Raw genomic sequence first — 144179 nt, forward strand, 5'->3', positions numbered from 1 at the left:
GCATTTTGGAACTCTGAATTTAGTTTCAGGCCTTCACCTTTCTTGTAGAATCAGGTGTATAGTAATCATTCAGCATTTAGAGTCCTGTTCATATTTGCAGGTACATATTGGATACTTACCTACAAAGAAAGTGGTTGGACTAAGCAAGCTTGCAAGGTAAGTGGATGTATGCAATGTTATAGTGAAGGTGTAAGAGCCAAATCCTGTTCTCAGTGCACAGCCCAAGTGAGGTGAACTGGGATGCTCTGCAGAGGGAAAGGGACAGGAATACTTCTCTTAGGATGTCTGGCAGCAACACAGAGCCACTGCTGAAGTTTTAGGGTTACCGTAAGCCCTGGCGTTCCTTTGACTGGTGGCTCTGCAGTAGCAGATCCCCTGTCCCCACTTGCCCTGCACATCGGAGTGCATGGAGTCTACTGTGAAGCTGCTTCAGAGTGCAGAGGGATGTGGAACTCCTATATGGTGTTCTTGCATTCTGATCTCCCTATGGTGTGGGTTAGGTCCCTATGGTTTCAGGAGATAGGATTTCCCCAGTTCATGTAAGCAAGTAACAAGGATTATGAAGGTGAGCTGGGAAGGATGATTCACTATAGAAAATTAGGATTTCCCCACTGTGACTCTTAAGGATAATTTCTTATAACAGAACCTGCACAAGTGTTTGCAGCTAATTATGTTGACTTTTTAATCCCCACAACTATTCATACAATCTGTGCATACAGAGCACTCCTGATCGCCTGCTAATAGAAAGGAGTTAGTGGGAGAATGTTCTCTTTGACAGCTGTCAGTTTTGGCACTGGCTCCCCACTTTGGACTGAAGGAGCCTTAGTGTGTTAGCCTCGTGGGCAAGCTGCAGTGCTTTGGTATTGCTTCTGAGGAAGAAGGGACTTGAGCATGGCTATGGACTTATATAGGTGCTGGAATTAGCATGATTTGGATGCTGCTGTGCCCCCAAGCCTGAAGTGGTTTCCATCATATGCAGGTTTTATAGTTTGGTTCAGTGATTTTCAGCACACCTGTTTTACAAATTGTTCCAGCATCCCTGAGGACTCATGTGAACGGGGCAGCTAAGAGTGGGTAGCTGGCAGTTTTACACTTTATTGGCAGCTGATCGAGTTCTACACTGTATTGGCTGCCTTAGGTTTTGGGTTTCATTTATATGTTTTGTTAGCACATATCATAGTTGTCTACTGTTTTCAGCTATGTGCCTCTTTCTATATCTAACATTTTTTATAAATGAAATTAACTTTTCTATTCAACAGGCTGAGTTTAAGTAAAAGCTGATGGCCTACACATCTTTAAAGAACAATCCAGTTATCAATAGCAGACTATAAAATAGTGTCAAATAGTGGCCCTGTTATAATCCATAATCTGTTCTTCTGCATTCTGAGCACAAGCATGTTAATGACCAGTCAAAGACTGCTTTACAAATGTTACACAAAGGCTGACAATCCACAGTCTGAAAATAGATTATTTTGGGGTTAAATAGGATTTTTGAGGTAATACTTAATTGTTTAAAAGGGTATGCTTTCTATAAGGGATTCCATTTATAAGGTACTTGGGTTAAAATAAGTGGTACAAATTAGAAATATATTATCAGCTGTATTTAAATCATACTGCACATTGTAATGTAAAATCACTTATATTACAGTATGTTTTAGCCTTCTAAATAGCCAAGATGACATTGTCCTACATTATCCTCTGTGATACCCAGAGAGTCTATTAAGCTAAACTTAAAGTTTGTTTAAATCAGGAAAGAATATTTATTATTCTTATATTTTTTCCAGAATTGTTGAAATCTTTAGTCGAAGACTGCAAGGTGTGTATCCTTTCTATAGTATCTCTGTTCTCCTGAACTGTATTTCAGCTAGAGCAGTGGTTTTCAATTGTCGGTTGAGACCTCACAGTGGGTCGCTTCTTCATTTTAATGTGGGTCACCAGAGCTGTCTTAGACCTACTGGGGCCCAGGGCCAAAACCAAAGCTCAAGCCCCACTACCCAAGGGCTTCAGCCCTGGGTTGCAGGGCTCAGGTTACAGGCCCCCTGCCTGGACTGATGCCCTTAGGTTTTGATTTAGGAACCCCACTCAGGGCTGTGGGTCTTAGGCTTTGGCTCCTCCTCCCTGTGGGGCAACAGGGCTTGGGTTGACTCAGGCTTCAGTGCCCCTCCCAGGGTCATGTAGTACATTTCGTTGTCAGAAGGGAGTCATATAGGGTTGCCATATCTGATCTCACAAACCTACACACCCTGGTCACACTCCTGTCCTGTCCGTTCTCCACAGCCCTGCTCCTGCTCACTCCATCCCTCTCCCTTCATCACTCGCTCTCCCTGACCCACTTTCACCAGGATGAGGCAGGAGTTTAGGGTGCAGGCCCTAGGCTGGGGCTGAGGGGTTTGGTGTGTGAGAGGGAGCTCGGGGCTGAGGGGTTTGGTGTGTGAGAGGGAGCGCAGGGCTGAGCCTGGTGCAGGAGGTTGGAGTACAGGAGGGGGTGCAGACTTTGGGGTAGAGTTTGGATGCAGGAGGGGGTTCAGGACTGGGCCAGGGGGTTGGAGTGCAGGGGGGTGAAGGGAGCAGGCTTCAGGAGGGGGCTCAGGGATGGGACAAGGGTTTGAGGTATAGTAGTTGCAGTGGAGTGAGGGCTCTGAGGGAATTTGGGTGCAATGGGGGCTCAGATGTGGAGCAGGGAGTTGGGATGCTGGAAGGGGAGGAGGGAGTATGAGCTCTGGGAGGGGCTTAGGGTTGGAGCAGGAGATTCAGGGTATGGGATAGGGTGTGGGCTCCAGGAAGGGGCTTGGGTGAGATGGGGGGATTAGGTTGGGGGAGGGATGAGGATGCAGGCTCAAGCCAAGCAGCACTTACCTTGGGCATTGCCAGGTCCCAGTCGGTGGTGTAGCAGGGTTAAAACAGGCTCTCTGCCTGCCCTAGCCTCATGCCACTCCCGGAAGTGGTCAGCATGTCTCTTAGTGTATGCCTAACTTGAATTGTCACTAGTCCTGTTGAAGTAAATATATTTAAAGGTAGGTATAGGCCTAAGCACTCCTCTGAACTGGGACTATAATAAATGTGGCATATAAAATTGTCATAGGACCAGGCAGAAAACATTAAAACAGCCTGATCCTACTCCTCAATCTCGGCTGGAAGCTTGTGATGTCAATCCCATGGCAGTATAGTGGCCAAGTTCAGAGCCTCAGTACTTACACTTCAGCAGCTAGGTTAGTCTAATGGGGAAGGTGTGCTAATGAAATGCATTGGGTCCCCTTTTGTGAAAGAATGAGGAAGTGTACTCTGTGCATAGGACACCTGTGATAGGTAGCCAAGGAGGACAGAAGTCTCTGCAGCGTGGGAAAAACGGACTTTTGGTGATGTATTTCACAGGGAGTAAGGGATTCAAAATCCTGTGTGCAATCAAGGTGGCTAAATATAGGCTGACTGAATAAAGAATAAATTTCAGGACTCCAAAGGTGTCTTTTCAGCATTTGTACAAGCACTTTTTACACTTTTAAGTTCACATTGAAAAATTAATTTTAAAAACCATTTCTAGCACAGGGACTCATTTTATTTTAGTTAGCTAGTGGGGGAATTTGATAGACTGTATTTAGAACACCTTAGGAATGTATTTTCTTTAAAAATTCTTAAGGTGTACTAAGAGTGGTAATTACCTATAGAAAAATCACACTGTTCTCTTTTTAGTTCAGGAGCGGCTTACCAGACAGATTGCTCTGGCAATTACTGAGGCTCTGAAACCTGCTGGAGTGGCTGTGATTGTAGAAGCATCGTAAGTAATCCATTATTGTTAGTCCCATTAAAGTCAACTTCTAAACCAGAGGTGTACAATAATTTTTGACGGGGAGCCACTCCAAGATTTTGGAAAGTGGTTGAGAGCAGAAGGGAGCTTGAGATAAGGGACTGGGGTTCAGGAAGAAGAGTGGGATCTGGGATGGAGTTTGGGTGAAGGAGGCAGTTGTGACCTAGGGCAGAGGTCTGGGTTGCAGGGGTTTGGTTTGTGACCTAGAGGCACAGGACTGGGATGCAGGAGTTTGGGTTGTGACCTAGGGTAGGAGGGGATTGTGATCTGGGGCAGGAGACTAGTGTGCCAGATCTGGGAGAGTGTATAGGTGCAGGAAGGAGGCAGAAGATTTGGATATGTTGAGTGGGGAGGCAGAGGGTTGGGGAAGAGAAGGGCTGGAGTGCCAGAGGCAGGCTCTGGCTAGGAGACTTACCAGCCCAACCAGTCTGCTTGCCTGCAGAGCTTAAAACATATCCCAGCCAACCTGCCTGCCTTATGCCTGCACAGCCATGTGCTTGTGTGAATAACTTAGCCAGATGGCAGAGGGCGTGGTACTTCGTGTACTATCTGTTATTCAAACAGACAGTTCCCATTGGCCAGTTTCTGGCCAGCGGGATTGTGCTGAAGGAGGGATTTATGCCTGAAGGCTCCCCTTTTCCCCCTCCAGGCTCACAGTTTTTGAAGAGAAACTGCTCCATAGCCACTTTTCTGAGCGGCGTGAGGGGCAAGCAGGGAAGCCTGTCTGGGGCTCTCCACTGCATCTGTGGGCCATATTGGTGGCTTAGCAGGCCGGATCCAGCCCAAGGGCCGTATTTTGCCCAGGCCTGCTCTAAACAATTATTGCATCACAGTACCAGAGATGTTATTGTTACCCAAACACTAACCAGGCTGGGGAGAGCTGGGTTCCCGTTCCTACCACAGTCTTCATATGGAACTTTGGACAAGCCATTTAATCTCTCTGGTGCAATTCCCTATCTGTAAAATGGGGATCCAGATACTATTGCTTTACACTGGGCACATGTCAGGATTCATTCATAAATGGCATCTCATATATACCTTAGTCATTAAAGTACCTCAATAGATAACTTTTAGGTACAGATAAATATGACAGAACTTCAGATACTAGCTTATAAGAAATTGTGACCTCTGTTGACATTTTTCCCCCCATACTTTAACAAATGCTGCAGCGTGTGTATGGGCAACTTGGATTGAGCTAAGTGAAAAGTGACTAAAAATGGGATATAAAGATTTTGGCACATTTTCCATTGTTCAAATTAGTACAAGTCTTTGAACTTGTACATGATGATGCTTAGTCATTCACACAGATGCAGGCATGTATGTGTACATTTTTCAGGCAAACAACATGTGGACTAATCATAGTTGGCACCCACACACTTATATGTCTGACTTGTAATTAAATAGCCATGACTGACTTGTGTCAGCCAACTCGGGGTTGCAAGGTTTAGGTTAAAGGGCTGTTTAATGACAGTGTAGATCAGCCACGGCCACCCCCAGCTCACGAGCCACATGTGGCTCTTCTCCCCCCTCAAAAGTGTGGCTCATGAAGCCGCTCCTGTGCCTCCGCCAACGGCCCCTGGCTCCTTGTTCATTTCCCGCCTTCCCTGTGCTCACCAGGTTGACGATTCAAGATGGTGCCCAAGATGGCGGCCATTGACAGGCACCTGATAGGGCCAAAAAGCCTAAGTTTGCTTGCTCCTTATAGGGGCAGCCTTCTTTTGTGCTTTTTTGTGGGTTTTTTTGCTTGACAATTCTGGTGCGGCTCTTCGCATTTTTTCCGCCACTGTTTCAGCTCTCTTTGTTAAATGAGTTGGCCATCCCGGTGTAGATGTTAAAACTTGGATGGGAGCACAAGCTCTGAGAGCTTCCCTTCTCACAGGGTACTCAAACCTAAACATGTACATTGCAATTTTAGTCATAGCCCTAGTCCTGAGTCAGTTTGCAGTCTGACCATGGGCGTTTAGCTGCCGTGTTGAATAGTTCAAACATGGTCTGCTTAAATTTCCTGCCAATATTTATTCATTTATTTCAACTTCACTCAAACATTGTTTACAGCAAACGTCTCCCCCACCCTCCCACTGACAGGCCCACTACCAGGTGGTCGGGAGGGGAAGTAGGGGTAAAGTGGACAACCGCCCCGGGGACAGGTGATTCAAAAGGGCCTGGAGCTCCCAGCTGCTGGCACCATGGGCCCTTTAAATTACCATTGTATGCTGTGCAGTACACTCCAGGCAGTTCTGAGCGCTGGTGAGAGGGCATGGCATGATGTGGTCCAGGCAGCACTGAGGGCTGGCTGGCCCCAGCCCTGCCACTTCCACCTGAAGCCCTGCCTTTTCCAGGAGTGCACAGCTGCTTCCCCCCACCATATTGCCCAGGCGTCAGGAAAGTCTGCCAGCTCTTCCTGCCCCCCTGAATGTTGTTTTGAAATTTATTTAAATAAAATGGATTTCAAGAATGATTTTCCTATCAGTAGTTTGGCGTGAACTGGACATGCTTTAATTAGTCAAAGGCATTACTTGGCACACCGTGCATTGCTTATTGTCTTAATGGTAATTATATCTAGTTATCCCAGTGTGCAGGCTATTAACATATTAAACTAAGGTTGACTAATTACCTTCTAGGCACATGTGCATGGTTATGCGAGGGGTTCAGAAAATGAACAGCAGAACTGTCACCAGTACCATGCTTGGAGTTTTGCGAGAAGATCCAAAAACCAGAGAGGAATTTCTTACGCTGATTAAGAATTAAATGGAAAGAGCTTCCCACTCATGATTTGTTGGCCCCAAAGTAAAAATCAATTGCAAGAAACTAATTACCGTGTGGGATGCAGACTGTTTATAGAGTTTGTGTTTTAGAAATACCATGTGACATACTGGTTCTCATTAATGTCTTGTAATGTTGTAAAATATTTGGTAAAGAATTGACATGCCTAAATCAAAATTGCTGAACTGAAATTAGCAGTTTCCCAATGCTAACCATAAAGTGCCATATAAACATGTTGCTAGATGAGAGCTAAATCAAGCCATCCTACCCAGAAAATTAAAACCAAAAAACAATCACCACAGGAAAATGAAATTAAGCACAAAATCCTGTGACCTTTATGAATCAATCTTCAGTACTTTTGTGCCCCTTGTATTAGGTAAAGGGGTCAGAAAACCAGCAAATCTCCCCCACCAGTGATTCTTTTAGTGCAGGGGTTGGCAACCTTTTCAAACCAAAGAGCCAGACTACATCAAAATTCAGAACAAGTGATCAACAAAGAGCCAGATAAGAATGCAGGAGTCAGGGAGGGGGTTGAGGAGGCAGGGCAGAGGATGGGGGGCACCAGAGTTGGGGCAGAGGTGGGTGGCTCAGGGCAAGGGGTTGGATGTGTGGGCAGGCTCAGAGTAGGGGATGGGGGCTGCAGGAGTCAGGATAAGTCTTAGGGGCTAGAGCAGGGCATGGAGATGCAAGAATGAGATCAGGGGGCTGGGAGGCTGAGGGCAGGAGGTGGAGGGGTGCAGGGTAAGGGTTGGGTATGTATGGGGTTTAGTGCAGAAGGGGTGTAGGAACCAGGGCAGTGGGTAGAGGATTAAGGGCAGCGGGCACAGAGTAGGGGACCGGAAGGTCTGGGGTCAGGGCTTACTAGGGCTACCTGCGGCAGCAAAGATAGGCTGCTCTGGAGGGGGGAGGGGGCAGTTTCCCCAGCATCTCCTCCAGAAGGCAGTGGTTTCTAGCCCTCCCCCAGCATGTCCAGAGGCAGGGTGATGCTGGGCTGTGGTTCCCGGTTGACCCCCCTCCCATGTCCCTTGGGGTTGGGAGGGGATCACTGCATTCCCCCACAGCATGTCTTGGAGGTGGGGAGTTTGTGAGGCTGTTTGTCCTGGGGCGGTGGGGTTGACAGGCCACAATTTGCAGTCCCCCAGCATGTCATGGGATGGGTGAGGGCCAGCAAGCCACAGTTTGCAGTCCCCCAGCATGTCCTCGGGGGGGGGGGGGGTGCATGTCCTCCCCCTGCATGTTCTGAGGAAAGGCTGGAGCTAGGGCCATGTGGTGGCTGCCCAGCTGTTCCTGGGGTGGGGCTGTGTGGCAGGTGGCTGCCCCATGGGCTGGGGACACAGAGCAACCACACCAAAGCCCAGGCTTCAGCTCCAGCAGCTGCCAAAAGAGCCATATTTGGTTCTCTCGCAAGTGTCGACTCTGATCTAGTGTAAGGTCTGGGAAGCATAGAATTGCTGTTATCTGAGCCTACACGATCCTATTCTAGTGCCCAAAGTAGGGGACATGAGAGAAGAATTCCCAGATGGGAAGAGGCCACTATGACCACTATGCTCTAGCAATCCCGGCTCTTTGGGGCCATAGCCAGCAGGGTGATGCATGGAATAGCAGAGAACCCAAGGTCTGGCCAATCCCCAGAGCTAGGGATACAATCGGGAGGCAGGCAGTCCCCACTAGGGATGTAATAGTGTAGTCAATTAACTGATCAGCAAATGCTTAAAGGTTAATGTTATAGAGTACACACATTCTCCCTCCTTCCCCTGCCAGTAAATTTTTAGCAGGGGTCCAGGACCTACCCCTGCTGCAACTCTGCATTTAATGTGTATTAGGAGCCAGGCAGGCAGGTAGCCCGGCTCAGTTCCGGCTCGTGCCGAGTCTGGGAGCTTAGCCTCCCTCCCTGGACAGGGGCTGCTGCCACCCTGTGCTGCTACCTCTGTATCAGAGGCAGCAATGAAGGGCAACAGGTAGCCGGTCTGCAAGGGGAACTGGTTTTTAAACTGGCTCTCCTCACGGACCTACTGCCACCTGACATCCTACACTGCTGCCTCTGATACAGACACAGAAGTGTAGAGTGCCAGGGGGCTCCTTGGGAGTGGGGCAGGAGCGCACTGGCTACTAGTCCCACCCCCATGGACTATAGAATAGTTGAGTAACTGATAAAAATTCATTAGGTTAATTGACTATTCAATTAACCGATATTTAACATCCCTATGAATGTGCCTGGAGGTGACAGTGTGGAGAGTGGCATGGCTGTAGCTCTGCCTCTTTCCTGCCCAGCTAAGCTCCCATGCCTTGCAATTCAGAAGCTGCAAACATACCACATTTTTGGAGTGTTTTTGCAGGATCAGAAGAGAGGGATGAGGCTGTACTTGTTCAGCATTCCTCCCAGTGAAATGTCCTGATTCTTTCTCCTAATCTAAAACAGGCTCCCAGAAGGCATAGGTTTGTTATTGCCAAGCAATGGGGGTTCATTACATTTTTACAGTCCATTAGTACTCCAGCAACTTTTTTCAATGTATGCAGAATATCCCAAACATCTCTCACCCACAGGAAAGATCTATTGTTTATGGCTGAGTCACCAGTCCAACTCCTTCTAAACCTTGCTTTGATTCCTTCTAGAGAAACAGCAGATGATAGGGCACTAGGATTGTGATAAAACAGTAGTCTGTGTATACATGCAAAGCTGCCTGTTGAAGTAAGGCTAGTATTAATCTTCTAGAAGATTCACACAATAAACTGGCATGGGCAAGCTCTGAAGTGCGTATGCATCTGAACACACTGATTAAGCTCATGCCCACCACATACATATCCAAGCTGCCATCAAATACAGTTTAAAGATTTGACATACTAAAATGGGAAGAAAATGAAAATCTGTCCTCCCATTCACCAAAATAAATCCCAGTATTTACCCAGAAAAATTATAATTTTGTACTGATTTTCAGCTGTTTTTTGTATTAGAAATAAGCAGTGAAAAATTACTGGGAAACTATAAATAAAATAAAAACCATAAAGGGCCTTACAGATACACAGAGATGTATCTCAAAATACATTTGCTTGAAAATACAGTATCCTAAATGTAGAGTGATGATTATCTACATGCCAAAACAGCTTGTGAATGTGCCTTACTTAACCTTTGGCAAAAATAGGGGAACATATTAAATGCAGTATGTGTCTGAGTAAATGTTAGCAGTAAGTTAACTGGTAAATATTGGTTTTACAAATGAAACGTTCAAGATAAACATTTTGCAGCTCACACTATTCAAAATGAAGCATTGGACTGTCTTAAAGGGTTTATAATCAATAAGAGCTGTATAACTTAGTGTTCAATAATGGTGCTAAAACCTTTATATGAGTGTTTTGTGGAAACTGCATTTATAAGTTTTAAAAAATGTTTTGGAACAGTTATATTTTATGTTTATTTTATTAGCCTTTTGCTTTCTTACATAAGGATTATGTGGCAAACTTTTCTTGTGTGTCCTGTTCTCACATATGTAAATGTTGTTGTAGGTGTGTTGGATCAGGCTATTGAGACAAGGTGGGTGAGATAGTAGTTTTTTTTTTTTTTTTACTGGATCATGTTCTGTTGGTGAAAGAAAGAAAGAAACAAGCGTTTGAGCTACACCGAGCTTTTCTTCAGGTCTGGGCAGACCTGTGCAAACTCGAAAGCTTGTCTCTTTAACAGAAGATGGTCCAGTAAAAAAATACTACCTCACACAACTTGTCTTTCTATTCTCACATATCAGATTTGTTCTTTCTAGAGCTGTCCATTAATCATAGTTAACTCTACCTATTAACTCAAAACAAACTGACTCAAAAAGAGTTAATCACAATTAATGGCAGTTGTAATTACACTTAAATGCAATTATAATACAAACGGCTCACTTTATATTTTGATTAAATATTTACACTAATAACAAACAAAAGAAACAGTATTTTTTCAGTTCGCCTCATGAGTGCAGTCACTTCAATGTGGAAGGGCAACCTTAGATTTGTTTTTGGCACATAACTACACTCAAAACAAAAGACGCCAAACTTTAGAGCCCCCCATATCTACTCATCCCTACTTCTTGTTCAACTAATCACTAAGACCAGGGGTGGGGAACCTAAGCCCCCCCAACTTGCTTGGATCCAGCCCTGAGGCTCAAGGCTCCCCCTTCTTCCCAGCATTGGGGAGCCCGTGCTGGTGCTCCAGCTTCTCTCACTGTCCCCCTGCAAAGCTGGAGCACACAAAATCTACTAGCCTGGGCCCCTCATGGCTCTGGTGTGAGGGGAATGCAGGGAGAGTCTCTCTCCTCCGGTGGAAGCCACATCAGTGAGTTTTTTTCCCTCGCTTTTGTGTGGTCCCTCACTAATTTGAATGTGGTCAATAGCTCCCAATCCTAAAAAGGTTTCCCACCTCTAAGATAAACAAGAGCAACCCTTTTGCCAGGTAGCGCTTTTGCCGGGTTTAACATCTAGGGGTTCCTTTTCATCCATCTCACACAGAATTAGCTCGAGCCCTCACCCTGTAGCCTGGGAAATTCACAAACTCCTCGGCGCCTCTGAGAGGCAATGCTTCGCCACTCGCAGGCACAGAGTCTGAGTGTAGAAAAGAAACTTTTAATGCAACAGAGAGAGAAGTCAAATGGCATTAGCTTAGGAAAATACCAGAGTTCATAACCAACCCACAAGTAACTGTCCCAGCTCAGATGGATTGAGCAATGTCCTTTGCCTCTCAGGCTCACCAGTCCAACAATGTAAGGGTCCCATTCACATACCCACTTTCTCTGAACCCTATTTCAAATGCCCCACTTACAGCTCTGTCCAGTCAGTGCAGACCCAGACACATCACCCTGATGACTTCACTCACTGAGCCAGAGGCAGTGCCACCTTTGTGCTGCTCCTGTGGTCCACTTGCTCCTGCCAGCCACCCTGCCGGTCACTCCCGCCAGCCGCCTGCTGCTGCTCGCTCTGACCGGCTGCCTGCTGGTCACTCCTGCCAGACAACCTGCTGGCCGCCTGCTGGTCACTCCCACTGGTCGCAATGGATCTGGCTCCAGGCCAAACTAGAGACTTCAGCTCTTAGTGATTTCAGCTCTTAGGCACTACCTAGGTTAGCCAAAAGATTCCAGCTTCCACTGGAATAACAAAGAGACTGCATATGGAGTCTGTTCTAGGTCTATCCTTAGAACAGAGGGGAAGGGAGACAGGTTGAACCAGTCTTACAGCTCACACCTGATGGGCATGTAGCTGGCTGGCTCAAGCCCCTCCCCCGCAACTCAGTCCACTTGAATCTGGAAAGGGGAGGTTTGTCCATCTGAGACTCTTTACAATGATGGTGTCTCTCCTGCAAGCACTGATGGTCATATTTTACAATTCCTACATTTAGGGTTAACATGGTTTGCTACTACCGTAAAATTAGTTATAATACACAACATTCCATTCCAACAATTGACCATCCATCAGGTCTATAGCACTGGCTGAACTGGATTTACATAACCACACCTCAGATTCCTTTCCCATTCCAGTATGAGCTGTATTTACATATCAACAGTTAGTTATCTTGCAGGGCTAAACAATTGAGTGAGCATAACCACACCCAGTGTTGCTCTCCCCCTTCAGCTGGTTGCATTGAAAGCAGTGGTTCAGACCCTGCTTATACATGTTTTTTGCATTTATGGGGTTCTACCTAAGGATGTGAACCAGTTGCTTTCCTCCTCCCACCCTTGCAGCCTCTATTAGAAAGAGTCAGCAATGGGGAGAGGGTGCTTCAAAGCAGCAACACTGCATGGAGCCTGGGGCCAGACCCTGGGCTCCACGTGGCACTGCCACTTTGAAATGCCACATGCAACCCAGGGCCAGCACGCCTGGGATGCATGCAGTGTTTCAAAGCGGCAGTGCCGCATGGAGCATGGGGTCTGCCACTTTGAAACACTGTGTTCAGCCTGGGGCCAGCTGGGAAGTTCTCAGCTGGCATGGACTTCCCCACTAACCCCAGGGTCTATGTGGCGTTGCCACTTTGAAACGCCATGTGGAGCCTGACGCTGGGCTCCCAGGGGCATTTCAAAGCGGCAGTGCCGCATGTAGCCCAGGGTCAGCTGAGGACTCAGAGTCCCAGCTGACTCCAGGCTGCATGTGATGCTTCTGCTTTGTAACGCCACAGGGAGCACAGGTCCAGCAGGGGACTACTTGAGTCCCCCGATGGCCCTGTGTTGCCTGCAGTTCTTTCGCCTTTGAAGAGTAGCAATAGTCCTGAGGCTGTTGCAACACTTCAAAGGGGAAAGCACCCTTATCGACTAATCAAATACTCGATGCAAATTGCATCAACATTTGATTAGCCAATTAATCTAAATTTAACATCCTTAGTTCTATCTGTAATTCCCCACCACAGTACTTGTAAAAGGTGAAGGGAAAAATACTATTTCTTTTATATTTTTATGGTGCAAATATTTGTAATAAAAAATAAAGTGAGCACTATCCACTTTGTATTCTCTAATATTTGAAACCGAATAAAATATCCTAACATTTTTAAATGGCATTCTATTAACAGTCCAATCAAAACTGCAAATTGTAATTTTTAATCTCTTGATTGTGATTTTTTTTAAATTAATTGACTGCCCTAGTTATTTTGCATTAAAAGAATGCAGACACACAAATGTGTCTAGCGATCTAAGAGCCATGAATTTTCAATGAGTTTTATTTCCAAAGGAAGATACAAATTTTCTTTGTAGCCTTGGACAATTTACTCTCTTAGGTTTCCTTTAATGGATTAAATACTACTATTTACCTACCTTGTTGGGGGTGTTGTAATGATAAAAAAATGTTTGCCAAGTTCTCTGAATATTAAAATAGTTAGTGCTGGGTATTACTGTTATGCTTTGCTCTCTCAAATTGATTTTACATTAGACAGACAGAATGGAGAAACAAGAAACAAAACGCAGCTGAAACACATGTAATATAGAATGGAGATTTAAAAAAGTCCCTCAAACCCAGAAGTGAGTGTGGTATTTATGATAAAATATGGGTAAACTCATACATTCAGATCCAAATGATCCTGCAGTATTGCAGTCTACATTTCAAATGATCTGATACTTTATGAAAACATTTTAAAATAGAGAAGCCTAATAGTTACCCCCTTTAAATACACTGCCCCCCTGTTCCATGATTTTGAAGGCTGTCATCTTCATGCGATTTTTCAACAGACCAATATGAAGTAGGAAATTAACAAAAAGGAGTTTGAATGAGTTCATGAACTTCATAACATTGTTTGGTTTTGTTTTTAAGCTGAGTTCAATATCCCAAACACGTTTTCAGTTTTATAAATGTATGTAATGGTCTTTAAAAAGACTTCAGAAAAGTGGGCTGAGATCTCAGACTCATGTTAAGCTTTCATTCAGCTATATAGGGCAGATACTGCATCACATCCTTGTTTACAGAATAGGCCACTAACTTCCTCTCTAACAATGGACAGATAAAACATACATTTCCTAACATGCAAGATTTTTTCCCCTCCAAATTAGATACTTATGTATTGGAGTTGGTTATCCAGAAAGAAGTCTTTACATAAACTATGTTAAGTTGAACTTTTACATGGGTGAAGCTGTTGACTAGGATGTGAAATGGAAGACACTTTGAGTATTATCCAATTCTAATGATGCAATCTCGGTCACTTAATGGACTTGATTTTCTTCCATTGGGCCCAACTTTCTTTTGGTGTAAATCAGCACACTGGAGACAAAGATCCAAGACTGCCTTTAAAGAAGGTCAAGGCATGGTTTGGCAGAAGCAAAAGAAGATATTAGGGCATTTAAAAAAATTACTGTTCCTATAACAATCTTGTGAATACCAATCTTTAAATAATTCTTTGATCCCTGGCATGGCTGCCAAACACTTCTCCTGCAAATGCTCTATACAGAATACTGACAGCCAGAAGAGGCTTATGTCAACACTACAGCACCCCACAAAACCTGCATCCAGCTCAGCTACCTTCGAGCAGTTAGAGAAGAAAAGCTGCAAACAGAATAGCTTGCCACACCTAAGTTTTTGTCATAGCTCAATTTTCTCTACCTTCCATCAGGAAATATCACCATCAACAGTTTACAGTATTTCTTGGGTGACTCATGAAGTTGTTTCAGTAACAGTTGTGACACCAAGAGAAAAATTAAATCAAGGATATTTATTCACAGAATGAAACTATAACTGAGTGATAGTTGAAGCAAGTTGCAAATAAGAAAAAAAAAAGGGATAGTGATGGAAATGGAAGGGACCGTGTGATGGGCTGATGTTGGCAGCCATGATTTGAGGTCATTGGAAGCCAGCACCTTGATCACTTAGAATACCGAGGGCACTGGGTGTGTTTGGAGCAGAAGTGACTGAGGTAATTTGGGTATGGAAAGATAAAAAGGATGACCTGTACAAAGCCTGATGAGCTAATGAGGTAATTAGTTCATCAGCTAGGTAGCTCCAAGAACAAAGCAAACAATATAAAAGGCTGAACCAGGGGAGCAGGAAAGGGGCTCTTTAGAACTACTGTGATACACTTTCAATATAAACAATAATGAAGATGCTTGGTGGAGGTACTCTGATGGATTGTGTGCACAGTTTAACTCACAAGGAAGGCTTACCAGCCAGGGTTTCCAGGAACTGAAGGGGGGAAACCCACACACAGATCCCTAGAAAAATACAGACAAAATATTTACAGATTAAATATAAGGAAACAAAAACAAATCTTTATGTAGATGTATATGGACCATGAAATATTATCAGTGCTTAAGTGATACTTCAGGGAGAGCAGAAAAGAGGGTTCTAAAGACTCATGCTATTTCCAAAGTTACCATTCTCCTAATTTAGGATGATACAAATACAGGCAGTCCCCGACTTACGTGAATCCGACTTACGTCGGATCCCTAGATACGAACCGGGTGAGGCAACTCCCGCACATGCGCAGCAGCATTCCCGGGGCTCGCTCACCTGGGTCCTAGGATCCTCCTTCTCCTTGGGCCGGCTCTGACTGGGGTCCCACAGAGCTGCCGGGCAGAGGAAAAGTGCCTCCCCATGCCCGCTACCCCCCCTCACCCCCCTGCCAGCAACAGGCTGCCCCCTCCCCTGAGCAACAGGCTGCCGAACAGACAAAAGCAGCCTCTCTGCCCCTCCTCCCCTCTATACATGCCGGCTCCCGGAGCGCAGCAGGGTCCCCGGGGCTCGCTCACCTGGGTCCTAGAATCCACCTCCTCCTCCTCTTCGGCCGGCTCCTCCGGCCTGCCAGCTCCAACTGGCCTCTGCCTGCAGCAGCTGGCCACAGGGACAGGGATCCCGCAGAGGTGCCGGGCAGAGGAAAAGTGCCTCCCCACGCCCGCTGCCCCCCCCCGCGGCCTCGCATCCTCTGCCAGCAACAGGCTGCCCCCTCCCCTGAGCAACAGGCTGCCGAACAGCAGACAAAAGCAGCCTCTCCGCCCCTCCTCCCCCTATACATGCTGGGCTCCCTGGGCAAACAAAGACTCCACCAAAACAAACAAAGTGCTGGCCTCATTGTGTTAGCAAAAAAAGGACCCTCCTCCTAGAACCCTGGGTGGTGTGTGGAAATAAAGCTATTAGCTCAAAGCATGGTGCAGAGCTGTTTGGTATTTGATGAGTTACTCCTTTAGTCCTGAGTTTGTCACAGGGACAGAAATAGATGTGAAATCTTCTGAACAGGGGAACAGACAGCAAAACAAACATTAGAGGGGAGTTAACCTTTCCCTATGCTATCCAAAACTAAAAAAAATGTTTGGCTAGAGTTTCCCCTACAATATGTACCAGTTCCGACTTACATACAAATTCAACTTAAGAACAAACCTACAGTCCCTATCTTGTACGTAACCCGGGGACTGCCTGTAGTTATCCATCCCTTAGCTTTGTAGCACTTTTATGAATATTTCTTGTACGCAATGGAGATTAGCTGCAGGCCAGTAAGAATACTATAAGGAACAGCACCAGCTAAAGTTCAGATCTGTGAGCTCACTTTTACAAACATCACCACTTTTAGATTCTCTCTCAAATAAGCACTCTCTTTCCTAGGAGATTGGATACACAGCTTCAGTCCCTCCTATTCAGTTTATAAAGGTTACTCTTCATGGTATAAATGTTTCAGAAGAACTAGCACAGCATTCAAAAACCTGAGTTCCAAAACAGCTCATTTAACACCACACTCCAACCACAGTACGACTAGCATTATATTTGTTTTATTGTCTTGAACAAGTAGACATTCCTGTGCAAAATAGGTGTAATAACTCATCTCAAAGAGGAGACTTGATATTTCTAAAGCATTCCACTATCAAGCCTCAGTTGCAAAGGTAACATTAATTGAAGTACATTGGCAGTTAAAAAATAAACCCAACAAGTTACTATTAAATTATTTAGTATTAGAATCATTTGTCGTAATTTGACCAATATTACCCCAGTTAGGAAACCAATTAGAAGGCTCAACAAGAGTAAAGTGTTATTTATACCTACACAGCAACATTCCTCTGTGCAGGACAAAATAGTAACCATTGATTTTTTAATATAGAAACTTAAAAATACATAAAATTAAGTAAATGAAAGCTAAACTGGGACAACTTTAACGAGTTGACATGATCTCATATTTTAAGCATCTACAAAATGTTTACACCATTATGTAAGTGGTCAAGTCAAAACCTAACAGTGGAATAGCATAAATACAAAGTCTGATAATATGAGCTATGATGGTGGTAGTATTGATTTGCACACTAAGACATCTCATTACAATTTAGTACTATATCAATGTCTGTAAAACCATTATTTTTAAACATCAGTAAGTTTAGTACTAAAATAATAAAAGTCAGATCTCTTGGACTTCTGGTCTAATATGTCTTTCAGTTTTTTCTTCAGACATATATTAGTCTCTAATAACATTCATAAGTTATAGTAGTTAAACTGTACAAAGATTTTCAGAAACAAATCCATAAAATTCTCACGCAACATAATTAGACAGATGTTTGTTTGTAGTTCTTGGTATCCAAGACTTTTTTCCCACACATTGAGCATATGCCTAAAAATAAAGAATAAGGTGAAGTATTAAGTTTTTGGGATACATTTCTCATCAACAATTTTCATAGCTGTAAATCTCTATATATCAAGGCTACGTCTACATTGACCCCTATTCCGTAATAGGGATGCAAATGTAGCACTTGGGAATAGGCAAATCCGCGGGGGATTTAAATATCCCCCGTGGCATTTGCATTTTCAGGCTGCCGCTTTTTTCCGGCTTGTAGATAAGCCGGAGAAAAGCGCCAGTCTGGACGCGATCCTCCGGAAAATAAGCTCTTTTCCGGAGGATCTCTTATTCCTACTTTCAAGTAGGAATAAGAGATCCTCCGGAAAAGAGCTTATTTTCCGGTGGATCGCGTCCAGACTGGCGCTTTTCTCAGCAGACACCTCAGCTTGAGAATAAAGGACTGAGGGAAGTGAGGTGTGGGAGAATAAAACTGAGCTCTGGAGAAATGTTTGGCTAGAGTTTCCCCTACAATATGTACCAGTTCCGACTTACATATAAATTCAACTTAAGAACAAACCTACAGTCCCTATCTTGTACGTAACCCGGGGACTGCCTGTAGTTGTAGTCTCCAAAATGCTACAAGACTAACAAAAATATATACAGTATCATGAGCTTCCATGGGCAAACCCACTTCTTCAGATGAGCTTGGGTAGAGAAGAAAAAGGGGGGACGGACCTCAGAATTCTAACAGAAACGGGGATGTACCTGTCAATTGTACAAATGGGGAAGTGCCAGTGCTAATGAGACTAATTGAGTGGGCTGGAAGTGTCCCATACTTAGCTTTTGATGTCAATGAAATGTTAAATGTAAGGGAAGCTGGTTTTATAATGGGCCATTCAGTTCATGTCATTGTTCAAGCCAAGGGAAACAGTGTTTCATTTGCATATGAAGGTCAATTTCACACTCTCTTTGTAGTTGGCTTATGAAATTTATTTGTAGAAGAATGTGAAGCTTGTATGGTACAGATGTCTAAAGAGAACTTATTTTGGAGTGAGATTATTAAATACAAAGTAATATTTGAGACTATATGGGAAATCTGCAGCAAAGGCATGACGAGATCTAATGGATGGAAATTTATACTGGACAAACTCAGACTGCAAATAAGGTGTATGTTTCTAACAGCAAAGTTATTTAATCATTGGTACACACTTGAACAATGGCCATGGTGGATTCACCATCATCAATGGGAATTTTAAATTAAGACTATATATATGCTTTAGGAATTCTGGAATGGAAGTTTATAGCCTGCCTAATACGAGATATCAGCGGTGCACTCCGGGGGTCGTGAATGAAAAAAAATGGTTGAGCAGCACTGGACTAGATGATCATTATGGCCCTTCTTAGCCTGGAATCTCTGAATCTATAAATGAATTTCACACAGTTACCTGATGTTATATAGTAAGAATGCTCAGCAACAGCAACCTTTAATTTCAATAACACTTTTCTTAGCAAGGTAAGTTTGAATTATTCTTCAGTTCTATTTTTGATGCCTAAAATTAAAACAAGTGGAGTTCCATTTGTGCACTAAATTCAAGATGGGTAAAACTTATGCTACACAAATCTCACCTTTTTTATAAGCACATCCCTGGCAGTAGTGAGACCCTGGCTGATGAACCGAACTCTTACAAATCCGGCATATTGCAAATTTGTTCTTCCCGTAAGGATCAAACCTCAGATAAAAAAAATTAAATAGTCCAACATTAAATGACATGTAAAAGCCATAGGGAGAAAATACTATTTGTCTCATCACTAGGACTGAAAAATCATTGAACTTAGAGTGATTATGAACAGAGAATGTAGAGAGTCTGCAGTCTACAAGAGAGATATTCAAAGACTCCTAAGACCACATATGGAAACTAATAATATGGCCCACGGCACACCTGCAATGTGTAGACAAAGCTGATATATTTTTATCAAGTTTTTACTTTAAGAAGTCTTTATTTGTAAACTATCAATAATAGAATATTTTGCACTTATGGTCACTAAGCACGTTGCAAAAAGTGAATTAATCCTCAACACACCTATGAGGTCAACAATTATCACGCTATTTTATAAGGGGACAAACAGATACTTAGAGGTTTCTCAGTCACTCTAGGTCTCACAGGAAGTTTTGTCAGAGGCAATAACAGAACTCATCTCCCAACTCTTAAACCATGTCCAACACTTCCTCTTCAAATCTAAAAGTCAAACATAGTGTATAACTATGCACAGGGCTCGACAAATTATTTTAAGCCGGCGGGGCTGCGCAGCACGGTCAGCGCATACACAGCGCGGTGTGTGCATGTGCAGTGCGTGCTTCCATGCGGCTGGCAAGCAGGGCTCGCCGCCACTTGGTGACCCCTGACTATACAGATACATAAAAGTTTAGGAAGGACTGAAGCATTGCAGTTTGGCCAGTTGTATATTGTTTTCTCCCTAGCACAAAACAATACGGCTACGTCTACACTGGCCCCATAAAACGGAAGAGGCATGCAAAGCAGGTAAGTCAGAATAGGGAAATCCACGGGGGATTTAAATATCCCCCGCGGATTTAAATAAACATGTCCGCCGCTTTTTTTCTGGCTTGGGGAAAAGCCGGAAAAAAGCTTCTAGACTGGCGCGATCCTCCGGAATAAAGCCCTTTTCCGGAGGATCTCTTATTCCTACTTTCAGGTATTCCTACTTTCAGGTAGGAATAAGAGATCCTCCGGAAAAGGGCTTTATTCCGGAGGATCGCGCCAGTCTAGATGCTTTTTTCCGGCTTTTCCCCAAGCCGGAAAAAAAGCGGCGGACATGTTTATTTAAATCTGCGGGGGATATTTAAATCCCCCGCGGATTTCCCTATTCTGACTTACCTGCTTTGCATGCCTCTTCCGTTTTATGGGGCCAGTGTAGACGTAGCCTACAAGTCTGAAGATGTGCACATTTGTATACAAATATTTATAAAGTCATAACACTGGATGGTCCTTGCCTCTAATAGCTTGCATTCTGTCAAGACAAATAAAATGAAAATTGTATACCAGTTTTAGAAAGCTCTCAGCAATACACGAAACAAGTTTGGCTCCAGTACAAAATTTATAAGATCTTTATTTTTAATTAAGATAAAAATCGCAATACCAACCTTGCTTTCTTTGAAGTCAGTGCCTTATTTTCATTTAATTTTCGTCCACCACTTTCTTTATAGAGGAAAGATATACCAATGTACTGACTAAAATCAAAGTCATTTGTAAAAAGCTCATTTAACAAATTAAAGAAAAAAACACACACCCATATTCCCCTCCCAGACTTGATCAAATAAGGAGTAAAAAAGTTCATTCAAAATAAGAGCCCAGGAACATTATAGGTCTTAACAATCTAATAGAACATACCACGTTCTCATATTATTACTAATATAATATACACTAAATAGCAGAAATGCAATATATTATAAACAATGAAAAGTTATCTACGGAACATAAGCAGCTGTGACTAATGTAAGACTAAGTTCAATCAGCCTGCCAGGAGACAGTGTATGGAAACATAAAACTCTTAGAGAATTCATATTCAGTATTTTGTACATTTCCAGAATCTCCAGAATTTTGGTCTTAATATATACATTAAATGTAAAATAGAAATAAGATTCAATACTGGTATTGGTCAAGGTAGGAAAAAATGGGAAATGTCCGTTTCTTTTTCCTGACTTGAAAGAATTGACATGTAAAGCTGTAGGTGGGTAGACTACTGCACTGTACAGAATTCATTGCACACCAGGGGCCTTAGTTACTAGGCCAATATTAGACAGAAACTTTGTTGCAGTGCTAGAAACAACACCTAAGTTTTCTGACTCCAGTTCTGTCACCATCAGGAAGTTCTTTCTTCTCTTTCCTCCTCCCCCAAAAGGGTAAGCTGTCATATTTAATTACGAACTAATACGAAGGATGTGAAAGGGAAACCACGTAAATGGTAAACTGATGAGCCCATTCTCATCGGATAATGTTCATGGTTACATGTAGGCTCTGGGTATGGCTGGTTCCCAGGGAGCTGCCTGCCACCCTGTGTTACTGCCTCTGATACAGAGGCAGCAGCACAGGGTGGTAGATGAGAGATGGCACACATGGGGAGCCATCAGCCATCCCACATGTAACCACTGAAATTTTTAGGACTTTATGTGGTTACTAAGGGTGTGTCTAGACTACAGGGTTTTGTTGACAAAAGCGGACTTTTGTCAACAAAACTATACCTGTGTCTACACTGCCGCTGAGTTCTGTCGACATAATGTCGACATAATGTCGACAGAACTCACCAGTTTTGTCGACGGCTGTAAACCTCATTCTACGAGGAATAACGCCTTTTGTCGACAGAGTTCTGCATCTACACTGTCCTTTGCGTCTACACTGTCATGTTGACAAAGCGGCTTGCTTGTCGACAGAACTGGATGCAGTCTAGACGATCTTTGTCGACAGAAGCTTTGTCGACAGTATCTGTCGACAAAACTTCTGTCGACAAAAGTCTGTAGTCTAGATGTACCCTTAATTACACACATTTTAACATTCCTAACCAATACTGCATTGTTAACCTACTGTTTATCAGTTTGGTATTCCTAGTCCATTTAGCTGCTAAATATGTAGCAGTACAACAGAAAATAAAAAGTATCTAATATCTCAGAACGACCAAATAAAATAATGACCAGGATTATTAGCCTGATGGTGGGTGAAAATAAAATGTTGAGGATGAGTGGCCTAAAGCAAATGGGTGGAAAAATGAATATAGTGCACCCTGAATTTGGATAACAGGACCACCTAATCCGCATTTCATTATTTCGCATTGTGATATAGTAGAAATACACACTGCTAGGGATGCGAAAGGTTAACCGGTGGGGGCTGGAGCAGCTCCCTGCCCACTGGGGTAGGGGACTGCTCTGGCTGTGGTGACCTGCTTGTGGCAGAGGACTGAGGGAATGCCCCCACCCCCTTTAATCCATTAATTAGTTACATGTAACATTTAATCAGTTAACCAATTAAATGGAATTTTACATCTCTACAAACTGCACTACAGAAGAGCAAAATAATTATAGTCCAATAGACTGAATTATCATAGGAAAGAATCTGAAGTGAAGGACAGAAATGGGGAAGCTGCTCATCTATTGGCATTGTTCTTTGCATAATAAAAGCTTAAAGTCTTCCTCAATTAAGTTAGTCTTTGAATGCAACACCTGTAGTATTTCTTGCTCCATCTTTCCATGTGTCAGGTGTAATCACAGTGCCAAGTTTCTTCTCACCTGTAACAGAACACACAGCAGGGGAAGAAAACTAGACTTAGTTTTCATTAAAGCCTCTAAGCAAATGGTTCTTATTAATACAAATGTTATTAAATATATATTTCTGGAATCAGTGCTTAGCAGCTCCACATGAGAAGCCAGGCTCTGCTTAGACCCTATAGATCTCCTGTGAAAGATGCTAGTTCATTGATAGAGGCAATGATACAGATGAGACAAGAGCAGGGGCAGCCAGGAAGCTGTGATGTGACTATTGACAGCTACCCCACACAAACCCAGGCAGTTTACCAATAGCTATGCCCATCTCAGTTATGACCGCCCAGCTGTGGGTGAGAGGGAGGAGAATGAGTGAGTGCACATGCATGCACACACGTGTGTGTGTGTGTGTGTAGATGAGACCCAGCCCGAACAGGGAGATACATCATGCCCCCATCCTGGCAGAGCTCCCTCTAAGCTAAACAGCTGCCTAAAAATCCTTTCACAAGGGTTCAGGGCTACTGTGCATGGAGTTGCCAGAGACTGGGGGAAGAGATGCAGGGGCAGCAGGCGGGAGCCTATACTTGATGGGAGCCAGCTTAAAAGCTGCCCTGTGTGTAACTGTGTAATTTTCAGCAGTTAGGCAGTTACACACACTTTAACATGCCTTCAGATCATCCCTGTGCAAAATGAATGTTATGTGCATCAATACGGAGGTGATGTGCTGCACATGAGCTCCATATTGGTGCACTCAGGAGAGATGTCAGACAGTATTTAACTGACAAAAAGGCTAATGGCATATTAGGTTGCATTAAGAGGAACATTGCCAGCAGATCCAGAGATGTCATCCTTCCCCTTTATTCGGCTTTGGTGAGGCTGCATCTGGAGTATTGTGTCCAGTTCTGGGCCCCCCACTACAAAAAGGATGTGGATGCATTGGAGAGGGTCCAGCAGAGGGCAACCAAAATGATTAGGGGGCTGGAGCATATGACTTATGAGGAGAGGCTGAGGGAGTTGGGTCTGTTTAGTCTGCAGAAGCGAAGAGTGAGGGGGGATTTGATAGCAGCCTTCAACTTCCTGAAGGGAGGTTCCAAAGAGGATGGAGGGAGACTGTTCTCAGTAGTGACAGATGGCAGAACAAGGAGCAATGGTCTCAAGTTGGGGTGGGAGAGGTCCAGGTTGGATATTAGGAAAAACTGTTTCACTAGGAGGGTGGTGAAGCACTGGGATGGGTTACCTAGGGAAGTAGTGGAGTCTCCATCCCTAGAGGTGTTTAAGTCTCGGCTTGACAGAGCCCTGGCCGGGTTGATTTAGTTGGGATTGGTCCTGCCTAGAGCAAGGGCCGGACTTGACCTTCTGAGGTCTCTTCCAGCTCTATGGCTCTATGAATAATCATGGAACTTCAACCTCCCCCCTTGCGCAGATGGTAGGGGGCGGGGAAAGAGGATCCCCTGCCCCGCTGGGCACCCAGCTGCGGCGGGGGGAGGGGGGATGGTCTCGCGGCTCAGGCGGTGGGCGAGGACTCCAGGCACGCATCGGCTTGGCGGAGCCCAGGCGCGGGGCGCTGCCCGAAGTGGCGGGGAGGGACCGGCGCCCGCGAGGACTCACACTTCTCGCAGACCATGCTGAGCTGGAACCGCCGCCGGGCAGCCGCAGACCACCAACAGCTCGACAGACCAAAACAAACTGCCACTTCCGGACAGTCCCTTCCTCTTCCGGCCTCCGCGCTCGCCCGCCTCCCTATGGAGCCAACCTATGGGGCTGCTCAATGTACGTCCCCCGCAGCCTGACTGGTCGCCACCATCCGTCACTCTCATGCCTTGTGCCTTCTCCTTTGAGCAAGGCGCGCAGCGCCGCCTGCTACGCAGGGAGTTGAGCGCCGGGGCCCGAGAGCCGCGCGACCTCTGACCTTGTGTTCGGCGTAGTCCCGCCCACTGTCTGCTGACAGGGACTCGGGTAAGAGACAAACGGTCTGTGCTCTTCCTTCCCAGCAGGCTGCTGGCCGCCCCCCGCTGACTGTCTTCCTCCCCCCGCTTTCTGCTGCTTCCCCTCCCCTCCCGTGACGCGGCCCCACCTCGGGCTCCCCAGCACCCCATCCTGGGCAGCGCCCGCTGCCTTTCCTTGCTGTGGGGCGTTTTCCAGCCGAGCAGTCAAGCCTCTGCCCCTGCCAGTACTTGCTGGGCTTCTTCTCCTGTGGCATCGATGTCACAGGTCACAAGGGGGACGTGGGGCAGCATTCACCTCGCCGCTCCCATCAGTGCCACTCTGGGTACCCAATGATCCTCCCAGCGAACCATTTGGTGATGCAGCCTGGTTCGGGCCATCGGAGGGTATGTCTACACTGCAGCGTTTTTCCAGAAAAAATGGCCATTTTTCTGGAAAAACAATACTTACGTCCACACTGCTTTTACTTTCTTTCGACAGAAAGCTGAAAGAACAGAGGGGCTTTTCTGACAGTGGTAAACCTCTTTCTATGAGGCAGAAGCTTTTTTCCAAAAAAGCTTTTCCAGAAAAATGCATGTGTAGACGTAGAAGAGGGAGTTCTTTTGAAAGAAAAGGCTTCCAGGAAATAACACAGGTGCCCTGGTGGCCACCCTGTCCATATTAATCACAACTTAAATGCAAGATAGCATCCAATTAATGTGGATGCTATGTTTTGAAAAAGCACATTACTTTTTCATTGTGCTTTTGCTGTGTGGATGCACTCTTTCAAAATAAGCTTTTCCAGAAGATCTCTTCTGGAAAAACTTCCAAAAGAAGCTTGCAGTCTAGACATAGACTGAGGCATGTTGCACAAAGGTCAAGCCTTTTTCCTCCTCTGCAAATTGCCTGATGGCACAAAGCCTGTGGTATAGGCTGTGTCTGCCTGAGAATGTAAACATCAGCAAAGCCAGTGAATCAGATGTTTTAGCAGAAAACATCACAATTCACTGCCAATCACAAAATGCAGTACAATATCTGAAAAAAAAAATTGGAATGAAACATCATGGTTGCTCCTAGGTTTTCTGTTTTAAAGTAGCACACAATTTATCTTTTTCAACGTTTTTTTTTTTTTTAAGTTTACCCTCCCTCTTAAATTTTTCAGAAATTAACTACAGGAATGTCATTTGCTTTATTGTAGGTGCACTATTCAAGATAAAACACCATGAAAGATACAGAAATAAAGAGACTGCTGTTTGCCCACATCATTTGTGTATTTTCCATTATCTTAACAACTATTGTTCCACCTCTCTTTTTGGAGAACTTCTCAGTTTTGGGAACACACCTTATCTGGCTGTGCATCTGTTCTATATGTGTAACTACTGTAAATATAATATTGTATATAATACTTAAACCAAATCCGTCTTCTAAGAGAATTTCACTTGCTCACAAGGTAAGAATTTGTATAATTAACTTAATGCTAATAGCTTTGAGGAAGGGTTGACTATCTTTTTCCTGAAGAAGTCAACTAGGAAAGTAAAAGGACAAAGTACAGTCAAATGCATGGTTGTCAAATCTTCACCTTTGTAAATGAGTGGAGTAAGTGTGTATTACCTTTTGAAATGAGTTTTCCAGTATTTTTATCAGTGTTAAAACTTTCTTTTCCATTGAAGTTTTTCAGAGGGGAGCATTACTGGACCACATTCTTCTCCCAGAGCCAGGGAAAGGATCTAACAGTCCTGATGCTGCCAATTCCACTCCAACTGGTCTCTTTCTACCTTTGACATTTCCAGCAAACCCAGGAGTGCTGGTTGTATTATATCTTTAGTGTCTTTTCAAGAGCTGGTGGCTTATAGCCTAAAACCATCATCCTCCAATTCAGTGATGAGCAAACTATGCTAGTGAGCAGACAGTATGAGTGGCTCTCTTTCATTTACATGGGCTGCAAAATTGTCGTAATCAAGACTGTCATTCCTGGGATAGGGTAGCTTTGCTAGCTGTTCTTGTGTGCATAAAACTTTTGGGTTACGCTAATTGAACCATAGCAGTATTTTGGCTGTGGAGGGAGTGCATGATTCTCATAGTCAGTGTTGTGTTCAGTCAGCAGTCAGCGCACACATCATTTCACATACCCTTTGCTTTACTTCTCATTTAGTAATACCAATAGGAAAAGCTATGCAGATGGAAACCAGAGTGTGGCAACACTGCACCTGGGTAACAGTAAACAAAATGTCTTGTGGGTCACACATAGAACCTTAATGGATGTATGCAGGTCATGGGATGCCCACCATTACTCTGATAAGCTCCACGCTCGCAGAAATCAGTGAGACTCTGAATGCAGAAGTCTACGTGCACACATGTCACTGCAAGATCATGCCTAAGCCAGCATTATGTTCAAAAGTTTGGTCTCCTCTGCAGTTAACACATGTTAATACATAGAAGTAATTCAAGGAAAAACTGTAAACCCATGGAAATTTAAATGCAGGTAAAGCACAATAAAATTAATTGAGAAAGGTTAGTTAAGATTTTTTTGAACAACAAAGCCATCCCCCCATAGACACTTCAGTTTTATAGAAGACACTATAATATTACATTTTGCTGATGGAGTATTGGGAACATGAAACTCATAAAATGAATACTACCATAGGAGTTTAGACCAATACTCAGAGAGTTCAGAATGGGGAAACACAAAGGCAGGTTGTCACCAACTTTCTTCTGCACCTGATTTGCTGAGTTGAGGGGATAGACCACTATTACTAAGAACTAATGATCAAATAGCTTGACAAGCCAAATATATTGAGTAGTTTTTCACATATAGTGTGTGGTTTGACATTGATTTATTTGATAAGGGGGAAAAATAAAATCCCCTTTATAAAGTTTGTGACGTGGGGGAAAAAATACCTAAAAAAACTCAGATGATGCTTGAAACTTAACTAATGTTTGAAGTTTTCTTTGTGACTTGTTTTAGATAGAAACACTCAACTTTGGTTGGTGCTTCTTTAATTAAAACTGCTCATAAAATTTCTATAATACAAAAGAAAAACAGGTAACAATTGAGTACCATCTACATTTATAGAATATTGTGTATTTAAAAATGTATATAACAGGATTCTAGAAAGTTAGATACATGAGCAGCATTGTCATCTTGAAATCTAGTCAGTTTTAAAATGTAGTTGATGGAGTCAAATATAGCTTTATATACTATGATGTCCGAGTGCTAGTTTTTGTTGTATTACTATCACATTTCCCTGTTAAAAAATATTTTTAATTCCCCATTGTACTTTGTCAAATACATTCCAAAAAAAGCATTATGCAACATCAGGCATTTTCAAAGGTGAACAGGAACAAACTGAGGAACATTTTTCTCTTATCCTCAGTTAGAGGTATCATAGTTGTTACTTGTAATATTACCACAGTAAGTAAAACATATTTTCATACTGAAGTAGAATTTTATTTTTTAAATTGATATAGCTTTAAAATACTAAACACAGAAAAGCTTGCATAATAATCAGTTTCAACCATAGTCCAATGTAATAACTTCAGAAAAAGGCGAATGTAGTGCCCATCTTTTAAAAATGGAAGGAGGAGAATCTGGGGCTAGCCACAATTCAGTACCTGGAATAATCAGGGAGGAGATCCTCAAGGAATCCATTTTGAAGCACTTGGAACAGAGGAAAGTGACTAGGAACAATAAACATGGATTCAGCAAAGGCAAGTCACGCCTAGCTAAATTGATTGCTCTCTATGATGAGGTAACTGGCTCTGTGGATATGAGGAAGGTGGTAGACATGATAAACCTTGACTTTAGCAAAGCTTTTAATATGGTCTCCCACAGTATTTTTGCCAGCAAGTTAAAGATTTATGGATTGGATAAGTGTAAGGTGAATAGAAAGCCGGCTAGATCGTTGGACTCAATGTTTAGTGATCAACAGCTCAGTGGGCCGTTGGTATCAAGTGATGTGCTCCAAGGGTCAGTTCTGAGGCTGGCTTTGTTCAACATGTTCATTAATGACCTAGATTAGGGAATGGATTGCACCCTCAGCAAGTTCCCAGATGACACTAAGGCTATGTCTAGACTGCAAGCCTCTTTCGAAAGAGGCTCTTTCGAAAGATACTTTCGAAAGAGCCTCTTTCGAAAGAGAGCGTCTAGACTGCATGCGGAACTTTCGAAAAAGCAAGCCGCTTTTTCGAAAGAAAGCATCCAATGAGTCTGGATGCTCTCTTTCTAAAAAGCCTGTTTGCTTTCAAGAACGCCTTCTTTCGAAAGAGCACTTTCGAAAGAAGGCGTTCTTCCTCGTGGAATTAGGTTTACCACTGTCGAAAGAAAAGCCGCATTCTTTCGATTTAATTTCGAAAGAACGCGGCTGCAGTCTAGACGCAGGTGAAGTTTTTTCGAAAAAAGGCTACTTTTTTCGAAAAACCCCCTGAGTCTGGACACAGCCTAAGATAGGGGGTGAGGTAGATATGCTGGAGGGTAGGGATAAGGTCCAGCATGACTTAGACAAATTGGAGGATTGGGCCAAAAGAAGTCTGATGAGGTTCAACAAGGACAAGAGCAGAGTCCTGCACTTGGACAGAAGAATCCCAAGCACTGCTACAGGCTGGGCTTGGTTGGCTAAGCAGCAGTTTGGCAGAAAAAGACCTGGGGATTACAGTGGATGAGAAGTTGGATATAAGTCAACAGTGTGCCCTTGTAGCCAAGAAGGCTACTGGCACATTAGGTTCCATTAATAGGAGCATTTCCAGCAGAACTAGGGAAGTGATTATTCCCCTTTATTTGGCACAGGTGCGGCCACATCTGGAATAGTGTGTGCAGTTCTGGGCCTCCCATTACAGAAATAATGTGGACACATTGGAGAGAATCCAGTGGAGGATGGCAAAAATGATTAAGGGCTGAAGCACATGACTTACATGGAGAGGCTAAGGGCTTTGAACTTATTTAGTCTACAGGGGAGAAGAGTGAGAGGGTATTTGATAGCGATAGTCAACTACCTAAAAGGGGGTTCCAAAGAGGATGAAGCGAAGCTGTTCTCAGTAGTAACAGATGACAGAACATGGAGCAATAGTCTAAAGTTGCAGTGGGTGAGGTTTAGGTTGGATATTAGGAAAAACTATTTCACTAGGAGGGTGGTGAAGCACTGGAATGGGTTACCTAGGGAGCTGGACTCAATGACTTCCTGAGGGCTCTTTTATGATTCTGTGATTCGTGTTTGCAAGACAGGCATAGTGGGTTACTGTTGATAAAATGGAGAATGTATAGATCATTATTCTGATATTTTAGTGTGTGTTTTTTCTTTTTTTTTAGGTAACCAAATTTCTGAAATGCTGTGTGTTCTTCTTCATATCATGTATATTGTTTCATGGAATTATTGTTCTTTATGGAGCACCACTAATAGAGTAAGTCTGAAAACCATATCTTCACTTAAAATCTTGGTATAAATGGAGATCTCATTCTTGTGTCTTTGCGCCATAGTTCAGGGGCCAGCTCAGCCAGGAATGTTGCTTTACGCATCTGAAAGTTCTGTGTCCAGTGATCTTCACACCTGCATGACAGTGCAGTCCCATGACTCAGTGCTGGTTTCTCTAGCCCTAAAGCAATGCTCTGTTGTTCACAGCTGATCTGTGACAGCCCAACGCAATGCCAGTTTGGTGCTGTCTCTGTCACTCACATTGTTGTCCTCATCCAAATCTTTGTCCTCTGCTATTAACTGAGTAAGTAGCTGCGCTGCAATGTGTGATGTCCTGAGCACATTGAACAAAACACTGAGCAAATTCTGAGATCCGTGATTTCTCATGGCAGATGCTCTAGTTCGCAGCAAGGACTGCCATACAAGTGGCATGAAAGTAAGCCAGAAGTCCAGGGCTGGGAAGCAGTGAAGTGACTGACCGGGAATTTTTCACATTCCCAAAATGCCTTAACACTACATTGCATATTCCCACAGTGGTTACTCACGTTGCTGTGCTCTTTCTGTCCAAAGGGGAACTAACAATGTGACTGTGAAATGTTGACAATGAGTGGCAGAAAACCATATTTGATGAGTTTTCAGTACTTTCATTGCCAAATCTTTCCAATGTAGAGGTAGCTGAAGTTACAGGGGGAAAAGCTGCTTTGCATCTGTTATAATAGCTGTTTTGAAGTGGCATTAAGATGCTGAGTAATGATATTATCATGAAGATAAACTTTAATTATCTGCTTCCACAGTCAAACTAGAAGGATGAAAGACTTGTGAAAGTAAAAATCAGCGTGTACTTTGTAAAGGGACACAAATATTTAAGATGCATTACTATAGCTTTTAATGTTATTTAAGGGCAATGGGGCTATCTGTGGATATTGTATTCCTTTCCCTTTCTTCCCAGAGATTGAAGAGACAAAACATATCTTGCTACATTAAAAAATGTGTGCACCTTCTTAAAACTAACGGAGAGGGCTTTTTTTTTAAATTTAAGACTCTCGGAGCAATGAGTCTGTTTTACCTAATTTTATGTTATGTTCTTCCTTTATAGGTCAGTGCTTGAGACATTCCTGTTTGCAGTCCTCCTATCTACATTTACTACTTTACATTGTTTGTGTATTCTGGGACCAAACATCCAAGCTTGGATACGGGTGTTCAGTAAAAATGGGTATGTTTTCATTTTTCTCCATTTTTTTACAACAGTATACACAGATGTGATTACAATAAGCAACACATCCTGCAGTCTCTTATAAAAAAATGAAGTCTCCTGAACTGATATACAAGGTCATTATTATTAGTCAAACTTACCTCATCCGTTATGTAGGGTTGTCATTATTTCCCACTGAAGTGTCTGTGGTGCAGTCAATTAGTAAGCTAGCTTTTTGTTTCTGATCTCCAGAGTTCAAAATCTAATTTCTCACATCTTTAAAATAGTTTGATTCTAAGTGAACATTTGTTCATAGTGCAAAACCATTGCACTATTTGCATGACCATCACTTTTTATAGATGAGACCCATAGCTAAATTCTGTCTAATATTCTTGCATGTCACCTAAAATTTCCTCACCTGATAAGTGTTGAAGTTACACAACTTTAAATTGACACTTTTCACCATCTGATTCCAAGATATTTATAACGTAATTGTGGAAAAATGTAATTGGTCTTAAACAGAAATTTGATACATATGATCTTTGCCAGTAAATAATCTTTTTCCAATTTCCAAATAAATCTGTTTTCATTGTAGGAAGAATTAGGCGTTCTGGTATCATTCTTTATTTTAACTAATTATGGAAGTAAAATCAGCTTTGTTGCATAATGAAATAATGGAGGTCATTACTTTCCCCTCTTGTTAATTCAAGAAAAAAAAACCCTATAACTCACCAACTGGCTCCCAGATAACCAATAACTTCAGTTAGAAGATGGAGACACTGAAGTTTAAAAACTGCAAACATAATACAAGCAAGTCTTTACACACACATTTTTATTATGTATATCATACAATAGATCCATAAGGCTGAAATTTGATCATACCTTCTTTTTACATGTAAGCGAATCACCATGGAGTGAAGTGGTGTTACTTGTAGTTTATACCAGTCTAGAGAAGATTAAAATTAAGTATAGTGTGTGTGATACAGGTTGAACTTCTGTAAACCAGGACTCTCTGGTCCTGCAACAACCCTGGATGTCCCAGACCAGAGAATCCTGGTGGAGTGCTGGTGCCTAGGAGCCCTGCAGACTGGGAGGGTTGTGGGGTGCTGGCAGCGAGCTACCAGTGGGACCAAGAGCCTAGATCCTCACAGCCAAGAAGCTGGGTGTTCTCAGCAGGGTTGGGAGCCCGGCGTGCAGCATCAGGGCTGGTCAACTAGGCTGCTCAGTGTGCCCTTGCTGGGTTGTCTGGAGGGTCTGGAAGCCCAGCATACGACAGCGGAGCTGCCTGGAGGAGCCAGGAATAGTGAGCCGCAGCGGGGCTGCTCAGCTAGCCTGCCTGGCATGGCCCAGCTGGGCTGCTCGGCAGGGCGGGAGCACAGTGCACTGGGTTGTCCAGCATGGCAGGCAAGGTGGGGGAGAGGGCAGGGGTCTGCCATGGCAGCAAGGCCTGCGGCTGGTCTAGCACTGGCGGGGGAAAGGCGGGGCAGATCTGACCTCCCCTCATTCTGCAAAATCCCTCATCTAGGACCGGTCAGGTCCCAAGGGTGCCAGAGCAGGGAGGTCCAATCTGTAGTAACCTATGTAGTAATCATAGAATCATCATAGAATACTAGGACTGGAAGGGACCTCAAGAGGTCATCTAGTCCAGTCCCCTGCCCTCATGGCAGGACCAAATACTGTCTAGACCAGTGGTCCCCAACACAGTGCCCGCGGGTGCCATGGCACCTGCGGGGGCATTTGTGTGCGCCCGCCAGGTGCTCGGGGCTGGCCTGGCCCCGGGCACGTGGTGCATGCATGGTGCTGGAGCCGGCCCCGGGTGCATGGTGCTTGGAGGGGGCGCCAGCCCTGGGCACGCGGCGCTTGGGGGTGGGGCGCCGGCCCTGGGCCGTGGCGCTTGGAGGAGGGGAAGCACCGGCTCCGGGCACATGGCGCTTGGAGGAGGCGCCGGCCCTGGGCGCGCGGCACTTGGGGGGAAGCACCGGCTCCAGGCACGCGGCGCTGGGGGCGGGGCGCCGGCCCCAGGCATGCGGCCCTTGGAGGGGGTGCGTGGCGCATGGGGGGGCCCTGCCCCCAGGCACGCGGCTATGGGGGGGGCCCCGCCCGGGCGGGCCCCGCCCCCAGGCGAGCAAGTATCCCCGCCCTTTGGCGTCCGGGGCTATGGGGGGGGGCCCCGGGCGTGCGGCCCTTGGAGGGGGTGCGTGGCGCATGGGGGGGGCCCTGCCCCCAGGCACGCGGCTATGGGGGGGCCCCGCTCCCAGGCGAGCAAGTATCCCCGCCCTTTGGCGTCCAGCGGGTGAACGGCCATTCCTCCTGGCGCCCGGCAACCTCAAATGGTTGGGGACCACTGGTCTAGACCATCCCTGATAGACATTTATCTAACCTACTCTTAAATATCTCCAGAGATGGAGATTCCACAACCTCCCTGGGCAATTTATTCCAGTGTTTGACTACCCTGACTGTTAGGAACTTTTTCCTAATGTCCAACCTAAACCTCCCTTGCTGCAGTTTAAGCCCATTGCTTCTTGTTCTATCCTCAGAGGCCAAGATGAACAAGTTTTCTCCCTCCTCCTTATGTCATCCTTTTAGATACCTGAAAACTGCTATCATGTCCCCCCTCAGTCTTCTCTTTTCTAAACTAAACAAACCCAATTCTTTCAGCTTTCCTTCATAGATTATGTTCTCTAGACCTTTAATCATTCTTGCTGCTCTTCTCTGGACCTTCTCCAATTTCTCCATATCTTGAGATGTGGTGCCCAGAACTGAACACAATACTCCAACTGAGGCCTAACTAGCACAGAGTAGAGTGGAAGAATGACTTCTCATGTCTTGCTCACAACACACCTGTTAATACATCCCAGAATCATGTTTGCTTTTTTTGCAACAGCATCATACTGATGACTCAAATTTAGCTTGTGGTCCACTATAACCCCTAGATCCCTTTCTGCCAGACTCCTTTCCAGACAGTCGCTTCCCATTCTGTATGTGTGAAACTGATTGTTCCTTCCTAAGTGGAGCACTTTGCATTTGTCTTTATTAAACTTCATCCTGTTTACCTCAGACCATTTCTCCAATTTGTCCAGATCGTTTTGAATTATGACCCTATCCTCCAGATTAGTCGCAACCTATATTAGCCTATAAGCTGTGCATAGGCTTTGGTAATCATTAACCATCCTATTCAGGTCAGTTGCATAGGACATTTTCTCCTTTCAGTCTAAAGACTAGATAGGGAAACAGAAATTAAGTCTCTGAAAGATTTAATACAAAATATTTTTAGCCAAAATAAAACAAGACTAATTACTACAGATTTTGTCAATCCCCCCCTTTGTACTTGGAGGTTTTAGCTCAGCAAACAGTTGATGAGTATAAGTGACACACATTTAAAAAACAGGACTGTGTAGCTGCACCAGACAAACACGGCTACATTTCTACCACACATTTAAAAAGATTTCCTTGTTCTGCTAGGTTAGATTTCAGCTTTGACAGTTTCATTCTATTCTAGGATTCAGTTTAGCTTTTTGTTGTTTGTTGGGCTATATTATACTGCAGGAGGCAGGCTTGTCTTGTCAACTGTTTGTGGCTGTTCAAGCTCTGGGAGCGGGGAGAGGACGAGTGGATTCATGGCGCTCCAAAAGTGCTGGGAGGAAGGGGAAAGGAGTAGAAAGTTGCAGGGCTTCAGTGTGTGTGAGAGAGGTGTGGGGGAAGGAGGCAGAGTGAGGTAGCACGGGCTGTAGGTGGAACTCTAGGAGGCCTCACGATTGCCCACCACTGGATCACGCAGTCCACTGAGACAAAGGAGGGCCACTCACTAGTCTTGGTTGCCTATTGCTGATCTAGTATCTCAGTAGTTCTCCTTTACAGTAATTAATTCCTTAGTTTTTAATTTAACAACAGTTCCTATGCTCGCAGGAGCAAGGTGGAAGTGGGGGACATGAACTAACATGGACTGATTTTAGGTGCAGTGTGTTCCCAGGTTGATTTATTAGGTTCACAGTGGGGAGTAAGGAGTATGTGATTGGACAGTGAGGGAGAATAGAGGATTGAATAGTGGGAGAGGATGAGGGACACTTTTTCCTTAAAAAGTTTTAGTATGCTAAGTTGTAGGGGGAGGGAAAAGGATGAGAATTTTGTACATATTAGAAATGTATTTTAGAACAGGAGAGGTAATCTTTTCATTCAGTTTTGTGGTTCAGGTTCTAAATAACCATGTGACCTCATATTTGTAACCCTTGTTCAGCAATGTGATTTAAAAAAATAAAAAACCCAAGCTCTGTTCAAGATGCATGTGTTTGTAATTGGAATGCAATAGGGTATTAATTATCACAATGACAGAAAAAGAGAGCTTGAAATTAGGAAGCTATGAAAGTTGAGCTTTTATAGCTAGGTACAAAAATCTAGCCTGAGAAGGTTTACAGTTTTATTCTGCGTTCATCTAGCCAAATTATTCACTTTGGATCTTTATGAAATCTTCCTACTATTTTAGTGTTTCCTAAAATGAAGAGCTAGATGTGAATATCTTTTCACATAACTATTGTAACATGTTTAATATGTCCCACCTGTAGGACCTTTCAGGTGACTACAGGTTGCATCCCCCAAAACTGGAATTCTCTGGTCAGATGACCACAGATGTTCCTGGATCAGAGAACCCCAATAGCGTACTGGCAGGAAGGCAATCCAGGAGGAGGTGGGCTGAAGCAGTGTTATAGGGTGGGGGCTGGCGGCAACCTGACAGCAACTGGGCTGGAGCCCGCATCAGCCTGAGGCACTTAGACAGCCCCTGGCAGTGCAGGACCAGGCTTGTGGCAGCACGGGGCCAGAGCTCCAAGCAGCCTTTGGACGCAGGGCCAGAGCCCACGGGCTGCTGCAGTGCTGGGACTGAAGCCCGAGCCTCTGAGCCTGACCAGGTGAGATCCAGCCGGAGGCAGAGTGGGACCACAGCCCGTGGCCTCCTACATCAGTGCAGTCTGGCTAGTGCAGCAGCAGCAAGGCCAGCAACTCAGCAGGCAGTCCAGCTAGGGCTGGAGGTCATGTCCCTATCCTCTCCCAACTGGCAGAATTGGCAGCTGGGGGCTATGGAAGGGAACCTTCTTTGGTCTAGTAAATTTCCTGGTTAGGGACTGGTCAGGTCCCGAGGGTGCCAGATCAGAGAGGTCCAACCTGTACTGTACTTCTGACATTTAATCCTTTATATCTTATTGGTATAATAGTTACAGATGAATCAGTCTCTTACTACTTATGTGTTTGAACCTGAGTCTATAAGATATGTAATGTTTCCTGGGTTCTTAGCATCCTCAGTTCCCATTAAATCACTTATGAATTAAGTAAATTAAAACCTGATGTTATAGAAGTCTCTCATTTTAAAACAATTGTTGCCCTTATGTAATGACTTGTGTAATTTTTGAAGCCACATAGATCAGATGTATATTCTGAAAATTAAAAATTACTTCCGAATTTTCCATTATACATAAAATTCAGTGTGTAATGCACAGAGAAGAATTGTGGACATAATGTTCTCAAATAAAAATATGGTATTCGACTGCAATTGTCTTTCTAAAATTTTAAAGAGCTGACAACTTGTAGGTTTAAGCCAGCGGCGGGCAAATTCCAACCCGTGGGCAGATCTGGTCTGCAGGATTAGTACCTGGCAGGCTCCCACTTCTATATTTACATGCACCTCTGCAGGTTTTGGGCAGTTGCAGCTCTTGTCGGCCGCGGATCACCATTCATGGCCAGTGGGAGTGGTGGGAAGCGGTGTCAATCTTCTGGAGTTTGATTTAGCAGGTATAGTAAAGACCTGGTAAATAGAATGGTGGGGGGCGCTTCTATTGATGCTGTTACTCCTCGAATCACGAGGAGTAAGGGAAATAAGGGAGCGTTTGTTCTTATCAACCTACTGCTGTGGACATGGCACCAAAGTTTGAATTAAGATATGTTGACTCCAGCTACACAATTAACGTGGCTGAAGTTATGAATGTTAATTCGAACTTCTGTGTAAATATAGACATGGTCCAAGCTAATTGTATACTGTCACAAGCTGTTGGTGGGAAAGAAAAACTGTCAAAAGGTCATCAGCATTAAAGGAGGTTGGAAACTACTATTTACAGAGCTTTTCAGTAATTATTGGTTAAAATACCAGTCTAAATAAGACTTCAGAAATCAGCTAGCAATTGCTGGGGGGGCGGAGGGGAAGGGGAGTTGTTTGTTTTTTGGGTTTTTTACTCCTCCTGTTTGAGTCTTTGTTTCAAACCCTGAATGATTGCGTAGCTGACGTTAATTGCAGTGTTAACATCTGATGGAAAATGAGTAGAAAAAAGGTGTTTATTTGATGCTGATTCTGAAAATAAAAGTATTTAGTTTCTTGTAAGATGTAAAAGGGAGTTACTCACCTATAATGTCTGTTCTTTAAAAATGTGTGTCCTCATGGATGCTCCACTGTTGATGACAGGTCATCCTGGAGTGTACTTCAAAGGGAAAGGTGTCCTTATCAACTAATCAGATTGCATCAATTATTCAATTAGCCGATTAATCTAAATTTAACATCCCTAATTCAGACACTGAACCACTTCAGCTCTGGGAGGACATGGTTCTAGGTCACAGCACTCAGGAAAACAACACCCAAAAGGGATCAAAACCCCAAATAAAACTGTCTTTCTCTGTGTAAAAGTTTTACACAGTGAAAGTTCATTAGGTAAATTCCCTTTATCAGTGAAAGAGATATGCAGTGTTGCTACCCCCAGGTAACAATTATTTACACTGAACCTGATAGTAAACAAAAGTATTTTATTAGTATATACGGCAGGATTTAAGTGGCTGAAAATGAAAACAGACAGATCAAAGTAAATTAATACATTAAAATGAATAGAAAATAGATAGGTAGTTCTAATTCACTAAGGGTATGTCTACACTGCGTGGCTATTTTGAAATAACGGGTGTGCTATTTCAGTATCCTGATAACCCTTGTTCCATGAGGATTAAGGGATGTCTTGATATAGCACATTATTTTGAAATTTGGTCCCATGTAGATGTGCCAATTTTTGAAATAACCTATTTCAAAATTCAATCAAAATAAGATACAGAATTTGTGTAGTGCAAATTGCGTATCTTGTTTAGAGTTTAGGGTGCTATGTAGATGCACCCTAAGAGACTTCTGAATGCAGATTTTTACCCTAAACTGCTGTTTTTATTTCAGGTATCAGCTTCAAATAAAAGAAACTCTTTTATTCTAATGTGGATCTCCAGAGCTTCAAAGTTCTTTGTCTCTTCTCAGGGTGCATCTACACAGTACCCATACCTCAAAATAAGCTACAGACTTTGCACTACGCAAATTGCGCAGCTTATTTTAAGGTAATTTTGAAAGAAAGTGCTATTCCGACAAGTTCCTTAACGAGGGCTATAGGGATGCTGGAATAGCACACCCATTATTTCGAAATATATTTCGAAATCATGGGCGCGTTTAAAGACGTGGCTATTTCGGGATACTTCCAGTATCCCGAAATAGCCCTGCTGTCTAGATGTAGCCTCAGTGAGTACCATTCTGTTTCAAAAGGCAGTTGAAGACAAAAGAGGATACCTTCCCATTGCTTAAATAGACATTCCCACAGGGTGCAAATCCTTTGTTTCACATCCCCCTGTCCATAGAAAAATACCAGGTTCAAAATGGATTTCAATACTAGGTCTTTCTAGATCAACCACCTTCTGGACTTGCAGGACAAACAAGGCTGTTTACAAGTTGTTCAGTTTACCACCAAGCCATTAGATTTCCAGAACACAGTGATTATCACATTTAAAATTATAAATAGATTCACACTACATATTTCTAACTTCACATACAAGAATGATAGATGCAGAAAAATAGGATAAACGGATCCAGCAGATTGTAACATTTACATTGATAGGTTCCCATGAAGTATTTTGTTCCCACGAGGGAGGACATATCAGCTTCAGGATAATGGGGAGGCAATTCAGAAGTGGAATTCCAGAGCTCTTGATTAGTTCCTTGCAGCCAGAAGTGCTGAGCATACACAATTGCTGTTGATTTCTGCTGTATTTGCAAGTGCTCAGTATTTCTGGAAATGATGCCCCTTATGTCTCAATTTGGACACACAAATTGGGGAACACACTCTTATGTCCACTTGTCAGTTTTAGTTTTAAGTGACTTGCTGAGCATCACATAGTAACTCTGTGATAGAGGCAGGAAGAGAACTGAGGTCCCTTTGGGAAGTTCATTTGTCTAAAATAGAAGATTTTTTTTCCTCTTACTGCAGTTCTGTATTTACCTCCCAGCTTCTGCAGCAAATGAGGCCAGGATCCTACAACCAATCTCATTCACTACATAACCCTAATTCATTCCATGGAGTGCCTTCCCTGTGAACTGAGACACAGAAATCTTATGGGAAAAAATACATGACCATGTAATTAAAGATTGTATCATAATGCTTATTCAGCAGAGGTCCAAATTCAGGTTACACAAGCAATCTTAATTCTGGTGTTTCTTAACTTGTGAATGTTTTACTTTACAACCTTAATGTTCTTTTAATATAGGGATTTGAGGCATGTTATTTATGAGTGTAGCATGCAGAGTATTTCTAAGTTGAATTTTACTTACTATTTTTGACAACAAAGAAACATTTAGTTTAACTCTTTAACTGGAATAGCTTTTCAGGTTTCAAACAATCACTTAAACATCTAGTTATACAAACAAAGTTTGCAGTTGTAACAGGGTGGACTAGGCCCCAAAACCCCCTTCTTGAAGCTTGTCACACCTCACTCCAGGAAAAAGAGTAGAGGAGAAGTTCTCCAGACATGCTAGAGTGGCTGCTTCAGCTGCATCTAATCAGGACCCAGCTAGTGAGTACAAAGAAACTGCTGGGTCAAGGTCAGTCCAGTTCCTCTTTGGAGCTTGTGTTAGGCAGACCTATGGGTGGGCTGACTGAGAGTGGCAGTACCTTTGACAAGTCAGTGTGGAGAGTAGATTTTAGACCCAGCTGAAGCCCAGGGCTGGCAGCTGAAGACCCGATGTGGTGGGTAGGAAGAGGTGCAGAAGCTTGGTGAGGATGCTATTGAGACTTTAAGGCAAAGCCCTGAGGGAGGGCAAGGACAGTGCATATCTATGGGGAAGTGGCCCAGGGAGCAAGTAGCAGTGAAACCTTAAGGACTAACATGAAACAGACAATTACTTATGAACAGGGTCCCTGGGCTAGGACCCAGAAGAGTGACTGGGCCTGGGTCTCTTCCTCCCCCCACCCCCTGTAGCTTCTAAAGGGGGAAGAAAGGAAACCTAAAAGAAGGGACATCTGGGATATCATCCACTCCTGAGCCAGGAGAAGGAACAGGAACTAGTTGGACACACATCCTTGGCCAGAGGGTGTGCTCAAGAGAGGGTGAGCCCTTTACAACTGTACATATGTTTTAGGAAATAAACAATGAACTGTGCTTGTCTTAAGGATGTTAAGAGGTGGGGAATCCACTAATCATGTAGTCAATAACATTTTTATCGAATACGCAGTTAGTTGATAAGGGAAGTCTTCCTCATTTGAAAGATCACGCATTCATGCTGCTTAGAGGTTTTGCTTGATAGCTATCCAAAGCAATATGGACCAATGCACGTTCAAGTTCATCATCTGAGTCAGATGCCACCAACAGAAGACTGATTTTCTTCTTTAGTGGTTCAGGTTCTATAGTTTCCACATAAGAGTGTTGTTCTTTTATGACTTCTGAAAGCATGTTCCACACCTTGTCCCTCATACTTTGGAAGGTGCTTCAGATTCTTAAACCTTGGGTCAAATGCTATAGCTATCTTTAGAAATCTCACATTCGTACCTTCTTTGTGTTTTGTCAAATCTGCAGTGCAAGTATTCTTGAGATGAACAATATGTGCTATGTCATCTGAGACTGCTATAACATGAAATATATGGCAGAATGCAGATAAAACTCAGAGCAGGAAACATACAACTCTCCCCCAAGGAGTTCGGTCACAAATTTAATTCATGCATTTTTTTTTAACAAGCATCATTAGCATGGAAGCATATCCTCTGGCATGGTGGCCATCACACAAAAGACATACCAATATTAAGTATATCTGATATGTAAATACTTTGTAATTCTGGTTATAAAACAGCCCTTGTCACTTTCAGCTGACACTGTAAATAAGAAGCAGACTACATTATCTCCTGCAAATGTAAACAAACTTGTTTCTCTTAGTGAAGACTGATTGGACCTGTAATCTCTAAAGTTTTTATTGTGTTGTTGAATGCAGTTGTGACAATCTACATTTCTAAGTTCTGTTTTCACAAAGAAGAGATTTCACCCCAGGACTTGTAAAGGTAAATTGAAAAAAGCTTTATCATTTTTACAATTCAAATATTTGTAATATGGTCTAGTCATTTTTTTCCTCCTGTCTTGAGGGCAGAGGACTAGAGTGGATGGCCTGTTAAGGTCCCTTCAAGGCCTATGCTTCTTTGTTTCTATGACAGAAAATACAACCAGCTCATTCTTACCTCAAACCTTTGAGAAACCAGTTGTTGATACTGCTATAACTGGACCAGAACTGACTAACTGGATTCTCCTTCCACATTAGCACACCTATTGATGTGATAAAGTGGTAGTAACCTGAGTCATCCTAGTTGATTGGAAATTGCATACTGGAAAGATTTACACTTACAAGCGGGAAAACTTTGACTGTTGTGAAAAGTCCTTTGTATATGCTCTGATAAACGCCATACAAAATATTCTCAACTTTCTTCTGTTCGTGTCTCCGTTTGGGTTAAAAAATAACCTTCCGAATGGCTTTTCTAGCCTGGGAAATTATATCATGTTAGTTTACAACCCTGAGAAATTGTGGCAAGTAATATAGTGTGAAATAGTGCACACAAGGACTGTTATATTTAACATTGTGTCAGCCGGTCATGGTTAAGGCTCCAAAGGTGGTGGTAACAATTTTTGGCACATGGAGGCCTTTCTCATCACAGCTTTTACATACAGCTGGTCTTCCATAATTTCAGAGACAACAACTGCAGAAGAGGTATCTATGTTTGATACATTAACAAAAGAGTGAAATATCTGAGTCTGCTAAGGAGAGATGTAGGCTGTAGAGTTGCCAGATGGTTTAACCAAAACCATCCTCTTCCCCACCCCTCCCAAAACATCCCCTCTTGATGTTTTTCTGTTTCTTGTATAAAATACAATAATACAATGCCCACAAAACAGATATTAGACAGGATCACAAAGAAAAAACAGTTTCTTGCCATTTCAACCAGAAAGGACACTGTCTCAACGACCTAATCACCTGTACCCTACTCCAGAAGACTTTCAAATCTGCACTTGAAAGGGAATCCTCTGAACTGTCATTCATGCTAAAATTCAACACTCACCGCGGGGGGCTCAACAAAGACACCAACTACCTTACCCATTACAAAGATAGCTTCCCCAATTATCACCTCTAATACCATTAGCTCACAGACATCTACCTTTCCCCACCTCTAATATCATTAACTCACAGACATTTACCTTCCTTTCCTCCCCCCCCCCCCGCATCCCCCTTCTGTTCTGAAATGTGATTTGTCCTTTTCATATGTGTTCATTTTTTTAATTGTATCCTTTGGTATATATGGTTGTGACTATTTTCTTCCACTATTTGATCTGAGGAAGTGGGTCTGGCCCACGAAAGCTCATCATCTAATAAACCATCTTGTTAGTCTTTAAAGTGCTACATAGTCCTGTAAAGAGTAATTAAGTATCCTTTAGCAAAAATAAAACTTGTTTTAGGTCCATAAAGTTTTATTAAATAACTTTTGTATTTAATTGTTATGCCTCCATCAGAAGGCTAAAAGTCACAGTATCCAGCAGCATCTGTTAGTGATTTGAATTCTTTTGTCTGTGACGTTTCCGTAGGGATTGGAGTTGAATGTAGGAAGTAGCATTAGTAGAATTGTTAGTTGAAACATTATAGCAGTTTTTATAATTTTAAATACAGTATACAAAACTTAAACTTTTGCATGCTGCAGCTCCAGATTTGGTGCCTGATCTGTAATTCTTGTGTTGTCAGGAGCTGATAGAAATATGGAAATAGTACATTCTACCCCTTTGTGCATGGTGTATGGTTAAAGCAGGAAAAGGGAGAAATGAAAAATGCTCCTTCCTAACAAACCCTGTTGAAAACAGTGAAGAAAGCAAGGGAAGCGGGGGTGAGTGGAGGGAGGTAGACATCACCCCAATCCATCAAATCTGACCATTATATATAAAAATAGTAGACTTTTTTTTATATCTTTTTTGACGTGCAGAGCTGGCAAAGATCAGATCAGTTGTTCTGAAACTGTGAAAGTATGACTTCTGTGCTGTTAAAACCTTGTAATATGTGCTAATCTTACAGAGCTATGTCCATCTGGGATAATAGTCTACAGATTACAACAATGTGTAGCATAGTGGGAGCATGGTTTGGAGCATTTCCTATTCCCCTGGATTGGGACCGGCCTTGGCAGGTTAGTCTTCATACCTTTTATTATAAATGTATACGCTTGTTTGTTGCAGTGTGAGAGATCATAGAAGTACATTAGGGAGACAATAAAAGTACATCAGAGGTGATAGCATGAAACTGTTAATGTAGTCAAATCCCATTTAAGAACTCTGCAATACATATCTTTTTTCAGTATCTATGTATTTTTACTACTTTTTTCAGTAGGTTCTGAAGTGTGCGTGCGCTGATATTACCAGTAGATGCTTGAAGATAACACTGAAAGCTAATATTAAGAGTGGGGGTATGTCTACACTAGAAAGTTAGTTCGAACTAACGGACGTTAGTTCGAACTAACTTTCCTATGCGCTACACTAGCGCTCCGCTAGTTCGAATTTGAATCGAACTAGCGGAGCGCTTAGTTCGAACTAGGTAAACCTCATTTTACGAGGACTAACGCCTAGTTCGAACTAGCTAGTTCGAACTAAGGGCTGTGTAGCCCTTTAGTTCGAACTAGTGGGAGGCTAGCCCTCCCCAGGTTTCCCTGGTGGCCACTCTGGCCAACACCAGGGAAACTCTATGCCCCCCTCCCGGCCCCGGACCCCTTAAAGGGGCACGGGCTGGCTACGGTGCCCGTGCCAGGTGCAAGCCTGCCAGCACCCAGCTAGCAGACCCTGCACCTGGCACGGCACAGAGCCACCCACCCGATGCCCCCCAGCCCACCCCCTCTTGCCGGGACCAGGCTGGCGGCTCCCGGGAGCTTGCCCTGGACCGCAAGAGGCGGGCACCTTCCTGGGCTAGTGCGGACATCGTGGACCTCGTCCACGATCTCCGCACTAGGCACAGGAAAGTGGCCGTCTAGGGCAGGAGAGCTGCCAGCCTGGCCACCCAGGACCAGGTGTGCATGAAAATCAAGGGGGTCCACTGAGACCCCCGACACTGAGCCCTGAGCTTACAATGGCCGTCCTGGGTCAGACCAAAGGTCCATCTAGCCCAGTAGCCTGTCTGCCCACAGCGGCCAACCCTAGGGACCCTGGAGGGGATGGACCGAAGACAATGACCAAGCCATTTGTCTCGTGCCATCCCTCTCCAGCCTTCCACAAACTTTGGGCAGGGACACCACTCCTACCCTCTGGCTAATAGGACTCCATGGACCCAACCTCCATGACTTGATCTCACTTCCCTTTAAACTCTGTTCTAGTTGTAGCCTTCACAGCCTCCTGCAGCAAGGAGTTCCACAGGTTAACTATTTGCTTTGTCAAGAACAACTTTCTCTTACTAGTTTCAAGCCTGCTACCCATTCCTTTCCTTTGGTGTCCTCTAGTCCTTCTTTATGGGAACTCAGGAAGAACTTTTCTGAATGCACCCTCTCCACCCAACCCCTGCTTTTACAGACCTCTATCCTGTCCCCCCTCCGTCTCCTCTTTTCTAAGCTGAACAGTCCCAGTCTCTGTAGCCTCTCTTCATCTGGGACCTGTTCCCAACCCCTGATCATGTTAGTTGCCCTCCCCTCTCCCAGCCTTTCTCTTCCCCTCTCCCACCTCCTTTTCCCAGTCTCCCCCAGTTTTTTTCAATAAAGACAGAGTCAATGTTGGAAGAAACGTTATCTTTATTTTGTACATCAAGAAGGGGGGCTAGGGAAGGGCAAGTGGAAGGAGGTGAGGGAGGAATGGGGTACGAGCCCCCGATGGGGAGGACTGGGCTGGCTCTGCGGGCTTCTGGGGGTGGAAGCTCTCCTGCAGCCCCCCAATTACTCCCTCTCCCCAGATGGCAGCCTGCGGCAAGTGCAGCCGGGCTGATGGCCGAGTGGTGTGATGTGCCCAGTGTGGGCACTCAGGGCACTCCAAGCCAGAACTTCTTTGCAAGCGGGGCACCCCTTAGAACTGTGTGTCCGGGGTGGGGGTCGGGACCCTTTAAGCGCAGCCCTCGGCTAGCCTGAGACAGTATCTCCATGCTCTAAGTCCTCCTTTTATGCCCTGCCGGCACTGCTTCCGGCCATCATTAAGCCCTGTTCAGAGTCCACTCAATGTGGACTTACTAGTTCGAACTAGCAAAACGCTAGTTCGAACTAGTTTTTAGTTCTAGATGCGTTAGTTCGAACTAGCTTAGTTCGAATTAACTAATTCGAACTAAGTTAGTTCGAACTAGCGCTGTAGTGTAGACGTACCCTTTGATATTGGGGAGTGCCACAAGCAGGGAGAGAAGAGCAGAGAGTATATCCATGCTCACTTTGTGGATAGAAAGCACTGCTTTTATTTATGGGGAAGAGAAGAGAGGTACTTTCCAAGTGTTTTAGCAGGGAAATACTTCCATTAAAGCACTTAGCAATTTTAAATGCATTTTGTTATTGGCTTAATATTGATTGGTGGAGTTCGTGTGGCCAAATACCTCTGCTGAAAATGTACCTTAAGATTTCAAAGGAAACACTGGCAAATAACAGCTACTTTGTTGCATAGTAAAAAAATGGGAAGCTGGCACTGCAGAAAAATCTGTAAATTCAGCAGTCTGCATGATACCATTTGACTTAAATTGACATGACGAAATGATCTCTTGAGCTGTTATGTAAATGCTCTGAGATGATTCTTAGTAATATCTATTGGTATAATTAGAAAGAAAATGCTGCTGCATTCCATACTAGTAAGGTGCTGTTTTCACTAAATCCTTCAGCAATTAAACAGATGGAGGTCAGAAATCTCCTCTTCCAGAATCTAATAGGGCAGCCAGTGTTCAAATCTCTTTCATTCTCCTGAAGCCTAGTGATTTATCCTCAGTTTTTTTCCAGCAGCAGCCGAATAGGTTACCTTTGTGTCAAAAGCCTTTCTTTATATTAGTATAATTACATCTTTACTAAAATGTCATAAATGTCCTAAGAAATTAGAGTAACAGATGTGCGATTTAGTAGCTTAAGAATGAAGTTTGACTTGACTCCCTGCAACTACATATTCTAAACCTTAGAGCATGTTCCTCCTTTCCCTCCTCATGAGGGTAGGTGCTTGGTAGCATCATTTATTATATAATTTATGGGGTTCCTTTGATGAAAGCTTAAAATCAGTGCGCTCAGTCCTGTAACTTGTACTTTATTCTGGGCATCCTCCTTTGCTTACTTCACTGGGAATTGATGTGAAGCCGCATTATGTTGAATTTATAAACAATGAGTCCGCACCACTAACCGCATTTCATTGACTTTAAGGACCTTTAAAATCTATTTTAGTATTGCATGGCCAACTTTACAGTAGTATACAGTACAGTCTTGTCCAGAGTGGTCATTGTGGAGCATTGTGGGACACCTCCCAGAGGCCAAGAAGTTTGACTTTCAAAGCACTGCGTCTTCAATACTGTAAAATTGACCATGCAAGGTCGAATTTAGCATTATTTCTCATGAAATGCAGGAGTACTGAAATTGACTTTAATGGCTCTTAAAATAAATGAAATGGGCTTGGTGGCATGGACTCATTCTTTACAAATTCAATCTGTGGTTAAATTCGACCTAAATTCATATGGTAGACCAGTTGTTGCCTTAGTTGTTTTGGATAGTGGATAAGACCTAATATGGGCAGAATTAGGGCAACTCTTTATTAATTTGCATTACTTTCTATGCCAAACTTCCTTTAATTACACTGAAATTGGCTTAGTATCTGGAATTTTATTGCTGTAACTCAGTGGTCACAGATCTCTGTGCTATGGGAGCTCCTTTGCTTCAGTGCAGGAGATTAGTGATTATTTAAATTCTTGTTATGAGCAAGGATTTGTATGGGTTTTATACTTCTTAGAGGCTTTAGCACAATTCACGAGCATGGTAAAAACACATTTTAAACAATGTTGTTGTAGTTTCTGATGCAACTCTATTGTAATCAGATTACAAAGATTGAATTTATAGGGGTAATAGAAATCAGTATTTCGAAAATTGATCAGAATTGTGTGCCACTAGCACTGGCCCACACCTTCTTTTCCTCCATTGCTTAGTATTAATCTGTTAACTTTTTACATAAAAAAAAGAAAGTTAAGCCATGAAATCCACAAATGGAACAAACCTCTTTCCCCATACAAATATCTTTAAAAATGCAGTCTTAAATAAAGAGCATTTTCTATGGAGATGAGCTATGAAGTAAGTGATAATAAAATGAAATCAGCAAAAAATAATTTTCCTCATAAAGATGTATCATACTAAAAATCACAATCTGTTTTCCATAATTTTATGTTTAAAAGCTGTTCCTCAACTAATACTCACATCTAGACTGTGTACTTCAGCATTATGAAATTGTGATTGTTAGGACTAAAGGAGAAAACCAGAGACCTTTATTTGCTTTGAGAATGTTGGTTGTGAAACACTTGTGTGGAAACGGCCATCCTGTGACCCTCATACAAAATTCATTGCATTCTGCTCACTTTAACCCTAATAATGAACTGAATTTATCAGAAACATTACTTATTTGGCTTGTGCACAGCAAGATTCGAAACACTTCTAGTGTTTTTCCAATGGATTATATTTAAACTAAATTGTTGCAAAAGGAGGAGCTAACAGATATTCATTGGCTAGTGTAGCTGAAGCTTTGCTGTGTTATAAAATGGCTTACAGGACTTTGGTCTTGCATTAGAAATCAGGCCATTCTTTCTTTAATGACATGGTGTACAAACGCTAGCCACTGGCCACGTGTGGACTATTTTGCCAGTTGAGTGTGGTTAGTTGGCTTGAACAATATGGCTGTTTGGCTGGTTGAATGTGGCTAGTTGGCTATAGCAGTGGCCACTACAATGGTTACTGCTTCAGAACCGGTTGGACACCACGGCTTTAATGAATGTTGCAGGAAGGGTCTAACTCTAATTTAATAGTGCATTATGTTTAACCATGTGTGTGGAGAAGCATCACAAGCAGAATTTAAGTGCTGACCTTTGGCTCTGTTACAAATCCTGGGATTAGGTAACCTCAAAACTGCTACAGTCTCTGAAGTTCAGCAAGTGCACAAATGTACTGCTCTGATTTAAAATAAGTATTAAATGGTATCTATTTATCAAAGTTAGAGCAGTTACATATAAGCAGATGTATATCTCAAAACAAGCTTTGTATAACTGACAGATGTGTATTTTCATTAGCTCAGGATTTAGCAAATACTTCACCAAATCCAAAATCCTTTTCCAGACTATCTGGATGTGAGAGTCAGAATAAGTCATCTCTAGATCTACCTCTGAAATTCTCATTAGGCATTTTCCAACAAAAGTGGCCCCAAGTAAAGTTAGTATCAATTGACAATTACTGCCATCTTTTCCCCTTCTTTCTTCTCATTGTTGAAGTAGAAGTTTCCAGTGTACTAATCTGAATAGAGTACTCTCTCCTAGCTTTCTCTCTGTCAGGTGAATGAGTGTGCTTCTGCAGTTAACACGGGAATACTCATGCTGCCACTTCCATCTTTCTGAGGTCCCGTTTTAAAAGTAATTTTAAGTGACTATGTTAAATGAGTTGTTAGTTTAATTCTTTGTGGACACTAGTTCACATCATCTGGCACCCTGATTAATAATCTCAGTAGAAAGACTGAGGAATGAATGGCAAGAAAGTTTTCTTTCAGATATGTTGCCAGTGGCTGTGTGGATAAAGTTTACAGTTCAACTGTTTTTATACCTTGTTCAGTGTGTGATGGGAAGAAGTCAGATGGCTACCAGAATGTAATAAAAGACAGATACTATCTTTTGCCTATCTGTCCAGAGAGGCTACTACTGCTCAGGAGATTTTTCAACTCCCTTTTCCTCTGCTATGGCAATGATATGAGTGGCTAAATCAGACTATGTCTTGCCCCTGAAGTAAAGGTTTTAGACCACGGCTACCCAACTTTGGAAGCCCCAAAGGCCACAATGATACTCACAGCAACACATGCTGAGAGCCGCAACTTTAGTGTGGTTGCATGTACAGGCAAATATATTTGCAAATAGCTTCTTTCACACTGATGGGTATGAATACAAAGATTACGGCAAGACTTCACAACACGCAGGCCCCATTTAAGTCAGTTCTGCTAATATTAATAAAATGCAATATTTACCCCATTTCTATCCATCCGACAGCACTTTTAATGAGCAATGATAGTCTAAGAATTTACCTATTAAAACACACATCAGACGACCATTATATTGACCGTTATAGAGTGTGTTCCTAGTGGAGGCCATGTTCAAAGGATCCCACCCGCGGGCCATGTGCTGAGTCCTGCGTAAATCCAAACTGCACCATGGGCTGCAAACAGGTCATGGGCCGCATGTTGAGAAGCCCTGATTTAGTGCTATAGTGAACCACTGAGGTGAGCAATTAGACAGAAAGTTGCTGTATCCTCCAGATGGGGTGAGATAATATTCAACCTACCGCTACCAGAAGCATAGGATCTAGGAGCTTCATCACCAATGGTTAAGATTTAATTTTAAAAATGTCTATATTTGTTATAGTGCTTTTCCATCAATAGATCTCCAAAAGTGCATCATATTTTCTAGTGTATTTATCCTCAATATCCTTATGCAGTATCTCCAGTGTACAATTGGGGAACGGAAGTGCAGAAAATCTAAACCATTTGCCTCTAATCACAAAGGCAGACCATGACTGAGCAATTTTAAAATTAAGATGAGATATTTTAGTGTTTTGCACCATAATTAACTTTTTTTAAATGCTACAAACTTTTACATGCTCTGCATTTAAATAGGAAGGATTTGTAGTCTCAAAAAACGTAGAAAGCTGGACACACCACTAATCTTGGACACATTACCTCGTCATGAACCACATATGTCATCTAAACAGAAAAACCAAGGTTTTAAAATAAAAACAGAATACAAATGTCTCCAAAAATCTGCACTTTATTTTTTAGAGTTAAATTTTGAAAAAGTATCGCATACAAGGGGATATACAGACTAGTGGGCCTGTTTATATCTGAAAAAAATTACATACATTGATTTTTAAAAGCCTACATTATAAACAATCATCAGCTTTACTAACAGGAACAAAATATAGTTTTAAAAATAAAATGTTAACATTCTTTCACTGTCTGAACAATCTTTTCAAATGGAAATGATTTTTTTAAATATGATTCATGTAAAGCACTTCTAAACTACAGACAGAAAATCAAAAGTGGGGTCTTAATGATTGTGTCTTTCTATTAGACCCTCTGTTAATCAGAAATATGTAATGTAACCAAATTCTTGTATGATTTAGTGCCTTTCCAATATTTGCAACAAATAAACAATACCTCATCTTCCTATAAGTGTGTAAATGGCAAGACATAGGCATAGGCTTACAATGTTTGATGGGCACAGGGACCAATCTTGCCATCTTAACTCAGGTAAAATTTGTATAAAAGTAAGGATTTGCACATCAGTATTGTAAATTTCATTTCTGTAAAATCCAGAGATATCTGCGGTATGTTTCCCAAGATAAATATTTCAGCACATTACAATATTACCTGAATAGTAAAATAAGGATTTGATACACATCACAAGATTTTGTTAAGTAAGATTTATAGGATGCATTGTTTTTCTGAGAATTGTATTTTTTTTTAAGTAAAGCTACCATAGGTTTTGAAAATATCCAAAGAATGTTGTATGCAAAATCTAGGTGCCTCTAACTCCATGATACACAATGGTAATGTTGTGATAGATCTAACACACAGAAAAACTTCCTTTTCTGCAGGTGTTGATAAGTTTCAGGACTCTCTCAATATTTTCCATGTCAGAATTTCATGTTATATATACTAGTTAATTACTGTGAGCTTCACAAAATCCTCCTGGATAGGTACAGGAAATAATTTTTATCCACTATGGAAATATTACTATTGAGGCAGAATGTGATAGCACATAGTTGCTTGATATAAGAGTCATGCATGGTGATGGATAACGTAGACTATTGGTACCTGTAGAATTTAAATAGGCAAAATAATTATTGAAGTTGGAAATTGGCCAGACATTGGTTTTAATATCTCTAGTCTGACAAAGTGCTGTGAGACCTTTAAAAGAATACAGTCATCTTAAAATTCTCACTGGTGTCTGGATTTTTTTGTACCTGTTAAAGTAGTACTTAAACCTAGAGACAAAATTACTTCAGTATTTTCTCAGTTTATTTACTTGGATAGCACTGTGGATACAGTCAGTCTGCGGTCTTACACAGCAACTGGAGAGAGGGGGAGAAAACATTTTAAAATAGGAAAATGGGATTACAAACAATAAAAAAGTAGGAAGATTTAGTACTTGCACATTCTTTCAAAATTTACTGTGTTTCAGGTTACTTGTTATTTAGAAGGATGCCATAAATTAGGTGTGGATAATAAGCTAGGCCCATGGCCCAGATGCAGTTTGCTAGAGTTAGCGCCTGGCCTCCTAAGTAAATAAAAGGTCTGGAAGCCTTCCAGGGTATATCCCCAGTAAACTGCATCTGGCCTATGGGCCGTTTATTGCCTACCACTTCCATAGATGGTAAGACTTCTGTTTTATGTTTCACTTGAAAGCGGAGCACAGTGCCTTTTAACACTGTGACCAGGCCTCAAGCTGCTGCAGTGTGAGAGGGCTGGGGTAGTTCTCTCTCCCCGGGGCAGCCTGCACACAGGTCGGTACTGACTCAAAGGCAAGAGTTCTACTTCAATCACCAGCATAAGTTCTTGCCGCAGCAAGGTTACTGAACCACCTCCATACTGAAGAGCTTGAGACCCAGTAGTTGCACCACAAGGTGGCATAGCTACAAACCAACACCATAGGCACAATTAGTATTCCCAGCAACCCATTCTTCATTGATTTAAATGAGCATAATCTCTCTCTGAAGTGGGAAAAATCCATATCCCTGACAGACGTAGCTATGCTAACTTAACCCCTATTGAAGGCAGTGCTAGCTCAGTTCCAATGACATAGCTACTGCTTTTTGAGGGGTTGAATTAACTATAATGGATTAGCCTTTCCCATCACTGTCGTGGAGTGTCTTTTCTGAAGTGCTACAGCAGCAACAGCTCTAATGTTTTATAAGGCTCATCTATATTTGAAACATTACACTGTAGATGTTACCAAGGCTGAGGGAGGGTTTTTTCCATCAGTGTAAGTAATCCACTTTCCCTGAGACGTGGACTTAACTACGCCACTCAGGAGACTAGATTTTTCATACCTCTGATCAAAATAGCTAAGCCAACATAACTTTATCATGTAGACTAGTCCTAAGCAGAGAGATTCTGACAGAGATTGGATTATCAAAGTGACCGTCTTGGTTTTATTATATTTTTCAACACCAAACTGATAAGTTATTAGGTCTGTTCCTAAGTTAACATACGTAACTTAGTGCAGTCTTTAGACATCATCATTGTTAGCATCTAATAGATCTGGAAACCGATATTTCACTTACTGTGGTAACTTCTCTCATAAAAACATCAGAAAGGAATGAAGAGACCCTCGTGCTACTCCTATTTATACAGTACTAGAAGATTTACTGAGTGTTGCTCAGGTCCTTAATTAATTTTTGGTTTTCTTCATTTAAATCATTGGTCTGAGGTGGGGTTGGGGATGAGAGATTCAGTATGTGGGCTAGGGATGTCAGTGTGTAGTCATTTATACAATTAACCAATAAGGCCAAGCTTATCGGTTAATCTTAACGACTACACATGCACCCTTGCTGGCTCTGTATTAGAAGCGGGAGGGGGAGCAGGAGCCAGTGCCTCTGTGCATGCTGACTCCACAGAGCTGCCTGTCCCCTCCCCCTTTACTGCCTCTCACAGAAGCAGCAGTGTGGGGCAGCAGATGGGAGCCAGTTCTTGAGGGGGAAGGCAGGTAGGAGCTGCTAAACACAGAAAGTGGTTTTCAAGCGGCTCCCCATGCGTATTGGCTCACCTGGAACTGCCTGCCCCTCTTCAGAGGCGGCAGGGGAAGGCAAGCGGGAGCCAGTGCTTGTAGGGAGCAGGCTTAAAAACTGGCTCCCCACAAGCACCAGCTCCCACCTACTCTCCCTCCCCATGTCTGTCTGCTAAAAATTCCAGAGGTTACATGTTTACATAATTACACACTAGTTAACATCCCTGATACAGGCTGCCCTGGGGCAAAAAGACTACTCTAGCCTGCTCTCTCACCACAGCACCTTGGGGCCAGGTGAGAAGCGCCTCTCCAGGTTCCTCTGTTCCCTGCACTCCGCAGCCAGAGTGAGGAATGGAAAAAACTGTGCACTCTCCCCCTGGGGAACAGCCAGCAATGTGACCATATAAAACAGGGAAGGAGGGCTTTAACTCCCCTGCCCTCCCTAAAGGGCGCAGAGGGGAGGCTCAGGGTTGGGGCACTCCCAACCAGCCCCTTTCACCTGCCTGATTCTGTCTCTTTTCTATATGGTTTTATGAGAAGCAATCCCATTTTCCTGGCACAATCAAACCCTTACCTTGCTTTGTTATAAGAGGAAGTTGTATACCAAATTTGGTGGTCCTATATCTTATTGTTTAGGAGGAGTTCTTGAACAGACACATACATATTCAGACACATTTTCTAAAATACATAGTTTTTGGGCCGCTTTTGCGCAAAATCCTGCTGCCTGTCTACAATGGCCGCGAGTATTTGTGCAAGAACACTGACTTTATACTGTACAAAATCAGTGGTTCTTGCGCAAATACTCTGATGCTCCTGCTCAGGGATAAGCCCTCTTGCGCAAGTATTCTTGTGCAAGAGGGCCAGTGTAGACAGCCAAGTTAATTTCTTGTGCAAGAAAGCCCAATGGCTAAAACGGCCATCGGAGCTTTCTTGCGCAAGAGAGCGTCTACATTGGCACGGATGCTTTTGCACAAAAGCAAATCTTTTGTGCAAAGGCACATGCCAGTATAGACGCTCTCTTGTGCAAATACTTTTAACGGAAAAACTTTTCCGTTAAAAGTATTTGCGCAAAATCATGCCAGTCTAGACGCAGCCGTACAGTTTGTGATTCTGCTTTCATTCAAGTGAATTGATTGCCATCAAGCTTCATTTAACTCCTTTAACTGTAAATACTAGCCTAGATACACTCTGGAACAAACATCAGTGAAGCATCTCAAGTAAATCTATGTGTTAACTAAAATTGAAGCAATCAATCAAGTAGAGTTAAAATTGGACCACCAACTCTAGTCTAGACATACTCTAATTCTTGTGGCACCTTAGAGATTAACAACTATATTAGATCATGAGCTTTCATGGGTAAAAACAAATTAATCAAATGAGATGAAGTAGAAATGGGTATATGTAATAGTAAAAAGCAGTTACCAATCAATTGTAGGATCAGCATTAAATGAAGAAAATTAAGTCAGGCTGGATGAGTCTCATACACACTATTTGATATGGAAATATGAATATCAAAAGGTATGGGAAATTGCCTTCGTAGTGCTATTCTTAGCACAATATTGCTGAGTTTGTATTCACTCCTGGGTTTATTAATTAGTATAAAGGCTTTTTTAAAAGGGTATTGGATAGAAAAAGTGAAAAACTGGACCCAAATGTGCTTTGAGATGCAGTAGGAGGTGTGGACCACCTTTTCCTTTTATGGGGTATGTTTTTTAATGGTTTTTTCCTTAGTTAATGTCAGTCTTTAATAATGGGAAATGGGTATCTTGCAAAAGCCAGTTTAAACAGTGACCACACAAAGTTTAGTGAAGAAATGCATACAAACCATTCCCCCTTCCAAAAAAAAAAGTTAAAGCATATATTGAAATAACACTACAAGTTAAACATGTAAACCTATGAGGCATAATAAGTGCCAAGGGGAAAAAAATCACTGTGTAATTCAGTCAGTTTCTAACTGAATTTTATGTAATTGTATTACATAGCTCCCTAATTGATAGCTGTAGCTTGATCTTGTCAAGTAATAAGCACAAAAATTAAAGTTATAATTCAGGAATCAAAGAAGTGCACTTTCCAAAGTCTAAAGAATGGACTTAGTTTATTAAAAATTGTAAGTACCACTTAACAGTTGCTCACTTTATCTACTGTTTGCATCTTTAAAAATAACCCCGTTTTCCTAGTACATAACTGCCTGTTTTATATGCACTACACTAAGCAATTTTAACGATAGCTGTTGCTGCCAGCATTGCCTGTATGCAACTTCCATTTCCTAAATGGCAAAATAATCATGCAGTTATTATGAATTCCAGTGTTGTTATCCAGGTATATGGTTCTGTGGAGCTATTTACTTCGATGTAATCCTACAAACTACTAAGAATTGCCTGTGAGATATACTGAACATACTCCTTTCTCACTGAAGGCAGTGGGAGTTGATAGGTGTCCAGGACACTACAAAGGACCCTCACTCAGAATTTGAATGTTTGCGTGCTTTTATGGAATAAAAGTTCATAACCAATATAAAATATTTACCCCTTCTGTCATCTTCGTCCAGATCTTCCCAGCTGCAGACAACAAGCATGCAATGCAAGCCAAGTGCATGATGGGAGCAGTGTTTATCTTTACCTTCCCCAAATACAGAGGCTTCTGAGTGCAGGGCCAGATACCCAATATAAGTCAGAGCAGCCATTTATGGACTGCTAATAGCCCCTGGAAGCGAAAACCAATAGTAACCTGCATTTTTATAATGCCTTCTCACAAGGGTTTCTTGAGTCTTAACTGAATAGAAGGACAAGTGTTAAATATAGTGCTTTTTTTCTGATGGTACAGCCCAGAACGGCATACCGTCACCTATTTTCCCAGCACAAAGAAAAGGAATGGCATTTCTCTCGTGTACTGGCACCTATTTTCCTGGGGCGGCTTGGCTCCTGACGGAAGCCTGGATGCTTGGCGCTTTTCTTACCGGCTCCCAGCGTGGCATTTTGGCTTTCAAAGAGGCAGTTTTTTTTTTTTTTTTTTTGCTCAGCAAGCTTCCTTTTTTGGTTTTGTTTTTCTCAACAACGTTGCCCCAGGAATACTAGCACCGTTTTTCTTACAAAAAAAGCACTGGCTATATGTATTTTATAGATGGTAAAGTAGAGGCACAAAGAAACTGATACTTGCCCATAGTCACAGAATAAGTCAGTAGCCAAGCAAGGAATAGAATCAGGAATGCCTGTCTTGTGTTCTAGCCACTGGACAATGCTCTTTCCCTTAAAATGGTGCTTTTGTGCTGATAATTGGTGGCTGGATGTTAGGGTTTTTTTTCAAGCAGCTGTTCAATTCAGATTCATAATCTCACACACCTTAGAATTGTCCATCTTCCATAGATCTTATGGGATTTGGGTGTTTTCTTGGGTTTTTGTGGTAATGCTGGATGATACTTATTCTGGCAGTTCAGAAGCAGGACAGTTTTTGATAGTTGTCTGAAGGAGGGCCCAGCTTTTCCCACCTCACAACAAGCAGTTTCCCCCTCTCTTTGACCTGAAGCCGTGATACAGCCTACCTTCCTATTTACCTGTGCCTACCCAACCTTCATAAGGAAACCAGTGAAGATAGAGGCTGCAGAGACAGCTGCCTAACTCCTGTTGAGCAGTGAATAGAAAATAAACTAAGTTGTGTCCAATCCTCTACAATTCCGAGGACTAGAAGAAGCTTTGAGGGGGAACTGCAATCTGTATGAGCTTAATACTCACATATATTTTAATTAGACTTATTGTACTTACTGCTTAGATTTTTTTCTCATGTATCCAACAAGATATTTGATACATGGTATGGGGAAGCAAAGGGAAACTAACTCAAATACTTGGCTGGCCAGGTGTCTGGTTTTGAACCAGACAATCTGGTATTTTCGCCTTCTGTCCAGTAAAAAATAATTCAGAAAATACCGGATACCTAAAATGTCTGGTACTTTCTGCTTTTTTTCCCGGCCGGAAGGCGAAAATGCTGGGCTGTCTGGATCAATACGGAAACAGACTGGCAACCCAGAAGGGTGGAGATTACTAATCTCCCACTCAACCAAGGCAGCCAAAATCCCTGCAGACTGGGAGGCCTAGGAGCAGCCTAGAGCCAAACCCTTCCCCTGCAGCCTGGGGGCACCGGGACACTGCTCCCGGGGGGGGGGGTCTCTCTTACCTGCCCCCTGCAAGTGCTGCCCACCTTGGGGCAGGGGCTGGGCCAGGCAGGGCTTGGGCAGGCTGGGGGTAGTGCCCTGGGAGAGGCTCCTGGGGAGCAGCGGGACTGGCCCTACCGGAGATTCCCCCTCCTGGCTGCAGCCCAGGCTCTGGGGCCCCACAGCAGCCCCCGCCGGGCTTTGGGGATCCGGCCTGGAGCCTGGCCCCAGAGTCCCCGCAAGCAGCGGTGGCAAGTCGATTCCTGCGACTGGGCTGGAGCCAGAGATTGCTCTCCTCGTATCTGCTGAGACGGCAGGACTTCCAGCCGTGACTCCCATCCCCAGCGCCTCCTGGGTCCTAGCGAGTGCAGAGCAGGGTGGGGGACTCCCTGCCTGGGGTTGGAGCGGTTCCCAGCTGGGGGGGGGCACGTTGGAGACCATCCACCTCTACCTGCCTAAGGCTCTGGGAGGGAGTTTGGAGGCAGGATCTGGGCTGAGGCAAGAGACTGGGGTGGGAATTTGGCGACAGGAGGGGGTGCAGGCTCTGGGAGCTTGGGGGATTTTCAGCAAAGACAGTGTATTTATAAAAACGTATTTAACCCCCTGCTATTTAACTGGAAACTCCCCCACACACCTGTTATAAAGTCTAATTAAGTTTGTTTTGCATGATCACTCAGCCCCGAGAGTTGTTAAGCAAAACAAAACAAAACAAAACACCGTGGCCGCTTTAAAAATCAAGTGGTGAGGCTTTTTCGCCTGCCATCTTGCCTCCCTGTGCCTGGCCAGACAGTTCCCCTGCGGTTTTTAAAGGGACCATGGTGTTGCTTAACAACTCTTGGGGTCCTTTTTTTTTCCCCCAACAAATTTTTCCTGGCGTGGGTTTTTTTTTTTAATTATTTTTGGTCGGTATTTTTTTCTGAAATCACTTGGCAACCCTATCAAATACAGAAGGTATATGAAGAAACTAGAGAGAATCCAGCCTGACCAAGACAATTAAGTTGATTCAAACAGGCAAAGCAGAAAATGATTGGAACCCATGAGAATGGGGTTCCAAGAGATAATCGAGAGCAGTGATACTTAGCCTTGAAGATCAGGAGAGCCCTTATGGACTCAATGAAGTTAGAGTTGCTGCTTGTTGTGTCATGACAGTGTTTTTATGAGTCATTTATGCCATGACACAGATATCACAATTGGAGGAAGTTCTGCTATAATTGTTTAATGGCTCCAGTTAATGCAGTATTCAGGGTGTACAGATCCACTTTGCCATCTTTACAATTTCTCAATCCTAGGGCCAACTAGCAGCTAATTCAACTTAGAAGAGCCTTTGGGCACCTGTAAATTGAACCTGGCTCCCAAGACAATTTCAGGGGCCGTTCCAGAAGATTAGGGTCAGGAGGGTGCATGCAGAAGGGCTTTGGCAATATTCTTAACCCCATTTGCACTCCTTATCCAAGAGGCTCTGAGGAAGATGAGTACAACGTACTTATGCTCAATCTGTACATGCTGATTATTTCCCCGTTTGGGGAATCCTCAGGAGGCTAAGTAAAGCTGTCTTTACAGTTCCTTTATGCCTGGTGCAAAGGTTGTATCAGGGTGAGGATTTGGCCCATTATCCTTCCCTTTGTGCTACTGGCAGGGTGGCATTTCTTTCTCTTTTTTGCCCCCTTCCACTTAGCTACTAGGAAAAGTGTGTGCATTTTTTTACTTTTCTCCCTCTCATTTCTGCCAGTTGCTAAATGCCAGAGAAGGATTCCAGAGGTCAAAGAGCCCCGGTTTAAACATGGATTATATAAACTTCTGCAATACAATATCAAGAGGAGTAACAGTAGTTTGGAATAGGAAGCCTAATCCGAACTACCTAGTCCGTGCCGCGTGTAGCCGCGCGGCACGGAGTCCGCACTAGCGGACATTTAAAAATGGCGGCGCCCGGCAATATGCAAATGAAGCCCGGGAAATTCAAATCCCAGGCTTCATTTGCAATTCCGTTTGCCTACATTACCACCCTAGTTCGAACTAGGGTGGTAGTGTAGACATACCCTAAGGGAAAATATTAAAGATTTCAAAATGCACCAGGAACATCAAACCTGTACTTGTGAAAAGCTGATGAGGCCTTATGGACTTGAATTTACCTAATGTAGGTAAGACTTGTAATTAAGGGGTCACAAATGACTCAGGCTATGTCTATACTACAATGATCTATCAGAAAAAAGTATGCAAATTGCACTCTGCAATTTGCGTACCTTTTTCCGATAGTTTTTTCGGAAGAGGCTTTTCTGAAATTTGGCCCATCTACACTGGGCCAAATTTTGGAAAATCCTCTTCTTTCAGAAGAGCCCTTCTTCTTCGTGGGAGGAGGAAGACAGGACTTTGAAAGAGCGCATCTGCTCTTCCACAAAAAAAAAAAAGAAGAGCAGACGTATTCCCTGGATGTAGCGGAGTTTTTCTGGGATACCTCTGGTATCCCGGAAAAAACCCATAGTGTAGACATAGCCTCAGTTGGTGAACTGGACGCAGAAAAAATGCCCAGTTAATCAAGAAAATGTCGACTTGGCTGAGATACAAATGGTTTCTTCTTACCACTAAAGGTACTGCAAGAGGCGCTTTCCTACAGAAGGTAAGACATTGCAGAAATCTTTGCTTAGTAAACATGTAGAATGACCTGTGAAATCCTGGAACATGTCATATTGAAGTTCATTCCAACCTTAAAATGGGAATGCAAAGATCCAGTTGAAGCATGGTCTTATTCATTGTTACAAAATGCAGCACACTATTTTTAAATATATGTAATTACCAAATGTGAACACATCAAGGCTTTATACAAGAGAGATGCAATGCTGTTAATGAAAATGAGCGAGTCTTTGGTTTAAAAGAGGCAGCAGCCATGACACTATTGAAGAAAAGTACCAAATAGAAGAAACTGAGTCCATGAATGGAAAGTGAAACAGGGTCAGTAAAACAGTACCTAAGGCACCTCTTTCTTTTATAGTCATCTTTGCTACACTCCTAAAGGCTTCCAAGTAATACTTATAAAACTGCACACAATAAGGAATGTGAAGGTGAAACAGCAAAGGACCAAAGCATACTTATTCGCAGTTAAATTTCCCATCTGATGTTAGGAGGGAAATATGCTTTCCCAAACCAGAAGGATGTAATGGACAGAGCTAGGAAAAAGCTGACTTCAGAAGAGTGCTAAACATCCTATGACCTTAACGTTGTAAATGTCATGATTTCAACTATTTAAGTCTGAAATTTCATAGTGGTGTAATTGGAGGGGTCTGGACCCAAAAGGAATTCTGTGGGGTTGCAAAGTTATTTTGGAGTGAAGGGGTGGTACTGCTACCTTTACTTCTGCACTGTTGCTGGTGATGGCACTGCCTTCAAAGCTGGGCTGCTAGAGAGCGATAGCTTCTGGCCTGGGTTCCAGCTCTAAAGGCAGAACTGCCATGAGCAGCAATGCAGAAGGATGGCATAGTTTGTTATTGCCACCTGCTGGTGGGGAACTGCTTTCAGAGCTGGGCATCCGCCAACAGCCACCACTTTCCAGCCACGCTTCTCAGAAGTCAGCATAGAAGAAAAGATGGCAATACTGTGACTCCCTTTAAATAACTTTGTGACCCCTCCCCCTCCTCTGCAGTTCCTTTTTGGGTCAGGACCCCCAATTTGAGAAATGCTGGTCTCTCCCATGAAATCTATGTAATATACGGTAAAAGGACACAAAAGACCAGATTTCTCATGCCCTGCATGGATACAAATGTGGATCTGCAGATACAGATATCTGCAGATATAAATTAGTATCCATAGAACCTCAGGGCTGTCCCAGGAATTGAAAGGAGCAAAATAGGCAGTTGCTGCTCCCATGAGCCAGCACTGGTAGATTCTTTAGTGTGGCTGTACTGCCCCCAGCCCTGTGCATATGCCTCTGGACAGGAGCATATAAAGCTGTGTGGAAAGAACTGAGGCAGGGCTGATGATGGTATAGCTGTGCCAGAGGAGTTACCAGCATGGGGCACTGGTTCCTGGGAGCAGCGGCCCCATCTTCTGCTCCTTTTGCCACTGTAGTTCTGCAGATGCTAATTTATATCCATTGGTATCTGCATCCATGAATACAGATTTGAATTTGTGCAGAGCTCTACAAATTTCACAGTAGGAAACCAGATTCCATAGTCCATGGCATATTTTTCCATGGTTCTGAATTTGGCAGGACCCTACTCCTGAATCACAAGCCAAAATCTGGAGTAAAAAGCTAGGGAGTGAGGCACTGGTAGTTCCTATGATGCCCAATTGTCTTCTCCAGCTTCAAGACAGGAGAACAACAGTGCAAGGTATACTTGCCTCAGTGGAGACCATTGTTCAGTAGGCACAATAAAGGTTATCCTGGCAAAACCTAGAGTGACCATTGTAACGGCAAAAGGAATTAACTTGTATCTGTCGCCAATACAGTGAGGCTCTTCATTTGACTGGATGTTATTGGGCAGTAATTATACTCTAGCCACCACATCATAGCCAAATTAAGTCTTTAATTTAAATACTTTTTTGATTCCCCCTACCCCGCAGCTCCAAATAAAAATCCTCTCTACTGCTTCCCTGTTACCGGAGGCAGTGTGAGAATGAGTTTTGACCATATTGAGCCAATTCTTGTTGTACTAGGGAATTAAATGAATTTCTAAGCACTAAACCTTTGGGGGAACTGCATTTAACTGGGCCTGCTTTTTGATTGATGAGCTATGTGTAAAATGTGTAGAGCTCTGCATGGATAAAACATTTGTATTCACATCTGCAAAATGATCCATGGTTATCTGAATCCACATTTGCAGATGTGGATGTAAAGTGGAAATCTGCAAATTTGCAGGTTCTAGATACAGAATTTGTATCTGCATCCACATCCGTATTTGTAAAAAACTGAGCCATGGATATCCACATTTCCATCTGGATATGGTTATCTGCGACTTAAAGCAGATATAAAGTCTCAAAAGGTATACAGAAAAATTGAATCATTTTTCAATAAATCTGACCCAAACTTCATGTAACACAAACATTTAAGTTTCTCAGATGGCTTTAGGAGTATCACACTAAATCTTCAGTAGCCAGAATGCTGGTTACATTTTAATGAATATTAGTTAAAAACTGTACAATACTTAGTGTTCATGATAAATGCATGTATGATTGTTACACTTTTTGCATTCATTAAGAAAGCACATCCGGCTTCTCTTTAGAAGATGTACCACATTTCAGTATTTAAATTGCACTGCACCTGTGCTCAAACAATGTTTTCCTTGTTTCTCTATTTTTACCATGTTTTCTGCCCTCAGATATGGCCCATTTCCTGTTCCCTCGGAGCTACCTTTGGCTACGTGGCTGGCCTCATTATTGCACCTCTGTGGATATACTGGAATCGGAAGCAGCTTACATATAAGAGCAGATAACTGGGGCAAAGAGAAAGTATTTCTTTGTGCAGATTCCATAAAGACTGGACAGAAATGTTTGTGGTCAGACCAAGAGACTACTGAAATCAATTCAATGTTTTTAGGTCGAGTATTTCCACTTACAGCATTATATGCTGCTGTTGTTGCCTGTGCTAAACTTCTTAACCCCTGAGAAATTGTACCTTACAGTTCAAATAAAGTATTTGTAAAAGATGGTGGCTGCTTCTTATTAGAGTTTGGTTGGTTTTAGTTTTCTTCCTCTGGATTTCATTGATTTCAGAGGTTAAATACCCAAGTTTAGCTTACAAACTTCTATGTTCTGCACCCTTATGTATTATATCATTTACATTTTGATAGAAATTCACAGTAGGCATGGCCATTGTCAAATGTCTCTCACGTGATCAAACAGCAGTTAATGCATCTTGATCCTATTCTTTTTTTCACTGTATGTTTCTTTGGAGTTAAAATGGCTATTATAGCTTCATCAAAAACAGTCTTCAGTCCTTTTTGCGTTAAAGCTGAACACTCCACATAGCAGCAGGCTCCTATCTGTCAAAAAAAAAAATTAATAGCTGTATATTCAGATTTATTCATTAGCTCTTGAGGTTTTTTTGTTTGCATATTGAAACACTCCCAAAGTCATGTTTGACCTAGAAAAGTTATCCCAATATTTTTCTTATTCTGGAAAGAAAATTACTCCTTTCCTTGGTCTTTTGGCAATAGTTTTTGAATTCATTTAGTTAGGTTCTGTTTCTGAAAAAAGCATGTTACGAGCACTTGTTTTGAATTGACTGTATACTCTTAAACACTTCAGCTAAATAACCTAACAAGAAGAAAAAATTACATGGCCAACTTGTAGATTCATTTCTGAAAATGGGCTGTAAATAAAAATGTGTAACATCTACCTGACTTAAAAAAGTTAGTATTTTGTAATGATTAAAGGTCATCTAGTACATCCCCTCCCTATTTTAATTAATTATCCAATTCATAATAATTATTCACTTCCATATTGAAAAGATTTACACAGTTATTGAAAGGAAAACACCTAAGTGAGTCTGCTTGTTCACAGTATTTAACATAGCGGTTTTATAAAATAAGTATGATACTAGCTAATAAAGAGAAAAACTGCAGTCAAGACAGAGCACTTCTCTCCCCTCACCCGAGTGTCCCCTTTACCTCTTTTGCTAACTTCTGTCCCTGCTCCGCAGATATAGGCTTCTCCTTCATATCATTCAATCTTGCTAAAGTTTTTGGATCATCACGAAGATCAATCTAGTAGGAAAGATGGTAGATAGATAGAAATTGAGCCATATCATGCCTTCATGGGGAATTTGGATGAGGCCTTAACACTGAAGACATACATCAGGTTCCCAAATCCTGATTATCCAAAAAGATGGGTTATTTATTCCCAGCTATTTTTCCTTAACTTAAGTGTGACTGCTCCAGAATCACCAATGAACACAGCAATGGTAGAATTAATCAATACATATTGGGGAAGCTTGAGCTGCTTCTGTTTAGACTATAATCCTGTAAGAATCCATGGGACTAGAACCTGGTACTCAGGACTTTAGGTTGCTATTAAGAGGCCATTCAGCACTACATCCAAGGAGCACTGTGGAGATAGGGACCTCAGAAAGTACTGCTGCCAGGAAGGGCCAAATTAAGAAAGGAGTTTTAGGGGTTACAGACCAGGGCCCCAGGCTAATGGGGTCCCCACAAAAAAGATCTCCAGGCCACCAAACTGCAGATCTTTTCCAGAGCCCTGAGTTGCAGCCACTAAAGTCCCTGCATTCTGACTCTGCCTGGAAGGAGAATGCAACTCCACATGCTGCTGTTCCTCCTGGGGATGTTAACTAGTGTGTAATTGTGTGAATGTGTAAACACGAGCACCAGCTGCTGCCTGCCTTCCCTCCCCTGCTGCCTCTGATAAAGAGGCAACAGTGCAGGAAGCAGACAGCTCTGCAGGAGCCAATACGCTCAGGGAGCCGGCCTGAAAGCTGCTTCCCACGTGTACTAGATCCCAGCTGCTCCCCCCCCCCCCCCACACTACTACTGAGGCAGCAGCATGGGGGAGAACGGCTCCCTCCTGCTCCCCCTGCACTGCTGCCTCTGTAGGAGGTGGGGAAGGGGGCAGGAGGCTCCACAGAGCCAGCACACACTAAAAGCCAGCTTAAATGCTTGCTCCCTGCATGTACTGGCTCCCACCTGCCCCCCTCTGCTGTGTCTGAGAAAGAGGCAGCAGTGCAGGGAGCAGGCAGCTCCACAGGAGCGGATATGCGTGGGGAGTTGGGTTGAAAGCCATGTCCCATGTGTACTGGCTTCTGCCCACCCCCCCGCCGCTGCCTCTCTATCATAGACTCATAGACTTTAAGGTCAGAAGGGACCATTATGATCATCTAGTCTGACCCCCTGCACAGTGCAGGCCACAGAATCTCACCCACCCCTCCCAGAATAATCCTCTCACTTATATCTCAGCTATTGAAGCCTTCAAATACTTTGAAGACCCCAAGATGCAGAGAATCCTCTAGCTGTGATCTGTACCCCATGCTACAGAGGAAGGCAAAAAACCTCCAGGGCCTCTGCCAATCTATCCTGGAGGAAAATTCCTTCCCGACCCCAAATATGGCGATCAGCTAAACCCTGAGCATGTGGGCAAGACTCATCAGCCAGACACCCAGAAAGTTCTCTTATCAGAGGCAGCAGCGCTGGGGCGCGGAGAGAGGACAGGTATCTCTGCGGAAGCCAGTGCCCGTGGGGAGCCGGCTTTTCACTGGCTCACACTTGCCCTCTACTGTGGGAGGCAGCAGGGGGGAACAGGCTTAAAAGCTGGCTACCCATGGAAAATGGTTCCTGCCTCCCCCACGCATCTGCCCAGACTCTGCATTCCCACCCTAGTCTCCTACCCTGAGGCCCCTTCTACACTAAAAATACCTTCATCCCAGCCTGGAGCCCTCTTCTACTCTCAAAATGCTCCAGCCCCACTCCAAAGCCTGCACCCCCCAGATGGTGCCTTCCCACACTCTGAACCCCTCATTTTTGGCCTCACCCTGAAGCTTAGGGGGCCCTACAAAATCAAATAGCCCCTAGCCACCAGAAGAGTTGATCTGGGCCAGCCCATGGGGCCCAGAGCAACAGTACCCTGAGGCCTTCTGATTGGTCCACAGGAAGTTGTCTAGGCAGTCACGCACTCTTCTGGCATGCTGAGACTCCACCTCTTACCTTGTTTTCTAATCTCTGGCCTCCAACCCCAGCCTAACTATTTCCTGTTTGTACCAGCTGTACTGACTACTCTGATCCTTCTCTCTGACTCTCCTTCTCTTCATGGCCATCTTTGACATATGGACACCAGCTCAGCCGTAACTGGTTCCCTTAAATCTGATATCTTTTGAAATTAAGAGAAGTCTTCCATTGAGATTGGTCCGTCTTTGAGTGGGAGGGTTGGACTACATGACCCCCTGAGGTGTCTTCTAATCCTAATTTATGAGTTTCAATGTGTACTGGATAGGACTGTTAGGCATGGCCCCAATCCTGCAGTCCAGTCCAGGACTGGTAATGTTACTGATTTCAGTGAGTTATCTGGAAAAGTAATGCTTGGAAACCAATATCCCTGCCCAACATCTCTAACTGTTTATGTAACATGGTACATTATGTTTTAAAAGAATGAAGGTAACTCTGGAGATGAGTGAAGTTTTTTTGGCCAAAACTTTTCACTGAAAAATGCAGATTCAGTTTGGAAACATTTTGCAAATTCATGAGGAATTCACCAAATTGATTGAGTTTGAAATTAAAAACCCTAAAAATATTTCATCAATTCGAAACACTTTGTTTTGACATTTTTAAACAAAGACTATACAAACAAATTTATTTTGAAATTTATTTAAAAAAAATTAAAATGTCAAACAAAATATTTTGCATGCCACTAAACAATGATTTTCTTCAACTTTTCAGTTCAACAATTTAGAAAAAAAATCATTTTAGGTGTACCCAAAATGTAATTTTAATTTTTTCGGTATAAAAAGTGAAGAATTGGTTATTTGCACGGAGTATTTAGAATACAAGTGATTCTATTTTCCTACTGTTAGACGTGCCCAAGGTCATGTCTACACTACAGCAGCATAGTAAATGGAAGGGAGTTTTCCACTGATGGAATTGATCCACCTCTCTGGATGGCAGCACGAAGGTCAAAGGACGAATTAGTCCATTCACCCTTTTTCTGCATTAGGAGTTAGACTGTCTGGTAAGAGAGAAGATCTAACAGAAAATAGCATAATGCCCCTAGATAAATGTATGGTACAACTAAACATTGAATACTGCGCGCAGTTCTGGATGCCCCATCTCATAAAAGATATACTGTACTAGAATGGGAGAAAGGACAGAAGGACAACAAAATAATTAGGGGCATGGAACATCTTATGTATGCAGATAAGTTAAACATTAGGGCTGTGTCTAGACTGGCAAGTTTTTCCGCAAAAGCAACTGCTTTTGCGCAAAAACTTGTAAGCTGTCTACACTGGCCGCTTGATTTTGCACAAAAACACTGACGTTCTACTGTCTGAAATCAGTGCTTCTTACGCAAATGCTTTGACGTTCCTGTTCGGGCAAAAGCCCTTTTCTGGAAATGTTTTTGTGCAAAATGGCCAGTGTAAACAGCTAAAAACTGTTTTGCGCAAAAAAGCCCCGATGGCAAAAATGGCGATCGGGGCTTTCTTGTGCAAAACCGTGTCTAGATTGGCACGGACGCTTTTCCGCAAAAAGTGTTTTTGCGGAAAAGCGTCCGTGTGAATCTAGACGCTCTTTTCCGCAAATGCTTTTAACGGAAAAACTTTTCCGTTAAAAACATTTGCGAAAAATCATGCCAGTCTAGATGTAGCCTAGCTGTCTCTTTTTTAAGCTGCATAGTCCTAAGGGGCTGAGATGACAGATCTATAAAATCATCAGTGTTATGAATAAAACAGTGAATAGAGAAGTGTTATTTATCCCTTCATATAACACAAAAATCAGGGTCACTCTATACAATTAAGAGGCAGCAGGTTTAAACTAACAAAACTATTGAAAAACTTCTTCACACAATGCACAGTCAACCTGTGGAACTTACCGGGGGTGGGAGGAGAGTTCAGAAAGAATTATATAAGATCAAGGAGGATAGATCCATCCATGACTTTTAGTCAAGATCATCAGGGACAAGATCATCTGGGTGTCCCCAAACGTCTGACTGCCAGAAGGTGGGACTGGGCAATGGGATGGATCACTCAATAAAAGCCCTGTGCTGTTCATTCCTTTGGAGCATCAGACCAGCCACAATCAAAAGGCAGGACACCAGGCTAGTAGGATCATTGGCCAAACTGGGTCAGACCATTCTCAAGTACTTATATCCTAACTACCGTGCTCAGGGCGTGAAATATTTCACAGCCCTGAGTAATGTAGCTAGGTCTACCTAAGTTATAAGTGTGGGTTAGGTCTAACTCTTCCAGCTGAAGTCAGAGCAAGAAAGCTATTTGGATCCTGCTACATGGGACTTAGGACAACAAAAGCACAAACATTAGACAACCTGAATTATTTAAATAAAAAACAAAATAAAATGAAGCCAGACATACCTGGGTTCCTACTAATAAAAATGGCACATTAGGTGCATATTCCTTTAGCTCTGGTACCCACTCCTCCTTCACATTTTGAAATGAGGCTGGATTTACCACTGAGAAGCAGATAAGGAAGACATCTGTCATAGGATAAGATAAAGGTCTCAGACGATCATAGTCTTCCTGAGGAAGAAAAATGTTATCAGCAGTCTTGAACTGAAGCTCCTATTTTGTTCATTGTTAACAGTTACATTCAGGGACTATGCTCAAATATGTCAAATAGAAAACTAATTTAAACACACTCAGTTTACTTGGCTGCTTTACAGATATGCCCTGTCAACTAACATGGCATAGGAAGTAAATACATACCTGAATGCAAGTGAATACCATGGCAATGTTGCTACCAGTAGTTAGCTATTCACTGTTATCTATTAAATATTATAAGTATGGAAACTAAACTTCTTTAAAACCTTATTTTAAGCATCCTTTGCATATCTACAACCTAAGGGCTAGCTTTTGCCCTGGCATGATGAGTGGAAATAAGCAGAGACATGCTGATTCCACAGCCATTCTACCTATACAAAGCAAAATAGGTAGGGCAAATCTGAGATGTCCATAGTGCTGCTTCTGATTATCTACTGACCCAAGAAACCATTCCCTCTTGGACCTCAGATGTGAGTGGTAGCTGAGCCCTCTCCTAGCATTTTAAAGTTGCAGCAGGGAATTGTGTCCTGTTATTGATGATCTCATCCTGCTAGAGGATAGCATGGGATCAGAGCTCCTTTATTCACAGTCTATGTTACCCCAGTGCACCAAACAGTGGGGAAGACTTGGCACGAAAGAGCACTGACATTTTCTAAAGCAAATGACCACCCAAAAGACACTGAAGCTCCCTGAGGAATTTTCAGTGTGGATAGAGAAATCACTCAGGGTTAGTTTTTTAGTGCCACAGCATCAAAATCACTTGGCCATATTGGGAAGGTGCACATAAGCACTTTTAAAGGTTGCAGCATGCCTCTCCCCCATCCCTGTGAGGTTTGTTTTGCTGGATGACACTGAAGGAAGCTGGCCATGCTGGTGCCATTCCTATTTTAGAGAGTTTAACACGAATCACTAGCCGCAGAGCTTTTGCCCTGATGTGGGCATTTTGCCCACATAGCATAGGGAAAGCTGTTGGTTCCCTCTCCTCAACAATGGGCAGTAAGGCAGGGCTAACTACATTGTTCTACAAATTCTCAGCTACATTAAGTCCCACAAATATTAGAACTGTTAAAATCCCTGCTGTAATTCAACACATTGGGAAATTCAGCCACAGCTTTTCCCTGGCAATTGGAACTGCTAGGTTGTGCACATTACTTGTAAATAAAAAACTTTATTAGTAAACAGTTATAATTGAAAGTGTGTCAGTAGAATCCCAGAAAATGTGAGAATTTCCACAGAAGATTTATACCAACCATGTCTCCTTCAGAAGTCTGGAAATGAACAGCTAAGGGATTTTGGCACTTCACTCCTGTCATATACTGCTACATAATTTCGCAAAAACTCAGAAAAATTCAGATGCAGGTAGGTGTATGTACTGAACTTGTTGGAGCATCTGTATTGTAAGCTGGTGTATTTGACTGGCCATACTGCATGCAAGTCTGGCCACATATCTGCCAGAAATTAGTTCTGGGTCCCCAATCAGTGATCACAGAATACTAGAAATGGAAGGGTATGTCTACGTTTCGAGATAAGGTCAAATCTAGTATGGTCAATGTATTACCACTCGAGTTTGAGAAGTTGAAGGGTCATGTCCTTACTAATGGCAAGCACCAAATGTTGCCCAAAGTAGCACATCCACATTATGGAGCTTGCCATCGACTCAGATTGCAAGGCATCATGGGTAGCTCGGCAGTCTGGCCTATGTTTCTGGCGTCCACTGGATCAAAAAATCAGCAGCGACTGGTTAGAGGGGCTCAGATCAGCTGTGTCCCATAAGGGTCTCCTCTAGTCTCTCCCCCCTCGCATGAGGTAAAGGGGACACAGTGTACTTGTGCCTTTTGTGGCCTGGTTGCCCACATGGATGTCTGTGACCATGAAGCACAGTGTACCGGAAAGAACTGTTCTGCTCCTGGATGTCATGGTGCGCCTCCTGGTGCTGTTCTTTGAGAACATATGCATGTTGCTCCACCAAGAAGAGGAGAAGGATGAAGCTCAGTGTGGCACAGAGGCTCTGCTTAGGCAAGCCCTAATGTTCATGCTAGTGCAGACACAGGTCAATCAGCTGGACATAGTGCAATGCTGGTTGTAGTGTTGGGAGACAAGCTCGGAGTGATGGGACCGCATTGTGATGCAGACATGGGACAAGCAGCACTGGCTGCAGAACCTCAGCATGCAGAAGGCCACATTCCTGGAACTCTGCAAATGGCTCGCCCCTGCCATGAGGCGCCAGATTCCATATGACACCCGCTCTGACTGTGGAGAAGTGCATGGCAATTGCTCTATGGAAGCTTGTCATGCCAGACAGCTAGCAGGCATCAGGAACCAGTTTGGGGTGAGGAAAACTACAGTCAGGGCTGTTCTCATACATGTAGCCAAGGCCATCAATAACATCCTGCTATGGAGAGTTGTAACTCTGGGGGATGTGGATACCATCATGGAGGACTTTACTGCAATAGGCTTCCCTAATTGCAGGGATGCCATAGACAGCACACACATCCCCATCCTGGGCCCTGAACACCAGGCCTCGGAGTACATCAACCTCATGGGGTACTTCTCCATGGTGCTGCAGGTGCTTGTGGATCATAGGGGCTACTTCACCAATATCAATGTGGGATGGTCAGGAAAGATGCATGATGCTCACATCTTTCATAACTCCTGCCTCTTCCAAAAGATGCACGAAAGAAACTTTCTTCCCCGATGAGAACATCAGAATCCGAGAGGTGGACATACCCATCATGATCCTGGGCGACCCAGCCTCTACATGGGCAGCCTGGACCCCAGCAAGGAGGAGTTCAACAATAGGCTGAGGAGGTGCAGAATGTTGGTGGAATGTACGTTCGGACATTTAAAGGCAAGGTTCAGGAATCTCCTGACTCATCTGGGCCTCAGTGAATGCAACTTTGCCTTCGTGGTGGCAGCCTGTTGTGTGCTCCACAACCTGTGTGAGAACAAGTGGGGGAGGGGAGACTTTTCTGGCTGGGTGGTGGGTCTGAGGCAAAGCGCCTAGCCAGAGAGTTCGAGCAGTCAGACACCAGCACCAAAAGGACAGCACAGCAAGGGGCAGTGTGCATCAGAGAGGCAATGAAGGACAGTTTTATGCAAGGCCTCTTTTAGACTCTTCCATGTGGCTCTCCGCAAGTTGCTCCTGCATTCCCTGGCTACGTCTAGACTGGCATGATTTTCCAGAAATGCTTTTAACAGAAAAGTTTTCCATTAAAAGCATTTTCGGAACAGAGCGTCTAGATTGGCACGGACGCTTTCCGCAAAAGCACTTTTTGCGGAAAAGCGTTTGTGCCAATCTAGACGCGCTTTTCCGCAAAAAAGCCCCAATCGCCATTTTCGCAATCGGGGCTTTTTTGCGGAAAACAAATCTGGACTGTCTACACTGGCCCTTTTGGCAAAAGTTTTGCGCAAAAGGACTTTTGCCCGAATGGGAGCAGCATAGTATTTCCACAAGAACACTGACAATCTTACATGAGATTGTTAGTGCTTTTGCGGAAATTCAAGCGGCCAGTGTAGACAGCTGGCAAGTTTTTCTGGAAAAGTGGCTGATTTTCCGGAAAAACTGGCCAGTCTAGACACAGCCCCTGTGTTTCTTTTTAATCCCCTAACCCTCCCCCATACAGTTCAAGCAATTAAAAGATGATTGTGCAATGAACAGGAGTATTTATTTGGGGAAAAACAACAGGGAAAGGAATAAACTGGGAAATGGAAGTGGGAGGGTGGAGTGCTCAGGAATGGCAGTGGAACTGCTTTATGCCTCCCGATTCCTGGTGGCTCCAGCTCCCCATGAATTCCCTCCCCACAGTGTCCTGGGGACCCTGGAGGTGGAAGTAGGGTTGTCATTGAGGCAGGAGGGGTTCTGGGTGGTGGCCCATTCAAGCAGATCACCATGCGCTCCATGACAGAGATCAGGGTAGGGACCATAAGTCTCATGCTGCCTCGAGAGCTGATCCCTGGCAGCTCTCTTCTCCAGCCGTTCTTCAGTCCAATCCAGGTGCTTGGCTCAGATCCCTTGCGCGAGGGCATGCATGCAGTCCAGCTGCTCATGGAACATCTCTACCCTTGTCCACTTTCGCCTGTGGATTCCAGCCAGAAGGGCAGATGCAGTGGGAGGTGGGGGACACATAGAGCTGGCAGACAGCCCAGCTGCAAAGAAAAGTTACAAAGGCAGACGTTGCAGCTACATTGTGTGACGCCTGCCCCTATTCTGTCCTAATCTTCAATGTTCTGTGCAAGACCAAATGTTAGCTTAAAAGCAGGCACTTTACAGCAGGTGCCCAGACATCTCAGGGGAGCATTGGGAAACACTCTGTCCGGAAGCTGGCAGTCAGTGTGAGGGACCTGCCAGGCCAGGAGCCTGCAGGCGGGAGGGGAGTGGAGGCAGAAGGCGGCTTCCCACTTTGTCCAGCACATGCCGGGTCTAGCACATGTGGCTTGCCAGGGAAACTGCTCTTTTCTCAATCAGGACAGCAGCCTGCAGGCGGGGGTGGGGGTGGGGTGAAAGGCCTTCCCACTCTACCTGGCACATGCCAGGACTGGCAAATGCAGCTTCCTCGGGGGAGTGCTTCTTTTCCTGCCCGGAGGAGTGTATGGGGGGATGTCTGGCACATGCAGCCTCCCGGAGAGAGTACTAATCGGTTTCCCTCCGCCTCCCTGTAGGTTGCCATGTGAGATATCAAGTCTACTCCAAATCACCAGGAGTTTTCAGGAATGAATGCTAAGTGAATATGGCCATCAATCTGGGGCTAATACTGCTCTGCTTTGTGGTTCCATGACACCAGACCACTCACTGGTGGCTGGACATGGGAAGGTGTCCTACCATGGAGGACGGCATAAGGCTGGCCTCCCCAAAAACCTTGTGAGAAGGCTCAAAGAGTTCCTATGTGACAGCTTCATGGAGCTGTGCAGACAAGACTCACGTTCATACTGACTTAGTGTCATACTGTTGTGTCATATTTATTTTGTGGTCCCTTTCTGCAATAATTTCCCACACAGTCATTTCCTGTTCTTTGTGTGTGAAACTGATTGTTCCTTCCTAAGTGGAGCATTTTGCATTTGCCCTTATGGTATTTCATCCTATATACCTCAGACCATTTATCAAGTTTGTCCAGTTGATCTGAGTCAGTTGCTGGGGTTAAGGTCATAAGTGGATTTCTATCATGAGACTAGTTTTTCCCACACCTAAAAAGCTATGTTTCACATATAGTTTCCCATGCATGTTCTCTTACTGATTGAGAATGGTTCTCTCACTGTGCAGATAACAAGGTCTGTCACAGATCTATATACAGCATACACTACAACTTCTACTCAGCATTCTAAACAGCTCGGCTACGTCTACACTGGCATGAATTTCCGAAAATGCTTTTAACAGAAAAGTTTTACGTTAAAAGCATTTTCGGAAAAGCGTGTCTAGATTGGCAGGATGCTTTTCCGCAAAAGCACTTTTTGTGGAAAAGTGTCTGTGGCCAATCTAGACGCGGTTTTCCACAAAAAAGCCCCGATCGCCATTTTCGCGATCGTGGCTTTTTTGCGGAAAACAGTACTATGCTGTCTACACTGGCCCTTTTGGGCAAAAGTCTTTCAGAAAAAGACTTTTGCCCGAACGGGAGTAGCATAGTTTTTCTGGAAAAGCACTGATTATTTTACATGAGATCGTCAGTGCTTTTCCAGAAATTCAAGTGGCCAGTGTAGACAGCTGGCAAGTTTTTCCGGAAAAGCTGCTGATTTTCCGGAAAAACTTGCCAGTCTAGACACAGCCCTCATGTATGCTTAACTCTGCCCTTCAGTGACCATAGGATCTAACAATGTTTAGTGGCCGAGGCTGCCGTTACTCTGTTAGCATTTACTGCTGTGTGGACAGGACCCACTAGCCACTGTTTAGCCCATGTGGTTGGTCCTCATTCATCCTAGCTCTTGGCAGTGCCTGTTCAGTAATCCCAGGTGCTCTCCATGAAAGCTATCCCTAAGCAAGCCCACTACAACCAGGGAGCCGCTGCCTCCTGCCCTTACTCCAGCAGGGAACAGCCTCCTCTCCTCCTCAGACAGTAGAAAAAGCTGCATCTTGCCTCCTTTTGCTGCTCTCTGCTCTGCAGTGACAGCTTCGTATACGTTCCCTCACTTTGGGGCTGCCTGAGCTGCCTCGTTTCAGGCCCCAATCTGGATGGGGCTGAATGCTGCGTGATCCATTGCCCATCCACACCTATCGCTATGACCCTGGTTGGGGGGCTAGTGCAACCCTGGGCTACTAGTTGTCCATCCCCGCTACAGCACTACTGCAATGCAATAATAAATAATAATTGAGTTGCCATGATTTCTGATCACTTAGGATTGATTTACTTAATTTTATTTTTTTTACTTATGCAAATTAAATGCATATGCGCACACATGCATTTTCAAATCAGGGCATGTGAGAGCATGCCAGTTCTTTTCACTGCATACACAACCGTAGTAAATAAATGTGCAATAGAAACTATGCACATGTGTGCAAAAATTAGGTGTGGATCTCAAGTCACAGTTTGTGGAGAAAAAAAATCAAGATTCAAATGTTTGAAATTACTAGGAAGAGAGAAAAAGAGGTACTGTTACCATGAATTATGTAAAACCTCCTTCAGTTTCTGATAGGGCATTCTATTTAAAGTGGGTATGGACACACTTTCTTTCGCCCTACCCTGTGTAAGAGATATTTGTCGTGCTTCTTGATGTTTTTTATAGGGGCAGAAGAGAAACTAAGTACAGTAGACTTCCAATAATCCGGAACCTATGGGACCTACGTGGTGCCGGATTATCAGATATGACGGACTATCAGGAGGTACTATAAGATGGTTATATATATACACTGTATACATTATATACTGTATATAAAGTGTTCTAAACCCTTTTTATTGTACATAGTGTATACAGTATACTGTAATGTTTTAGTTTTTTTAAGCCTTTTTTACCCTTTTTGCTCAGTTCAGCTGCTGCCGCTGTTACCTTGTGACTCATTTTTTGCCGAAGCTCATTCACTAGGCTCTTGCCATTTTGATGCCGGACTATCAGGAGTGCCGGACTATTGGATGCCGGACTATTGGAGTTTTACTGTACCACTATTCCCATGCATGTAAGCTGACAGTGTCCAAAATGTTTCCAAATGTAGAGATTAAACAAAATGAAAATACAGAGACTATTCCTCCTAATAGACTTCTTTCAGTTTTAATAATTTATTTGTAACTGTAGTGGGTACCAAATTTTGAGGCAAAAATGTTAACTGAAGTTAATGTCCCTTTTTACAACATCCATTCTCATTGTAAACGTACATTTTACTTCTCTACTTCTAGTGTATGCAGTTAAATTCTATTCAGGGAAGGAACCACAGTTACTGGATGGAGATCAAAATCCTTAAATAAACTTCCCAACTACAAATTAAACTGGGCCCTGGAGTGTAGGATCTTCAAGATAGTACATAAAAAAACCAGATAAGCAGATTAGTCAGATTCGGGAATAAGGAAAACCTTTTTTTTTAATTGCAAATCAAGTCACCAAGAAATCACTTTACTCGTATTCAGCATAACATTAAGCACATGACAATGTGTCTTAAAGAGCAATAAAATACTCCATTAACTATTAACAAGGTAAACATACACTCTCACTCACAAAATTAAATTAGTTCAATGACCTTAAGTGCCTCTCAATTGGTATGAATTCTAGAGGTCTATTTCCAGACAATGAACACTATTTATTTTCTAATTACAAAGTTATCTTATACTTGTATACTTTGTTGGAAAACTTGAAGTGTGCATGGAATTTAAGCTCTCTCTTTCTGTCTTAGACATTATTTTTTTTACAGTTAGATACATCTTGGTACCTTATTTTCTTCCCAACTGGCTGGCTAGCCATTGTTTTAGAAGGGAGCACTATTGTTGTTCCTTTAGTAGCCTATGTGAATAAACTTCTTTCTGCTCTCCACATCTATTTATATAACTGTATTCTCTGCGTCTTCTACAACAGAGGCCTATGTGTCTCAAGCTATGCTGTATAATTAAAGTGTTAGACTGAAAGACAAATAACATTTATTTGAATATTTTATGCATCACAATCAAATTGTCTCCTAAACTACAAAGCATCAACTCCATCGACTTCTAGAGGGAATTTGGTTTTATGTATACACATTACTCCACTTGAAACAGTCAATATTATGTTTCTCATATTAGAACCTTGTCTATGCTAGGGAAATTCTTTAAAAATGTGCCACTGTGGCTAACAGTGGTTCAATTCCAGCAGTATTAGCACCATGGATAGCCTGAATGTAGACAATTGGCCAGCTGCTTCCACCAGTTTCAGCACTATGTCAATTAGGGCACCCTAAACTCGAAATAAGATATGCAATTTGCGCTACACAAATTGCATATCTTATCTCGAATCTATTTGGAAATAGCTTATTTTGAAATTTGGTGTGTCTACACAGCACCACATTTTGAAATAACATGCAATTTCGAGACATCCCTTATCCCTCGAGCAAAGAGGTTTACCAGGATGGCAAAATAGCGCGCCCGTTATTTCAAAATAATGGGCAGCTTGTGTAGATGTGTGGTAACTATTTCGGGATACCTATAGCCATGCAATGTAGACATACCCTTAGAGAAGCTCTAAGCAAGCCAAGAGAACACTGTGATGGGTTGGATCACAAAGGTCCTCTTGAGATTGTTACCCATGGTACTGATCATACCACTGAGCCTGCTACCTGACCTCTGGGGCACCTATCCGTCCTGTCCTGCTTGGCCAGAAACTCTTGTGTCCCCCAGCAGAGGCACAGAGTTGGGGTAACAGCCCCCCAGTGGAGTAACACAGATGCCGATAACTGCTCTGGGAGGGCTCAGCTACAGTGACTTGACAGCATCCAGGAGCATAGTCCTCAAAAGGGATCAAACCCCCCAAAAAATCCATCTTACTCTGTATAAAAGTTTCACACAGAGAAAGCTCATAGAGTGTGCTCTTTATCAATGAAAGAGAGAGATACACAGCTGTTGCTCTCCTACCCCTCAGTAACAATGATTTACATTGGTTTTAATAATAAACAAGTGTTTTTAATATAAAATGTAGGATTTAAGTGATTGCGAATGAAAACAGACAGATCAAGGCAAGTTGCTAATCTAAAAACAACAACAACAACAACAAAACAAACATGCCAGCTAAGCCTAATAAACTAAGGGGATGTCTACACATTAAGATTATTTTGAAATAACTAGTGTTATTTCGAAATAACTTAGTCCACGTCTACATAGCAGGCAGTTATTTCAAAATAACGTCGAAATACTGTCAAAGCTGGAGGACTTCTTACTCCGACTCCTGTAACCCTCATTGTAAGAGGAAGTCAGAGGAAGAGTGCTCTATTTCGAAATAAGTGCTGTGTAGACGCTCCCAATTTCAAAATAAGCCATGCAACTAACATAGCTCAATTTGCATAGCTTATTTCAAGTTAAGCCCTGCTGTGCAGACGCACCTCAAGGCTACGTCTACACTGTAGCCTTCTTCCACAAAAGCTTATGCAAATGAAGCACGGAGTGGAATATCGCCACACTTCATTTGCATAATTAATTAGCAGCCGCTTTTCCGCAAGAGGCTTTTGTGCAAAAAGGAGCTGTGTAGATGGCTCCTTTTTGTGCAAAAAACCCCTCTTGCACAAGAGCCGTTCCTCCTAATTTTTTCAGGAAGAACGGCTCTTGCACAAGAGGGGATTTTTGCACAAAAAGAAGCCATCTACACAGCTCCTTTTTGTGCAAAAGCCTCTTGCGCAAAAGTGGCTTCTAATTAATTATGTAAATGAAGCATAGCGATATTCCACTCCACGCTTCATTTGCATAAGCTTTTGCAGAAGAAGGCTACAGTGTAGACGTAGCCTAAGAGAGATTGTTACAGATCATATTTCTCACCCTAGTCCTTATTTCTTGTAAAATCCTTCAAGTCAGAGCTGATATTTTCTCTGTCCTGGTTCTAACAGCTTCTTGTATGTATCCTCTTAGGGTGAAGAGGCAGTTTCAAAAGTCAGTGAAGATGATCACTGATTGTGTTCCATCCCTTAAATAGAATTTCCCCCAGGTGGGAATCCTTTGTTTAAATCTCCCCATCTCTATGGAAAAATACCAAATGGATCCAAAAATATCAAGATGGATTCCAGCACCAAGTGGCATGGTTACGTTTCTCTGTAGGATCAACCAGTTTAGGCTTACAGGAAAAACAAAACCATTTACATATAATTTCTTTGAGCACCAGGCATTAAATACCACTAATAGCTTTTACTAGAAATTCTAGATTAATAAGCAGGTTTACACTTCATATTTATAACTTCAAATACAAGAAAGATAGATGCACACAAACAGAATATACACATACAGGGAATCACAGGCTCTTGAATGAGATGTTAACTTGACTTGTTTTTCAAAAAGGAGATTTCAGTAATGTATATTCATATTAAAACATATTCCCATAAAAATATGGAGCCATAGCATCACAGACATGGTGCTTAATTTGTTGTTAGCAGCCCCAATATTACTAACACACTCAGGTTAGTAACGGTAGGAAATCCGAAGCATTTTTTTCTGATATATGCAGGCCTAAAAATGTCTGAATTCCATATAAACAGCTAGAAATATGGTCAATAGTTAGACTGATCATTTGAGAAGCCTGGAATAATCAGTGTGCCACAGTATAATGTAATTATTTTTAATTAATCAGTGTACAGGAGAGAAATTTACTTTATTCAAATATTAAGTGCAATGGCAAAAATCTAATTATACTTGTGAAAAGTCAATATAAATTCCAGTTTGAGTACATTCATTCCCACTCTACAGCAATTAAACTTTCATTTTAATCTGTGTGTGGGGGTATATATAGGCATTAAGAACAATTGAAGAATTTGACTGGAATATTTTAAGAACCAAGGACATGAGAAGAAAGGTGAATAAGGACCAACATGGTTCAATTCAGAGTACTTAACATTCAAAATGGAGAGAGTTATATTATGAGCTTTAACTCCTTCCTCTCCCCCCAAAAAACAACAAAACTAAAAAATCAATAGCAGCCAAATACAAAAGGAGAAACGGGATAGGAAAATAAGAATAATAGTTCCTTTAACTAAGCCAATACAGTTGCATTCTATTTTTAATGTCTATAAAATGTTTTCAACACATCCAATAGAAGACACAAGTATGTTATGTTATTAACTGCAGTAAGACACGGACCATCACTTGCAAAGTGTCACTCTGGTAAGTAACCAGAGAAAGTGGCTTCCAATAGGAAGAGAAGGGAATAAAGAGGCAGAGATATAAGGAACTGCTTATAGTCTGTCTCAGCAGCTCAACTATAGACATGGTTTTTGATGCTGACAAATGTGTGTACATGTAATTACATACAAATGGAGGTGGTATACTGACCTAACTGGTGGCACTAAAACTACCTACAGAGAGATAAGAATGAGTGAGGTCTACAGCCTTAGCTGAGAGCTGGCTGGCTTTCAGCTCAAGTAGAAAAGGCTCATGCACTAAAATCCAGCTGTCCCAGGTTCAGTTCCATCTGTCAGTGTTACATACACATAGTTCTTTATTTGAAAATACCATCTTGTGAGCTTTCCACTTGTGGCTGATCTGAAGTGACAGCCAAAGACACCTAAGAGTACATTTTGTAACTCTGGAAGGTAAGCTGCAGATAGGGTTAGCTGATTGCAGATAGTCTCTGAAACTAGTGGGACTGCCCCTTGCTGATGTAAAAGACTGCTGTACTATGGTCTGACTATAAGATGACATGATGGCATCAGATGAATGGGAGACTCCCATACTTTCCTTACTGCAGGTAATTTCACAACGTTGATATGTTCTGAAGATATCCATGTTCTTTCTGCCATGCAGATGCTTATATGTGCTCCCCAACCTAGCAGGGATGCATCGTATTAAAATTATGGACTATTTACAAGTGGATTAATATGGTTTTGCAGAACATCAGACCTGAAGATGCTAATGATGCCAACCCATCCCATGTAGTGGCAAGTGAGAGCTGAAGACATGGTGAGTCTGCCCCACCTTTTATTAGGTATGAAGTGAAGCAGGGGGCATGCACAAATCAATGGGCATTACTTTCAATTATCTGACTCAGGGCACATGTGTGACCCCACAGTGGAATACAATATGGCCCAGATCTCATGGAACCACCTACCTCCCCACCCCCATGCTGCTGCCTCTAATAGAGAGGAAGCAGTGGGGAAGGGGCAGGCTGGAGTCAGTACACACAGGAATCTGGGTTTCAACCCAGCTGCCTGCATAAATTGGCTCCTGCAGAGCCTACCTGTCCATCTGTGCTGCTGCCTCTCCACCAGAGGCAGCAGCAGGAAAGGACAGGAGCAGGCAGAAGCTAATATGCATGGAGGGGCAGCTTTTAAGCTGGCTCTCTGCACGTGCTGGCTCTGCGGAGCCTCACAGGGGTCATAAGGCTCAGTGAATCAGGGTTTGTGAAATGCTCAGAAGTCCTTTGAAGAAAGGAGCAGCACAAATACACATTTCATTAACAGGTTACATATTTACTGGAAGATTTTATTTTTATTAAGTTAAACCCTCTAACCCTCACCTGGAAACCCCTCTAAGACTGCAGTAAATTGTGTTTCCCAGTACCTGCTACACAGCCGGACTGAGAATCGGGCCTGAGGCCACCAAGACATTGGGCCCTTGTGGCTTCCCTGGGCCATGGCACCAGTCCTCAACTTGAAATGATAGTGGCAATGGGCCCCATTCACCTTTTGAAGAGGCAAGGGCACAATACCCTCTTCTCACATGTGCTATTTAAGGTCCTCCTCCTTTCGTGGTCAGAAAAGCTGAGAGCAGCAGTCCCCTGGAAGCCTCTTCTCCTCCCTCCAGTAGTTTCCCCCAACGAATAAGGTTTATCCATTTGAGTAGGTGAGTCTGGTCTACACTGCTCTCATCTCCTTCTGTCCCATGTATCGTGGGAACCTTCCTGAGCAGTCTGCCACTGACATACATGGAGTAGTTCACCCCCCCCCAGAGCTATTGTTTCAGATGTCACTGAACTAGTTATACTTGAGTCACTTTTTCAAGCTTTTCTTTACAATGATGAGGGCTAAAAACTTTATTTTAAATGAAAACTGACAGTCTGTTGTAATTACGTGAGTCCAGGAAGTAGGGTCCTAGGCACAGACCTATGAGCAATTCTGGATTAATCCAATCTACTGGGTCTTTTTTGGCACTGAAAATAAAAAGCAAATACCTTCCTATGACAGGGGGTACCAGGCCCTTTGAGTACTCCTCCTAGAGATCTTGCAGTCCTGCATACTCTGCCCCAGAAAAGGAGCAGTAAAGAGAATTCCTCCAGACCTGCCTAGAGAGGCTGCAGGGAAGCAGCCAATCAGAACACCATAGGCTCAATTAAAAGGGACACAGCCCCGGGAATAGAAGGGACAATTGTTAAAGAAATCACCATGTTACTGCTACCTGTAGGGCCCCTTGCTTGGGACTTGGGGTAGTGGTGGGTCTACATCCCCACCCTCGGCCACTGGGGGAAAGGCCTAACCTCCGAGAAGGCAATACAGTTGTTTAGAAGCCCAAGTGAAGGACTGGACTTAAAGAGCCTCCAGGGAGGAAGCCCTGGAGGCAGCATGCTACATCAGGGCAGACATGAACTTAAAAAGCTGGCCCAGAAAGGGGCTGAGAATTAAGGGCTGCAGATATTACCAAGGGCACAAGAAAAGGCCCTGCTGCACCTTTTACCCCAGAGGGATTCCTTCATGTGTTTGGAATATGGATGACTTAGCTGGAGGGCTGAGCCACTGAGAACCTGAATGACAAGGGCATCTGTAGACCTGGGGCACCATGAGTAGAAACAGAAGATTTGCACTCACCGGACAGGAGGCACTCATGAGAGATGAGTGTGCACCGTTACACTTCCTCTATATTACAGTCTAGGGGAGGAATTTAAAGTCTCCGATCAAATTATATAACATTAATGCAGGGTCTCTCTCAACTATCTCTTTTATGCCATGGGAATGTATACAGTGTAGAGTAAATGTTTTCTAAGAATAAAACTTCCATTACGGTGGAGAAACACAGCAACTTAGCAGTTCTGGTTTTGTGATCTGTTAGTAACCATCTGTTGCTTTCGTGGCTTATGGCAGCAATCATAAGAGGAGGCTCTCAAATCAGAACCAGCTGTTTTTAGAAGGCAAACCAAAAATAGATATCAGGCAAAGCTGCTGGAGGAATCCAACCTTCATCTAGTGAAGGGTAACTGTTACTGCTGTTCAAAGAGTATCAGTGAAGCACATACACTTATAAGTGCTGGCTTCTGAAGAGAAACCCCAGCTGCAAATCTAAACTATAATCCATTTCCCTAGTAGTGGTTGGCACTGAACATCTAGAAATCCTCACTTGAGATGAGTCACTTTGTTTTATTTTTATCATTCAGAGTTTATTTCAAAGCTATCTCTGAAGAGTTAAGGAAAGATTATACCACCAATAGTTGTCTTCCTGTGTAAGAACATTTTCATTTAAAAAGGGGTAGTGTGATATTTTTAGATCTGTTCAACAGTAAGTGGACAGTATTATCTCTAGTGTCTGGTGTGCATGTCAGATAGCTAAACAGGACTGTAGTTACACCAGGACAAGTCCAGGATAGTTCCACTGGCTTCAACAGAGTTACCCAGAATAAAAGGCTAAGTTGCAGCTTTGCTATAAACCCTGATCAAGGGTCAGAGTGTATTTATGCTGTCCCAGGAGCAAGATTGTGTTTCACCTAGTCACAGTCTGCTTTCTGTTTCCTCACTTGCTCTGAAGGGGTGGGAAAGCACTCTGTGAGCAGTCTTTCTCTAGTACAAATTACTTCCCTGGTGCACAGGCTCACTGAGGCTACGTCTTCACTCTGAGGAAGATTGATGCTGCTGGGATCAATCTTCCAGAGTTCAATTTAGCGAGTCTAGTCAAACTCAGAAGGTGCTCTCACCAGCATCTGGCATTCCTGCTCTTCTGAGGAGTAAAGGAAACCAACGGGAGTGTTTCCTCCCATCAGCCTCCCGCTGTAGGGACACCGCCAAGCTTGGCGTAAGGTAAGCTAACTCCAACTACATATTCTGCATAGCTGGAGTTGTGTACCTTAAGCTGAGCTGTTAGGTCTAGTATAGACCTGGCTTGGACACGTTCAGCTTTGGCTCTATCTAGTCCCCAACCACTTGCATGGAATGGGGATAAACTGTCACAAGAGGCACCACCAGAGGGAGAGCAGCCAAATGTGGAACTCATGAAGCAGGCCCCAATCGCTAAATGAAAGCAGAATTTATCTGACAGTACTCTGTGTTACTCCTATTCTAGCAGTGTTCAGATGCACCAGTTTGGCTCAAGGCTGCCCCCCTCCCGCCCATCATGCTGGCTGTTGCATTTAATATTCCTGCTTCCTGAAATCTTCACATTTTATTTCAGAAATGAGGAACCTACAGTCCATATGCCAGATCCAGCCCCTTGAATCCATCCCATTGAGGCTTTGGGCTTCCTCCCGCAGCGTTGCGAGCCAGTGCTTCCACTCCAGCCCCACAGCAAGTCTCTGAGCCTCAGCGTGGAGACTTTATTTTCTTTATTTAAAGTTTATTTTCTCCGCATGCAAAACAAGTTCTTTTGACCTATGACAAGTATTTAGGGAAAGAGCACACAGCAAATCCCACCTGTTTTCTCAGGTTCCTGGTTGTGTTTGTGGAGCAAGTGATCTGTTTGCCCAGATTAGGATTGGTTAATATTAGATTCACGGGGAAGCCGAAAAGCTGCCAATTTGTGGCAGTCATGTATTTTTAATGTATGGCAATGACACAGAGCACAGGGTAAGTGCTCCTTTACTGTATTATAGAAGGAAATAAGAATACCCAAAATCCACCTCCAAAGTGGGATGAATTATACAATGAAAAAAACCCATTTGATTTATGATTTGATACAATTTTATTCTGAAGCATTTGTAAGAGTGGGATTATTTACATGTCTGAGTAGTTTCTCTATAAAAGACACATGCAGCTGGAAGAAGCTGCCTGTTAAGCTTAAATATATTGAAACTAACACAACTGGAAGAGACCAGTGGCATTTATAATAATCACATTGGGTGAAACTTACAGGCCTATCTATGCACAGCTTGGGAAGAGGGTGTGGTGGCCATGAATCAGGAACCCAGCAACTCTCTGTTCCCCTTGATATGCGATGTGGCAGACCTCTCTATCCGCTGTGCATGGCTCACCACTGAAAGAACTGGGATGGACCACAAGGATGGGGCACGCTCCCTGCACTCACCATTATGCAGCCGCTGTAGCCCCACATAGGCATCGTGCAAGGGTCACAGCTGCTATTCCAGTCTATGAGTTGGCAGAGTAGTTTGTAGAACTACCCCTACCCCAGCCACCATGAGAGTCCCCAGAACAAACCTTGCTTTTTCTTTGGACTCTGACTAGAAGGGTTGTTTGGGGAGGTAAATTTAAGCCTTCGGACGAAGTCCAGCCACCTCCTCTGTAGTCAGAGAGGTCCCCTGGAAGTTAAACTGGTGTGACTTAAGTCTCGGCTTGACAAAGCCCTGGCTGGGTTGATTTAATTGGGATTGCTCTTGCCTTGGGCAGGGGCCTGGACTTGCTGGTCTTCTAAGGTCCCTTCCAGCTCTATGATTCTATGACTTCCCTGGGCATGGATGGGAAATGGATGCTGGGGTGGAGGTCTGACCTCCCTGCATGACACAGAACATCATTCTGCCTGAGTTTCCTGCTTAGCAGGGGTGGAGGGACTCAAACAATCTATTCTTGCATGAATTTTCCAGCCCTTCATCATGTGGGGATATACAGAAAGGCCAGTGAAATCTACTTCAGTGTAAAGCAGATTCGATACAGCATCTATGGCACTGCAGTCATTAGAGCATTGGAGGATTTCTTCTGCTCAGCCTGAGCAGAGGCTGGACTCAGGGTTTGGTCCATACCATACAATCTCTTGTGAATGTCACTTACATGGTGTGTAATGCCGCCACTGTTAATTATAGACAGCCACTAACAATCATAGAAATCCACAGTGGCAGATTTTTTTAAATGTGTTGGAGTCTGCAACACAATGCACCAAACTGAAATCTGAGAATCTGGCCCAGAAGAGCTAGAGCCATGTTCACTACTTGAGGATCATGACCCATGAAAATAGCTCTTACATTATTTGAGAGCTAGAACTGATGGAGCAACTCTTATTTTTATTGTTCAACCTTAAGAAGATAGCTGAGAGAGGAGCTCAGTTTAATGTTTCTATAGACAAGGGGTTCTCAAACTGTCGGTCGGGATCCCAAAGTGGGTCATAATCAGGGATGTCAACGTGTAGGCAACTACACCATTAACCAATGAGCCTTGTCCTATCAGTTAATTTGTCGACTACATGCATCCCCTCTCCTGCTGCCTTTGTATCAGAAGCAGTAACATGGGGGAGGGAGGAGCTGGAGCCAGTGCCTATAAGAAATTGGCTTAAGAGCTGGATCTCCCCCGCCTGCTCTCCACCCCAACCCCACCCCCTGCTACTGCCTCTGATAGAGAAGCAGCAGTGTGGAAGGTGAGGGGAACAGGCAGGAGCCGATACGTGTGGGGAGCCAGCTCTCCGTATATGCCAGCTCCACAGGTCCACCTGTTCCCCCTTGCTGCCTCCTACAGAGGCAGTGGAGGAGGCGGTGGCGGTGGGCAGGAGCTAGTGCTTGGGGGGAGCCGGCTTAAAAGCTGGTTCCCCTGAGCACCAGTTCCGCGGTGCCATTTGCCCCTGCACCCCGTGCTGCTGCCTCTACCCGGGTTGCCATGCAGTTACATGACTATTCCATTACGTGCTGTCTAACATTCCTAGTCGCAATCCGTTGGCCCTGGGCCCCAGCAAAGCCTGAAGCCCAAGACCCACCACTCAGGAATGAAGCCCAAGAGCCACCCCCGGGGCCCGCCCAGGGTTAAGGTTACATGCCCTCGTCCCAAGGCAGAAGCCTTTAGACTGAAGCCTTGCCTCCCCCTGCCCCCACCTGGGTCATGTACTAATTTTTGTTGTGAGGAGGAGGTTATGGAGCAATGAAGTTTGAGAACTGCTGTTCTAGACGTTCCACACTATGGCTGGTTAACACCCCAGCAAGTACCTCATGTGAGGAGCTACTTCTGAGTTTCAAACCTATACTAAGATACTCCAGTACTATAATGGTGGGGAACAGTTTACTCGGGTGCGGATCTGTCACAGAATGAATTAGTCTGCGGCTTTCTAAAACAAGCTCTGAGCCTCAATGATGCTCAGTATCCTCTTGACCAGCACTGCATGGTTCATGTTATGTTTGAGCCTACAGCCTTGCCAACAACATGGAGACTGTCCTGGGACAAATACAAGGGAAGGAGAAGAAGGAGGGAAGTGTTATGCATGGGGTCAATCCATGGTTGCCAACCCTCCAGGATTGCCCTGGAGTCTCCAGGATTCAAAAATTGATCTTTTTAATTGAAGACTATCACATGATGTATCCTCCAGGAATACATCCAACCAAAATTTGCAACTCAAGGGTCAATGCTAGCTAAATTCATTCAACTACTCAGCAGAGAATTTTTTTAAGAAAGGAGAAGCAGTGAGATCCACTCAGCTCTGACAGCCCTTTGAAGAACCTCATTCTAACTAGCAACTATCACTCTCTTGGACTTTGAATATAAATACATGACACTCACCGAGTTGTTCAACAGTAACGTAAAAAATGCTATACTCTAAGAACAACAGGATGGTCAGAACTTTATCTTTCAACTCAGTTCTTGTCTCCTGGGAGGTTGGGTGCACTATAGACATCTCTGACAGCTACTGTACCAGCACTCAAAGGCTAAGTCTACACTCGCTGCTTCTTGTGCAGGAACATCTTGTGCAAGGGTTCTTGTGAAAGAACTTTTGCGCAAAAGCACAGCTCACCCATGGCAGTGTGGACACTTTCTTGCGCAAGAAAGCTCTGGTGGCCATTTTAGCAATAGGGCTTTATTGGGCAAGAAATCCCTGCTGAGCATCCACACTGCCCTCTTGCGCAAGAGCTCTTGCGCAAGAGGGCTTACACCTGTCAAAAAAGAGCATAGCTCTTGCGCAAGGAGCCCTCTCTTACCACGCCATACTGTAAATTTACTTGCGCAAGAGCGGGCGGGCAGTGTGGACGCTCTGCAGATTCCTGCGCAAGAACGGCTGTACTTGCGCAAGAAGCCGCGAGTGTAGACATAGCCATAGGGCCTGGGGGCTAAGCAACCTTTTCTAGAGGGTGTGGAACAAATGAAGTGTGCTGCAGTAGTGTATTATCCAATACCAGACGAGCATTCTCTTTAGGAACTATATCTAACTCATGCTGGGAGACAGACTCAGTGATCTAATAGGTCTGGCACAGGGAAAGACCCTATTACCAATAAAGACAAAATCATTCCAACACTAAGCCATTTAAAACCAGTTATAAGATAAATGGATCTAAGGCTGGTCTACACTGGGAATTTAGGCTGAATTTAGCTGCATTAGGTTGATTTTCTAAACAATGAGTCCACACTACCAAGCCCATCCCATCGATTTTAAGGGCTGTTAAAGTTGATTTCTGTACTCCTGCTTTCACGAGGAGTAACAGCTAAATTGAATCTTGTATGGTCAACTTTCCAGTAGTGCAGACACAGTGCTGCGAAAACAGATGTCCTTGGCTTCCCAGACGTGTCCCACAGTGCCCTGCATGGACTGGTCTGGCCATGACTTAGAACTCTACTGCTCTCCAGGTGAACAGGAAAAGCCCTGGGAAAATATGAATTTCACTTCCTGCGTGGCCAGTGTGGTGAGCAGACCTCAGAGTGGGCAGCACACTTGACCCTGAGTTCAAGTTTCATGAGCTCCATTAGTTTCCAGGGTTGCAGACAAGCACCAGCATGGAGCATCCTGGATGTCATGGCTGTGTGGTGGCAGGAATCTGTTCTTGCAGAACTACAAACCAGGAAAAGGAATGCAGATATTCATGCAAGGGATATTAAATTGCAATTAATCAGCTAATTGAGTAGTCAATGGAATTTCTGGCTCCTGCTACATTTAAACTGCAGAGCCACAGTGGGGTTAGCTCCCGGGGCCGGTGTGAGCCAGGACTAAGCAGTCTCAGCTCGCACCAGCCCAGGAGCTAACCCCACTGTGGCTCTGCCTTTTAAATGTAGTAAGAACCTGCTGGGTAGTGTCCCAGAGCTGGTACAAACTGGGACTGCTTAGTCCCAGCTCACGCCAGCCCTGGGAGCTAACTCCGCTGCAGCTCTGCAGTTTAAATGATGATGATCCCTCAGCATTCACTCTTATCTCTGGCCGTGCTATGTAATTTAGATTGCAAGTTACTTGAGGCAGGATTCTGTTTGTGCTTTGCCTATAAAGCACCAAGTTTACCTTTGATGCTCATATACCTTTGCTCTGGAAGATAAACAGTGTTTTGTTACATGCCAGTGAGCAACCTGTGGTCTGCAGACTGCATGCAGGCCACCGGGGCTCTATGTGCGGCCCACAAGACATTTTGTTCACTGTTGTCCACCTACAGAGTTGCCCAATTCCACTGGTTTCCATCAGTGTTGTTTTTCCAATTGGTGCTACTAAAATGACACACAAGTAAAGCAAGGACACATGAAGGGAAGTGCGTGCTGATTGCACACAACACTATGAGAGTTGTGTGCTCCCTCTGCATCCAATCAAAGTGCTACCACGATTCATTTGGGACCCCTTGAAAATTCTAGATACACAAGTGCAATTAGTAAATCTACTCTCTCCCAGGAGACTGTCTTTGTAACGACAATCTTGTAGCCCACTGAGATGAAGGAGAGTCACTCCTGTGACCCACTCACTAGTGTAGGTTGCCCATTACTGTTATATGCAAATCACCAAGTGCTGGCTATCGCAAAAAGAGTTACTGCATTTACTGCAACAGAATAGGCAGCATAGCACAACTGAAGAATTTATTACTCTAGTAGCAACATGAGTCAAACAACAATCTTTATGAAAAATAATACTTATAACAGAAACAGGTCATTCAATTCCAAACTCCAACTAATATGAAATGGGCTCTCTCATTCTTTCCAGTTTCTCAATAAGATTACAAAAAGAAGTGGTGATGGTGGGCTTGTTTTTTTAGGGTTTTGTATGTGTGTCAAAAAAATTGAGTTAGAAAAAGTAATGCTTGAGGCTCACTACAAAATATGCATTCTAGAAATAGTAATATTCATAAGTGTTGCTAACTCTTGTGATTGTTATTGCAAGTCTCATGAGACCTAATATTATTCTTAAAGCCCCAGCTGCTGGACTTATGATTACCGTATATACTCGAGTATAAGTCGACACGAATATAAGCCGAGGCACCTAATTTTACCCCAAAAAACTGGGAAAAAGTATTGACTCGAGTATAAGCCTAGGGTAGGAAATGAGGCAGCTACTGGTAAATGTAAAAAATGAAGATAGATATCGGGTCTAGCCCCGGAAGTCGGGGCGAAAGCTGCTCCGGTGCCCCATGTCTGCTGGAGACCGTCTCCAGCAGACCAGGGGCACCGGGTGGGTTCCCGCGCTTCTGAGGCTTTGCCAGAGCAAAGCCTCAGAGGCGCGGGACCCCCCGCGGCTGCGGCTTCAGTCCGGGAGCCTGTGGTCTGCTGGGGACGGTCCCCAGCAGACCACAGGCACCCAGATTGAAGCGGCAGCAGCGGCGGTTCCCCGCGCCTCTGAGGCTTTGCCCGCCTCAGTTCTCGAGATGCTGACTCGAGTACAAGCCGAGGGGGGCATTTTTCAGCACAAAAACTGTGCTGAAAAACTCGGCTTATACTCGAGTATATACGGTACATAAGAATCACAGCTGTAAATTAAAGGTGAAGGTGAATTTCTAGCCCTCATAGATGTGGAGGAAAAACATTGACAACATTAACCCTAAAGACTCAAAATCAGAAGACAAAAAGGTGGATTTTTTTCCCCAAAAGGATCATGAATTGGAAAAGGCATGGAGCTGACTCATGATTTTTGAATGTTTACAATTATCAGTTATTAATATTTTGTCAAATTAAACTGACTGCCATTTTGATCTTGATGTAGGGCCTGATGCTGAACACAATGGAAAGAATCCCGTTGACTTCAAAGAAATTTGGGTCAGCCCTTTATATATACACTAAGAAGACTCATAGACTTTAAGGTCAGAAGGGACCATTATGATCATCTAGTCTGACCCCCTGCACAGTGCAGGCCACAGAATCTCATAAGTAATGTGATCTAACTATGGAAAGTGGACCTGAGCTGAAAGAGATGTATTCAGGTCCAGATCAGGTTTTGGCTGGGATTGAAAATTGGCTCCAGAAAATGGATTACTTTTTATTTTAGAACCAGAGATTCAGATCATACGAGTAAGTTACAAACCTGCATGAAATTCTCAAAGTTTGGTATAATCTCAACCACAATTGGCTGAACTTTTAAACCACCTTAACTCAAGGAGATAAGAGGGATGAAATTGGCCCTTTTATTTGATATATGATATAGCTGCATATTATCCTTTATTAAATGAGTGTAGATGTGATGAGTTAAAATCAATTCAGAAATAAAAAAACAGGTGGAAGTGTTGTACTGACAGATCAATAATTACTGTGTTCAATACTGTCTTTTAAATTTATGGTAGGTGCACAGTGTATTAGCTCGGCATCACAAAAACCTGTATGACCTAAGAATGGAGCTCAGATAGACCTTGATCTCAAATTCAAGGACATCTAGTTACTTTTAATCTAAAAAGTAGAATTTGTACTTGACTGTATAGTGAGAATGAAACAGTCTGTTAAGTAGTAGGGTCTCTCAATCAGAGATTCCAGAAATGTATTTCAAACATTTAATTTGTATTCTTTAGCTATCAGGGTTTTACAGAAGGGCCTCTCACACTGGGTTAACTGGCTCTGTGGTCATTACTCAGGTCTGCCCCTTATTTTGTGACTTTAGAGAAAATAATTTCGATCTGTAGTTTTCAAAAACATCCATTATATTTCTGTACTCAATTAAAAGATACCCACAACCAGATTTTCAAAAAGAACTGCTACCTCTTTGCACAAACTGAGGGGTGGGGGAGAGGCAGAAATGCTTCAGGTGTCTCAAATATACCATATAAATTTAATAGGCACTTTTGAAAATGAAGGCCTTAGTATTTCTGATCCTCAAATTTTCCCCTTCTGAGGACAGGGTGTTGGGATTCTTGTTGAACTGATGTTTGAAATTATTAGATGGAAAACACAGCATAAGAATTATTCTTCAAAAAGCATTTTTAAAATCAACCTACAGTTTTTATTATTCCCTGAACTAAAACAGAGGATATCTGGCTTTCACTATCTCCCCTATAATTCTCAGCCTGATCCAGCAAAAGAATTCACAAAATGACATTTGTTTGTTGCCCTGTAGATACTGCAAGGCTTAAATTGCAAACCACACATTTGGCACATTTTCATTTTAATGTAATCTCTACACACATTTCCACACGCTAATTGCTTCCCTGCACACACCAACCATTTGAGGGAGCATATCACGTGCTATACGCAGATTGAGGAGACAAAATACCCATGGGGCAATGTGTGCCCAACAATGGGTACATAAGCCAGCTGCAGCTCAGAAGCTAACTAGAGAAAGAAGTGATAATTGCTATAATTCGTCTACTAAAATAGCCAGTTTTCTTCAAGTTTGACAATAATAGAGATGCCAGTTGTTAACTGTTATGGCCCAGTGTTCGAGAGAGTTACACTTGCATGTTCCAGGGTTGTATTTTGCCCAAGACTCCATTTCAGGGCCAGCTAAGAGTAAATGGATTGTAAGGGAGGAAAGCCATCTTCCAACACACAAAAGTGTCCTAACCAGAAAAGATGTATTGCATTATCTAATCAATGCAACACTGAAAAGAAAAATAATGGCTGATATGGACCATCTGATAATGGCTAGAGAAGTCACTGACAGGGATTATAGAAATCACTACTATCTCTATTTATAGCAACAACAACAAAAATCTCATTTAGCAGATTGTGTACACAGCTTCACTAGGTAACCATGCCTTTATGTCACCATTACCCTTATTCTCCTTCATGCATGCCCCTAGCTTCTTCCTGAAACAAGAGAGAGGACTATGCAGCACTTTTAAGACTAACAAGATGGTTTATTAGGTGATGAGCTTTCGTGGGCCAGTCCCACTTCCTCAGATCAAATTCTGGAAGAGAATTGTTATGACCATATATACCAAAGGAATACAATGAAAAAAAGTGAACACATTATAAAACTGACAATCAGATTTAGAACAGAAGGGGGGGGTAGGGAGAGAGTTAGTATCTATGAGATAATGATACTGGGGTGATAATTGGGGAAGCTATCTTTGTAATGGGTAAGGTAATTAGCATCTTATTTAAATTCGCTTCTTAGTAACTTCTTTTTGCGCCTTATGTAATGTAGGCTCAAATCTTGCAAAAACATGTGCTCAACTGTTAACAACCTGATCACATTGATTTCAAGAAAGGATTTCCATTACAAGGCCTACATTAAGACCTTAATAAATGCCTTTGACTTCAGTGCGAATACTCAAAGTTAAGTACAGTATGTGCCTAAGTGTTTGCAAGAAGGGCCCTCTCTATATTAGCTTATACACCTTGTCCAACAGCACCCAGATACTGATTGATGCTGCTGGGTGCTACTGGAATACAAATCCCCATCATTATCTGAACTGGATAAGAGAGACTCCTGGCCAAGCCGGGAGGATTAGCAACCCTAGCTACAGGGCTGACAGTATTTTATGGCAAGCCAATTTGGAGTGGGAGGGACAGGAAATCACCCGCTCCACTAAGTCAAAATGTAAGGATGGATTGTAAGTAGGGATGTTAAATGTAGTTCGATTAGTCAATAAGTGGGGGAGCTACAAGTGTGATGTTAGCTTCCCCCAACACTGTATCCGCGGGGGGCGGGAAGGTAGCAGGGACCGGGCGCAAGATGGAAATCAGCTTCCACTGGCTCGCGTCCATTTCCAGACGCTGCACCTCTGCCTTTTAAATGTATTAAGAGCCACATTTAAAAGGCTGAAGCACAGTGGGGGACCCGGCATGAGATGGATTCCTGGCTCACGCTGGGTCCCCCCAGCTGTTCACCGGCCTTAAATGTGAAAAAGGGGGGAACGCAGCGGGGGGGGGGGGGGGGGACCTGGCACAAGCCAGGAATCAGCTGTCCCAGCTCATGCCAGGTTTCCCCGCTGCAGAGGCACAACGTCTGGGACTGGGCGTGAGCTGGGAATCAGCTGATTCGTGGCTTGCACCTGGTCCCTGCTACCTCCCTGTCCCCTGCGGAGACTCCCCAGCACCGGCTCCTGCTGCCCCTCCACTGCCTCTGCTAGAGGCAGTGAAGGGGGAAGTGACTAGTTGAGGGACTAGTCGACTATCCAATAAGCTTCTGCTTATCGGACTGTCAACTAGTCACTTACATCCCTAATTGTGAGCTGGTGTAAATCAGAGAAATTTCAGTGGAGATAGTTTTATAATTGGCCTATGAAGTATATTATTAAACTATCAGTCAGCAGCAGAAATATTTAGGAAGTAGCCTGGAGTAACCAACATGGAAACACCCAAAAGCAGTATCTATAGTGCTTTAAACTTTTCTATTTTAATATTGTTTTAGAAGCTTTAAAGGAACATTTCTGTTACCACAAGGTTCTCAATCTTTCCTTCTGAGACACCCCCCCCCATAAACATACCATAAAAATTCTACAGCCCACTTATAAGAACATAAGAACGGCCGTACTGGGTCAGACCAGAGGTCCATCTAGCCCAGTATCCTGTCTGCCAACAGTGGCCAGCACCAGGTGCCCCAGAGAGGGTGGACCGAAGACAATGATCAAGCGATTTGTCTCCTGCCATCCCTCTCCAGCCTCTGACAAACAGAGGCCAAGGACACCATTTTATCCCCTGGCTAATAGCCTTTTATGGACCTAACCTCCATGAAATTATCTAGCTTCTCTTTAAAATCTATTATAGTCCTAGCCTTCACAGCCTCCTCTGGCAAGGAGTTCCACAGGTTGACTACACGCTGTGTGAAGAACTTTCTTTTATTAGTTTTAAACCTGCTACCCATTAATTTCATTTGGTGTCCTCTAGTTCTTCTATTAGGGAACTAATAAATAACTTTTCTTTATCTGCCCTCTCCACACCACTCATGATTTTATATACCTCTATCACATCCCCCTCAGTCTCCTCTTTTCTAAACTGAAAAGTCCCAGTTGCTTTAACCTCTCCTCATTTTTTAACCCCTATTTTTTAGATTCACTGACCCTAAGTCAAGTGAATCATCATGCTTGAGTAAACGCTGCAGGAACTGGTCCTCTGATTCCAGAGGAATTCCAACAGATAACAGTTTCAAAGTTTAAATTCGGAGGACTAAAAAACGTTACCAGTTTCTTTGAATTGGTACTCAGATCCAGACTCCTAACACTAACTACCTTTGCCTGAGATAAATCATGAGTAACTCACTTTATCTCCTTGCCACGTATTAAGTGGTGCATCCCAGTAGTTCAGTGGTGGGGAATTCCAGCTTGCAGGTCAGATCCAACCCCCTGATTAATTTGATCCAGTCCATGGCAAGTCTGAGCCACAGGCTAAAAGCCCGAAGTCTTGCCTACCCCACTGAGGCTGGAATGCAAGCAGCTCACCCTGCTGTGGGGGGAAACCTCAAGCCTCAGCACCTCCCCCCATTGGGATGAAGTGAGAGCATTGGGTGGCCACAACTGGGCAAGCCACAGCGCCCTGAGTTGAGTGAGAATGAGGTAGTTTTGGTTGATGATGTTGTTGGTTTCTCACTTGGGAGCAGGTGAGAATGAGGGGGTTTGGTTGGTTGGGGGGGTTGTTTGCTTTTTACTTGTGTGGCCTCTGATTTTTCTGTGGTCAATGGACCCTGATGAAAAAAAAGGTTCCCCAATGCTGCACCAGTTACACAGGAAGACATAGGGTGCTCAGGTTCTATACTGCCATACTTGCAACACAGAAATGTACAGAATATTGAGACAAAGCTGTACACTATCAGCGCCCTACAATAGTAACAAACAGAGAGAGTGGTTTCAGATGTCACCTAACACTAAGCTCTATCAAAAACGTGCAGTTTTATATTTACTGTACTTAAAAGAGGTTTTAGAATGTTAATAAATATTTTATTAAGTCAAATGACCTATTTTCATGAATATATTTTTTAAAATATTCCATATATTACATTTTTGACATTATAGGAAAGACTTAATTTGAGTCTCACAACAGGATTGGTAAAGGAAACACTAAATAACTTTCCTTTTATTTTTACACTACTCGCCTGTATTTACATCAATGACATCAGTCATAAAATATGACTTTCTGATCTACAAAACAAAAGAAAAATAAAAACCCTTCATAAATGATTTTGTCTTGCTGGAAATGAGACCAGGTCAGATACTGATTTCTGTTGCCTCTGCTAGTAGGAGTTTTGCCACTCACACAAAATATGCTTTCACTGGGCATGAAATAACTGGGTGAATGTTGTTTACTTTGCTTCAGATGGATATCTGTGTGAAACAGACTCTAGTTCAGGGGAGGGCAATAAAACTGCAGCAGTTTGCCAGGGTTAGCCCTGGCAGGCCACCGCTACTATATTTACCTGCACCTTCCACAGGTACCAGTGATTGCTCCCGTTGCAGCTCCCGTTGACCACCGTTCCCAGCTAATGTGAGCAGCAAGAAGTGGCACGGACTAGAACACCACTTCCCACAGCTCCACTGCCTGGGAACAGCGATCCACAGCTAACAGGAGGTACAACTGCCAATACCTGCCAAGGCATAGGTAAATATAGCAGTAGCAGCCCATCTTGGCAGACCAGATCTGGCCCATGGGCCGGTATTTCCCCAACCCTGCTGTAGTTCAAACACTAGTTTCTGGGCTATGTCTATGGCTTGTATTATGCAGATCAGACTAGATTATCATAATAAACAAAAGTTTATGTATATTTGAAATGAAAAAGCACATAGTCATGTTTCAAAAGGCCTTGCAACGGGAAATTATGGACCATCTAAATAGGAAATTTGACCTTAGTTCTGCAGTATGCACAGTGCCTCCTTGTGAGAAGTTCAAGACATTGCACTGTCAGGCCTTTTATAAATTATTTTGCTTTAGATAAGTCATCCAAACCAGCTCCATATAATTTAACTTGTGATACAGTTTCTTCATCTGAAGATTTGCAGGAAGTAGGTGTTTTAAGTGTAAACTCAATAGCTATTGAAAACTTTTGACATCTTAACAGAATAATAGAATATTAGAACTGGAAGGGAACTCGAGAGCTCATCAAGTCCAGTCCCCTGCCCTCCTGGCAGGACCAAACACCATCTAGATCAGTGGTCTCCAACCTTTTTACACCCAAGATCACTTTTTAAATCTCAGAACAGGTGAAGATCTACCGCCACGCCCATTCCTTGAAGCCCCACCCTCTCTATTCTCCTCCTGTCCATCACTTGCTATCCCCAGCCCTTACTTACACACTCTGATAAACAGTTTATTTTTAAATTATGCGATGTATAAAATTAAAATCACGTGTTTATAGTTATGAAATAAATGGTCTGTTTTTTATTCATTGCTATTTAAATCTAAAATGAAGCATTTATAATTATACATGTTGTGAGGACAGAGTTCTGCAGCTGGGGGCAGAGGAGAGGGAACAGGGTGCTGGGAGGGCAGAGGACAGGGTTCTGCAGCAGGGGACAGAGTGCCAGTGGGGACAGGTTTCTGCAGCTGGGGACGGGGTGCCAGTGGAGACAGAGTTCGGGGAGTGGGGACAGGAATAAGGACAGAGTTCTGTAGCTGAGAACAGGGGAGTAGGGACAGAATTCTGTAGTTGGGGACAGCTACAGGGGAGTGGGGACAGAGTTCGGGGAGTGGGGACGGGAGTGGGGACAGCGTTCTGTAGTTGGGAACAGGGGAGTGGGGACAGAATTCTGTAGCTGGGGACAGGGGAGTTGGGACAGAGTTCTGTGGCTGGGGAGTGGGGGCTGGGGAGCGGGGTGCTAGTGGAGGCAGAGAGTCCCCTGCATCTCCCTCCTCCCAGGATTCTCCCCCCCAGAGGGAAACCAGCACGTGCCTGCCCCGGGGCCAACCCCCCCACCCCGCAGCGCAGGGAAGCCCCGCACACGTGCCCCACCCCCGCATAGGGAAGCCCTGAGCGCATGCTGGTTCAGGGGGCCAACCCTCCCAGCGCAGGGAATCCCCACGCGTGCTTGCCCCGGCGCCATCCCCCCCACCCCAGTGCAGGGAAGCCCCGTGCATGCCTGCCCTGGGGCCGACCCCCCTCCCTGAGCAGGGAAGCCCCACGCACGCGCCTGCCCCAGGGCCGACCCGCCCCACGTGCACCTGCTCCAGGGCTGACTCACCCCTCCTGTGTGGTGCAGGGAGCCGATGCTACCTCCCACAGTATACCCGGCAGAGCACCTAGCACACTTCCGGAATCGCCGGAAGTGGCACTAAGCTGCGGGACTTCTGTCCGTCCCCGACACTACCTCCATTTTCACTTGAGGTAGGTAGTGGGGCTTCTTGGGGGTGGGAGGGAAATGGGGGCAGGGCAGACAGGACGCCTTGCGATCGACCTGTTGGTGACCACAGATCTAGATCATCCCTGACAGATGTCTATCTAACCTGCTCTTAAATATCTCCAGTTATGAAGATTCGACAACCTCCTGAGGCAATTTATTCCAGTGTTTAGGAAAAACTTCCTGTCAAATGATTAATGTCCAATCTAAATCTCCCTTGCTGCAATTTAAGCTTCTTGTCCCATCATCAGAGGTCAAGGAGAACAATTATTCTTCCTCCTCCTTGTAACACCCTTTTAGGTATTTGAAAGCTGTTATGTCCCCTCTCAATCTTCCCTTTTCCAAACTAAACAACCTAATTCTTCCAGTCTTCCCTCATAGGTCATGTTTTCTAGGCCTTTAATCATTTTTGTTGCTCTTCTCTGGACTCTCTCCAATTTCTCCACATCTTTTTTGAAATGTGCCCAGAACCAGAAGAATTACTACTTGTGTCTTGCTCACAACACTCCTGTCAGTGCATTCCAGCATCATGGGTTGTTTTTTTTTGCAACACTGTCACATTGTTGACTCATATTTAGCTTGTGGTCCACTCTGACCCCTAGATCCCTTTCTGCAGTACTCCTTCCTAGACAGTCACTTCCTATTTTGTATGTGGAACTGATAGCTCCATCTTAAGTGGAGTACTCTGCATTTGTCCTTTTTAAACTTCATCCTATTTACCACAGACCATTTCTCTAGTTTGTCCAGACCAGTTTGAATTATGACCCTATCCTCCAAAGCAGTGGTTCCCAACCTTTTTTGTACCAGACACCAGCAAACCCATTCACAAACTTTTGAAGGAATGGTAGCATTTTATTTGCATAGTCATCCAAAAGCAATACAATAATATTGGAGATCCCTTGCACTTCAGGCAGACTGTGTTTGCCATAAACAGTTTTTTAAAACCACAGGTGGATAAAGCACCTTTCACAATAGGATTTGTAGTTGGAAGCTTTCAAGCACAAATAATTCAGTTTGTTTTGTTAAGGCACCAATTAAATCATTATAAAATGAGGTGGCAAGAAGTGACACTGCCTCATTTTACAATGTCCTTTTTATAAGCTGGAAACGCCTTCTAGTTATTTAAAATTTTCTTAATTAAGCATGATGAAGAGAGACTGCCATTAATATGGGATTCTGTCTAATGTGGTGCGCTTGAAACAAAAAAGAAACAAGTCTTACACAGCAAAATACAAATCAAAAGAGGGTTTCAAATCTAAACAGGCTACAGAAGTCATTGCAATTGTTTGGACTCAGAATGATGATTTCAGGAATTCAAGTGATGTGATGCTGTAATAAACCTAACCAGACAAAATGCCTTCCCATAATATAAGATGATGCCATTAGCCACCAATCAGAACCCTTCAGTCATGTACTTCAGTCACCAATAAGGGACCAGACAGAGAACTCAAGAGAAACTGGCCATTTAAAACTAAAAAAGTCTATCACAGCTGAGTGGAATAAGAGTTTGAATAATTTTTTAAAAACCCAACATCATGTTTTTCTGAAGGCAGCACATGAAAGTGGGCAATTACTACAAATCACCATAGTGAGGCAAAAACAACAACAAATAGTCTGGTAGCACTTTATAGACTAACAAAACATATAGATGGTATCATGAGCTTTCGTGGGCATAGCCCACTTCTTCAGATGACCGGAGTTAAAGTGGGCTGTGCCCACGAAAGCTCATGATACCATCTACATGTTTTGTTAGTCTATAAAGTGATACCAGACCATTTGTTGTTTTTTCTGTAACAGATTAACTCGGCTACCCCCTAAAGCATAGTGAGGCAGTTCGACATAAACAAATATCCTGAGTTAGACTGAATCAGGGGCGGATTTCCCTCCCTCACCCCCCAATGAGTCCAGCCTGAATTGTCTTCCAGGCTTGGTTATTTTCATGGTTGCGTATGTACTAAAGTGAGACAGCCCAACAGATGCAAACACCCCTCCATTACTCAGGAAAATGCTTTCGGCTGGAATCATAAAAACCTGCAGGTGCTGGATTCGAGTTCTGGCTGAGTCTGAAAGTACTCACCTGTCCTGCTGTGTCATAGAGCCCCAACAGATACTGCTTTCCCCCAACTGTAACAGTGACTGTAAAAGGAAAAAAAAATACAGGCATGGCTAATACTGTAGCGAAAGGGCATACAGGCTCAGAGGAATGTTTTCAATTATACAAGCAGATAAAAAAAAGCAGGTCTAAAAAGCTAGCGCAAGAACACATCTGCAGTGCACTTGGCGATTTGGAAAGAATGGGTTTCATAGTTATGTCGCCCTCGCCAGACACCCGCCACCACTGGAAGTCCCGTTTCTACCATTCCGGGTACTTGCATTAAAAAAAAACCCATCTAGTCCAGACATTTCTATAGGCGGCACTACCCCTCCCCCAGGCAGTTTCACACACTGGGCAGGATCCTTCCTATGTCCTGTCCTCGGGAGGCTCCTTCCCGGCTGGGAGCGGGAGGCCGGAGCGGCCGGGGTACAACACCCAGACTTTGTGAAGAAGGTCACGGCAGGAGGAGAGAGGCTCCGGGTGGGAAAATGGCAAAGTTGCTCTAAAGTTCTCCGGGGGCAGGGGAGGAGCCTCTTACTCAGCACTTCTGAGCCCGCCCGCCCGCCCGCTTACCTGCATAGTGGTCAAACACGGTGGGCACATACTCCTCGGGGAAGGCGTCGTTGGCGTAGCTCATCAGCAAGCACGTCTTGCCCACGGCCCCGTCTCCCACCACCACGCACTTCAGCATGAGCGCCCCCGTCCCATTGGCCATGCTGCGCGGCCAGTCGGCATGGTCACGGGCTCAGCGCCGCGCCGAAGGGCGAGTCCGCATCTTCGCCGCCCCCCCGCCGCGGGTCGCTCAGCAGGCGCCGCAGCTCGCCGGCGCTGACATGTCTCCCCCGGGCAGTGCCAAATTTGGCTGCGAGGGGTTTGCCTTCCCCTCGCTCCAGCGGAGCGCGATGACACAATGGATCATAAGACGTGCAGCCCCGAGAAAACGGGAACTTTGGGCAGGCACAGCCGTGCCCGAAGCGCGGCGCTCGCCGCCTCTGGCCCGCGCTGCCCCAGGGGCAAGCCACCCCCCCACTCCCCCCCGGCTGCAGAGACAAACGCCCCGCAGAGGGGCTGCAGCGCAGGGCGCCCGCAAGCAAGTCTTCTGCCACTTTACTTTCCTGCCCGCCCCCGCCCCCAACTTGTCCAGGCTTCTGCCACCACTTCGGAAACCCTGCAATCTCAGACTAGCTTTACTCGGAGGCGAAAGGAGGAGCAAAGCCAAATTGCTAAAGAGCAACGGAGGGCTCCTCTCCAAAGAGCCAGCCGCTCTCAGAAACGTGCAGGGCGTTAGAGGTGCTCCCAGGGCTTCCTTCTGGAAAGAAAAAGAAAAGGGGAAATAAATCCCTTCCTCAAATAAACCCAGCATCACATGCCCGCTGATTTGGAGCCGATCGTCTTCTAGACGAGCTGTGTATCGGAAAGAGGGAGTTTTAAACTAGAGGGATTAGCTAGCAGGAGAGCGATGCTGATATGCACACACACGTACCTATATTAAACACACACACCGATGCACAATAAAACGTCATCTCCAACATAAGTTACTAGTGGCTCAGTTGCTTTCTTTTCCACCAAACACTCCACAAAACCCTTCATCCAAAAGGGGTAGATTTTATTAAAAATGACATTAGAATTTAGGGAGCCTCCTTGCCTCTTGACTCTGATTTGGGCTGGTTAGAAATTAATACCAATTAATTTTCCTACTGTGAAGACTTGCTGGGACCGCCTTCCCTCCATAAAATAATCTATTATGAATAAGAAGCCTTTTCAAAACAAAATGGTGTCAGGTTGAAATGTGGCTTAATTGCTGAGACCAGTATGAAAAGAGTAGGACAGAAAATGACTCTTCCCTCCTTTCCCCCCAGCATTGGACATATTTTAAAGATGTCTTCATAGGGAGACAAATATTTTCTTGGGTCTGAATTTCATGTTCATATGCTAATGTATTGGAAATGTGTATATGTCCCAGTCATTACATTCTGTCCTAAATACAGATGTGCCTCTACATGAACCCATCTCTAATATATAATAAGTGCTAAAGTAACCAGGTCTTTCATGGCTATTAAATAACAATAGTCCATATATCCAAACAGCCACAAATGTTGGGTCTTCAGGAAACAAGCAATGCCATCCACATGACAGAGTGCTGCTGGCTTTAACTAAAGTTTTAAGCCATCATTGAGAAGTCTGGATGCAGTGTTAACTTACTACTTGCCAAGGCCCTGAAATGTATTGAGTTCCCAGTAGCTTTGTTGGCCAACACCCTCACATTAGCTTGGCAAGAATTAATGATAAAATATATTGTATAAGAGATTATGAATGATCATTAAGATTATTAAGATTATTGATCATTAAGATCAATAGCAAAACTCCCATTGGTGCTCAGAGTTCAACCCCCAGTAGTATTTCTTTAATGCAGGAGACCACACTAATAGTCAGCTCAGTGATAGTAAAACTCACTTTTTATTTAGTCTTGGTGAAATCCATTTTTATTGTTTAATCATTTCAATGGATATTGATGTTTATTTTTAAGCATTTTTTACAATATTTATCAAATTACATTTTAGCAGTTGTGCAAAATTATAGGATATAATATTTTATTTGTTATGAATTTAAATGTTCACAGTTGAAGGACATTATAGTTAGTGTCACATGTCAAAGTGTACAAAGTAAATGTCCTTACATAAAACTCTAAAGTAGTGAAGCAGCATTTTCTCACTTTGGAGAAGATCATGGAGATACAGAAGACGATGGAGACACAGCCGCCCTCTGCATATTGATTATGACAACATAAGAATGGCCACACTGGACCAGACCAAAAGTCCATCTAGACCAGTAGTCTGTTTTCTGATGGTAGCCAATGCCAGGTGCCCCAGAGGGAATGAGCAGAAGAGGCAATCTTCAAGTGATCCCTCCCCTGTCACCCATTCCCAGAGGCTAGGTACACCATCCCTGCCCATCCTGGCTAATAGCCATTGATGGACCTAATCTCCATGAAATTATCTAGCTCTTTGAACCTTGTAATCTTGGCCTTTACAACAACCTCTGGCAAAGTGAACCACAGGTTGATTGTGTATTGTGTGAAAAAATACCTGGAGGATGAGGTAGAGGAGGCTTTCTTCAGAAGTTTCCAGATCACAGGTGCAGATTCACATGGGGGATTTCAATCACTCTGACATCTGCTTGGAGTGTTATACAGCATGCAGAAGTATAATCAGGAAGGCCAAAGCACAACTGGAGTTGCAGATAGCAAGGGATGTGAAGGATAACAAGGAAGGTTTCTACAGATATATTAGTACCAAGAAGAAGGTCAGGAAAGCTGTAGGACCCTTATTCAACAGGGAAGGCAACCTAGGAACACATGAGGTGGAAAAAGCTGAAGTTCTTACTACCTGCTTTTTTTTTTCCCCCTTCAGACTTCACAGATCAGGTCAGCTCCCTGACTGCTACTACATTGGGTAGCACAATATGGGGAGAAGGTGAGTTGTGAAAGAACAGGTTAAGGACTATATAGAAAAGCTGGACATGCACAAATCCATGGGTTGGATCTAATGCATCTGAGGGTGCTGTGAGAATTGCCTGATATGACTGCAGAGCCATTGGCCAGTATCTTTGAAAACTTGAGGTGACTGAGGTAGGTCCCAAATGACTCAAAAAGGCAAATGTAGTGCCCATCTTTAAAAAAGGGAAGAAGGGGAATCCAGGGAACTACAGACCAGTCAGCCTCACCTTAGTTCCTAGAAAAATCATAGAGGAGGGCAATTTGTGCTCTATAGAGGTCTTTCTAATAGGAGCCATTCTTTTCTGAGTACTATCTTATCCAATCAGAGCTGTCCTTACACATTTGTGTATGGTGTGCTGGCATTGCTCAGGGGGTACCAGTTCCCACATATGTCTGAGTCTCACTCTGAACTAAATTTAACTTATCCCAGCACTATATTCATGATTGGCCATCCTACTTAACCACTCCCTCCCATCTACTTATTCCACTCCCTCCCATCTGTAAGTAGGGTCTGAATCATGTTTCCATTACAGCACACTCAAATGGGAAGGAAAACCTGGGTATGGTTATGTAAATACAGTTCACTCAGTTTGCTTAGGCCTTCTAGATAGTCAACTGTTAGAAGGTGTTTTGCCCATTGTAACCAATTTGGCTGTTGTGGGATCACTAACCATGTTAACACTAAATGCAGGAATTGTGAGATATGATCAACAATGTTTGCAGTTATCGGGAATGCAGAAAAGTCAGACTGTTTAACTCAGTTCAAAGGAGAGACCCTGTCAGTGTAAATACACTTGGATGGGCAGAGGCTCATCTTCCAGACCCCTATATATTAAGCTGGGCAGGGAGGTGAGTTAGCAGGTTGTATGATTGCCAGGCAGGAACTGTAAGACTGGTTCAATCTGTTTCTCCCCACTGTTTCAATTATGGAGTTAAAGAAAGGTTCCATAAGGAGTCTCTTTTGTATATAAACATTCTCCAGAGGATGCTGGAATCTCTTGTGGCTTGTCTGTGCTTTAGGCTAAAAGCTGAAATCACAAGGTTTGTCCCAGAACCAAATCCACCACAAGCCATAGGAAGATGAGATGAGCAGGTGGTGAGTGACCAGTGGAGTGGGTGAGATGCCTTCTACCCCCACTCAGGATGAGAGGTTAAATCTGCAGCTCACCTCTGAGCTCTGGTCTGCCTTGACCAAGGGTAGCGACTGTGAGTGGGGTGCAAAGAAGGGTTGTGCATGTGAAGGGGACACTTTGCTGGACTTCAGTGCTTGAGAGGAAAAGGACATTGCTAAACCTACGTGAGCTGGGACATTTACTCGTGGTTTTGGTTATGAACTCTGTGGTGTTTTCCCAAATTAATGCCACTTTACTTCCTGCCCCTATTGCTAAAGGTTTCTTTTCTATGCTCAGACTCTGTGCTTGTGAGAGGCGGAGTATTGCCTCCCAGAGGCGCCCAGAGGTGTGTGTGAGTTTCCCAGGTTTCTGGGTGGGGACTTGAGCCAGTTCTGTGTTGGGTGGATGGAGAGGAACCCCTAGATATTGAATCCAGCCCTTGCTGCTGCTGGTGCTATCTGGCAGAAGCATTACACATCTAAGAGTGGCTGGAGACTCACTAGTAGGAGCTATTGGGTGGGATTGGCTTTTACTCAACCCATGAGCTGGGAGATCTCCATTTTGAAACACTTGGAGGAGAAAAAGGTGATCAGGAACAGTCTACATGGTTCTACTAAGGCCATATCATGTCTGATGAACCTTCTATAATGAGAACTGGCTCCTTGGATATGGGGATGGCGGTGGATGTGATATACCTTGACTTTAGCAAAGCTTTTGATAGATCTTGCAAAGTATTCTTGCCAGCAAGTTAAAGAAGTATGGATCATTTGGTTCATTGGGCAGCAATCAAAAGCTTGATGTGTAGTTGAAAACTGGTATCAAATGGGATGCCCCAGGGGTCAGCCCTGCCAGGGCCATTCCAAGGGAGGCATGTGGCCTGGGACAGCACCTCCCCCCACTCCACAGTGCCCCTGGTGCAGGGCCCAGAACAATCCTACTGCCATAGGCCTCAATTCACCCTGCCTCTGCTTCACCCTGCTGTCCACCCACTTACTTCTTCCATAAACTCCCACCCCTGCTTGGCCTCACCATGCCCCTAGAGTTGCCAGGTGTCTGGTATTGACCCGGACAGTCTGGTATTTTCACGTCCTGTCCGGACACCTAATTCTGATTTTTTTCCCAGCCAGAAGGTGATAATACTGGGTGCGTACCTAGTTCCACAGAGGAGCTGTCTGGCCTGGAGCAGGGAGACAAGATGGTACGGCCGCTAACAGCCTGTTAGGGCCAAAAAGTCTCAAAGCATTTCTTAAAGGGGCCATGCTGGGGATTAAATTTTTTTTTTTTGCTTAATAACTCTTAGGTCTTTTTTTTTTTTCAACAACTTTGGTCTCCCCCTTTTTTTTTCCTCAACAGAATTTTTTCCCTGGTGTTTTTTGTGGGGTGGGAGGGAGGGGGATGTTTGGTTAAACCATCTGGCAACCCTACCTGCTCACAGATGACACTAAGATAGGGGGAGAGGTATATACATTGGAGGGCAGGGATAGGGTCCAGCATGACCTGGACAATTGGAGGATTGGGCCAAAAGAAATTCGATGAGGTTCAACAAAAACAAGTGCAGATGGAAGAATCTCAAGCATTACCATCAGGTGGGACCAACTGGCTAAGCAGCAGGTTGGCAGAAAAGGACTTGGGGATTACCATGGATGAGAAGCTAGATGTGAGTCAACAGTGTGCCCTTGTAGTTAAGAAGGCTAACGGCATATTGGGGTACTTTAGTAGGAGCACTGCCAGTATATCTAGGGAAGTGATTATTCCCCTTTATTTGGCACTGAGGCCACATCTGTAGTACTATGTCCAGTTCTGGGCCCCCCATTACAGAAAGGATGTGAACACATTGGAGAAAGTCTAGTGGAGGGTAACAAAATATCTAGGGAGGGTGGAGCACATGAATTATGAGAAGAGGCTGAGGGATTTTGACTTATTTAGTCTACTGAAGACAAGCCTGAGGGGGGATTTGATAGTGGCTTTCAACTAGCTGAAGGGGGTCCAAAGAGGATGGAGGGAGGCTATTCTCAGTGGTGCCAGATGACAGATGGAGGAGCAATAGTCTCAAGTTGCAGTGGGGGAGGTCTAGTTTGGATATTAGGAAATATCCCTGGCTGCTGGCCCCACCCCAGGGGCTATTGAATAATTGTGTATCTGCTAAAATTTGATGCAGTTATACTATTATTTAACTAAATGCCATCTAACATCCCTCGTAGAAACACATGCTGCTGGCTGTGGGTGCTTTGCTAATCAGCTGGGCGGCACCTGAATCTTTCCTGGGTAGCTGCCCAAGCACTCAGCACTAACCTTACAGGGAACACTGGGATAGACCCTCAGCTTTTGTAAATATGTATAGCTCCACTGAAAGATTTAATAATCGTAATCTCGGAAATCGATATTTTACTATACATTATGTCTTTCTTCCAGAGATATCAAATATCCAAAGTTACATTAAATATATTTCCATTTTGCAGCAACACAGATTGAAAGCGGTAAATGTTAAAATTATTACTCATGAATTGCAAATATGAATTTCAAAATGTTAACATTATCTTCCCTGGTACAAATTCATGTTGGTTTTTCTTCTCTTCAATAATAAACTACTAATGTAGAAAAATTGTAAGTTTTAAAGTGTAAGAGTAGGGCACTTTCTTTATGATCTGTAAAGTTTATGTTCCATCAATTGTGTGTGCACTAGAGTTGTGGAGAAATGGAAAACAGATTTTCCAAAACAATTTAGGAAATTTGTTTTTAGTTACTTATGGGAATTAAATTTTTATAGATTTTTGGTTCTGCACTAGCTAACACAATTGGTTGAGATTGTAAGGTTACAAATGAATGCTAAGCAGTAGCACTGCTTTTCTTTTTAAGGATTAAAATGTTGCTTTATTTGTTTACGTGCATAGCTTATGCAAAAATGTAAGAAAATAAAATTAATTCAAATGTTGGGCTACTTAATTATAAGGGTGTTTCAGTTTCACTTACATACAATTTTCTTGTTACGCTTATGTTACTAGCACAATGTACCATTTTGTGCACATGTGTGCATATTATTTTTACGCATATTTTATATAAAGTGATTTAAAATACCATTTTCTTTTCTGCTATGCCTTCATGTCTAACCACAGAGTTTTGAAAAGATACTAAAATGAATACAATCTTTCACTCACCATACAATCTTACACTCACCATGGCTGTACATCTCTAAATATAATGTATTCATTATTATTATTGGCATCTCCTCCCTGTGTCCTAGGCACATCTCAGCTTGAATAATTATTTTCCATCTGTCTAAATCTCCTTGATTCTTTTGGTGAATAACACATTCTTTCTCACCTCCTGTCCCTGAACTCTTGAGTAGTGGATCTGGCACCAATAGGTAACAACTGCTGTGTCCCATTATGGAGATGGCTGCCTTTCAATGATGGATAAAGTGATTCTAATGGGAGTGTGGAATATCTGAGGAATGCAAGATCAGGTGCTACCTTATGTGTATAGGGCTCCTGGCCCTGAAAAAGCTTAGGTGCATACTTATTGCTATGTCAGTCATTTGGACGACTCCCATGTTAAGCACATGCATGTGTTTGCAGGATTAGGGCAGCTTGCAAAAGGATTGATTATTTATCAATCAAAAAACAGTATTGTCCATGTAGAATATCTACAGCATATTATAGTTTTCCTCACAGTCAGATGATCCCTCAACATTTAAATAAAGCCTTCCATGATTTGTGCATATGCTGGAAGACAGAACTATAATTATAAGCTTTGGGCCAAACACATGTCTTGAATTCAGTCCAAAGGATTTCTTGTTGTCATAAATAGTGCAAAAACTGTTTGTATTCATGAATTACAAAGTACAAATCAGACAGTTACCATCATGCTAGTCTGCCCAGAATAATATAATTCAAAATATTGCTAAAATATAAGGGAAATATTGATGTATTGATGATGTGCAGGGATTTTTAGACCATAAAATAGCAGCAGAAGTGATTTTCTGGACATTAATATCTACTCCAGCCCAAATGTGTTCTACTGTTTAAAAGATTTTTTATGTCAGTTTACTCACAGATTACTGGCTTTGGACTGTGTATTTGCTGCACCAGCTATAATCTCATAGCATACTTCAGTATCATGGCACGCTATGGTTATGGTTTCTGTTTAAATACCTGTGATACATAAATTCAAGTTCAGAGATGATGAAAATATTCGGTCATCTTCTGTAGCCATCACACTGCCATAGCGTAGCATATCTGTCTTGTTTCTAGTTCTTTCTACTCCACTTTGAAGGTTCCAAGCAATGAGGCTTTCACTCTTCATGGGTGGCTATTCCACAACCAGCAGATTTCACTGTGAAGAAGGCTTTCTGATACCCAACTTAAATTTTCTCTTTATTAATTTTATTCCTTACTTTTAGTAATACCCTATTTAACACCCTAAACAATTCCTCTACTTCCTTAATGCTGACTGATGGACCTGAACTAAAGTCATTGGAAATCTTTCCAGTAACTTCACTGAGCTTTGGAATCAATTCTATAAGATTTAATCATTGTTGAGCTGTTTGGAAAACCGGTGATGGAACCATTGTCTAATAGAGAATGCCATTCTACTGAAGTAAAAAAGCTTCCTGTCAATTTTACCAAATTTTAATTTTGGTGTAAAGCTGACAGCAAAAGTACTGACAATGTTAAAAGGTCCTGTTTTGATGTTTTTGGAATGAAATATTTCAATTTTTCATTTTGAAATGGCATTTCATGGTGAATCTTGTATAAAGTAATATAAAATTTAAATCAAGAAATCAAAATGAAACATCTTGAATTTTGCAAAAATGAAACATTTCAATCAACCCACAATGATTTACACCAACCAAGAATTTTTTGTGGAGAATTTTGAAAAAGTACATGTTTTGCTCCTAATCAGAATAAAGATAAACACTGAAACCCTCAATTAAATGGAATTTCCATCCTCCATTTACACCGCTCTGGTTTTCAGTTCCACACCTTATCATGGCTTAGCCAAACTATAGTAGGCACAGTTAACACCTTTAATACGTCTCATAAGCCAGTCCCTTCAGTCTCTGATACTTTTAACTGCTGGATTCCCTTGATTTGTCAAAATGCTTCTAGTAGTGAGGTGCCCAGAAATGAATGTGCAGGTGTGATGACCCCAGAGTGCTTATTAACTTCCAGTTCTGTGATGTGATACTTCTGAGCATGCATCCCAAAAAATATGTATTTTCTGCAGCAATAATGTACTGCAAGCTCCATTGTTAAGAAGTATTATTATTTGGTATTATAGTACAGCCTAGAATTCCTAATCAGGATCAGGGCTCTATTTTATCGGGTGCTATTCAAACACAGAATAGAAGACAGATTGTAATCTTTCCAGGGCAGGAACTAATTTAAGAGAAAATGAGGCAAGGGGGCACAACAAACTAAAACTGAGGACAGGGCTAAAAGTGATAAGAACACATGGGTATGTGTAGTCCCTACATGCCCCCCTCATATTGTCTTCTTATCACCTGCAGTCTTTTCAGCATTCCTGCTTTCCAACTTCCTTTCTCTCCCTTTGAATAACTATATTTTGGGTTATTTTTCCACAGATGCATTTCTCTAGGTCAGACTTCATTTTATGATTTTCTGCTCTATACCAAACTTTTCTGGATCCTTTTCCTCCTCTGCCTTCAATGGCATATGCAACTTCTCACAGCTGAGCATCTTCTATGAGGCTCATTAGCATGTGCTTTATCCTCATTAATGAAAGGTTGAAGCAGGCAGACCCTAAGACTGAACTCCAATGCTACTCCACAGGACACTTTCCACTTCAGTTCTGTACATTGCCATTTAGCATTACCCTTTGTCTATGGTCTGGGCAGCAGCCATTTATCAATGCATGTAACAGGGTTTATAATCAAGCTAGCTTGAATTTAATATTAAGATAGATACCTGATAAAGCATCAGGCTCAGTAAATTCCAAATAGTTTGCATCTATTTCATTAATTCTTTTCATCCATTCATTCTTAGCAGATGAGAAGAGGATATTGGGGATGAGGGAAGAAGGGATAGTTAAGGAGGAGAAGAGTTTGTTGGGGGTGGAAAGATGAACGAGATGGAAGAGGAGAAACAAGGATCAGGAGAGAAATGCAACGTGGAGACATGAAAGGGAAGGTGAATGAGGAAGATGGAGGGAAAGAGAATGAAAGGATGAATACTGAAAGATGGAGGGTAGATATAAAATAAGGAAATAAATTGAAGTAAAGAAAACAGGGGAAGGTACGGAGGACGAGAAAAAGAAGGAACAGAGACACAGGTCTTGAGTCAAGAAACCACTTACTGGGACTTAAGCACATGCTTGAAGTTAAGCATGTGTTAGGGGCTTTCCTGAACTGGGACCATAGTAAGTTAATTTTTCTTATACAATTAGACAGGAAATTTCTGAAGAGCCAAAGGGAACTAGGAACTGAATCCCATTGAAATTTGGTTGGATTTGTGTGCCTACCTCTCTCAGAAAATCCCAGCATTAATAGCAATTTTCCTCCTTAGGTGCAATTGTTGGTGTAACTGCTTACAGTTCACAGCACATCTTAGTGGAAAAATATCTGTCTCGCTATGGTATTTATAGGAACTAGTCACTACATTACCAAGACACAATGAAGAGATCCAGTCAGGAAGAGTGTCAGCTACCTCCTCTGGGGCACTTATTGTCCTCTATCCAAGGTACAATAATAGCCCCTATTACCACAGTGTCTGCACACTCAGTCTTTAATGTATGTATCCTCACAACACATGGTAAGGTCTCTGCATTTTTATAGAGAGGGGCCAGAGGCACAGGAAGCAGCTGGGTGACTTGTTCAAGCTCATAGAGGGTATCTGTGGCAGAGCTGGGAGTTGAACATCACTCTTTGAGCAAGAGGCTGGTGATTAACCATCAGTCCATCTGGCCTCTCTTGTCCTGGGAGACTGTAAAGGCTCTCAGCATTAGCAGGAGGCACTTGGCCTCTTGGTGCAGAGGGCTATAAGTGTGCAATATATAAGGGACCAAGTAGCCAAATGGTGAAAAGATGCATTTTGTGCATAAGAGATGGCAGTGAGAAATGCCATTGGTAATTGGTCAGTATGAGTGAGCTATGTAATGGGAGATGATTCACTCCCTTGCAGCTGTTGCTATTAATAAGAGCGACAGAGGACAATCACTCCTCTTCACACAAAGCTGGAGGAATTGGTCTTCATGTAGGGAACCCAAGGTCTGTGTGGGATAGAATTCCCCTCTCCATCCTGTAGACAGCAGATCCCACAAGTGCAGACAAGCCTTTCTGCAGCTGTTGCTCCCAGTTGAGAGGCAGAGTCCCGTGGAATTGACCCTGTAGAGTTCATGTCATTATGGATCTGGAGTTCCCTTCCCCAGACTACTCTGTCCCCCAGATTCATCTATGCACAGGGCTATCCAGAGCCATCAGGCAGTCCCTTTGTATGGCATGAAGAGTTACAGAAGTCCTTCTGTGAAGTCACCTCCTGCCCCCAGAGCTCTATGCTGAGGATAAACTGGTATAGTAGTATTCACGTCCATCCTGGTGAGAGTTTTCCCACAGAGCAAAACTGTATGGTATTTTAATAAATGCCATTGGATTCAATATATTGTCTCCTCAATATACAAGTGTGACTCTGAGTAGCACTCATTCCATTGCCATAGTTAATCTCACCCCCTCTCCACTGCGCAAAGATTTGTAATCCAACCTGGCTCTTATGCATCAAGATATATAGCAGGGAATAGACAGGAACAGGAGGATACTGCAATCCTTTCCACTCACACGCATTTTTGAATGAAGTTAATCCTATTAAGGAACTGATCCTGCAAGGGGCTGAGCACCTTCTGGATTGTGATGAGCATCCTCAAATGCCATTGGCTTTTCTGGAAGTTGAGTGCACTCAGCATCTTGCAGAATAAGGCTTCAAGATTGTAGGGCTCGTGTTTTCTACATTTCTGTGCTTTAGTCTGACAACAGAGGCCCAGTTCCCAGCTGCTCCTATATGCCATGGATCATCTCAGCAATGACTCTTGGTGGGATGAGTCATGCAACCAGTTAATTAAAAAAGCATCCCTTTACGAGCCATAAAGTCCATTTGTAATATTCCGGGTGGTTGTATGGCCTGTGTGATCTTTATCTTAGACAGTGGTTTTATTCAGATGTACCAGTGCAGACTGTTTCCTTTGGATGTAATTAATTGTTTATTGTTATTAACTAATTCTGATAGGTACCCTGCCCCCAGCAAAATAAAATAAAAATCCTGAACATCTTTACTGCGGATCTGATTATTTTCTATCCTGTGTATTACAGATGAGCCCAAATCAAAAGCCTAGAATTGGACACTCCTGGACTTTGAGAGTTTCACAGCGAAATAAAAGATCAGGCAGTTTTGTTTAGCTTAAATAGTTATTCTATCTGTTCAATCTTGTATTAAGCAGTGACATTCTTCGGCCATATTTATACTACAAGATAAGGTCAAATCTATTAAGGTCAATTTCTGGTCATCCAATTTTGCAAAGTCGAAGGTCCATATGCTCAGTGTGCGCAAGCATTTAACATAGTTCAAAGTAGCATGTCCCTCTTAGGAAGACTGTCGTCAGCTTTGAGAGCAATGCAATATGGGTAGCTATCCCACAGTGCCTTTTTGGTTCTGGTTAACTGTGCATATGCCATAGCAGTGCAAGCATGGATTCTGTTTTGCTTCAAACTATTGTGATGTTGATGTCTACTCTGGTGCACCTAATGGTGCAGTATTTCAAGAGAGTATGCACATTACTCCACAAGGAAGATGAGGACAAATTTTGCAACCCCGTGGACATGCTGTATATGCCAGCCCTTGTGCTGATGGAAACACAGCGGCAATCAATCCTCTGGACACAGTGGAATGCTGGTTCAGGTGCTGTGAGACAAGCATGTACTGGTGGGACTGCATAGTGCTGCAGGTATGGGACGATCAGCAGTGGCTGCAAAACTTCTGAATGCACAAGGCCGCTTTCATGGAACTTTGTGAATGGCCTTTCCTCGCCCTGAAAGCAGGGACACTCAAATGAGAGCCACTCAGACCATGGAGAGACGTGTGGCAATTGCCCTATGGAAGCCTGCAACACCAGACAGCTACTGGTCAGCTGGGAATCGATTTGGAGTGGGGAAATCTATAGTGGGGGCTATTACACATATAACTAAAGCAATCAATACTAGTCTGCTACAGAGGGTTGTGACTCTGGGAAACGTAGACACCCTAGTGCATGGTTTTGCCACGACAGGGTTCCGTAACTGTGGTGTGGTGATAGACAGAACACATTCCTATCTTGGCACCTGACCACCTTGCCAAGGAGTACATAGACTATAATGGATACTTCTCCATAGTGCTGCAGGTGCTGGTGGATCACAAGGGCCGTTTCACCAGCGTCAATGTGGGGTGGTCGGAAAGGTGCATGATCAGCACATCTTTAGGAATTCCTGCCTCTTCAGAAAGATGTATGCTGGAACTTTCCCCCAAGACGAGAAAATTAGAATCGGAGAGGTAAACATGCCAATAATGATACTTGGTGACTCAACCTACTGCTTGCTCCATTGGCTCATGAAGCCCTATACAAGCAGCCTGGACCCCAGTAAGGAGTGGTTCAACTACATGGTGAGCAAGTGCAGAATGATGGTTGAATGTGCTTTTGGGCATTTAAAGGGAAGATTTAGGAGTTTACTCACTAGGTTAGATCTTAGTGAATGCAACATTTCTTTTGTGGTGTTAACCTGCTGTGTGCTCCATAATCTTTGTAAGAGCAAGGGGGAAAGTTCTCTGGAAAGGGTATGCGGGGCTGAGGCACAGTACCTTGCCAGAGATTTTGAGCAGTCAGACACCAGGGCGATAAGGAGAGCACAGCGTGGGGCAGTGTAAATCAGAGAAGTTGTAAGAAATTTTTTTGAATGGCCAGTTTTAAGAGTCATGCACATTGCTCTCAATTAGGAGCCCCTGTATTCAGTGTGTTTGCCAGTAATCCCCCATCCCACCCTGCAATACAAGCAATAAAGAGATTGTTGTTCAGAGAACATGCATTTTTATTTAGGGAAGTCAGCAAGGACAGAAAAGAAGTCCATAGTGGGACCTAAAGGGGAGGGGGATCAGAATCACAAGAAAAACAGGAGGTTGAGTGTGAGGCTGCCCTTGAATTCCTCCCCCCGCTCCATGTCCTGGGGCCTCTGTGGGTGGAGGCTATGGAACTGGGTGAGGAGGGAAAGTTATTTTGCATGGAGTGGAAGGGTTCTTCTGGTGGGGGTGGGGGGTGGTTCTTTAGGCACGCCACCAGACAGTCCATCACAGCCATCAGGGAGGAAAAGACATTCTTTTGTTGTCTTGCTGTCAGTTCCTTGAACGCTCTCCTCTTCTGCTGCTCCTCTATCCTGTCCCACCACACCACTCATATCTCCTCCAGTAGCATATTCCTCCACTCCATTTGCTCCTTAAACGTATCGTCCTTTGTCCATTTTTGCCTGTGGATATGTGTGAGCTGGACAGCTGTTGGAGCTGAGGGAGTTCGCTGCGAGTTCCCACCTACTCCCATTGTAACACAAAGTTACAAAGCCACACATTACAGTGTGTAGACTAAAAACTAATCTGTTAATGTACAGTTGTAGTGGGTTGGAGTGGTCACCCACTGACCCTGAGGAGGAAGTGCCCCTCCCTAAGCCAGGTTGGGCTCACCTGGAGGACTCATCTGGGAGGAAGGCAGGGGGCGGGCTCAGGGATATAAAAGGACTTTCTGCAAGGCCAGTCTGGGCCCTGCCAGAGCCAGAGCCAGAGGCACTCTCTCCCCAGCCAGCAAGGGAGCCAGAGGCCTCCGCCTCCCTGACTGCTGAGGAGCCAAAAGCCTGCCCGCCCTGGCCAGCAAAGGAGTTAGAGACAGAGCCTGTGGAGTTGGACAACTGGCCTGGTCCTCCCGGCCCAGGTACAAGGGACGGGGGGAGAACTGGAGTGAGCCCAAGGGTAGCCAACCTTGGTCTGGCTGGGGGTCAGTGGGTTGTAGAGTGGATCCCCGACTGACTTCAGTGCAACAGGTCAGCGAGTTTTGGCCGGGATCCCTGCTGACCTGGCAGCTGAGTACTAGCTGCTATTAGGGCCCTGGGCCGGGGCGCGGTGGGGAAGGGAGGGCCCGCACCCCCTGCCACCACTTGATTGGGTGGCAGTCTCCCCTCTGGCGGGGTGCAGCCACAGGCAAAAGGCCTGAACCTTTCCTGAATAAGGAAACAGACTACGTACCTGGGTGTACTGACTGTGACCTGGTTGGTTTGTCCTGAGAGAAACCTTTCTCCTGCCTTGTGTTAGGGCTGGGCTGTTCCTTGTCTGTATATAAACTGCTTGTTTATTGCAGCCCCTACCCTGGATTAGAGCTGGGCTACTGACTGCTTAGGGGCTTGTAGTGGGTTGGAGTGGCCACCCACTGACCCTGAGGGGAGCTCTCCTCCCCCCCCAGGGTACAACAGTGAAGGTCTCTCTAAAGACAATGGGGATGAGTTCTATACAAGGCCAAAGTTATGCTTTAAAGTGGCCACTGTACAGCAGGTATACAGCAGAGTTCTCAAGGGAATACAGGCAGTCCCCGGGTTACGTACAAGATAGGGACTATAGGTTTGTTCTTAAGTTGAATTTGTACGTAACTCGGAACTGGCTCCAGATTCAGCTGCTGCTGCTGAAACTGACCAGGGGCTGACTACAGGAAGCAGGAGGCAGAGTTGCTCTGCCCCCAGCTTCCTGGAATCAGCCACTGATCAGTTTCAACAGCGGCTGAATCTGGAGCCTGGGACAGAACAGCTGGGGCGCTGCCGGGTAGGCCCCCCCAGGACCAACCCGGCAGCACCCCAGCTGCTCTACCCTAGGCGTCCACAGCAAAAGCCTGGTCTGCTGGGGGGGGGGCGCACTAGCTGAGCCCCCCCCCCCAGCAGACCAGGGAGACCCGGAGCAAAGCCGCGGAGGCGGCGGGGTCCCGCGCCTCCAAGGCTTTGCTCGGGGTGTCCCTGGTCTGCTGGGGACCCCTCCCAGCAGACCAGGGACACCCCCAGCAGACCAGGGACACCCGGAGCAGCTTTTCTTGCCCCGGAGGACGCGGTGGCAGGACCACTGCGCATCTGGGTGGGCCCGCCGCCCGCGAGTTCCGGGCGAGAAAAGCCCCGTTCGTAAGTGCGGATCCGACATAAGTTGGATCCGCGTAACTCGGGGACTGCCTGTATCTGGACTCACACAGTTTGGAGGCAGACATGATAAGAGGCCTGCCAGGGCACTTACTCGCAGGCAGGAGAGTGATGGGGTCCAGTCATGCTGGCAGGGCAGTGGCTCATGAGGTTTCCTTCCTCTGTGTCTGCCATACCTTGCTTCCTGGGAGAGTGCTTCTTTCCCATCCTTCAGGAAAATGCAGGTAGGAGAGCGGGAGGGAAAGTGGGTGGGAGGAGGTGCCAGAAGCTGAAGCCATGCTAGCAACAGAGGCAGCAACTAATAGCTTCCCCTGCTCCTTCATCTATGTTGCCATGCGAAATATTAGTCTTCTCTGAATCACACAGAGTGGTAGGGAGCTAATACTGACTGAATGTGGCCATAAACCTGGGCCTTATGCTGCAATACTTGGTGCTTCAGTGACACCAGATCACTTATTTCTGGCTTGGCATGGAAAGCTGTCAGACCATGGAGGACAGAAGAAGGCTGGCTTCCCCAGAAACCTTGTGAGAAGGATCAAAGAGTTCCTATCTGAGAGCTTTAAAGAGATATGCAGGGAGGATTCCAGCTCCATCTTAAGACACATCTCCATCCCCCGTTCTGTATAGGGTCACACATCATACCCAGTTGCCTTACTCCACTTGTAACAAGAAAAAAAACTCTGAACTCATCAGAAGAGCCCTCCCTGAAATCAATGCTTGACTGTGAGATGTCCTGGGAGGAGGAGATTGGCTTCCAAGTGGTGAAAAGTTCTTGGCTCTCGCTGCTTGCCAGCTGGCCAGTGTCTTCTTCCCTCCTCCCACATCATACTACTGCCTTGAATGTCTTGGGTGGACGCCACAATCTGGCTTGGGAAGCTGGTCAGGTCCCCCCCAAGAGTCACATGTAGCTAGTTGTAGAAGCGGCATGTTTGCAGCAGTGCACCGGGCCGTCTGTTTGCCTCCTTTGTTTTGTGATAGGTCTGCCTCAGCTTCTTTATTTTAATATGGCACTGCTGGGTGTCCCTGGAGTATCATTTCTCTACAAGGCACCTTGCTATCTTCACGTAGTTAATGGTGTTTCTTTTGCTGTTCTGGATCTCCAAGAGAATGGATTCCTCTCCCTATGCCTCGATAAGGTCAAAGATCTCCTGTGCACTCCATGATGGTGCTCTTTTGCAGGAGCTCATGGGACTTGAACTCATAGAAGCCGTGGCCATGTGTGCTGCCTGCCCTGAGGTGTGCTTGCAATGCTGGCCACATGGGAAGTGAAATTCAAACTTTCCTGGGGATTTTCCTGTTCACCCGGAGAGCAGTAGAGACACAAGTCCTGACCAGAGTGGTCAGAGTAGGGCACTGTGGGATGTCTCCGGGAGACCAAGAATCTCGACTTTCTCAAAGCTGGATCTACACTATTGTAAATTCGACCATGGAAGGTCAAAATTTGCACTACTGTTCATAAAAGCAAGAGTGCCCAAAATCCACTTCAGTGGCTCTTGAAGTCAACAGAATGGCCTTGGTAGTGGACTCATCGTTTAGAAAAATAGACCTTTAGGTGGCTAAATTTGAGCTAATCTCCTAGAGTAGATCAGGCCACATCAACTTTTCCAGACCCAAAAAAGAGTTGTGTATAGCTTAATAGTTTTTCTCTCACTAACAGAAGTTGGTCCAGTAAAAGATACTCAGTCATCTTCTCTCTGCAATTTTATTATAACCTTGTTCACTTATGCTAAGTACCTGCTAGCACCTTGCATTAGCTGAATGAACTAGCTTTGTCTTAAGTAGATAGGAAAACTGTCAGTGTTAGGATATATAATTATTTCCTTATGAATTACACTCATAAACCTATTTATCATGGTACAGGTCTATGAGATGTCTTCATGCCCCTTAGTACCTGGAATGCATGTACCCAGATCAAAGATATGAGTGCACTGTGACCTGAAATTCATTGTGGATTCAGAACAAAGATAAGGGACACATTACACCTACATTGAAATTACATATATGGTACCTTTTACTGGTAAACTAGTAGGCTACGTCTAGACTGGCATGATTTTCCAGAAATGCTTTTAACGGAAAAGTTTTCCGTTAAAAGAATTTTTGGAACAGAGCATCTAGATTGGCATGGACACTTTTCTGCAAAAGCACTTTTTAAGCGTCCGTGGCCAATCTAGATGTGCTTTTCCGCAAAAAAGCCTCAATCGCCATTTTCGCGATTGGGGCTTTCTGGCTGAAAACAAATCTCAGCTGTTTACACTGGCCCTTTTGTGCAAAACTTTTGCGCAAAAGGGACTTTGCCCAAACGGGAGCAGCATAGTATTTCCGCAAAAAGCACTGATTTCTTATAGTAGGAAGTCAGTGCTTTTGCGGAAATTCAAGCAGCCAGTGTAGACAGCTGGCAAGTTTTTCCGGAAAAGCAGCTGATTTTCCGGAAAAACTGGCCAGTCTAGACACAGCCATAGGGTTTAAATGTATAGTTTTAGGTGCAGCTTTGGGGAGCACACCTTATTATGCATAAAGTGAATATAACATCACTGGTATCATATAGAACCTTTTCCCTGTACCATATTAATAAACCTGACTGACACTGGTTATTTGGTGTGTTGAGTACACTTCATAATGAAAGTGTGGTCACACAATTGGTTATACAATTAAACAAGCAGCTGAGGGGAGTATATTGCCATAAGCACAGGACATCAATACTCCATGATCTTCACTAGATGCCTTTTGGCTTCTGGGAAACTTTAAAGTGTTGGTTTTAACAAAAAAAAGTCTCAAATGACCTAGAATTTGTCCACCTGGGGGCTCCCTACTGTCTATCCCAGTGTTTCTCAACCTTTTTTTATAAAGTACCTCTTTTTAAAAAAAACAAAACAAAAAAACCCAAAACATAAGTACCCCCAGTACCTACAGTTTTCAGACACACACAGTTTTTTTTCTACCATTGCAACACATTTATTTAAAGAACTTAATCATAACCAGGCAGGCGATGACATTTTTGGGTGTAAAAAGTACAAAAGTAATAAAGTGCTGTAAAACTTAAAACAAAAATTCAGTTTTCTCCAAATTTCAGTTGTGTTGACGTACACCCCAGATTTCTCTCAAGTACCTCTAAGGATACTTGTACCACTGGTTGAGAAACATGGTCTGTGCCATACTACCTCTTGTGCTCAGGAAAGGCACTGGAGCTGAAGCTTTCCTGGAATATAAGTACGCTGCAGAGTAAATAACCTGTAGCAGGACATCTCTCAGTCCAGGTTTGCAGATTCAGGTTCACAAAGCTGACATGACTGCACTAAAAATAGTCACGCAGATCTTCTTACTCAGGCTGGAGACTAGGTTCTGAGACCCGCCTTCCTTGCTGGGTTTCAGAGCCCTAGCTCTACCCGAAGTGAAAATAGCTACATGCCTATTTTTAGCACCAAAGTGTGAGCTCTGAGGCTCTGAGACTCACTGCTGCAGGGGTTTTCTACGATGTAGACATATTCTAAGAGAGGAAGCGGCCCGCAGCATGTGGTCTATGAGGGCCCTAGGCCTTTGGTATTCTCTCTGCTCCTGCCCATCATGGTTCAAAATAGATTGAATTTGCTCTGCATAGCCCATAATTCTGGGCTATGCAGGACACTGGGTGCTGAGGCTGTTGTAGTCCTGAGATTGCTTTTGAGACTCTGGTGGGTGAAGAGATGGTGTTTTGTTCTGTTTTCTTGCTGACTGACTGTTTAATGTTGGGTGGAATTTGCTGCCGTTTTGCTGTTATCTTTATTATTATGGATTCTATTTTTAGTGGCTGTTAGGAAGCTCTGTTCCAGGCATAAACTGACATCATTTAAATTCATGAAACAAATAGATAGAGGCAATGCATTGTTTTGGAACACAGGAGTAACTGCATGGGGCCTCAAAACAAGGGCTAGATTTTCAGAGCCCAGCTCCCACTTAGGAGCCTAACAAGGTACCAGATTTTCCAAAATACTCAGCACCCAGCAATCCCATTGTGTGCTTAAATGGGAACTGAGCTTTTTTGAAAATCTGGCCCCAAATGCGTGCAGAATCTATGGCCTTGGTTTGAGGATCTGAGCCAGGGGACCTAAGTAAGTTCTATTTCTATCTCTGTCACAAGCTCATATTCAAGCTTATCATGACTGCTTGTAGTTAAATACCGGTGGCTGGCCTGGGTCAGCTGATACATGCTGGGGCTGTTTAATTGTTATACAGTCATTGAAACTTGGGCTAAAAACTAAACTTTGGGACTCTTTCTTCTCACAGGATCCCATACTCAACCTTGTGTCTACATCACAATTAAACAATTAGCCTGAGCCCTGTGAGCCCAAGTCATCTGAGATGGGCCAGCCATGGGGGGTGCTTAATTGCAGTGAAGATATACCCTTCATTCCTCAATTCTTCATCTGTAGAATGGGGATAATGTACTTGAACATCTCAGGGAGGGACAAAGCTACATTAATATCTGGATATAATGAGCTACCACGGTGATAAATTAATAGAAAAGCCTCTGCAGCAAATAACTCATTATAAAATGAAATTCTTGAAGCTACAACATACAGAAACAATTGTTGTTGAGTCAACTGTCAGTATCATGACATACTTGGTTTAATAATAAAATACCTTTTCTGCAGAAAAGTACCCGGGGATGACAGTGGATGAGAAGCTGGATATGACAAGAAGGCTAACAGCATATTGGGGTACATTAGCAGGAGTATTGCCACCTGATCTAGGGAAGTGATTATTCCCCTGTATTCAGCACTGGTGAGGCCACATCTGGAGTACTGTGTCCAATTCTGGGCCCCTCATTACAGAAAGGATGTGGACACATTAGAGAAAGTCCAGTGGAGGGCAACAAAAATGATTAGGGGGCTGGAGCACATGACTTATGAGGAGAGGCTGAGGGATTTGGGCATGGGCGCTTGGTGAAGGTAGGGCTGGGGGAGGCAAGCCCCTAGCCCAGTCCTGCCTCTTCTACTGAGGCCCTGCCCCCATGGGAGCAAAGCCGCCTCCCTGCCCCTCCCCCATGGGGAGGCAGGGCAGTGCACTGCACATGCCCTCCACCACCATGCCTTCCTCGTCCTGGAACATGGGGAAGGAGGAGGGCATGGGTCCCCAGCCTCTACAGCCCTGGAGCACAGGGAGGGTGGGCACTGGAGGCAGTGACACTCCGTCCTCAGAACATCTACTGTAGGCATTCTGGGGCAGAGTATGGGTGAGGCCAGGCTGGTGGTTTGGGAAGGCAATGCCTTCCCCCGCCTAGGATACTGGATGCCCATGGATTTGGGCTTATTTAGTCTACAGAAGAGTAAAGGGGGATTTGATAGCAGCCTTCAACTAGCTGAAGGGAGGTTTCAAAGAGGATGGAGAGAGGCTGTTCTCAGTGGTGACAGCTGACAGAACAAGGAGAAATGGTCTCAAGCTGCAGTGGGGGGCGGGTCTAGGCTGGATCTTAGGAAAAACTATTTCCCTAGGAGGGTGGTGAAGCACTGGAATGGGTTACCTAGGGAGGTGGTGGATGATTTAGTTGAGATTGATCCTTCTTTGGGCAGGGGGGTTGGACTCGATGACCTTTTGAGGTCTCTTCCAACCCTATGATTCTCTGATTCTACCTCAGTAGTTGAGACATTCAAGAATTCAGTTGTCTCAAATGCATTTGGGTGCCTGACAGCATAGTGCTTTTAAATCCATTACTGCTGGCATCCCTTGCCACTTTCTGGTGATGTGTCAATCTATAGATCTTCATAGAGCAATAATAGCAAAGAACTCAAGGAAATAAAAGTGCTACTGTAGGAATCCCTAAACACTATTATTAGGCTCGCTTTATGGTAATCATAGAATCATAAAATACTAGGACAGGAAGGGACCTCGAGAGGTCATCGAGTCCAGTCCCCTGCCCTCATGGCAGGACCAAATACTGTCTAGACCATCCCTGATAGACATTTATCTAACCTACTCTTAAATATCTCCAGAGATGGGGATTCCACAACCTCCCTGGGCAATTTATTCCAGTGTTTGACTACCCTGACAGCTAGGAACTTTTTCCTAATGTCCAACTTAAACCTCCCTTGCTGCAGTTTAAGCTCATTGCTTCTTGTTCTATCCTCAGAGGCCAAGATGAACAAGTTTTCTCCCTCCTCCTTATGACAACCTTTTAGATATCTGAAAACTGCTATCATGTCCCCCCTCAATCTTCTGTTTTCTAAACTAAACAAACCTAATTCCTTCAGCCTTCCCTCATAGGTCATGTTCTCTAGCCCTTTAATCATTCTCGTTGCTCTTCTCTGGACCCTTTCCAATTTTTCCACATCTTTCTTGAAATGCGGTGCCCAGAACTGGACACAATACTCCAACTGAGGCCTAACCAGTGCAGAGTAGAGTAATAGACCATTGGATAGAATTCAGCCTTGATGTAAGTCAGAATTTCAGCTGATTACACCAAGCCTGAATTTGGCCCTGTAAGAGGGATCCAGAAGAAACACAGTGGCTTAGAAAAAAACTATGGACATACTTCTGTAGAACACTATAAGGGGACGTGTATCAACCCCATACAGGGCCTAAAAGGGTTGACATGGCTCACCTGGCTGAGAAGGACCCACCCCCACAGGGCATGTGCTAGGTGGAAGCTGTCTATAAAGGCCTATGGAGCTGCTCAATCAGGCTGACTGTCACAGGAGAAGGAGGTGCCACAGGAGCTCCAGGGGAGGAAGCACAGTCAGACCAAGCAGCGGTGGCCAAGATGAGAGGGATTGTAGAGGATGCCCCCAGATTGGAGTCAGATATGGAGGGGACTGCTGACAGAATACTGGTAGGAAGTAGCCCAGGGCAGAGAATTGCTCTCTGGGAGCTCGGTGTGTCGCAGTGGGATTCCCTGCCAAGCTAGCAGTGGACCTCTCCACTGTAGACAGGGCCCTGGGTTGGGATTCAGTGGAGAGAGAGGGCTCAGGTCCCCCTAACACCTCCTCATCTCCCCCCACGTGGAGAGCTTTGTCTACGGCAGGGATGGGCAAAAGCCTCTCAGAGGGCTGGATCTGGCCTGCCTTGGGCTTGGATCCAGCCCACAAGGCAATTTAGGCCCTGCACCCTAACTACAGGCCTCATGAGGGTGGGGGCGGGGGGAGAGAGGAAGAAGCTCAGCCCTGCCCTGTCCCACCCCTCCAGCCCCTGTGTTGATGCTGGAGCTCCTCAACAGGGCTGGCTCTGGAGGTGCTGCTTCCATGGCCATATGGTCTGGGGCAAGATCTAGAGGCTAGAGGTACTGCTGCCACAGCACTTCTGAGGCGAGCCCCAGGCTGCCTGGCGGCGGTAGTGGCGCCTCTGGGGCTGGTCCCAGACCTCCCCTCTCTCCTTCCCTCAGCTAGTCCAGAATTGACAACCCTCCTTGTTCTATTGTAAATCTCATACTAGTTGTTTTCCTTAAAGTCCCAGCTCCTGGAGTCATAGGATTTCAACAGAAGCTGAGCTTCTTTTTTTAAATGACAGTTTCTAGTTCTTGTGATTGAGGAGAAAATATTGATGGTATGAACCCAAAGGCTCAAATATCAGAAAGCAAATAAAAAGATTCCCAAATACATCCTTTTAAATCAGTCTCATGCTGGTTTTGTGCCCGATTCATGATTTTGAATGTTCAGAGCTAGCAGTATTACTAAAGAGGTTGGGAAACATTGGCTTAAGGTTGCATGAGAGAGAGAGACCCATCACAAAGGGAGGAATTTCACCCTCTGTGATAGGATTCTTTTTTTAACATGGAGTCCCATTGTATTGGTTTTAAATTACATCTCTTCATATACCCGAGATTTTCAATTCTGAATTAATTTGCACTTGATGAGAGAGTGTGAATGAAACTGTCAGAAGAGGATAAGCTGCAGTGCTAATTTGTTACTATTCTCTTTTTACTCTTTTTATTTCTTTGCTTTTTTTTCTGTTAAAGGAAATCTTGGAAAATTTTTGACATCTACAAATCCCTGCATGGCACAACTTATTTATCTGATACAAAGCATGAACTATGCAAACAAATATATTAATAGGATAATGGTAGTGCTCAGAGGTCTTGACGGTGGTTTGGGCCCACAGGTGCTGTACTAATGCACACAGTATGTCTAGACTATAAGGAGTGATTGCAGTGTTTGTAGACATAGTCAAGCTAGCTTTAACTTCCAGTACTGACAGCAGTGAAGTTGCAATGCACTTGAGCATGGGCTGTGCAAGCATGCCTGGACTCCAGGGTGATTACTTGAGCAGCTAGCCTGTGTTACTGTGGCTTCACTGCCCAGGTACCCCATATTCAATCTTGCTAGGTGAAGATGCCCATGTGAGCTACAGTCACACCCCAGACTGCAATGTGTATATGTCCAGAGTGAAAAACAGTCCCTGGCATGAAGAAATTGCAATCTAATTAAGCACAAGATGCTTAGCAGGATGTAGAAGACAATGGAGCTTGGAGGCCATAGAGAAGAGAAGAGCAACAACCAGAGGACATAACACTTCACAGATTAAGATATTGAGGACAATGCAATAAGTAGCCTTACCATACTATCTGAATCATATATGCCTCCCCAAAGGGGAGAGAATGTAGAATTCATTCATCTTGCCTAGATGCTATCAGGCAACTATTGTACATGCCATATATGAAATATGTAGGCACAGATCTATGAATTTAGGACTCTTAGTGGTGTTTCACTGTCAGTTAAGTGTGTTGTATTCTGAATGAACACAACATGTTGTTTCATTCTCTCCCAAAAAGAGGAAGTTAGGTTAGTCACCTTTTCAGTGACAAAGACCTCCCCCACCATTGTTACGTGACTTTTTTTAAACCCTTTAAAAAGTGCAGAAGAGACATCGGACAAATTCCACAGAACCAGTTTACAGAGCTGCTTTTAAGAACCCCTGTGCATATGGAAAATTTTGACAAACAAAACTCACTGAAAACTCCCCCAAGTCAAAAATTTATAACTGAAAAGTTTCACCCACCCCTCTCACCCTTCTCACCCTTCCTCTGGCCAGGGGAAGGGTGCAGGAATGGGCTGGGGATATGGGATCTCCGCAGGGGGTGGATCAGTGAGAGGAGTAGGGTGCAGGTTCTGGGCATGAGGGGAAGGGGGAACTTACCTGCCTTCACGCCCCACAGTGCACCTAAGCACCTCAACTGAAGCATGGCCTCCTACTGGCCAGAATCTAACCAATGGGAGCAGCAGGGAAAGCCTCCAGGCACTGTGTCCATGTGCTGCTGTTTCTCCCCCCCAGCTGGGGAAGGGGGAAGGATGTGGCAGCATGTGGAGCCTTTTCTGGCTCTCTTTCTTCCCCGTGAGCCAGATCCAAGGTGGAGACTTGCGGCTTCCCCCCAGCAGGAAGCTGGTGGTGGCACTCCAACCTCACAGAGGGAGGGAGAGAAGAAGGAGAGGCCGAGCTTGAACTGCAGACCACCTGGAAGATGGCTGCAGACCACTAGTTGTCTGCGGACTGCAGTTTGAGAACTACTATGATAGAGGTTGTTTTGTGCTGGCTTGGTAAATCACTAGTGGAATAACCACCAGTTTTGGGGGTTGCCTGCCCCATTCTTTGTAGTTTGGCCCTAACTGAGTAACCTCAGTAAGCTTCCTTGGGATCCTGGTCACAGGCCCACTGCCAGGAGAGGGGAGGGTAAAGGGACAACTGCTGTGGGGCATAGCAATTCAGAAGGGCCCAGAGCTCCCGGCCACTGCTGTCACTACTGTGGCAGGGGCTGGAGCCCCAGATCCTTTAAATCATGGCCGAAGCCCTGCACAGTATGCTGCAGAGCCCCAGGCGACATTCCCTTCTCTGTGCCTTCTGCCCAAAGCCTGCCCCTTCTGGGAGTACAGAGCTGGCCTCTCTCCCTGCCCAGGAGCCCAGCAAGTCTGTGGGCTTGCTTGCCTGGTCACAGCCCACTACACTGCGTGCAGCCTCTTTCTGCCAGCTTCAGTAAAGAAACATCTTTCACTTGCTAGAAGCATTTGAGTGTTGAGTGGGAACTCACTCAGGACTAGGTTCTGTAGATAGATGTTAGTGCTCCAAGCACCACCGAGCATGCTACTAAAGACTGGAGCTTGTCCTGAAGTACTTCACAGGAAAGGATTTAACTTGCATCAGTATCAGTGTAATTTTCATTTTATAGTGCAGTAGTTAGAATAATATGTAACTTCTAAAATACACGGATGCATTATGGTTAATATCCTTGGCCAGCTCAGACAACTTTTAAGATGATCCCTAAGTACAGAACTGGCTAATACAGCAAAGGAGGCGAGGCTTTGCTTAGCAGGTTTGAATGTCATAAATGCACAGTTATGTCTTAGTAATTGTATCACAGTTGACAGATGCTGCAGCAGTCATGTGACAAAAACATGACCTCATAGTTCTTTCTCTGCCCTCGCTCCCCAGGATGGGGGCAGAGCTGGGAACTAAATAAGCAATAGGCATTTTAACAACACAATAAGTTCTTAAAGGGGAAACCTTAATTTGGAAGCTGCAGATGTACTTCGTATGGAAAGGTCAGCCCTGCAGCAGTTCTCGACAGTGGCAGTCAAACAAAACTCTTTTTCACTTGGGAAATATACGGAAGTCCCTGACTAATATGATGAAAATACTCAAGTCCAAACTCATGTGTCCTAGGTTACCCCTCCCAAGGGAAAGTTGCTAGGTGGGGTGCTGGTGGAGAAAATCTTATGGACCTTATGGAGATCTGATGGATCTTCTCACAAAAGTTATCGATGTCGTTCCATCAGACAATGAGACTGCCCTCAACGTTGGCAGATCTGTGGCAGGGCACAGCCATCCATATGGAGGCTCTGGGTCTCTCTCTAGGTGCTGGCTCCTGGCAGCCCCTCTTGGCTCTTTGTTAGGATGGCTCTATTGGTACCACACTAGCAGTACCTGCCTTTCTACAGTGGCTCCTGAGTCATAGGAGGACACCAGGAGCTTCAAAGACAGGTAATACTGACTGGGGTTGGGTTTCTGTCTCTCTCTCTCTCTCTTTCTCTGGGGATTGTCCATGGGAGTAGAATGGAGATCACATGCAACCCCTTAGCTATTCTCCTGCACAGATCTTGGACTGGGTGAACAGCTAGACCTTATGCAAGGTTGTGGGGAAGTGAAGGAGAAATGGTGCTCTGAAAGCAGGTGAGCCTCATTTCAGCATGCAGAGGTTCTTCTATGTGCAAACCTAGAGGTACAATCTGGAGAACACTTTTCTATCTCACTGATTTCTCTCCCCCCCCCTTTAGGGGCAGCTGTGGCCTAAGGGATTAAAGGATAGGGCTGGATGGGTTAAAGTTCCAGTCTTGCTGTTGATTCACTGGCTGCCTTTGAGCAGGCCCTAAACCTGTTACCCCATGTATGGAGTGATAGTGATGTTCTCTTACTTTGTTATATTTCATACCTGACTTTTCCTCTAACAAGTCTACAGTATTTCCACACTTCCAATTTATGGCTATTCTTAGAAAATGAAGACAAACATGAAACTTTCCAGAACTGTTCCACGCTTAAGTAGCTAAAATGAGAGATTTTTTCCCCTCCCAATATAGTTATTCTGTGTTAACCCCTATTTTCTGCTAACTAACTTTCTCAACAGTTTCCCCCTTGCATTGACATTTATCATGCTTATTAATCCAAAAGTAGCAGCAGTGGTGGTGTTTGGGAGCAAGAGAGTCCCACCCACCTTTAAGATGTCAGCATAATAAAACCAACTTGGGGCTCTTTGCTTATAAAAGGGTCCTAGATATGTTTTGGTTTGTGCAACAAGCTCCAGAAAGGCTCTGTTGGAAAAAAGTCAGGCGAGGCCTGGTTGCAGTGATCTCCGTCATCACCACTGGGGTATGAATGTTGTCAAAAGAGGTAGTGTGGTCTAGGGGAATGAGCAATTGCCTGGGAGTCCGGCATGCCTGGGATTCTGCTCTCAGTGACCTGTTGTGCAACATTGCTCGAGTCACAGTGTGCCTGATCCTTACATTCTTTTGATGTGCACTTAGCGATACAGGGATGAAAAGGGCTATGTAAGCATGATGTACTAATAATAAAGCCCTTACTGAGGATATGACTAAAGATCCCATGCTCCCCTCTTTATGTGCTCATAGCAGGGAGCCTGCACTCATGGAATGTAGGAATTCCCATCCTGTACTGCAATTCTCCTTTGCCGGGCCCTGAGGAAGCCCCTCCATAGGGTTCAGGTTCTGTGCAGCTGGTAGAGATGAGTGAAGAGCTAACTGGGCTTCTCCAGATTTTTTTCATCTCCAGATCTGCGGGGAAAACATCATAAGCTGAGTGTGTAAAACTTGGGCTGTTTCTTGCCCTGTACTGCCAAAGAGGCTCTGGGGGCACCAGTAAGAGCCCATGAGGCCAGGTGGTAGAATGGAGGCAAGAAGCAACCACAGGGATGTCTCTTAACTCCTGCAAATTGCCCAAGATTCAGGCATTCCCATGCTGTCCCTCCATACTGCAGATCCTCCCAGTCCTGCTCCCTTTTCCCATATGGCACACCTCTTCCTGCTATGCCAACTCATTTCCCTATGGTAACAAGTCCAGGATCCCCCTTCAGAGTTGTGGTGGCTGCATTCTGACCTGACTTCCCAGGTAGAAGTCTGCAACCTGTTAATTGTCAGCACATGGTGTCCAGCCTGCTGCTGCCTTCCCACTCCCTCACCTTCAAGCTCAAAATCTTCTTTCCACCATCCCAAGCTGAGGAAACACTGGGGCTACATCTACACTGGCGCGTTCTCACGCAAAAACTCTTTTGCGGAAGAGTTCTTCTGCAAAAACTCTTCCAGAAGAGAGCGTCTACACTGGCATGTGCTTTTGCGCAAGAGCATCCATGCCAGTGTAGATGCTCTCTTGTGCAAGAAAGCTCTGATGGCCATTTTAACCATAGTGCTTTTGCGCGCAAGAAATTCATGTTGCCTGTCTACACTGTCCTCTTGCTCAAGAACAGTTGCGCAAAAGGGCTTATTCCTGAGCGGGAGCGTCAGAGTTTTGGCACAAGAAGCCCTGATTTCATACATTAGAACATCAGTGTACTTGTGCAAGAACACGCAGCCAGTGTAGACAGGCAGTGTAGACTTTTGCGCAAGAACAGCCGCTTTTGCGCAAGATCACGCCGGTGTAGACACAGCCTAAGTTTACTTCTGCAGAGACAAGCCAGTGAGCACTTCCACAGCTCTCAAATCTCACTGGATTCTCCTGAGTGAAGCCTTTGCTTTTGGCCCATCCCTGCTGCCAAACCCTCCGGTACCAGCACAGGTGAACTTAGGCACACATCTCAGTGCTCCATCCTTGGTACATTCACTGGCCTAGGGTGATTGGGGCTGTGCAGGCTTCCTCTGGGCATCCCTGGTTACACAGCAATATACTAGAGCTTACAATACCTCTCTTCCAGCTTTGTAATCTGTGACAGGGTGTACTGACTCCACAGTGGGGCTAAGGGCATTAAGCCAGGTTACCTGGCTGAAACAGTCCTGCCCCCACAGCCCTGCTGGGCATGTGCCAGCTGGCCTGTGGAGCAGCTCAGTCTGGGCCGACTGCTGATGAGGAAGAAGGTGTTGTAGGAGCCCCTGAAGGAGAAAAGCAGGCGTTTTTGACAGTCAGCAGGAAACTACAGCACAGGACCTTGGGCTGGCACAAAGAGCTGGAGAAGACTACACAGGAGAGACTGGTAAGAAATAACCCAGGGTGGGAATTGTATCCTGGGTCTTCTGTGTGTTTTGGCAGGATTCTCTGCCAAGCTAGTGATGGTCCACTTCATTGCTGACAGGCCCCTGGGCTGGGACCTGGTGGAGAGGGTGGCTCCAGGTCCCCCTGTCCTCTCCTCACCAGCCTCACAAGGGGCTCTAGCCTTCCTGTTGCTAATGTCTCTGGGCTGCTAGGCCGTGCTGCCCTGTGGAAAGGGGGTGTAGGCTATGTTGCCCTGCTGCAAGTGGGTGTTACTAGTGACTGTGGCTGTTAAGAAGCGGGGGAGGGGTTGAGTACCAATTGAGGGACCTCAGGCCTGCTGCCCCCCTCCAAGAGGAAAGGGTGGGCTTGCTCCACAACAAACCTTTGACATAACAGACCTCTGTCCCCGAGCCCTCGATCCAAAAGCAGTGGCTGTTCCTTTCCTTTAGCCTATGATGCCTCTTCAAACTTTCTCCAAGCACTATTGTTTGCATAATCACCATAGTGATCAACCTTATAAAGCTCCACCTCAGTAACAAGCCAATCATTCCCCAACTCTGTGTTCATTTTCAGCCCTACTGAGAGATGAAAGGGGGCCTGTAAATCTGAAACCTTCTTTTCAAAGTTCCAAAATGACTTGCTTCTCTGTTCTTATTTCCCATTTGCTCCCAACCACACAACCAGTGCTACATGCTGTTAGTCTGATTCTGCGGAGGGTTTTCCTGCCCATCCCACTAGCTATTTAAGCATAGAGCAAGTGATAAGAAACTTATGCTTCAACTAATGCATCTGTCTATCTAAAATTGTCATTGCTTTCAGTCATGAATGGCTTTGCAGGCACAATGGAAATGATCTGTACACCTATCTACTGAAAATTGCACATGCACTGCAGTATTAGCTCTGCTCACTTTCCCCTATTTGGCAAGTAAACATGTGGGCATCGGAGGGAGCAGGCTAATGAGATGGAGACAGCAGCTGGGGTCTATCTGAGCACAATGCTGAATCCATTCTTGTTGATGTTCTTATTCATGTAAGATTTAAAGGAAAGCATTTCACAGGAATGCTGGGCAATCATTGCCTATTTGTAGTGTGCTCACATCAGCACTCTGAAAACATACAGGAGACCTCCATGATTTGCAGAATCGCTAAACAGTTCTGCATATTCACAGGTCTCCTGTCCTAGCCTGGGGAGTTGTCAGCAGGGGCTGAGAGCTGCAGTGAGTTCCCTGTGGCTGCCCTGGCAGCTGTGGTGAGTTCCCTGCAGCCCCTGGACTCCAGGTTGCATTTAGGAACTGCAGGGAGTTCACTCTGGTGGCCAGGAGTCATGACTTCCAGTATTCGTGAATTTTGCCATTTGTAGTAGATGTGGGGAATAGTTCTTCCTTCGGGCTGCCATGTGGGCAAATCACTCCCCCTCGGTGTGCTCTTTACCCATCTTTTCTTCTATAGCTGCAATGGCACTACTTTGCCCCAGAAGCATGTAAAGAGACAAGGTGGGTGAGGTAACATCTTTTATTGGCCAAGATCTGGTGGTGAACCACAAGCTTTTAAGCTGTTCTTCACAGTTCTCTCATCTCCTGGGACCAACATGGCTACTACAGCACTGTAAACATCAAAGGTGTGCTGTAAAGCTTAACTACATTGAGCACTTTGAGATTATTGGGTGAGAAATCCTAGAAGTGATCTTATTGTGTGCTTGTTAGGAGGATTTAAGTGTAGATTTTCAAAGGTTTTTAGGGGTTGGGATTCACTAAGGGAAAATAGGCACTGAAATGTACAGCCTAAACTTAAAGCATCCAGTCTCCCTATACCATGGGGCAAGTAAAGGGATTCAGCAAGCTGAGTGGGGAACCCTTTAAACCAGGGGAGGGGAACTTAAGGCCTAGGGGCTGGATGTGGCCTCCAGCTTGCCTGGGTCCAGTCTCCAAGGCTCAGGGCTCCCACTCCAGCATTGGGGAGCCCATGCTGGTGCTCCACCTCCTTTGTCCCCACACTAGGCTGGAACACACAGTCTACTAGCCTGGGTCTCCTTAGGCCAATGGTCCCCAACCTTTTTGTGTGGTGGGCACCGCACCGGTGGGTGACATCATCCCGCTGCGTTGTCCAGCCAGCCCCGTGCCAAGTGTGCCTGCGCCAGACCCCCAACACGGCCATTTTGCTGCTCCAGACCGGCTGCCCTGCTCCCGTGGCTTCCCTGCCGCGCTCCCACCACCGGCACTTCCCCACGCCATGTCACAGTGCGAGTTCGGCCCCATAGCGCGTGTGGCCTGTCCTCCCCCAGCCATCCCTCACTGCAACTCCGACTAGGCGGGCGCACATAAATGCCCCAGTGGGCGCCATGTTGGGGACCACTGCCCTAGGCTCTGTGAGGGGGATATGGAGTGCCTTTCTCCTTAAATCAGGAGCCACATCAGTGAGGGTTTGGGGGTTTTGTTTTTTTGCTTTTCACTTGTGTGCGGCCCCCAACTGACTTTTCTGTGGGTCAGTGGCTCACAACACAAAAAAGGTTCTGCACCCCTGCTTTAAACCCTCCCCTCCAAGGAAGTGAGGCACCTAAGTCTGGGCCAGAGGGAACATTTTCTTCTGCTTGTGATTCACAGCTATAAAACCTCTCATGGGGTTGGGGATCCAAACCAAGTCAGCCCCTTTCTAAAACTGAGGAGCGAGGAGGTGGTAACACACAGCCCTTATGTAATAGCTTGGTGGTTAGAGCGTTCACCTGGAATGGGGTGACAAAAGATCACATCCTTGTTTCTAGTGACTTCATGTATATTGTACAAAGTGGAACAGTTTCAGCAGGAAAGAAAGCTCTTCACTGTAGAACACATCATAGACTGGTGGTGAGGGCTTTTGCTTGGGAGGAGGGAGGCCATGATTCAAGTCCCTGCTCTTCACATGACCTAATATGAGAACCCAGGTCTCCCACATTCTTAGCCCTCTGACCATGGGGCTATTGTGTAAAAAGGCAGCTGTGGTATCAGCATCTCCTCCTCATTAGTTTTGTTTGATGCCCAGTCAGTTGATGTACCCTTTGACAGCCTGTCAACTTGCCTACCAGATCAGGCCCAGAGGTGAAACAGGCAGGGGAATGCTTACTCCATGGCTGAACTTTGGAAGCTGTGGGGGCCAAAATAATACTCTCAGCACATGCTGAGGGCCACAACTTAAGTGTGGCTGCATATGCATGCAAATAGCTTCTTTCACACTGACGGGCATGAATACAAAGATTAAGGCAGACTACACAACTCACAGGCCATATTTAAGTCAGATCTGCTGATATTAATAAAATGCCATATTTACCCCACTTCTACCCATATGACAGCACTTTTAATGAGCAATGGCAGTCCAGAAATCGAACTACTCAAATGCATATCAACAGAAGACCATTTGACTCCCTTTTTTGCGTATTGAGCCCTGCATAAACCAAAACCACACTGGGCTGCAAACAAATGGGGCACGAGCTGCATGTTGAGTAGCCCTGCTCTATGGGTATCTCTACACTACAGAGACCAATCAAAGATATTTTCTTCCAGGGTTCAAATGAGCAGGTCTAGTGAAGACACAGTAATTCAAACTGAGATGGGCACTCCAGTTGATGCCGGCAGTCCTGCTTCCATGAGGCATAAACAGGGGCAGCCCTAGACTAGCTGCCAGCAACTGGCGCCCTAGGCGAACCATGCAATCGGTGCCCCCACCTCCAAACTCCTCAATGATATTGTGCCACCATTTTGTGCCCCATTTAAATTGGTGCCCTAGGCAACCGCCTAGTTAGCCTTTATGGACAGGCCACCCCTGGGCGTAAGAAGTCGAAGGAAGAGTGTGCTCCCTTCGACTTCCTGCAGTGTGGACAGCGCCAAAAGTCAAGTTAAGGCACTTCGACTTCAGCTACGCAATCAACATAGCTGAAATTGCTTATCTTAATTCAACCTTGTCCCGTAGTTTAGACGCACCCTATAAATCCCGCCAAGGTTTAGGGATGAGTTAGATGCCAAGCTGCTTGGTGATGAGAGGACAGAGGTAGCTGTGTGTAATTGCCCATCAGCAGAACTTCAGATGCCTACAGGGTTAGGCAGCAGCGGAAGTGAGGGTTTTGAGGATCTAAATTTTAAATGTAGGTGCCTAAAATGGCAGTTAGGAACTTAAGAGTATGTCGACACGGCGATTAAATGCCCATGGTTGGCCTGTGTCAGCTGACTTGGCACAGGCTACAAGGCTGTAAAATTGCAATCTAGACACGTGCGCTTGGGCTAGAGCCTGGGCTCTCGGTACCAAAATACTTTTGAAAATGTGGCCTGTGATGTTTACCTCATGCTTAGTACTGGCTAGTACCATTACTAAAGACTAATCACGTTATTTTCTGATGATACTTCATAAAAATGTTAAATACTTTGGACCAAATCTTACTCCAATGCATTCAGCCAATTCTGGGTAAAACTCACTCTAGCACAGAGAAGGCACAAGGCCTAGACAGCCCAGAAATGCTGAGTTGATGAACAGGTGCTTGCTATTATCAGAGCTGGATAGAGGTTGAGAGGAAGAAATTACAGGATTTTTAGCAATTTGTCTAGGGCTTCACAGTTTTACTTAACTTCTAGACTTGAACCAGGAAGGAAAGCTGCTAAACCCTTCTCTGCTTCTTGCAATCCACCTAATGAAAGCAGGAATTGCAGTGAATAATAAGTGCAAAACTTGCTAATAGGTGTTCCTGATCTCTCCCAAATTTAGCACTGAATAGTAACTCTTAAACATAAACACAGCAAATATGGAACACGTTATAATTTCAGCAAGCAGTTGGAGACTCCCTGTTTTACAAAGTGACTAAAGCAGACATAATTGCCAACCCTCCAGGATTAGCCTGGTGTGTCCCAGTATTAAAGATTAATCTTTAATTAAACATTATCATGCAATTAAATCTTCAAGAATTTGTCCAACTGGAATTGACAACCCTAACGGCAGAAAGTATTAGTCATCCCTCATTTTATAAACGTGAATAGATACTTCATTCCTAGAGAGCAGGAAATATTTGCCGTAGATTTTTAGGATGCAGTGGAAAATACTTTCACTCAATTTTCCAAGAACTCAGTGACTCTGTTCTTGTCACACAGATTCCTTTATTTGGCAAACAAAGCTACTCTGAGATGTGCAGGCATGGGCAATAATTTTCACAGGTGGGCCACATGATGAATTTTAGTGTATGGTCACAGGCCAGTTCCACACCGCCTCCCCAGCAGAGGCAGGGCTGGGGACTAGCCTTGCTCTTACCCCACCCCCGCACAGTTGTCTGGGGCCAGAGGCTTGAATGAAGAACACAGCAAAGGACTCATGGCTTCCAGCCCTGCTGCGGGGTTTCTGTGGCTACTTGAAAGGTTCACAGCTCTGGCTCCTGCCAGATGGTGCTGTGATTGGGAGCACCCGGGTGGCTGCCAGGCAACATGGTAGTGGTAGGGCCAGGGGCCATGAGCCCTTTAAATAGCAGCAATTTAAAGGGCTCCTGACCCTGCTGCTACATCATTACCTGGGAGCCACCCAGGTTGCTGTGGCTAATTAAAGGGCTCATGGCTCTGGCCCCTGCTGAGGTAGCACTACAGCTGTGAGCCATTTAAATAGGATCCTGCTGCCTGAACCACCACCTGTAAATCTGGTGGCATGGGCAACAGGATATAAATAGAAAGTGGCCAGATGCAATCTGTGGGCTGGATCCGGCCCCCAAGCTGCATCTTGGCCAGCTCTGGCATGGTGGGGATAGAGAAGAACACAAATCCAAAATACACAGCAAACCTCTTCCTTTATATACATTTACATATTGGATTTGCTATACATTTCATTACATGTTTTGGGATTGGCTGGTCACTTTGTAGACACCAGGCTCTGTACAATATGCTCTGTCCATACAGGACTGACTCTGCCTCACCTTACAATCCAGATTTCTTAGCTACTGTTACCCTGTCCACTGTAAATGGTTCTTTGGGTGTTGCCCCTTAGTGTAGCTAGTACAGACATTCTCTCCTCCCCTCCCCCCCGGCTGCAGATTCATTTACTTCCCTATTCCTGTCTCCAAAGAAGTGAGTCATCGCTCATGTCCAATTCATGGTAAGCCAGGGCTACATCCCACTGCTCTTGCTTGAGTTTTGTTTTCTATATTAACATTTCTTTCACTTGCCTTACTCATGTTTTCCTGCACTTCTTTTTAAATCCCCGATCCAGCTAGCAACTACAGTGGTCTTGGAACTATGTGAATCACCACTAATATTAGGCTTAAAGTGAGCACAAGCTCATCTTCTGTGGCGTAGCCTACCAAGTGTAATTCTATATCATAAGCTTGCTCTGCCTTTAAAGCATTCTCGTGTAACTTTCACTTTGCTTTTACATTATAAATCAGGGGCACAAAACATAATTTTATATGTATTACCACAGGAAGTTTAGGTGTCGAACACAACACAGGTCAATTAAATTAACATTTCCTGGGTCCATACCAAAAGTTGTTCTTGTCAGCTTCTATGTAATACTTGAAACAAAATACAGGACTATGTAGCACTTTAAAGACTAACAAGATGGTTTATTAGATGATGAGCTTTCGTGGGCCAGACCCACTTCCTCAGATCAAATAGTGGAAGAAAATAGTCACAACCATATATATACCAAAGGATACAATTTAAAAAAATGAACACATATGAAAAGGACAAATCAAATTTCAGAACAGAAGGGGAATGTGTGTGTGGGGGGGGAAGGTAAATGTCTGTGAGCTAATGTCACAGACATTTACCTTCCTCTCCCCCCCCCCCCCGCATCCTCCTGTTCTGAAATTTGATTTGTCCTTTTCATATGTGTTCATTTTTTTAATTGTATCCTTTGGTATATATGGTTGTGACTATTTTCTTCCACTATTTGATCTGAGGAAGAGTGGGTGTGGCCCACGAAAGCTCATCATCTAATAAACCATCTTGTTAGTCTTTAAAGTGCTACATAGTCCTGTATTTTGTTTCAGCTACACCAAACTAACACGGCTACATTTCTATCACTATGTAATACTTGTTATCACCACCAGAGGCAGTTTTTACTTTACCAAGGTCCCAGCATCTCATTCTTACTGCTTAATGCAGAGACCATTTCCCCCAGAGTGAGCCTTCATGCCAGAAACTCTAGACATTAGAGCTGCATGTGCAAGTACTCCCAGCTGCAAACAGTCATACAAGTCTGGGGCTTTCCAGACATTCTACTGTTTTGCAAAAGTATTTGAGGAGGGAAAACAAATTTGTTCTGCACTGTATGGGATGCAGCAGTTTCACATTTAGCATCATGATATTGATTCATAGAATCATAGAACACTAGAACTGGAAAGGATCTTGAGAGGTCGAGTCCAGTCCCCTGCCCTCACGGCAGGACCAAGCACCATCTAGACCATCCTTGATAGATGTCTATCTAGCATACTCTTAAATATCTCCAGAGATGGAGATTCCACACTCTCCCTAGGCAATTTAGTTCAGTGTTTAACCACCCTGACAGTTAGGAAGTTTTTCCTAGTGTCCAACCTAAACCTCTCTTGCTGCAGTTGCTTATTCTGTACTAGCAGGTATTATCTCATTGACCAAATCTTTAACTTTTTTGCAGTGATCAAGGAGGACACATTTTCTTGCTCCATGTTACTTAAGGATGCTTTTACTTTTTATAGCAGGTATTTTCTATATATTACACAACATGAGAAAATGTTGACTTAATGCCATACTTTTAAAGTAATAACTGTATGTAATACATAATTATGTATAAACAAAGTTTCATTAACGAGTCCTTGGTTTTGCTCATTTAATGGATGCAGTACTTTTGTTGCTATTTTTGTTGAAATTCCTGGTCCTGCTACCACAGCAACTCTGTCAGCATGGTTTTAGAGTATCATACCAATTATAGGCTATGTCTTGAATACAGAGGTTTTTTTTTTTTTTTAAAGTGGCCTTTTTTCAAAAAAACTTCACTTGCATCTAGACTGCTGTTGCATTCTTTCAAAATTAAATTGAAAGAATGTGGCAATTTTTTCAACAGCAGTAAACCTGCTTTTACGAGGAAGAACACCTTTATTCGTAAGAGCTCTTTCGAAAAAAGGCATTCTTGAACACAAACAGGGCCTTTTCGAAAGAGAGCATCCAGATTGCCTGGGTGCTCTTTTGAAAAAGTGGATCTCATTTTCAAAAGTCTTGTCTGTCTAGATGATCTCTTTTGAAAGAGGCTTGTAGTCTAGACATACCCTTAGAGACAAGAGGGATGAAGTAATATCTTTTGTTGGACCAACTTCTATTGGTGGGCGAGTGAGAGAAGCTTCCAAAGGTACACAGTTCTTAGCAATACAGTTTATTATTTTTTGTGTGCTCCCTTTACATCATTACTAATATATGGACCCAGGTACACCACATAGTAATCCCTATTTCCTCTAGTTATTTTTTTAAGTTAGTCTTCTGCAGTCAATTTAAACTAGTTTGGTTTTTTATACCTGTAGCAGCCAGCATGATTGATTATTGAAAGACCCATTTATTGGAAAAGGTCCATTGCCCTCTGAATGGCTTTGCATGCTTTTTCACTAAAGTCAAGTGGTGGTAGTTGTCACCACCTGATCTTCCCTCTGTGCAATTTATTTGATTGCTAAGGATTTCACCAGGCACTAATGGACCAAATTATACTGCTGTGAGTGTGCTTTATTATTAAACCAAATCTTCTGTTTGTAACACCTTTTAAACATTTTAATATCCTTGTGACCGGGTTCCAAACCTGCACTGGGGTGGCAAGGGTTAATACTGTCCATCTGGTTGAGGCCCTGCCCCCATAGCCCTGTGGGGCATGCTCTGGGTAGAGGCCAGGTATAAAGGCCTGTGGAGCATCTCATAGAATTGGAAGGGACCTTGAGAGGTCCTAGAGTCCAGTCCCCTGCTCTCATGGCAGGACCAAGCACCATCTACCATCTCTGACAAGTGTCTGTCTAACTGGCTCTTAAATATCTCCAGATATGGAGATTCGCCAGCCCCCAGGCAATTTAGTCCAGTGTTTAACCACCCTTACAGTTAGGAAGTTTTTCCTAATGTCCAACCAAAACCTCCCTTGCTGCAGTTTAAGCCCATTCCTTCTTGTCCTATCCACAGAGGCGAAGGAGAACAATTTTTCTCTCTCTTCCTTTTCTCTCATCCTTTTAGATACCTGAAAACTGCTATCATATCCCCTCTGTCTTCTGTCTCCTAAACTAAACAGCAATACCTTCGCAATCTCAGTCTGGGCCTACTGCTGGCGAAGAAGGAAGTGTGGTAGGAGATCTTGAAGAAGCACAGGGCACCCAGTAGGGAACTGCATCAGAAGCCCCCAATCTGGAAGGAAGAGCTAGAGAAGACTACACTGGAGAGATGGGTAGACAGTAGCCAAGGTCGGGGAGTTGAGTGTGTTTTGGTGAAATTCTCCATTAAGCTAGTGCTGGTCTACTCCACCGCTGACAAGGCCCTGGGCTGGGACCTGGAGGAGAGGGCAAATCTGGATCCCCCTACCCCATCCTCACTGACCCACCTGCAGATCTACAATTCATTGATATTGACTCGGGCAGCTAGGCCATGCTGCCCTTCAGGTATTGATTTGAGCTGCCAGACCACATGGCTGGAATGGGCATGGTTTGGTTGTCGACCAGGTGATCTAGATGAGTTACCAGGATAAGTGGGAGGAGAGGCAAGCTCTCCCCCCCTAAACTGATATGCATGTGGGGTTGAGCACCACTTGAGTGGCCTCCAAGGCCTGATGCCCACTCCCGAGGATGGGCATGCTCACCCTGTGACAATCATCTTAAACATGATATTACTGCTCCTTCCCAATTATTTAGCTCCCTCTGAGCTCAACTTGCACAAAAGCTACTTTTAATGCTGTAAACTGCCCCTACTTTTTTTTTTAATTGCTTCAGTTTTTCATGCTCAAGACTTTACTAGCTGTTAAATCTTGGGACTGTTACCATTTTATTTTCCAGAACAACATTTTCAGCTCTTGGCATATTTCAGCTTGTGTATTTTTTAACTGAATATATTTTGTCTGCAAAGCTGTATTTACTAAATGCAGTCCTTGAAGGATGGCTGCTTTTTACTTTAGATTTATGCAGATAGGAAGCAGACATTATTTTTTCCATTAACATTCAGGAATCTTTTCCATTTAGTTTTCTTTATTATAATTTTTATTTTTTTTGCATTTGTCAAGAAAGCCTAATTCGAACTACCTACTCCGTGCCGCGTGTAGCCGCGGGCACGGAGTCTGAACTATCGGGGCTTTAAAAATGGCGGCGTCCGGCAAGATGCAAATGAAGCCCGGGATATTTAAATCCCGGGCTTCATTTGCAACTTCGATTGCCTACATTAACCACCCTAGTTTGAACTAGGGTGGTAGTGTAGACATACCCTTAAATCCAGCCATGTAAATGTCCACTTCACATGTCCAACCGTTCTCTGCACCCCACTCAGTCAGGGTATGTCTAGACTCCATGGCTCTGTCGGCAGAGCCATGTAGATTAGTTTACTAGACATACCCAAATGAAGCCGCGATTTAAATATGTCTAGTAAACTAATCTACATGGCTCTGACTACAGAGCCATGGAGTCTAGACATACCCTCACTGTCCTCGGTCAGGCCAGACCAGAGTTCCGAGGTGATCTGCAGAGATCATCTCCCATCCTGAGTGGGGGAGGGTAGGAGGCATCTCACCCACTCTGCTGTCACTCGCCATCCACCTGCTCGCTGCTCTCTGGCACTGCTCTGCTGGCCATTCGTCACCTCTCACTGCTGCCACTTTGCTGGCTGCGCCTCACACTCTTCCATCGCCACCCTGCTAGCTGCTCATTGCATGTTCTGCTGGCTTGCAGTGGATTTGGCTCTGGGCTAAACCTAGTGATTTCAGCTTTTAGCCCAAAGCACAAACCAGCCACATGAAGGGATTGCTGGTGACTGTCTGTAGAAAAAAATGCCCATGGGCTGGAGCTGAGCCATTAGATGGGGAGAGCTTTGAGTTGCTACAGAGAATTTTCCCAGGTATCTGCACGCTTTGGGGTGGGTGAAGTGATCCTTGCAAATAGATGAATTTATAAAGGATTGAGGACCCTTTGGAAATAATGGTACCGTAGCAATGTGACATGTTAGTGCTTCATACTTTTCTCTTACAATTTTATAGCCATCTTTTAACCAAATGAATAAACTTAGCATAAGTATAGCTTAAAAGGCTATATTTTAGGAACAAAATGCATGATACTCTGTACATATACAGCTCTAGTCATCCAAGTAGCTCACAGTAGTTTGCAAATGTTAAGGAATTCAGCTTCACAACACCTTGCTATAAGAGCGCATGGATTTGTGTTCACCTTAAAGTTGGGTAAACTGAGCCAGATCAAAAGCTGCCCCTTTCAAGCTTGTGGTTTTTAAATTTTGTGGTGTCTAAGGCTATAGTGATGCTCAAAAGTAGGAAGTGTTCAACGTGACCTGGGATGCTCCGTGATTCTGAAAATCATGGGCTTGGTGCCTAATTTGAAGCACAAGAGCTAAGTGATTTGTGCAAGGTCAATGGAAGCCCCAAGAACTGAGCCCAGGTGTCCTAGACATGTGCGCTCTTCACTCTAGGCTTTCCTTGCGATAGATGCATGTTGATGTGAGACTATGTAATGTATTCAGTTTTTTAGCTCCCTGTTTTGGTGCCATGGAATGTGATAGTGTGGTGGACAGACAAATATTTTATACAGGATTATGAGAATCATCAAATTCCATATCACTTATAACAAATTTTGCTCTATTATATCTCCACATTGGGACAGTAATATACTCCTAACCCTGCATTGCAGGACATATGCGACTACAGTTACCATAATCCAGCCTATTTAGGTCTGTTTAGGGATACAAATGATGCTTGCTATTACTCCATCCCTCTTTCAGTGAAAGCAGGCCCAGCTTTCAAAGATCTTAGTCAAACTGTGCTCACCCATGAGTGTCTCACTAATCTAATAAATGACACACAAAGTCCCAGAGTTCTGCAGCATTTCTGTGGTCACTGATCTCCTTCTATCAGTAAAAACACACAAGCTTTCAATTTGCAGTGCCTATTGATTAAAATCCTCTGATTGCATAGCTACAATTATGCAGCATCACGCATGGGGTTTGTCCAAGGTATCTTGGAAACTGTCTTATAGAATCTGTTTTCTACCAGCTACTGGTGGTTAGCATGCTCGTCTACAATGGATTTGCAAGGGCATGTGCCAGCACCTGGGCCATGCCTAATGATGGCTGACAGGCATTTAAGTGCAGAAAGAACTAACTGCGCTGATACACCTGTCTGGCTTCTAAAACAACAAACCAAAACTTCCCCTTCTATGGGTTAGTGAAGACTATTGTAAAGCATTATGAGCCGGGTTCCTCAGCACTTCCCAGGACACTCCCTGGGAGCAGCTGGATGATGAGCACATTTGAAACACTATTGTTTAGGTGCCTAAGTGGGAGCTCAGGTCTTCTGAAAATCCAGCATTTATTCTTGCCCTATTTCTTCAAGCAGATACTATGGGACAACCAACCAGTTTATGAGAAGGCAGAATTTGATGTTAGTGCTATAATTCTTAGAATGAATACATATATTGGTATGAATGGCCTGAGCAGTATAGACACAACTGTCTGGTGCTTAGTGTGGTACTCAGAGTCATGAGTTTTAATCCCACCAATGTCAAAAAATTAGGGCTTGCCTACACTTGAAAGCACTGCAGAGGTGATGCTGTAGAGTTCACTGGAGACACTACCTAGGCCAAAGGGAGGGGTTTTGCCATCAGTATAGGTAATCCATCTCCCAAAAGGCCATACCCAGGTTAACAGAACAATTTGTTTGTCAATATCTACACTGACAGATTTAGGACTGACTTAGTACAGTTTAAAAACTTTGATCTTGGGGTGTGGATTTCACACCTGAGTGGTATTGCTAGGTCAATTTAATTTTCTTGTGCAGACCAGACCTCGCTGTGTAAATCTGTTCAAGTTTCAAGTTCTGTGCCATTGTTTCCCCATCTCTCAGATTGTATTTATTTATTGTAGATACCTAGAGTACTACAGGCACTATCAATATATAAAGACAGAGGAGATCTAAAGAATTATAATAACAAACATTGCTTCACCAAATCTTCAAAAAAGGTAGCGTGAG

At 44.0% G+C, this 144179-nt stretch overlaps 4 protein-coding genes across 8 annotated transcripts in view; 2 read left to right on the plus strand and 2 right to left on the minus strand.

The window, feature by feature from the left end:
- Nucleotides 1-10571, plus strand: part of LOC102458456 (GTP cyclohydrolase 1-like) — an 18632-nt gene extending 8061 nt beyond the window's left edge. The window contains exons 3-6 of the mRNA XM_075925409.2: nt 101-156; nt 1785-1816; nt 3688-3772; nt 6424-10571. Coding sequence (XP_075781524.2) covers nt 101-156; nt 1785-1816; nt 3688-3772; nt 6424-6550 — 300 coding nt within the window. The 3' untranslated portion in view covers nt 6551-10571. The remainder of the gene's footprint in view (nt 1-100; nt 157-1784; nt 1817-3687; nt 3773-6423) is intronic.
- Nucleotides 10572-16742: 6171 nt separating this feature from the next.
- CRIPT (CXXC repeat containing interactor of PDZ3 domain) lies at nt 16743-24561 on the minus strand. The gene is made up of 5 exons (XM_006125478.5): nt 24409-24561; nt 22762-22827; nt 20692-20746; nt 19158-19261; nt 16743-17585 (listed from the first exon to the last, which is right to left on the minus strand). Exons 1-5 carry the CDS (start codon nt 24422-24424, stop codon nt 17521-17523), a joined length of 306 nt encoding a protein of 101 aa, XP_006125540.1. The 5' UTR covers nt 24425-24561; the 3' UTR covers nt 16743-17520.
- A 49-nt stretch (nt 24562-24610) lies between these two features.
- On the plus strand, nt 24611-63333 carry PIGF (phosphatidylinositol glycan anchor biosynthesis class F). Of its 4 annotated transcripts, XM_006125480.5 has the most exons (6): nt 24618-24756; nt 25922-26173; nt 30026-30117; nt 31225-31341; nt 43685-43793; nt 63005-63333. In XM_006125480.5, the coding sequence occupies exons 2-6, from the start codon at nt 25946-25948 to the stop codon at nt 63116-63118; spliced, it is 660 nt and encodes a 219-aa protein (XP_006125542.2). In that variant the 5' UTR covers nt 24618-24756; nt 25922-25945; the 3' UTR covers nt 63119-63333. The 4 variants fall into 4 exon arrangements, with proteins under 4 accessions (XP_089633624.1, XP_006125542.2, XP_089633626.1 ...); XM_089777498.1 differs by lacking the exon at nt 43685-43793 and having other exon boundaries at nt 24611-24756; XM_089777500.1 differs by lacking the exon at nt 43685-43793 and having other exon boundaries at nt 24685-24770.
- On the minus strand, nt 56838-101735 carry RHOQ (ras homolog family member Q). 2 transcript variants are annotated; one of them, XM_006125483.5, is made up of 5 exons: nt 101138-101735; nt 100547-100605; nt 68713-68877; nt 64295-64390; nt 56838-63663 (listed from the first exon to the last, which is right to left on the minus strand). In XM_006125483.5, exons 1-5 carry the CDS (start codon nt 101277-101279, stop codon nt 63631-63633), a joined length of 495 nt encoding a protein of 164 aa, XP_006125545.1. In that variant the 5' UTR covers nt 101280-101735; the 3' UTR covers nt 56838-63630. The 2 variants fall into 2 exon arrangements, with proteins under 2 accessions (XP_006125545.1, XP_006125544.1); XM_006125482.5 differs by having other exon boundaries at nt 56838-63667; nt 101138-101731.
- Nucleotides 101736-144179: the final 42444 nt, after the last annotated feature.

This window comes from Pelodiscus sinensis, chromosome 3 (assembly GCF_052426305.1).
Source record: "Pelodiscus sinensis isolate ZL-2025 chromosome 3, ASM5242630v1, whole genome shotgun sequence".
Taxonomy (NCBI): domain Eukaryota; kingdom Metazoa; phylum Chordata; order Testudines; family Trionychidae; genus Pelodiscus; species Pelodiscus sinensis.

Excerpts from the sequence above, each read along its gene's own strand:
- CRIPT (XM_006125478.5), bottom strand. Across the intron at positions 20,747-22,761 it reads TGGAGCAAGAAATACTACAG|AAAGTGGTGGACGAAAATTA; the intron begins GTGTTGCATTCA and ends TCCTCTATAAAG. Across the intron at positions 17,586-19,157 it reads GGGATGTGCTTATAAAAAAG|GCATATGCTCAATGTGTGGG; the intron begins GTGAGATTTGTG and ends CTTTATTTTTAG.
- PIGF (XM_089777498.1), top strand. The coding sequence starts at position 25,946 with ATGAAAGATACAGAAATAAAGAGACTGCTGTTTGCCCACATCATTTGT. Across the intron at positions 30,118-31,224 it reads TATGGAGCACCACTAATAGA|GTCAGTGCTTGAGACATTCC; the intron begins GTAAGTCTGAAA and ends CTTCCTTTATAG. Across the intron at positions 31,342-63,004 it reads CGGGTGTTCAGTAAAAATGG|ATATGGCCCATTTCCTGTTC; the intron begins GTATGTTTTCAT and ends TTCTGCCCTCAG.
- RHOQ (XM_006125482.5), bottom strand. The coding sequence starts at position 101,279 with ATGGCCAATGGGACGGGGGCGCTCATGCTGAAGTGCGTGGTGGTGGGA. Across the intron at positions 68,878-100,546 it reads TCTATGACACAGCAGGACAG|GAAGACTATGATCGTCTGAG; the intron begins GTGAGTACTTTC and ends TTTCTTCCTCAG. Across the intron at positions 63,668-64,294 it reads GACAGAAGTTAGCAAAAGAG|ATAGGAGCCTGCTGCTATGT; the intron begins GTAAAGGGGACA and ends TTTTTTTGACAG.